At 52.4% G+C, this 139,630-nt stretch overlaps 4 protein-coding genes across 13 annotated transcripts; 2 read left to right on the forward strand and 2 right to left on the reverse strand.

Annotated features, from left to right (window-relative positions):
• Window positions 1-387: 387 nt before the first annotated feature.
• Window positions 388-12,159, reverse strand: Brat1 (BRCA1 associated ATM activator 1). 5 transcript variants are annotated; one of them, XM_075974392.1, is made up of 14 exons: window positions 11,655-12,159; window positions 10,801-10,944; window positions 7,422-7,576; window positions 6,069-6,216; window positions 5,269-5,641; window positions 4,974-5,093; window positions 3,748-3,839; window positions 3,478-3,596; window positions 3,216-3,402; window positions 2,957-3,030; window positions 2,717-2,819; window positions 2,485-2,583; window positions 2,196-2,371; window positions 388-1,639 (listed from the first exon to the last, which is right to left on the reverse strand). In XM_075974392.1, the coding sequence occupies exons 1-14, from the start codon at window positions 11,794-11,796 to the stop codon at window positions 944-946; spliced, it is 2,628 nt and encodes an 875-aa protein (XP_075830507.1). In that variant the 5' UTR covers window positions 11,797-12,159; the 3' UTR covers window positions 388-943. The 5 variants fall into 5 exon arrangements, with proteins under 5 accessions (XP_075830507.1, XP_075830517.1, XP_075830527.1 ...); XM_075974402.1 differs by having other exon boundaries at window positions 11,465-11,677; XM_075974412.1 differs by lacking the exon at window positions 11,655-12,159 and adding an exon at window positions 11,194-11,322.
• Window positions 12,160-13,814: 1,655 nt separating this feature from the next.
• Iqce (IQ motif containing E) lies at window positions 13,815-60,863 on the forward strand. 4 transcript variants are annotated; one of them, XM_075974448.1, is made up of 24 exons: window positions 13,815-13,991; window positions 16,630-16,677; window positions 18,754-18,799; window positions 23,072-23,200; window positions 23,699-23,833; window positions 24,882-24,952; window positions 27,417-27,530; window positions 27,646-27,696; window positions 31,692-31,762; window positions 33,186-33,258; window positions 33,449-33,498; window positions 35,611-35,774; window positions 36,763-36,818; window positions 37,967-38,190; window positions 41,252-41,356; window positions 41,962-42,052; window positions 47,508-47,696; window positions 49,031-49,054; window positions 51,512-51,631; window positions 51,959-52,086; window positions 52,757-52,857; window positions 54,326-54,409; window positions 56,383-56,616; window positions 57,108-59,141. In XM_075974448.1, the coding sequence occupies exons 1-24, from the start codon at window positions 13,866-13,868 to the stop codon at window positions 57,236-57,238; spliced, it is 2,565 nt and encodes an 854-aa protein (XP_075830563.1). In that variant the 5' UTR covers window positions 13,815-13,865; the 3' UTR covers window positions 57,239-59,141. The 4 variants fall into 4 exon arrangements, with proteins under 4 accessions (XP_075830563.1, XP_075830576.1, XP_075830587.1 ...); XM_075974461.1 differs by lacking the exon at window positions 54,326-54,409 and having other exon boundaries at window positions 57,108-60,863; XM_075974472.1 differs by lacking the exon at window positions 23,699-23,833.
• A 13,361-nt stretch (window positions 60,864-74,224) lies between these two features.
• Ttyh3 (tweety family member 3) lies at window positions 74,225-102,443 on the forward strand. 3 transcript variants are annotated; one of them, XM_075974496.1, is made up of 15 exons: window positions 74,225-74,493; window positions 86,793-86,962; window positions 87,245-87,356; window positions 87,462-87,682; window positions 88,010-88,105; window positions 89,229-89,301; window positions 89,553-89,628; window positions 90,666-90,721; window positions 91,387-91,479; window positions 93,246-93,338; window positions 93,532-93,668; window positions 96,185-96,358; window positions 96,945-97,020; window positions 97,954-98,056; window positions 99,509-102,443. In XM_075974496.1, exons 1-14 carry the CDS (start codon window positions 74,371-74,373, stop codon window positions 98,032-98,034), a joined length of 1,581 nt encoding a protein of 526 aa, XP_075830611.1. In that variant the 5' UTR covers window positions 74,225-74,370; the 3' UTR covers window positions 98,035-98,056; window positions 99,509-102,443. The 3 variants fall into 3 exon arrangements, with proteins under 3 accessions (XP_075830611.1, XP_075830620.1, XP_075830630.1); XM_075974505.1 differs by lacking the exon at window positions 97,954-98,056; XM_075974515.1 differs by lacking the exons at window positions 96,945-97,020; window positions 97,954-98,056.
• Window positions 102,444-107,437: 4,994 nt separating this feature from the next.
• On the reverse strand, window positions 107,438-115,856 carry Lfng (LFNG O-fucosylpeptide 3-beta-N-acetylglucosaminyltransferase). Its single transcript, XM_075974529.1, has 8 exons — window positions 115,343-115,856; window positions 111,216-111,264; window positions 110,723-110,822; window positions 110,475-110,628; window positions 110,282-110,367; window positions 109,793-109,958; window positions 108,668-108,753; window positions 107,438-108,547 (listed from the first exon to the last, which is right to left on the reverse strand). Exons 1-8 carry the CDS (start codon window positions 115,769-115,771, stop codon window positions 108,481-108,483), a joined length of 1,137 nt encoding a protein of 378 aa, XP_075830644.1. The 5' UTR covers window positions 115,772-115,856; the 3' UTR covers window positions 107,438-108,480.
• Window positions 115,857-139,630: the final 23,774 nt, after the last annotated feature.

The following is a 139,630-nucleotide window of genomic DNA, read 5'->3' on the forward strand; positions in this document are numbered from 1 at the left end:
TGTGCCCTGGTTCTTCCCTCTTAAAACAAGATGGAGCTTTTTCTCCCTTTTAAACAGAACCCACAGCTGCAACTTTGAACAACATTCAAAGTATTTTAATTCTTTTTTTTTTTTTTGGTCTTTTGAGATAGGCTATCTCTGAGTAGTCTTGGCTGTCCTGGAACTCACTTTGTAGACCAGGCTAGCCTTGAAATCAGAGATCCACCTATCTCTGCCTCACAAGTGCTGGGATAGAAGGTGTGTACTAACACCACCCTGCAAGTAATTAACCTTGGTCGTTGGATGGAGTAGAGAGCGTGAAATGGCCACGCATGAAAGAATACCGGTGGGACCTTGTGTTAAACCATATACAAAATTAACTTGGAGGATTATAGACTTGGACGCTACTTGTTCTGAGAAGAAAACAAGCCACTTCTTTAATAATACATCAGAAGGTAGGAGTCTGTGGGGCCTGGGGAGACGGTTCAGTGGATAAAGTGCTTGCCGTGCAAGCATGAGGACCTGAGTTCAGATGCCAGCACCCATGTAAAAACCCAGGTGTGGGGATGCAGTATCACAATCCCAGTGCTAGGAGAAGAGGACAGGATCCCTGGACCTTACCGGCAAGTCTCATCAGTGAGAACCAAGTCCCAGTGAGAGACCTGTCCTCACTGGTAGACAGCACCTGAGGACAGACACCAGGGACTGACCTCTGATCTGTATGCACACGCACATAAAAGGTAGAGTTTTTGTTTTGGTTTTTGAGACAGGATTGCTATCTAATCCACGCTGGGCAGGAACTCTACCTCTCCTCCCTTGGCCTTTAAAACTCTGGAACCACAATTGCGTCATCATACCCGGCTTAAAATATAGGAACTTTGATCCACTCCCTGGAGGGTTCATGAGCAGCTGGCCTGGGCTGGAGTCCGTCTGCTGGCGAGGGATGAAGGATGGGGACATGGCCTTAGTAGCAGTCAGCTTCATTCTCCTCTAATATACCCACCGTGGCCAGCATGTCCTGGAGTAGGGACTGTGGGCTCTTTTCCACATGGTCGCTGCTCTTGGCCAGCTTGTCCTGCAGGCCCTCCAGGTCCAGGGACCGCAGGATAGCTAGCATGGCCTCAGGATCCAGGTCCCCCAGGGGCTGGCCCTGCTCACCCTCCCGCCACCTCTGCAGCACAGCCTCCACAGAGGCTGAACTAGGGTTATCCCCAGCCTCCCGGGTGCCACTGCAGGAAGATGTCTTGTCCCTCAAGAAGAGGAGCAAGTCACAGGCCTTTTGGGCCACTGGTCGGTCACAGTCAAGCAAGGCACAAAAAGCAAACTCAAAGAGCGGCAGACGGCAAAGAGTTTGCAAGAATTCTGGGTGTGGGCTGGGAGAGGTGGCCTCAGGCAGGCCCACTGTATAGGGACAGCGGAGGCTGGGCTGCCCCATTGCCTGGATGAGGAACACCTGTGCCAGCTCCAAACCCTGCACTCGGACCTCCCAGTCCAGATCCCGGCTCACTGCCTGCAGCACAGTGGTCATAAACCACTCTGTGTCTTGAACCACATCAGCATGGCCATCCCTCAGCCACTCAGTAAAGACCCGTAAGACAGCCCTCCGAGGGAAGCCCTCTGAGTCCGTAGACAGGATATGCATGAGGTCCATAAGTAGGCCCTGCAAGTTGGAGAGTTCCAGAAAAATCAACATGATATTATCACCGTGGCAGGATCCAGAATCACCTACAAGACAAACCTCTAGAAGTAACTGTGATGGGAGTCCTTAGATAAGGCTAGAGAGGATGTGCTGGGGTCCCGGACTCTCCGGATCCTGACCCTGACTCATGCACCATGATGGACTGTACCCTCAAACTATAAGCCCCACTATATCCTTCCTTAACTTGCTTTCATAAGGCATTTTGACACAGCAACAAGAAAAGCAATTACTATAGCAATGAGCCAGGAGACACAAGTCCGCGGCCCCGGGGCCCGAGCCATGTGCTGTTCTGCCCTTCACACAATGTGATCTGTATGCACCGCTCTTCAGCTTGGCCCTTGCCTCCCATTCAGATGGGATCAGTGTCTAAGACAGGGTGCCAGGAAGAGCACAGGCACTGTGCCCTGTGCCCCCAGCTCCTCGGCAGTCCCTCTGGATAGCCCTACTCTCAGGAGCAGTTGCTACAGATCTGACAGCTGCTTACCCACTCACTGGACCAACAACGAACGGCTCCTACCTGCTGGGCCTGCGGGTTCTCGGGGCTGGTGGGAGCGGCCTGTAGGCCCAGGGTAGAGAGCTGCCCAGCAGCGCCTACTGCACTTGCTCGGACATAACTCTCGGGGTCTTGGAGGAGCTGGTGGGCAAACGCAGGCACTTCTGAGGAACGCAGTGCCTCTCTGAAGTCAGCCTGCCCTGGGGATCAAATGCCACACAGTTGTGATCAAATGCCACTCAGGTATTCTAAGAGCCCCAGAGCCAGCACAACACATAAACATAACACACACTCCTGCCCAGAGGGCGCTCACCTCCCCAGTGTCGGATCAGATGTGTCAGGAACTCCAGGGCGGAGTCCCTCACCTCCCAACACGGGCTGCACAGACGCTTCTGTAGTATGGGGAATAGCTCTGTACCAGGAAGGGGTGGTCAGTGGCCTCTAGGGTCACACTCTGCCTTCACTCAGGGCTACCTTGCCGAACCCCCAACTGTCTCCACCCCAGCTCTCCAGCTTGATACAGTTCTGCAAGGAACCAGGGTTACCTCCAAGGAACAGCAGGGCATCAGCGCTGAGGTCAGAGCAGCTGGGGGTCTTGTGTGAATTCTGGAGCCACCTGAGGGTAGCCTGGAAGGCCTTTTTCAGGACCTAGAATGGGCAGGACAGGCTTGAGAGTAGGAACGGCGGGCTACCCACATGGGTAGGGCTGTGTGGCCCCTATTGGAAGCATTCTTAAGCAAGAAGGTCCCCAGGTGAGCAGGCCTCCCAAAACCTATTTACTATACCATGGGGCTGGACTCTGGGCTCTCGAGGGTCTTCAGGAGAACCGCAAACACCTCCAGCACCAACTCAAGGGGGCCTGAAACAGACGTGAACGGAAGTATCAACCCAGCTTCTACCCAGAGCCCACCACCCAGCAGGGAGCATGGACTCCAGGCCTTAAGGAAGCAGAGGTAAGAGTACAGGGTTATAGGAGAACCTGGTAGGGTTACAGAAGAAAGGGAAGAGAAAATGGAACTCAGTGCCAGAGAAAACACCACTCACCCATTCCCTGAGACAGTGTCCCCAAGAAGTCGAGGGCTGCTCGCTGAACACGAACACAGCCACCCAGGGTCCCACAGAGACGACCTCCCACACTGGAGCTGGGGTCCGCCGAGCCATCACAGAGACGCAATATGGTCACCGCAGCTCCCAGCAGGGGCACCTGGGGCCAGGGGGAGGGGCACTGGGGCTGCAGAAAGGAGGATGGGTGAGTAGAGGCCTGGGGTTATAGGACCCGATGGACATAGGCCAGGGCTGCACCTACCAGCATCTGTAGTTCCTCCAGGTGAGCCAGAGTCTGGCAGAGAAGTCCCACACAGGTCGACTTAGATGACAAGAGTGTATCCACAGTCAGCAAGCTATCTGCAGCCCCGTCCAGCAAGCCTGAGGCCAAAACCAACAGCATCCCTGTAGTGGCCACCATCCACAGCAGGGCCAGGGCTCGCCAAGGATGCTGTCCAACTGTACTTAGTTGAGGGGCTGGGTGGGACCACAGCAGCTCATTCTTCTTGGAGGTTCCACCCTCCCTGCATACCTGGAGGTCCAGGCGCCTGAGTGGTGGCTTTCAGGATACAGGCCAGGGGCTGGAGGAGGACACTGAAGGCCCGGGTTCTCAGTTCCTGGGGACTGGGGACACAGCACTCTGTGAGAGTTATACTCTGGCTGCAATCTGAACACCCTCAGCAAATTTAGAATGGCTCAGTATAAGCAAAGGTGCAGGCTCCCTAACACAATTCCTCTACAAGCTACTGCTTAAGGACCAGGATAGGGGGAGAAGCCTAACCAAGGCTTGCAGGCTTGGCCCTGATATCCTTAGGAGCAGATCCTGGGTCTCAGGGTCCCCAGAAGACCCAATCACACTCCCTGATCAGAGTGACAGGCAATTTCCAGGCTCACAGAGTAGTGTCCAAGTGTGCTCATGTAGTGTTCAATGACCCAAGTATCTTTGTTCACTTTTGTGATAGACCACCCTGGTGAACTGAGCCTGCTTAGGCACTTAGCACCCATCCTCCTTGCATCCCACACTCAGAAACCCACACTTTTGCACACCACCTGGAGTATACACTATGGGGTTCCAGGAGCCTGGCTCATCCACAGCTGAGGTCAGAGGACAGCTACAGAGTTAGCTTTAGGTCTGGGGATATCACAAAACTGTTCTTTGAAACAGTTCTTTGTCTTGCTCAGTATGGTGGAACATGCCTATAATTCAAGCTGTTTAGGGGACTGAGGTGGAGATGTAAAGTTCAAAGACCGCCTGGGAAATTCAGTAAAAATTGTCTCAAAATAAGAAGAAAGTGGGTCTGGGGGTGTGATTCAGTGGCAGAGCCCCTGCCTAGAATCCCCCAGTGAGGAGATGGGGCGTGGCTCAGTGGTAGAGCCCCTGCCTAGAATCCCCCAGTGAGGGGATGGGGTGTGGCTCAGTGGTAGAGCACCTTCCTAGAATCCCCCAGTGAGAGGCTGGGGTGTGGCTCAATGGTAGAGCACCTGCCTAGAATCCCCCAGTGAGGGGCTGGGGTGAGGCTCAGTGGGAGAGTATTGACTAGCATATATGAAGTTACTGAGTTCCATACCAAGTACTGAGAAAAGGAAAGAGAAAGGGGAAGAAGAGAGAGGAGGGAGGGACAAAAGGAGGCAACCACTGCTTTAATAACTGCCAATCCCACCTAGCTATTCTCCCACCTAACCTATTCTCATATCTGACTTCCAGTTTCCAAAGTTCCCCAACCATCAGGGCAACACTCTCAGCAACCCCAATCATACCAATGCTGGAGTTTCAGGGTCCCCAGAGCTAGAGGCCCAGCTTGTGTGGGGCTCAGGCGGTTCAGAGTCTGGGCCAGCATCTCCCACAAACCACAGGCTGAAAAATTCAACATAGGAGACCTGCAGAAAGAAAAATTACTCCTCCATCAGTGCCTAACTGGACAGCTACAGATGTGCCCAGTCCTGAAGATGCCATCCCCTGAGGGGACAGTGCTAGACTCTTCCCTTGAAGCATCAGCTGTTCTGAGCCATCACAGGCATCACCACTCACCCTCAGCCCCTGCAGCCACCTGACCTGGCCACGCTGAGGAGGAGGTCCATGAGTGAGTGGACAGCTGGAATGGGGTCTCTCTCAAACAGGCAGGCAACAGGAGGACTCAGCCGCTCCCAGAGGACCCTTGTCCAGGGGCTATGGCAGCGCCCAAAAGTGGTGGTCAGTACATTCAGGGCCTGTGTGACCTGTGGGGTGGCTTTGGAATGCAAGGACTCTTCCACATGGTTCACAATCTTCTGAGCACAGACGGGCCAGGCAGCAGCCTCTCGGGTGGGGGACCCTGAAGCCCCACCTTGCATGGCCAGAGCCAGGATGTGTACTAGGAGCTGGCTGGCTGCAGAGGCCACAAACAGGCTGGGGTCTCCCTGCAAGGAGAAGATCGTGTCCACAGCACCTGGAGTGGGCAGCAGAAGGTCAGCCTGAATGAGGAGGCACGCAGAGGGCACCTGTCTATCACACCCTTCCATGCCTCAGGAAAAGCACCCGGACACCCCTCTGCTCACAAGCAATCCCAACATGTGCGTCTAGCACGCTGGCTTTAGAGCCAATGCAGCTTCTAACGAGTTCTAATATGTTTCAAGGACAAGCTCATGACCACTTGACAAGACACTGGCACAGGGTCCACCCAGATCCTAGGAGTCAAAGATGGCAATATCCCTATAACCACTTGTGCTTATCCTGACAACTCTAGACCACCACCCTTCCCCAGCTGAGAACACTAGACTCAGAGATGCTCAGGTGTTCCGGAGAGACCCCACAGCACAGGCTTTCAAGGCAAGAGTGAGATGGATGAACTATGGTAGGGCATGGGAGACACTCACCACTGTCAGCCAGGAAGTACAGGGCGCTGGGGTGGCGTACCAGGGAGCACAAGCCCTGGATCCAGCCACTGCGCACACTGGGCACGCTCCAGGCTGCCCAGCTGAGGGCACCCGTCTCCCCAAAGAGCCCCAGCAACAACTCCCCCTGCTAAGAAGCAAAGAAAGCATCAGGGAGGCAGAGGAAGAGGCTTTTCTGTGTGTCTGGATTGGGAGAGCCAGGCTCAGCTCGGTGGTGCACACCTTATACCCCAGAACTGAGAGGCAGAAGCAAGTGGGTCTCTGAATTCTAGCTCATCCAGGGGCACATGGAAAGGCCTTATCTCAAAAATGAAAACAAGGGGCTGGAGAGGTGGCTTGGGATTTAAGAACACTGGCTGCTCTGGTAGAGAATCCAGGCTGGGCTCCCAGCACCCACATGGTGGCTCACAACTATATAAATCCCAGTGCCAGGGGATCTGATGCCCTCCTCTGACCTCCACAGGAACTGAATACATGTGGTTCACAGACATTCTATATGTAGAACACCCACAGACATAAAATAAAAATAAACACAAGGTGTGGTAGCACACACCCTTAATCCTAGCATTTAGGAGGCAGAGACAGGAGGATCTTTTGGAATTAGAGGCCGGCCTCCGCCTGGGCTGCATAGCAAGCTCTAGGACAGCCACGGCTACAAAGACACTGTCTCAAAAAGCAAAAACAAAATAATAAGTTAATAAGTAAATAAAGTCTTGGGGGAAAACCCTCAAATAACGAAATGAAAACCAACAGGATTGGTGAGGCACCAACTGGTGCCATACAGCTGTTCTCAGGCCCCGGCACCATCTGCTCTGCCCTCAAGAGAAAGGAAAGAGGTCAGAGGAAGAACAAACACTTCTTTTCCTTCTTCTTTCTTTGTAAAATTTCTACTATTTTTCAACTTTTTAAATTATGTGTCTATGTCTGAGTGTAGGTATGTACATGAATGTAGGTGCCCGTGGAAGCCAGCAGAGGGCACGAGATCACACGGAGCTGGATTTCCCTGGGCAGGTGGAGTCACTGCATGTGGACCACTGTGCTCTCTTCCCCATGCAATCCATGACATGCTGCAGAGAAAGCACCTGCGGTGTCCTCCGACCCTCATAGGCCCCATCAGAAAGAGAACATGGCAAGGATCACACAGCTGGTGAGAACAGATAGCCAGTCGGCATCATCCCTGGTGAGGATTTCCAAGGAGGAGCAATGTGGGGGACACTGGGGTTGAAATCCTGACGCAGTGGCCCAGCCACTGAGACCCAGGTACTGAGATGGCCCTAATCCAGAGGGAGAAGATGACTGCCCTAAGGGACAAGCACACAGGAGACAAAGACTCACCTGGAGGTACTGGAAACAGTCTTCCTGGGCTGCAAAGATCCCGACAAGGCGTAAAGCAAAGGAGAGGACCCTGGGGCTCACGTCCTGTGGCTTCAGCACATGGGACAGTAGCTCCATTAGGCAGGGGTGGTCCTGCAGCAGTTGGAGGCTGGACTCTGTGGAGACAGGATATCCCAAGAGAGCAGTGACCAGAGAACCTCTCTAGAAGTGGCTCACACATCCCTATCCTTCAGGATTGAGTAGTCCTGGGGGAAGGTTGCAACAGATAGCTCCTAACCTAAATTCATTAAGGCAGAGACCCCAGAGTCAATGACTGGGCAGTAGATAAAAGACACAGACAAGAACCATAGACAAGTAAAGAGCTGGGGCTGTAACTCCACATACAGCACCTGCCTAGACTCCTCCAGTGAGGGGCTGAGGTGTGGCTCAGTGGTAGAGCCCCTGCCTAGAATCCCCCAGTAGGGGAGGGAGGGAAAGAGGGGAAAAGGGAATGGGCTCGGAGAGAGAGAAGAAATAAAATAACAAGCTATTAAAGACAACATTGCATTAAAAAAAAAGCGGAATTTACAATCTCAGAAGACTTTTACACACCTCTGAGAAACCATTACATGGACAGATTGCCAAACAGCAGATATGAACAGCAGAAGCCAATCTCATGAACAAGTAGGAAAAGTGTTCATTCCAACATGTAAAACTTTTTTTTTTTGAGGCAGGGTCTGCTGTAATCCTGTAACCCAAGGTAGTCTTGAATTTGTTATACAACTGAGGCTGGCCTTGAACTCCTGCTCCTCTAGGCTCCATCTTCCACATGCTAAGATTATAGGTATGTAGCACCATGCCTGGCTTTTCCTTTTGGTGGGAGACAGAGGGCCAAAGCTAGGACGGGCCCAAGGGCCTCAGGAATGGTAGGCAAGCACTTTTCCTGAGCTGTTGTTGTCATTGTTTGGGTTTTTTTTTGTTTGTTTTCTTTGTTTATTTGATTTTAAACAAGGTCTCCTAGCCCAGGTTAGCCTTGAATTTACCATGCAGCTGAAGTTTACCACCGTGAACGCCTGATCCTCCTGCCTTTGGCTCCCAAGTGTCCGCCACATCTGGCTACCAACCCTGTTACTCTTGTTTTTAACAGCTTCTTGCCTTGAACTCACTGTGCAACCTAGACTATAAACTCACAATCCTCGGGTCTCAGCCCCCAGTAGAGGGGATAACAGGCCTGCACCAACAGGCACAGCTCCATCATGTGGGACATTTTAAAAACTGAGGGGAACTGGGAGAGAGGTGGGAGAAGGACCTGCCTACCAAAGGATACCTATCTATGGGGGGACAAAAAAGTTACAAAATGAGTCCAGACACCCCCTAAGTTGACTGAAACCCACTAACTGGTACACCTCATTTCCATTCATTTATTTTAATTTTTTATATACATTTTCAAGACAGGCTGACCCTGAACTCACTAAGTAACCGAGGTAACACTCCTGCCTCAGCTTCCCTAATGCTGTGATTACAGGTGTGAGTCGCCACGCCCAGCTGAACTGGGTAAACTTTAAATACGTGAACTCTGGCAGGTAAATCACATCTCGATGAAGCTGTTTAAAAACACTTACAGGTCAGATGTGGTGGCATACACCTTTAAACGTGGCACTTGGGAGGCAGAGGTGGGCAGACCCCTGAGTTCAAAGCCAGCTTGCTCTAGATGGTGAGTCCAAGCCAGCCTGGACTATACAGCTGAACCCTGCCTCCAAAGAAACCAAAGTTGTGAAAGGGGCTGGGGAGATGCTTCCATGGATAAGACAGGCACAGCAAGCAGGAGGATCTGAGTTCGAATTCCCAGCACTCACAAAAATGCCAGGCATGTCTCTGCATGCCTCTAATTCTAGAGTTGGGGGGGAGGTGGAGACAGACAGATCCCAAGGACTTCCTAGCCAGCTAGCCCAGTTTCCTGTAACTTCAGGTTCAGTAACAGAGCTTGTCTCAAGGCAATAGGTAGAAAGTGAGGGGAGATGCCTAATATCCCGCTCTGACCTTTGTCTGTAGATACCTGTGTGTGCACGAAGAAGACACACACACACACAATCCTGTAAAATTACTTATAGAAACTTGGCTAAAAACTAGGCTTCTAGGGCTGGGGAATGGTTCAGTAGGTCTCTGCGGGACCAGAGATCAGATTCTCAGAATCAATATAAATGCTGGGCAGGCAGCACTCCAGACACAGACAGGGGACCCTCAGCTGTCCTGCTAGAACAGCCAAACTGGGAAGCTCTTGGTTCAAGAGAGAGGGAAAAGAGAGACGCTGCCTCAGTATATAATGTGGGACATGACTGAAAAGACAATGTCAACCTCTGGTCTCCACACTGGTGAGCAAACATGTACACATACATAGGCAAACACACACACACATATCACATGTCAGGCGTAGTGGTGCACACCTTTTATCCCAACACTTGAGAGGCAGAGACCTGGGGATCTCTGTGAGTTCAAGGCCAGCCTGGTCTACAGAGCTAGTTCCAGGACAGCCAGGGCTGTTACTCAGAAAAACCCCAACTCAAAAACAAAACAAACAAAGAAAAACCCTAAATTACAAAAGTACCATGCAGCTAAACTTGTAGTAAGCTTCAACCAACATGGCACTTTTACAAGACTATTGCCCTTTTAAATCCTGAAACTTAGAAAACAGGCAAAACGAAACACAAAAGAAAAGATAAAGGCTGGGGATGTGGCTCAGTTGGTAAAGTGCTTCTCTGCCATGCACAAAGTCTTGGTTCCATCCTCAGCATCCAATAAAAACAGGGAGTGATGATTCACACTTACGAGGACCAGAGGTTCAAGGTCATACTAGGCTACACAGTGAGTTTGAGGACAGCCTAGGCTACACTAGACCATGTCTCAAAAGAAAAGGAAAAGAAAACCAAGGAAGAAAAAGGTAGGTATTAACGGTAAGACAAGGACCATGGACCCTGTCAGAAGACAAGAATCAACCATAAGAGGAAAAAGTTCCAGTTGCCAGGGTACTCACGCACAAGGAAAGCAGGTACAGCACTATTTATAATAACAAAAAATTGGAAACACAAACAATGCAAGTGATTATAAATTAAGATCCACCCACACAGCAAAACTGTAACTCAGACTGGCCTTGAACTCACTATGTAGCGCTGGCTGGCCTCGAAGCTGAGGCCCAAATGCAACAAAGATAGCTAAACAATGCAGGCGTGCTCTCTGCAAACACCTAATGTGAACTGGACAGCAGGAAGTCTGAAATGTGGATCGACTCCGATGGGACTACTGCCCCTGTGCCCTATCTTGGCTCTCCCTCATCATCCAGAGAGCCTCAAGGAGGTGAAGGAAAGACACCAAACCAATGGACAGTTATACGCCACGCCTGTACCTGTCTCCATCACTGTTTTAAACCAATCCAGCAGTTTCTCCAAGCAGGTGTCATCTGCCACCAGCTGCCTGGGATCTGCCAGAACAGCACAGAGAGCCGGGAGGAGCCTGGAGCATTCTGGGTCCATGATCAGGGCAGCGGTTCCTACAGAGGAAGCAATGGATCAGTCATGATCATATCTGGCTTCAGACACCAGCCATAGCAACCTCCTATGATGGGGGAGGGGCCCAAAAAACTTCATTAGGGCCAGAACTCTTGAGTTCACACAGACACTAAACTCAATCAGGGGAACCTGGTGAGTGAGGAAATGTTAATCAGAGCCACGAGGCCTTTGGGGTCGAGTCGACTTAGGGGTGTGGTGCGTTGAGGTGGAGGTGCAACTTGCCTACTGACCTAGCTGCGGGGAGAACAGAGTCAGGGGATCAGCCAAATATGCAGGGGACTGTCCATCCAGGCACCTGACCCTAGAATCTGCTCTCAACGGTCAAGAGAAACCTGCATGAGACCCAGGAATGCAGAGGAATGTGCGTATCACAGCCCAGGTGGGTAGAGGCTGCAAGTGACCACCCTGCGGCCTGCATCGGAAGGTGTCCATTCAGGACAGAAATATGCATCTTGGAGGACCGGCACGGTCCGTCTCAATTCCAACATTCGTCGTCCGTACCTCCCAATTCCGGGTAAGAGGTGCGCACTCCGCGATTTCGAGTTAGCTAGGGTTCGAATCCCGCGTCCGCGTCTCTCTGTTATGGGCTTAGGCCCGAGAGTGCAGAATGCACCACCAGGCCCCAAGTGCCTGCCCGGAGCTCCCACTCCGCGTTACCGGGATCTGAATCCCTGATCTGCTCGCGACTCACCCGCAGAGGTTCCGGTGTCTGCTACAGGCCCCGCCCGCGCCTCCGCAAATTCCGCTCCACGCCGGCCCAGGCCCCGCCCTCCCCAGGTTCTGCCCCGCCCCAGAGTCAGTTCCACGCAGCCGCAGGCTCCGCCAGACGCCATCACAGGTCCTGCCCCCGGGCGGGAGTTGGCTCCACCCGGCCCGAGTTCGCAGCACGCAGCCGAGGCCCCGCCCCTGACGCAATCCCTTTCACGTGGCTACAGGCTCCGCCCCTTAGTGCTGCGGGTTCCGCCCTCCTCCGCTTGAGTCTACGACTCTACAGGCCCTGCCTGTACCACGTGACAGTCACGGGGCGAGAAAAAGTGAGGACGGTGCCCTTGGAGGCCAGTGATGATCTTAAACGCTGTTCCGATCACTTCTAAGGCTCAAAACCCTGTAAATGCACTCAGTTGGGTACAGCTTGGGATTTTCACTCACTCGGAAGCACCACACCATCCAACTCCGACGCTAAGTGTTGCACGCCCACTCAGAAAATGGGCGGAGCATAGTCAAGGCGGCTTCTGTGTGGGCGTGGCTATTCACTGGAAGACGGGGCCTCGCTGGCCTCCGGCCTCGTGTGGACATTTACGGTCCCTGCCTTTTGCTAGCTTTTGTTGTTCCCGGCTACAGTGAATGTCGGCAGGACCTGTGATGGGGCCTCCGGTGCTGAAACTCTCTGCTCCTACAGTGGCCACCGCTAAACTCCGGGAACTAGAGTGTCAGGACCCCTCCAGTTACCAAAGCCTGCAGTCGTGTGGCTCTTCTCGGCCTCAGCCCACTCTGCTAGTGATAAAGATAAAAAGTAGGCAAGCGGGGGCTAGATAGGTGGTTCAGTGGTTAAGAGTATCCCCAGCCCTGAGGTCACCCACACAAACACATAAAAATATCTCTCAGGGCTGGGCGGTGGTGGCGCACGCCTTTAATCCCAGCACTCGGGAGGCAGAGGCAGGCGGATCTCTGTGAGTTCGAGGCCAGCCTGGTCTACAGAGGGAGTTCCAGGACAGGCTCCAAAGCTACAGAGAAACCCTGTCTCGAAAAACAAAAAAAAAAAAAAAAAAAAAGAAAGAAAAGAAAAAAAAATATCTCTCAGGGCAGAGCGTGGAGGCTTTTGCCTTTAAGCTCAGAATTGATGTGCCTATGTAAGTTTAGGGCTAGTCTCGCTGTCTCAAAGTATTTTTTTTCTTTAAGAAAAAAATCTTTTTCCACCGAGCGGTGGTGGCGCACTTGGGAGGCAGAGGCAGGCAAATCTCCGTGAGTTCGAGGCCAACCTGGTCTACAAGCGCTAATTCCAGGACAAGCACCAAAAACTACAGAGAAATCCTGTCTGGAAAAATCAAAAGAAAAAATTCTTTTTCAAGTAAGTAAAGAAAGCACTCAAAGAAAAGCCTTGTCTTGAGTTTTAATGTTGCAATATCACCCAGCTGGGGAGAGCTCTTTACTCAGAAACAATGCGGGCTGGGAAATGGGCTAGTCAAGTGCTTGCTTTGCAAGCATAAGGACCCGAATCTGTTAGTCGCCAACCGACAGAGTGAGGTGGAAGGGAAAAAAAAGCAAGGTATGGTGATAGACACTTGCAATCCCAACACTGAGGAGGCAGAGGCAGGATGACCCCACGGCAAATGAGATACTGTGTTTGCACTAGCACTGGCCTGCTGGGCCACCAGCGAAGTGCTTGTCAGCAGAGCGTATAAAGCGGTTGGTGCAGGCCGATGGATAGTCCTGGTGTGGACTGTCCTTTCCTCAAGGCGAAAGGCCCCAGGTTTAACAATTAGGGAGTCACTTTGGCCCCCAACATCTCAGATTATTTAGAGGAAAAATAAACATTTAAGTAGGCGCCTATCACTAACGATGGTGCCTTACACTCTGTCCCCTGTGCCCACTCAACATGGCGACCCTTGGAAGCCCTGCCCACTGGACTACACAGTTGCAGCCACTATCTGCAGAAACCCAACTCGGGCTCCTGAAGTTGCAGCTGAGAGCGTGGCTCCGAAGTAGAGAGCCGGCCTTGCATGCAGGAGGCACTGGGCTCAACTCAAGCAGCATCAGAAACCGAAACCCCACCAGCGTAGTGCAACCTCGGGAGAGTGCATGGTCGGCCCCCATGCCCGCGCTCACTCTGCGCGCGCGCACGGTTCGCCAGGCTTCAGGGGAAGGTCCACATCCGGGGCCCTGTGGCCGCGGCACGGTTGCCATGGCAGCAGGGCTGCTGGCAGGCCTCCCACGCTGCCAGCAGCGGAGGGCCAAGCTCGCAGCGCCCAGGAGGCCGCGCAGCGCCGCCACTATGAGTCTGGGCACCGCGGATCTAGCCTCGGAGACGGTAAGGAGGCCCGAGGCAGAGGGAGGACAGGCGCACGGCAGCAGCCAGCTCCCGCAAGCCGATTGTTACCGCACAAGAGCTAGCCCCGGGCGTCGGCCGCCACCGTGCCCGTGCCCGTGCCCTAGCAGCCTCTAGCTCCGGTCCGCGCTCGCGGAAGCCGCTGCTTCCACGAAGCCCCCGGGACTGCGCGCGCTGCGGGTCAGAGGCCGCGACTGGCTGGTGACGAGCTCACCTCGTAAGTGTTGCTGCAGGCTGCACTCCAGTGACTCCTCAGAGCGATCCCATGCAATGGAGAAGGCCTCCACCCCCAGAGCCAACCCTGTATGGGTCAGAGAGGCATCTCTAGAAGAGGCGTGCGACCCTCGGTCTCCCAGTGCGGGATCGACCCTCTGGCCCTCTGTGCGTGCCGGTACCAAGTGAACTTTGTGCATTCCAGTGGGGGCTATAGGACAGAGCAATTCCTCGATCTCAAAGACAAAAGTTTAGGATCCACGGGAACAATAAATGCAAAGGCTATGAGGCGGGAAAGTGTGTATCCAAAGGACCCAAAGCAAGCCCTCTGGGATCATATCGAGAAGGGGACTGAAGGGAGGGAGGCAGGAACCTGGCCGCGAGCAGAATGACTTATCAAGGGTCCAAGGGACGCCTGAGGGAGGGGAGGTTTCACACAGACTAAGGGACTATGCTTCTAGTCAGCAGAGAGCAGCTAGGATTTCCTACTTGTCCCTGCAGGGGAGACTTCCCAAGTCTTACCTAGTTTAGCAGGTCGGTTGCTGTTTGCTTTGTGTGTGCTCTTGGGGGCTGAACCCCTCGCCAGGCCAGGCCAGAGCTCTACAGATGAACCTCCCCCACGCGGCCACTGGGGGATTCTAGGCCAGCACTCTACTGAGTGTCAGACCCCTACCCCAAGCAAGTGCTCTGCCACTGAGCCACAACCCCCAGCTACCCCTGAACTCTCCAGACCTTAAACAAGTTAAAACCTTCCTGTGGTCAGGCAGCGGTGGCCCGCTCCTTGAATCTCAGCACTCGGGGAGCAGAGCAGGGGGATCTCTGAGAGTTCAAGGCCAACCTAGTCTACAGGGCAAGTTCGAGGACTGGCTCCACCTTCTACTGAGAAGCCTTGTCTTAACCACACACACACACACAAACGCAAACTTTGTGTTTACAAAGATAATGCGTTACTCTTTCAGTCTTGGGATGTTACCCATAACCTGGCCATCTACAGAAAGCCAATTCATGTGTGTTTGTTTTTTTTATTTACATCTTTTCCCCATAGGTTAAAACATAATATTTTTATTGTTCTGTAACTATTACCATTAACTTCTTTGCTAACACTTTCCATATTTTTTTAAAAATGGTCTGACTTTGTATGTAGCCCAGGCTAGCCTCAAATTTGGTTTCCTTCTGCCTCGGTTTTCCAAATCGTGACTTATACCACCTGGAGGTGTTTTCCAGACTGTAACCAAGACCTAGAGAGAAGGCTCCAGGGATAAAATGCTTGCCTGCACTAGGACCGGAGTTCAGATCTCCAGATCCACCACAAAGCCGCATGGGCACAGCTGCTGCCTGTAACACCGATGCTTAGGAACTGGAGATGGGATTCCCCTGGGCAAGCCGGCTAACTAGACGAGCCACAATTAACGAGCTCTGGGTTCAGCAAGAAAGCCTGTGTCACAGTGGAAGGGAGTGAAGGACACACAATGACTATTTCAGATTTACACACAAACACACTCAGGAACACACATACACAGATGAGCACACCAGATAGATATAGCCACATACACATAAAAATAAAGTATATGGGGGTGGGGACTGGACAGATAGCTCAGTGGGTAAGAGTAGTTGTTGCTCTTTCCGAGCACTGGAGTTTGGTTCCCAGCACCCACGTCAGAGCTCACAATTGCCTGTAAGTCCACCTCCAGGGGATTTGGCACTTTCTTCTGGCATCCATGGGCACCTACATACACATGCATGCACGAACACACAGAGTTTGAATACCTTTAAACAGGAAAAATGAAAACAAGACGTGTAATCACTGCTCTGGTCTGCCAGGACATGGCCTACGTTGAGTGGAAGGTGACTAAGAGTCAGACTCTTGACACAGGGAAGAACGGAATGCCTCTCTGGAGTTGAGAACACTGTCAAAGGCACACAGTAGTCCTGAGGACCCACCATACCTCTGGACATAGTTGGCCAGGCAGAATCGCTAACCACCCCACAGCCTTCCTCTTCCTGTGTGTGTTTACGAATGGAGGCCCAAGGAATGTCACAGGACATTCCTCAAAGACGTTTTCCACACACACACACGCCTTTTTTTGAGGAAGGGTCTCACACTGGCCTCAAATGCACTCAGTAGGCTGGGCGGGTTGGCCATTGAGCTCCGATGTTTCTACCCCAGCACTGGATCGAATTTGGGTCCTCATGCTTGATCAACATGTACTTTTCCAACACGGCATCCCCTGCTCCCACCCCTCCTTTCTGACAATCGGGATACACTGGCCGCTGAAGGATCAAGATGTCACATGCTGTGGCGTGACATGTGCTGGGTCCTGTTGCTGGAGCTGGGACAGGCAGTTTGCAAATGGGACTGGGGAACTCAAGCAGTGCCTTCCAGTGATCCTGTGTGCATCTCTTCCAGGGAGATGACAGCCTGTCTGCAATTACCTTTGATTCTGACTTTGAGACGGTGAGTACAAGTAGGGATGACTGTCCCTGTGTCGGTGTCCCTTGGATGTGTGTAGTCTCCCCCAATGCTGGTGGACCCAGAGCACTGGTGCCAAGCTGCCTCTGGTGTAGAAGTTGCAGTCTGTTAGTTGAATTTAAATAACTGTGATGATCATTTTTAAATTTTTTATTTTTTTGGAAATCAATTTCAAGGGTAAGGAATGTAGCTCAGTGGTAGAGTGTGTACCTAGCAGGCAGGAAGCACTGTAAACTGGGCATGGTGGTGCATGCTTGTAATCCTAGCATTTGAGAGGTGGTAGAGGCAGGAAGATGAGTTTCATGTCATTTAGCCTGGGCTACTTAAGACCCTCTCTCAACCAATAGCAACAGCAACAACAAAATAATAAAAACTGAGGTTATCATTTTAATGCTAGTTTTAGAAATTGTGAAGGGCTCGAGAGATGGCTCAGTTTAAAAGCACTTGTTGCTCTTGCAGAGTGCATGGATGCAGTTCCCGGTATCCACATGGCAGCTCACAAAGGAACCCCCAGAGAGCTAGGAACTAGTCAAGAAAACTGCAGAGGTGGTCAGACTAGGATACACTGAAGAATCATGCCCTATCTCATAACTGGGGAATTCTAGGCACACACTCTACCACTGAGCCACACCACAGCCCCTCACTGGGGGAGTCTAAGCAGGTGCTCTACCACTGAGCCACACCCCAGCCCCTCACAGGGGGATTCTAGGCAGGTGCTCTACCACTGAGCCACACCCCAGCCCCTCACTGGGGGATTCTAGGCAGAGGCTCTACCACTGAGCCATACCCCAGCTTCTCACAGGGGGATTCTAGACAGGTGCTCTACCACTGAGCCACACCCCAGCCCCTCACTGGGGGATTCTAGACAGGTGCTCTACCACTGAGCCACACCCCAGCCCCTCACTGGGGGATTCTAGGCAGGGGCTCTACCACTGAGCCACACCCCAGCCCCTCACAGGGGGATTCTAGGCAGGTGCTCTACCACTGAGCCACACCCCAGCCCCTCACTGGGGGATTCTAGGCAGGTGCTCTACCACTGAGCCACACCCCAGCCCCTCACTGGGGTATTCTAGGCAGAGGCTCTGCCACTGAGCCACACTCCAGCCCCTCACTGAGGGATGCTAGGCAAGGGCTCTATCACTGAGCCACACACCAGCCATCGCTGGGGGATTCCAGGCAGGCACTCACAGTGGAACTTCTCTCCCACTGTCCCCTGGGGATTAGCTAGCCTCTTGGGTTCTTTTTGTAAATTGTTTTGAGTAGCAAAGGAAGCATGCTAAGTGCTCACTTAGGGATAAGACAGTGAAGTGACCCAGAGTGTAGACTGGATTCCAGCTATATATGAGCTTTGAAGGGACGCATCACAAGAAGCCTAAGCTCCATTTAGAAGCCTCACAAGCCCACTGTCACCAAGGAGGGACCTCTGTGTTGTGGTGTGACAAAACCTTTCCTGGGGAGATTCAGCACACATCTGTCCACCCAGATAGGGGTCCCATGACAGACCAAAGTACAGATACCAGCAAAGCCCAGCTTGGTGAAGGGGCTAGTTAGAGGAATATTGGTGAGAGGTTACTTGGTAGGAACAAAAAATTACTCAAAAACAGCTGCATTACTAAGGTCCAGATGAGCATGGGTGACAGCTCCCTGAGCTGGGAACCTGGAGCACACTGAATAGCCGGCAGGAAGTTCAGCAGTTTGGAGAGTGTCTTTTCCAAGTGATTCTGATCTAGACTTCTCCCAGGTCTTAGAGGCTGAGAGTCTTCTTTTCAGCTTGTCTTGTCTGGAGTGACTCTCAGAAAACCTTTTTCTGGTTTTCAAGACAGGGTATCTCTGTGTAACCCTGTCAGAGAGAGTAACCTTTTTGGCTCCCAGCCCTAGCCATGGACCTCCCATGTGTGAGGCTCACCGTGAAGTGGCTCAAACCTCTAAGAGGTTTGCCCTAGCCAGGGTCTCTTTCAGGGCCCATCTTGCTCATTCCCCACTGTGTCTGGTTTTCCAGCAGTGCCCTTGAGGTCTCTCAGGAAACCCAGCATGCTTCACATTGCTTCTCCTTTCTTGCAGAAAACAAAAAGAAAAGGTTGCCAGAAACCTCCTTCCACATCACCAAGTAAGTATGATCAGATAGTTCGGCTATCCCTTTATCCCCACCGTGACTGCAGTGTGGCAAGAATGGCCCTTCCCGTGTCCTGAAGAAAGTGAAGGATGTTGCTTTTCTGGTGTGGTTGGAGAAAGGGATTCAGTGGTGCAGTTAGGGGAGGGAGACTCCGTGGCAACAGGATTGCAATTGCCTGTGTTTGTTTTGGGACCTCGATCCCAGAGCTCTGTGCAGGTCGCTGTCCCGTGAAACAGTATAGAACAGAGGTTGCCTTTCCTTCCTCTTGAGTTCTCAAAGAAGCCAGGGTACAGCTGAAGTGATAGAAAGCCTGTGTGTGTATTTACACACCCATGTGCATGTGTGCACACATACATTTATAAGCCACTCTGCATGTGGGCATGCATATGTGCACATGGACGCCCCTAAGCCATGTTGTCCACCTTCTTTCCTGACACAAGTTCTCTCATTAGTCTGGAGCTCACCAGTTAGGTTAAGCTGGCTTTGAACTCACAAAGATCCGCCTGCCTCCTGCCTCCCGAATGCTGGGATTAAAGGTATGTGTTACCACCGACTGGCTGAGGGTTGTGTTTTTATTTATTTTTTACTGATTTTTATTGAGCTCTACATTTTTCTCTGCTCCCCTCCCTGCCTCCCCCTCCTCTTCAACACTCTCCCAAGGTCCCCATGCTCCCAATTTACTCGGGAGATCTTGTCTATTTCTACTTCCTGTTGTGGTTTTATTTGCTGTGGGGTCTCTACACCTAAGTCAGCAGTGAACTGTAGGCTTGCCTCCTGTCCGTTGAGTTTGCTCCTGTGCCTGTGTTTCTGCCTTACACACCAGCATCCTCTCCCCGCCAGCATCTTAGTCTTGTTTAGCTTCTTGGACCTGCTTTCATCTTCAACAGTTCTGTGGGGATGAGTGGGAATCAGGTCACCTGTCTGCCCACACAGGGCGGAGGGTGTTAGGGAGTTCACACCTGGATTTCACATGTAAATGAGGCACTGGCTGGGATTGGGCACACTGCCCAGAGCAAGGATCTGAACCTCAGGTCGCCAGCACCTTGCTCATGCGACCAGCACATGTTGGCGGTCTGCTAGGGGGACGTCTTGCTGAGACTGGCACCTGCATCAGTGCATGACTGAACAGTGGCCTCATGAGGCCTGGCCTTGTGTGGCTTATTTTTGAAGCATGGTTTCCTAGTTAACTTTGCTTCCTGAATAAAGGTTATCAGCTAACATGTTCTCATTGAGGTTTATGGGGTGGGATTTTGTTGAGAGGTCTCACTGTGTAGACCAGGCTGACAACTCACACAGATCTGCCTGCCTCTGCCTTTCAGTCATAGGATTAAAGACGTGTGCCACCATGCAGAGCCCAATATAGAAGTTGAGGGTTGTGACAGGTTTTAATTTAAAATAATGTTCTTTGGAATCCCACATAAGAAAAGTAAAATTTTGGACTCAGGCTCATGTGGATTCTGGCAACTCAAGGCATGGGATTTACTATGAATCTCAATTCTGCTCAGTTCAATAGAGAAACTCCATCTGCAGGTTTTGAGAGGTTTACGTGATCCCCTGGGACAGTAAGATGGGGCTTGGTGGACCAAAGTGCTTATAGCCACACCTGATGACCTAGATTCGGTCTCTGGAGCCTACCACACAAGCCATGGTGTGTGCATGGTCCTCCACCTCCAAAACACTTCCGATGCAGAACTTGGTATTCTTTGTTTTGTTTTGTTGTTTTGCTTTTTGAGACAGGGTTTCTCTTTTTAGCCCTGGCTATCCTGGAACTTGCTCTGTAGACCAGGCTAGCCTCAAACAGCATATGCCACCACTGCCTGGCTGTGCTTGGTATGTTTTCTTTTAGATAGTTTATTTTTATTTGCATTGGTGTTTTGCCTGCATGTATGTGTAGGGGAGTCAGATATTGGAATTACAGACAATTGTGAGCTGCCATGTAGGTACTGGGTATTGAACCTGGGTTCTCTGGAAGAGTAGTTAGTGCTCTCAACTGCTGAGCTATCTTTCCAGCCCTGATCTTGGTATTCTTAAGAAATGACCTGCCAGGCTGTTTCCAGTCCTGGAACTAGCTCTATAGACCAGGCTGGCCTCGAACTCACAGAGATCTACCTGCCTCTGCCTCCCAAGTGCTGGGATTAAAGGCGTGCGCCACCACAGCCCGGCTTAGTAAAATATTATTTCTATGGTCCCCTTGTGACAGCATGAGAAACTCAGTGCTTAAGGAGTAAACCATTCGTTCATTATGGTCACAGCTGTGCAAAACTATGCATGAATCTGAAGGAAGTTTAACTGGACATTATGTGTCATAGTATAGCAGAATTAAAACATCAGTAGAAAATTTCACATTTTCAAATTTCCCTTCTAAAAAAATTAGTGTTTTATACTTATTTATTTATGAGTATGTGCTTGGGCACCCGGGAGCCATGGCATGCCTGTGGAAGTAGAAGAATAATTTGTAAGAATCAGTTCTCTCCTGCTGCCACGTGGCTCCTGGGAGCCAAACTGAAGTCAGCAGCCTCGGCAGCAAGTTCTGTTATCACTGGGCCTCTCAGTGGCCCTGCCCATTTTGCTTGCTTGCGTGTTTGTTTTGAGACAGGGTCTCACTGTGTGGCCCTGCCTGGCCTGACTCACTTATATAGACCAGGCTGCCCCTATACTGACAGAGATCTGCCAGCCTCTGCCTCCTTAGGCATGCCACCATGCCTGGCTCTTTTTTATTTTTTAAGATTTATTTATAGCTGGCAGTGGTGGTGTGCATCTTTAATCCTAGCACTCAGGAGGCAGAGGCAAGTGGATTTCTTTGAGTTCGAGGCCAGCCTAGTCTACAGAGAGAGTTCCAGGACAGTCAAGCTACATAGTGAGACCATATCTCAAAAAATTATCTCTTTGAGTATATGTTGAATGTATGTGTGTGTGAGAGCATATGCCTGTACACACAAGAAAGCCAGAAAAGGACTTTGTTTCCTTCAAAGCTGGAATTGTTGCTTGGTTTGTTACATAGGTGCTGGGATCTGAACTCTGGTCCTCATGATTGCACTGCAAGCATATTTAACTACTGAGCCATCTCTCCAACCCCTGCACATTCTTTATGGTAAAAATTAAAAGAGGAATGTGGTTACATATGAATGTTTTATGTATACATGTATATATACGTATATGTGTATATGTTTATTTATATATACTTGTATGTATAAACAAGTATATATATTATATATACTAACTATAAAATCAGGTATGGTGACATACATCTATAGTTTTGGCTAAATACATTAGGCCAGACTGCGAATATCACTCAGTGCTAGAGAAACTCCCTAGAATCCCACCTGCCTAGAATCCCCCCAGTGAGGGGCTGGGGTGTAGCTCAGTGGTAGAGCACCTGCCTAGAATCCCCCAGTGAGGGGCTGGGGTATGGCTCAGTGGTAGAGCCTCTGCCTAGAATCCCCCAGTGAGGGGCTGGAGTGTGGCTCAGTGGTAGAGCCCCTGCCTAGAATCCCCCAGTGAGGGGCTGGGGTGTGGCCCAGTGGTAGAGCATCTGCCTAGAATTCCCCAGTGAGGGGCTGGGGTGTGGCTCAATGCCTAACATGTAAAAGGCACTCAGTTCCAGCCCCAAGTTTAAAAAAAAAAAACCAAACTGTTTCAAGATGTTTAGACGAGAAAATCTCTTGAGGAGCTGGATAGATGACTTAAAAGCACTTTCTGAGCTGAGCGGTGGTGGTGCACACCTTTAATCCCAGCACTTGGGAAGCAGAGGCAGGCGGATCTCTGGGAGTTCGAGGCCAGCTTGGTCTACAAGAGCTAGTTCCGGGACAAGCACCAAAGCTACAGAGAAACACTGTCTTGAAAAAAGAAAAAAAAAAGCAAAAAAAAAAAGCACTTTCTGCTCTTGCAGAGAGCCTGTGTTCGGTTCCTGGCACCCACTTACAACCATCTGTAACTCCAGCTCCAGAAGATCTAACTCCTCTGCCACTATGACTGCCTACACCCATCCACACACAGACATACATCCTGAACATAATTTAAAATAATAAAAATAGGTCTTTAAGAAACAGAAAAAGGTTCTCTTGAGCAGGGTTTCTAGCCTAGCCTGGCCTGTCCATGTAGTAAGAACTCACTTCACAGTAAATTACCGTGCATCCTGGAGTTTGCCAGCATGTGCTCCTCCTGGAGCGCCCTTTGCCTGTTGTGTTTGAGCAGTTTCTTTCTTTGTAAAGCAGAGGTGCTGAGGGCAGCAGCCCCACAGCTCTAAACTGCATGTTACCTCCCCAGAATCACCTTACAACTCCAAGCCCAGAAAAGTGACATCCTGGCGGTCTCTGAAGACAGGAGGGAACATGCCTCTGAGCAGCAGAATGTCCTTGACCCCACAAAAGCTGTGGCTGGGAACCTCAAAACATGGTACGTGACTCCTGTAGAGGATGCTCTGGCTAGAGATCCAGTGTGGGAAACCGAGAATGATTAGCATGTATGAGGCGTGTGGTTTCGGTGAGCCTGCCTTGGACCTTCTCAAAGACATTGACCATATATGTCACTGGCGGGTGTGGCTTTCCCAGTCCCACCTGAGGACATTCCAGCCCCTTTTGTTGGAGGTTATCTCAGCACTGCCCTGTGGCAGAGGTGTCATGGAGCCAGTCCCTGCCAGCTTGCCGGAGACGACTGTTAAGGTTTCTGTGAGCTGGTCTTTGTCACCCTGGAAACCTGAAGTGTTTTATACCAGGGGAATGGGCACATGTGACACACCCAGGCTCCCTGGGCTGACCTCCGTGAGCTGCCTGTTTGGCATTTACCAGTTCACCCTGCCTCCTGGCTTCCTCCACCCCTGGAGCTTGATGAGAGGTTGAGCTTCGCAGACTCTGTTTATACCTGCCCTGTTAAACCCATGCACATTCAAACCAGGAAGTGTGACCCAACCCCTGAGCTCCAGGCTTACCTCAGGGCACGCATGGACCCACCCCCCCAGCTGCACGCCCGACCACCTGACAGAAGCCTTAAGAGCGAAGAGGGCAGACCTCCGGCGTTCTGGCAGCCATGGTGAGCATGCTCCCGGGGACAAGGCCAGGAGAGCAGAAAGGAAAGCCTCTAGCAATTGAGGGGTGAGATTTTGTTTGGCTTTATGCACCAGCTCCATCAGTAGGCCGTTCTAGAATGTTCCAAGAGACGATGATTCCTGAAGAGAGTTTCATAGCCGAGCCATCATGTCACCCTCCTTAAATACATATAAATCCTTACGTCTGGGTGGGCTGCGTCTGTGCTGTGGCAGGCATGTGGAGGTCAGAGGACAACTTGTGAGGTCATTTCCCTCCTGCCACCATGGGAGGCCTTGGAATGGAAGTCCGGTCTTCAGGCTTGGCAACAAGTGCTGCTACCTCCCAGGCACCGTGCTGGTTCCTTGTTTGTTCCTTACTAGTGTTTGCCCATGGGGCCTGGTGGTCTCTCTCTCATGGGGGCCTTAGTAGAGAGGAATAGCTCTCCAGCATGGTGATGGCCGGCTCCATGTCCCTGTGAACCAACTCTACTCTTTAGGATAACAGTTTAGGCTTATTTTGAATTTATAACCAGTTAAATGTCATTAAAACCTCCATAAGTGGAGAGATGGCTCAGTGGATAAGAACATTTGCTATGCGGACTTGAGCTCAGATCTCAGCACCCATGCAAAGAGCCAGCTGTGAGCCGGGTAACCCAGCACTGTGGCGGGCAGAGATGGAGACCACCAGGGCTTGCTGCCTCCCAGCCTACCACAGGGTTGGTGAGAGGCGCTGTCTCAAGGGAATAAGACAGAGAGCCAGAGAACAGTACTGCCCATGTCCTCTTCTGGTCTCTGCATGAACAGAGGCTCACAACACACACACTCACACACTCCGTCAGCCAGGCTGGAGGACACTCCCTTGTCTCTCCAGCACTGAGAAGGTTGAGGCAGGAGCATCTTGAACTCCAGGCCATCTGGGCTAACCAGTGGGACCCTTCTATCTTAGCAAGCAAACAAGTACAGTTTTATTAACTTTCAGGTTTCCCTTCAGGCATAACGAGGGGTCCTTTCTACTGTCCCACAATGTCCTAAGAGGTGTGTGTCTTCCTACAGGTCATGTCTCTGGGACTTCTGTCTACAGAGAGAAAGAGGACATGTATGATGAGATCATCGAGTTGAAGAAGGTAGGGTTCGTTCTGCTCTTCTATGATTGACAGTGATAGCCCTCCCTGACTAAAAGTCAGTGTCCTGCTGAGAAATAAGTGCCAGCCACAAGGAGTCCATGCCCTGGCACCGTACCGTAGAAGCTGGCCGGCCGTCCTGGCTGAGTGGAAGGCCTGGCCACCAAACTGCAGAAGAGGCAGTGGGCTTGCCAGGCATGGTAGTGCATGGCGGTCATCCCAGCACTGAGGAGGCAGGAGAGTAAGGCATGCAAAGCCAGCTGGGCAACGTAGTAAATTCAAGGGTAACCAGGGATGCATGAGACCCTGTCTCCAAAATGCGAACATGGCACCTGTGCAGTAGCTAAAGGATCCCCTGAAAAGGACTTGCTGTCCCTTCTGTGGACATTACCAGCTGAGGCCGAGCTGCCATTGGAGGCAGGGTAAAGGGGTTCCCGTTCTGCCTGGGAGACTCTTTTTTTATAGACAGCTCCCAATGGTAACACCTTGTAACAGTGAGAGCCATATTTGGGCTAGGAATAGGCCTCTGGGAAAATGACCTGACTTTATTCAAACTCATCGTTGTAAGTTTTTGGAGATCTGTCTGAAGGGAGTTGGAGACATAATAGTAGAATACTTTGTAGAATGTACATGGTGCAATGTTCCATCATGAAACAGCAGAGTGCAGTATAGAATCAATTCCATGATAAGGGCCTCAGCGTGTGGCTCAGTGGTAGAGCCCCTGCCTAGAATCCCCCAGTGAAGGGCTTGGGTGTGGCTCAGTGGTTGGACACTTGCCTAGAATGCTATCAGTGAAGGGTTTGGGGGCTTGGCTTAACAGTAGAGTGCCCACTGAGTTCAAGCTCAAAACCTCAAAAAATAAAATTAAATAAGAGTTGACTACAGGATCTTTTTCCTCTTTGATCTGCCAAAGCTTGGTAAGAAAACCCATCCACAGGGGGATGTTGGGAGCATCTCTCCCCAGACACAGCTGAGGGCTAGTGTTCCTTCATTATTACTTTTTTTTAAATGATGGGTGTGTGTTAGGGAGTTGTGGGCTTCTGTGTGCATATGCGTACGGATGCCTTTGGAGGCTGTAAGAGGGCATTGAATCCACCAGAGTGAGAGTAATAGGTAATTTTGAATAACTCACTGAGGGTGCTGGGCACTCAGCTCAGGTTCTCTGCTAGAGCAGTGTGTGTTCTTGACTGCTAAGTCCTGTGCTAGTATTGCTAAGGAGCATCAGACTGTGCTATGACAGATGGAAGCAAGTGCAGGGCTTTGGGACTTTCCAGGGCCAACATTCATGGGCCTGAAAGTCTTTGTCAGTGGCTGCCCTCGGCACTGTGATGGGAAAGGAGGCCTGTGCTCTGTCTTCTCCTGTGCCCGCAGTGTTGGGATTACTCTCACACCCCTTGCTGCCCGATTGCCCCACTGCATGACACCGGGGAATTAGGTAGGGAGCATGTTTCTAGACAGAGTCTCTCTGTGTAGCTCTGGCTACCCTGGAACTAGCTCTGTAGATCAGAGCTGGCCTCAAACTCATATATCCGCCTGCCTCTGCCCCCTGAGTGCTGGGATGAAAGGCGTGCACCACCACCTCCCAGGTTTTAAAAAAAAATTTTTTTAAGATTTGTTTCTTGGGGGCTGGAAAGATGGCTCAGTGGTTAAGAGCATTGCCTGCTCTTCCAAAGGTCCTGAGTTCAATTCCCAGCAACCACATGAAGGCTCACAACCATCTGTAATGAGATCTGGTGCCCTATTCTGGCCTGCAGGCATACACACAGACAGAATATTGTATACATAATAAATAAATAAAATACTTAAAAAAAAAAAAAAAGATTTGTTTCTTTTCTTTTTATCAATGTCTTGTTTTCATGTACACCTGCAGACCAGAAGAGGGCATCAGATCCCCTGGATTCTGTGGCCCTGATGGTTGTGTGTTGTGCGCCCCCATGTGGGGACTGATTGAACTCCAGACCTCTGGAAGAGCAGCCCGTGCTCTTAACTGCTGAGCCCATGACCCCCAGGGCTTTAAAAATCTTTCAAAGCCAAGTGTGACTAATCCCAGTAATTAGGAAACTGAGACAGGAGAATTACTGCCAGGTCTAGGCTTCCTGGGTTGAGGAATGAGAGAGAGAGAGAGAGAGAGAGAGAGAGAGAGAGGAAGGAGAGAGAGAGAAACTCCCCAAATCAGATATTCTCTCTCTTATACATACCTTGTATTAATGTGGCCCTCCTCTGGTTTGTTTTTGGATTGTTGGTTGAGTTTTGGTTTTACATTTATTTATTTTGTGTGCACATAAAGGCGAGAGAACACCTTGGGGAAGATGGCTCTTTCCATTGTGTGTGTGTACGCATGCGCGCCTGCGTGCATGCAAGTATGTGTGTGCCTGTCCTGGGGGTTGAACTCAGGACATCAGGCTTGGCGGCAAGCCCCTTTACCGGAGAACCATCTTGCCAGCCCCGCCCTCCTTTTCTTCTCCAGTCCTTACATATGCAGAAAAGCGATGTTGATCTGATGAGAACAAAGCTTCGGCGCTTGGAAGAGGAGAACAACAGAAAGGATCGACAGATAGAACAGCTCTTGGATCCAGGTCGAGTAAGTCCCAGGGCCCACAGAACCCTCCTGCTGGCTAGTGCTGCCAGTGCTGCCGTGGGAAGCAGAGAGGAGGAAGCGCCACCGTGGGCTTGATGTCTCCATCTGCCTCCCACAGGGCCCAGACTTCGTGCGAACCCTGGCCGAGAAAAGGCCTGACACTGGTTGGGTAAGTAGAGCCTCCTGCTCCAAGGAGAGCTTTCCGCTGAAGTCTTAGTGGAACTGCAGGAAGGGCATGGCCTCAGAACTTTCTAGAACTGTTGTTTGTAGAAATAGAGATCACAGGACAGTACGCTGAGGGATGTCAGAGGGCAGCAGGCTTAGCAGAGGCTGAGAAGGGCGGAACAAATGCCATGCAGTCACAGAGGCTTCGGGCGAGAGTGTGGGAGCCTGGCTACAGAAAAGGGCCAGGGAGGGAACACAAGTTTAATAACTAAATAATAAGAAGGCACTTGGGAGTTCAAGACCAGCCTCTGCTCCATAGAGGCCAGCCTGGGCTACGCGAGACTCTGTCTCAGAATACTAACAAACAAACAAAGCAAAAAAAAACATAACAAAACAAAATAAAAAAAATCAGAGTCTCAGAATACAACTTGGGAATTACATCCAAACCACAATTTCTGTTTTAAAACGGATTGGGGGGGGGGGGGGCTGGAGAGATGGCTCAGCGGTTAAGAGCACTGGCTGATCTTCCAGAGGTCCTGAGTTCAATTCCCAGCAACCACATGGTGGCTCACAACCATCTGTAATGAGATCTGGCGCCCTGCTCTGGCGTGTGGGCATACATGGAGGCAGAATGTTGTGTACATAGTAAATAAATAAATCTTAAAAAAAAAAAGATACTTAAAACGGGTGGGGGTTGGGTGGGTATGGAATATGTCATTGTCCCCATGAGTCAAGGTTCAAGGAGTGAGACAGCAGTAGGCTAATGGGCTTGGGGTCGTAAAGAAAAGTATAGCAAAGCCCTAAGACTAAAGAGAAACTGGAAAGATTGTCGCAAAGCAGGGACTTAGGTTACTGCAGTTTTCCCTGTCGGGAGTATGCAGAATAGCTCAGGAATAAAGATACTCCAGAGGCAAGATCTGTGAGATAGGACCAGCAAGACTGCCGTTGAGGCACTTGCCACTAACCCAATGAATGACCTGAGTCTTGTCCTAGCAACGCACATGGAAGGAGACTTTAGCTCCTAAAAGTTGTCCTCTGACCTCCACATGAGAGCGTGGCACACACTCCCCACCCAACCCCCAATATTAATAAAGGCAATAAAAATATTTAAGTGCCTGAAAATAGTTTTCATGTCCATCATGTCCATCACATACACATATGCATGTATATATACATATGCTGTATATGTATACATGCATATCTGTGTATATATTTATATCATATAGAAATACACATTTAGCATAAATGATTAAAAGTGTTCTGTCTTTAGGACTCAAAGTCAGTATATGGCCACAAGAAAACTATTTTTTTTATTTAGACAGGGTCTTGTTATGTTACCCAGGCTGACCTGGGCCTTCTGATTTCAAGTAATCTCCAGCCTCAGCCTCTCTTGTGATGCGACCTCAGGGGCACTCTGCTAGCTTAAGAAAATGTCTTTGTTATTGTTTTTGTTGTTGTTTTCAAGACAGGATTTTTCTGTGTGGTCCTGGCTGTGCTGGAACTCATTCTGTAGACCAGGCTTGCCTAGAACTCAGAGATCCGCCTGCCTCTGCCTCCTGAGTGCTGGGATTAAAGGCGTGTGCCACCAGCACTGCAAGAAAATGTCTTTTAGAAAACAAATTCCCGGCAACCACATGGTGGCTCACAACCATCTGGAATGAGTCTGGTGCCCTCTTCTGGCCTGCAGACATACACACAGACAGAATATTGTATACATAATAAATAAATAAATATTAAAAAAAAAACAAATCCCAAAGTTGTGACTGTGCAGTCAGCACGGATGTGTGCTTGTGTATGATTGCGTGTGGGGTGTGTGTGTGTGTGCACGCGTGCGCGTGTGTGACCTATGTGCTCCTGTCTCCACCTTCCCAGTGCCGAGGTTACAGGCATACAATGAAACAATGGCTTTTTTGTTTTGTTTTGTTTTGTTTTGTTTTGTTTTGTTTTTTTTAGTTTTGTTTTTTGAGACAGGGTTTCTCTGTAGCTTTGGAGCCTGTCCTGGAACTCACTCTGTAGACCAGGCTGGCCTCCAGCTCACAAGAGATTTGCCTTTCTCTGCCTCCCAAGTTCTGGGATTAAAGGTGTGAGCCACCACCATCTGATAAGACAATGGCTTTTTACAAATTCAGTTTCTCATGTTTGTACAGCAAGCACTTGAGCTACTGAGCCATCTCCCTGGCCCCCAGCCCTCATTTTAAAAGCAAGAAAACGAGGTTCAGAGGTTTACCCAAATCTGACTCTCCCTGATCTCCCAGGCTCAGGGAAGGCAGGGATGGTGGTTGCATTCGACTTAACTTCTCTTCCCACCAGCACTATGTACTGGAGGAAAGAAATGATTTTAAGTTACTCCGAGTAAAACCTTACACCATAAAGCAACAAAATTAGCAAGGATGGTGCAAACCAGATTGGGCAGGGCCGAGATAAAAACAGGAGTACTCAGAACCTTCGCACCAAGTGCTAGTGCTGGCGAGGCCTGCATACTGGGACCCATGCAATGCGCCTGCTCTGTCTATCATACTGCTCTTGACAGGCTCACCCTCCTGACCACCTGTCAGGCATGACAGTAGCTGCCCAGGATGGCAGTTTGCAGAGCCATCCAAAGTGGTTCATAGAAACCTCACAATATTTTTTGTTAATTAAAAAAGTATTTTTATGTTTATCTATTGAGAGGGATACTCACATACCAGGGTGTATGTGGAGGTCAGAGGACAGTTTGTGGGAATCAGTTCTCTCCTTCCACCATGTGGGTTCCAGGGATCCAACTCAGGTCTTCAGTCTTGGTGCCAAGTCCCTTTACCCATCTTACCAGGCCCCAGTGTTAACCTTTTTAAAGAATACTGTAAAATTCAAGCATGGGAGAGGTGGAGGCAGGAGGATCAAAAGTCCAGATTGTCGTGGAGGAAAGAAGGATTTTAAAGGCAATCTGGGCTACATGAAACCTCTGAGAAAGAAAAAAAAGGAAAGTATATATGTAATAATGTAGTATTAATTGAAATGTCTACCCTAGGACATTGAAGGAAGATATAGAACTCATTAATGAATGAACAGATACTTCCATAGAGAGAACCCTGGTTTTTTTTTTTTAATTTTATGTATGTGGGCATTTTATCTGCACGTATGTCTATGTGCCATATGCATGTCTGGTGCCCTCCAAGGTCAGAAGGAGGGGAGGGCATCATGTTCCCTGGAATTGGAGTTACAGATGGCTGTGAGCCATCATATGCTTGATGGGAATTGAACCCGGATCGTCTAGAAGAGCAGCCACTGTTCTTAACCACTGAGCCATCTCCCCAAGCCCTGAATTTTTATTGTTCCAATGCCGTGTGTGTGTGTGTGTGTGTGTGTGTGTGTGTGTGTGTGTGTGTGTGTGTTGTCTGTAAGTCTGAAGTTGATTCAAAGTAGCAATTGTAAACCAGTCTAGAAGCCCAAGCTTGTAATTCAGCACTCAGGAAGCTGAGTCAAGAGAATCAGAAGTCAAACACCAGCCTGGGCCACACAGGGAGACCCTGACTCTTGAAAAACAAAGTTGTTTAGGTTGTAATGGAAATACCTCCCCAAGGAGACATTAAGGAGAAGGAGGCTAAGCCTGCCCAGCAGCCCCTTGACCTTGGGCAAGGACTTGCTGGGTCCCAGTGGGTCCTAGGCACAGGGCAGCATCCAGGTTCTGGTGACTTCTTTGTTATTAAGCAACTGACTACACATGTAGTCATCTCCTTGAATGCAGTGTGGTCCCTAGAACAGCTGCCATGGGACCCTGAGGGCTGGCTGCTGCCCTCTGGCCCTGCCTCTTGCTCTCCATGTCCCTTCCTCAGCGCTTCTCAGTGGGGGAGCCTATTGGAGGCCCTTAGTCATCACTAGGAGCGCACTAAGGAAGGAGGGATGGATGTGCAAGAACCCTGATAGAAAGAAGCTCAGCATCCATAGGCTCTCTTAGGAGGTGACCCAGCAGGCGGAGCCCTGGTGGGTGACTGTGCTGAGGTGGTGGCCCTCTGCTGGCAGGTCATCACCGGGCTCAAGCAAAGGATCTTCAGGCTGGAGCAACAGTGCAAGGAAAAGGACAACACTATCAAGTAGGACCTGAGGGGAGCTGGTGGTGGGAGGGCCCCAGCGTCTGTTGGGTGCTGCACTGGGCCAGCAAAGACTGACCTCTCTTCCATCTACCCTTTTCATTCTGAGTCTGCTCTGCCTTCTTGCCACATCTTTGTTCCAACCTAAAACTATGAGAAATGCTATCTTCTCCCTTTCCTGTACGCCAGGGTAGGAACAAGCATTCTACCACTAGGCAGGTGCTCTACCACTGAGCCACACCCCAGCCCCTCACTGGGGGATTCTAGGCAGGTGCTCTACCACTGAGCCACACCCCAGCCCCTCACTGGGGGATTCTAGGTGGGTGCTCTACAACTGAGCCACACCCCAGTCCTGTTTTCACTTTTAATTTTGAGACAAACCTCCTTGTATTGATCAGGCCATAAGGCCTTGAATCTCAAGCCTTCTGTCTTGGGTCCTGAGGAACCTGTATGACTGGACTACACATTTAGGCTTAGCTTTCTCTAATTTAATTCAGATTCCCTCTAAAATTCGTAGGAAACAGCATTTCTCTTCAACTTCTTACTCCCCAGGCCCCACCCCTTTATAAATGACGATTACCTCTTATGTCCAGCGTGAACATTCTGGGTCTGGATTCCTCTCAGCAGACACTGTGCTGCGCCCACCTTCTCCCTTCCCCCTCTCCCCCCGCCCTGGTCCTCCCTGCTTCTTTCTGGTCTCACTAAGCATAAGAGATGATCTTAAATGTGGTTAAGTCCATTTTCAGAAAATTGCAGCAACCTATCCGCACCTGTGTTCCGATTCCTACGGCATTTCTGGCCCTCACTTGTTTCTCAATGAAATTTGTCCGTGTGAGTCTGGGTGTGTGCTGATTTCCTGTTTTGTGTCCTGAGCTCTGCTTCCTCCTATGCCTTCCTTCTGAAGCGTGTGGCTTATTAAGGGCAAGATGACAGTGCTGGTGGTGGCAGGGAGCAAAGGATTTGTTTTTATTTTTCCTTCTGTCTTGCTTTGAGACCACATCATGCTATGTAGCCCAGGCTGAGCTTGAGGTCATGGTCCTCCTGTACCAGCCTCCCTGTGGAATGCTGGGACAACATGCATGTGTCACTATACCTGACTCTGATTCCTCTTTATAAAGTGGTCTGTTCTGCTCTGAAGGTGATGCAGGGTCCCTTGGTACTGTGACCCCAGTGTTTGCAAGGTAGCCTTTCTTAGAGAAGACCATCTGCCGATGGTCTGTGGGCTCATGAGGGAAGTGGCCGGTGCCACCCAGGAGGACACTTGGCTGGTGTGGTTGTTCCAGAAGTGTGGATTCACATGGTTAAGGCCAATGTTGGGCTTCTCTTTCCTATTGCCATCTCCTCTCTGACTTCCGGGAGTGCCTCCTCCTCTGCCTGTCTTCTGGGTGCTAGACCCACCGTGTTAACTCTAAACTTGGGTTTCCAGCAAACTGCAGACGGACATGAAGACCACCAACCTGGAGGAGATGCGCATCGCCATGGAGACATACTATGAGGAGGTGTGTACACCCTGAAGCCTGTGGAGAGGGAGGAGCCTGATGCTCTGAAACCTGCAGCTCTGCCCGCACTCGGGCTCAGAGGACATGCAGAAGTTACCACAGCATAGTTTTCTCAGAATAAAGCCAGATTCGGGAAAGCTGTCCCCCTCTTCTGTTGTGTTTCTGACACCTTCCCTTTTCACCCTCACAGATCCATCGTCTGCAGACCCTCCTAGCGAGTACTGACGCCACAGGAAAGAGGTATGATCATACGTGTGTCTTTGTACTGTCGAGGCCACTCTGAAAGCCGGGTGGTCCTTACCTGCCACTGGCTCGCTCTCCCTTTTCTTGGCAGCTGTGCAAGGCTTACTGTGTGTGTTGCATCCATGTGTACATATTCATGTGTATATAAACATGTGTGCACATATGGAGACCACCAGTCAGCATCAGGTGTCTCCACCCTGTTTTCTGAAGCAGGGTGTCCCAGGGAACCTGGAGCCCTGGGTATCCTCCTGTTGGTGTCTCCCAGTGTTGCCTGGCTTTTTAACTCAGGTGCTCCAGTCCTCATGGTTGTATAGCAGGTGCTCTGCCACTGAGCCCTTCACCCAGCCCTCATCGCTTATTCCTGATAGTCGCATTGATGCATATCTGTTGGCCTTGTCACAGCCTCTTTTGTTCTTACCGCCTGCTGACAGTCACCCAGGCACAGGCTCCAAGAGGGAACTGTAGAAGCCCCATGGCCGCTTCCAGCCTAGAACTGGAGAGCGCTGGTCTTCAGAGCAATCTCCACCTTACTTGTTTGAAACTTTTTTGTTTTGTTTTTGATGTTAAAGTTTTTCCAAGTTAAGGTCTCTCTTTTTTTTTGTTTTTGTTTTTTTGTTTTTGTTTTGTTTTGTTTTTTGAGACACGGTGTCTCTGTGTGATAGCCCTGACTGTTCTGGAATTCATTTGGTAGATCAGGCTGGCCTCAAATTCACTGAGATTCGCCTGCCTCTGCTTCCCAAATGCTGGGATTAAAGGTGTGCGCCACCACTGCCCGACAAGTTAAGGTCTCTTTACTGTGTAGGTTGTACCTATCTTTTGTAAACGATATGATACCAAAATGCCAACAATTGTAGCACCCACACCAAGCAGCCTCTAATGCCTGGAACTCCAGCTCTGGGGGATCTGATGCCTCTGGTGGCCTCCATAGGCACCTGCAAGCAGATATATAGCTATATTGATATAGATACGGATGTATGATGTATATGTAAAACAGATCTGCCCATACCACAGGCTTCTGTGTAAACTGCCGGCACCAGGTGTGGCTATCCTTTTTCTCCTTTGTCCCCAGTCGCTCCAGACAGCAGCTGGAAGATATTCTCTTAAAGAGCCATATAGGGCTGAGGAGGTAGCTCCCTGGTTGAAGCTCTAGTCTGTTGTACAAAACAAAGCCAGACATGTCTGCCTCTCTGTAACCTCAGTGCTGGCAGGACGGAGAGTCTAGGAGGTCAGGGGATTACACAGAGGAAAGATCCAGTCCATAAGACTCGCTGGTTGCCAGCTTAGCTCCAGGCTGAGTGGGAGGCCCCGTCTCAAGGGAAAAGGTGGGGAGCAATAGAGTAGGACACCCAACACCGTCCTCCGGCCATGGTACCCATGCGCACATGTACATACGCCACACACATACGTGCACACACACAAAGACAGATAGGTGGAGTCGGTCCTGTTATATTACATGTCTTTAAAGACATGCATGTAATATATAGTATTGATTCACTATACTATAATAGTGACTTTCTAATACAGAACCAGAGACCAAAAGCCAAGTGAACACTAGGGGGCGCTCGGCACCTTGCTATAGGACCACTCATGTATATATGTAGCTATGTATATATTTAAATAAACACATGGTGGTCCTGAGAAAGGAAACTAGGGCCTCCCACATGCTAGGTAAGCATTCCCCCAACTGAGCTACGTCCCCAACCTACTCCATGGCCACATTATACACATGCACAAAGTACAAGAAATAAAATAGAGGTGAGTCTGGTAACATACCCTCATCATGGCAACGCCCAGGAGGTGGAGGAAGGAGAATCCTGAGTTCCAGGACAACCTGGAATACGTATGGAGACCCAGTCTTAACAATGGAAGGCACTGGGTACAGAACAGTTGGTAGAGCCCTTGCCTGGCATTCCTGTGTTTAAAAAATAATCAGCTGAAGTTACATTTCCCTAATTGGGGAATCAGAGCTGGTTTCCGGTCAGATTATTAATGTTCTTGTGTATAAGGCACTCTGACCTCAGAACCTGGTAAGAAGCCGTCCGTGTTCCTGTTTGAGATGTTTCCCAGTCTAGAAGTGCGACCCTCAGCTTGTCCCTTGCTTATCCCCAGGCCCATAGTGGAGAAGAAGCTGGGTATGAAGAGGCAGAAGAAGATGAGCAGTGCCCTGCTAAACTTGACCCGGAGTGTGCAGGAGCTGACAGAGGAGAACCAGAGCCTGAAGGAGGACCTGGACCGCATGCTCAGCAATTCCCCCACTGTCTCCAAAATAAAGGGTATCTGCCAGCAGGCCACTCACAGAGGGAGACACAAGGAGACAGGTCATGTCTTGTTCTATGGTGAAAGATAGGAAGCGGGCCCCATTCAAACATGGAGAACTTGGTCACAAGCCTCCAATCAGACATGTCCCCTTACCTGTGCAAAAGGACTTGTCGGTAGGACAGGTGCCACTATGGTTCAGGGAGAGTCCAAGGAGCCTGAGCCCGTGGGGCTGCGGAGATATAGGGAGAGATCTCTCTGGATCTAGGGGCCTGCAAGACACTGGGGCTTTTGCTTTGCTTTGCTTTGCTTTGCTTTGCTTTGCTTTGCAGTACTGGGGATAGAACCCAGGTCTAATATAGACTAGGGGAGGGGTCTCCCACTGAGAGGCTCTTCCAGCCGTAGGCCCCAGGGCTTTTTTTCTGAGCAGTGAAGCTGAGGCAGGTGCCCACCATGCTGGAGAACTGGGCGTGCTGCAGGTCCCTGGCAGACAGACAGAACCAAGTGATGACACCCAGCAAGATGGGTGCCGGAGAAGAGCAAAGTCAAGTCTTAAGCCTGGAACATTTAGAAGGTTAGGTAATGAGGGGCAGTTAGTAGTGCATGGTCAGCAGTGGCCAGAGTGTGACAGCCGAGCTTTGAGTGTCTCAGGTGAAGAGTGAGACCAGCATCTGGAGTTTAGCAGAGTGACAAATCAACTCAGTTGGGAGAGTCCTTGCCTAGAGTCCTTGGAGCCCTGAGTTCGATCCCCATCAACACATAAACTAGGCATGATAAAGCATGCATCTCAGTACACAGGAGATGGAGGCAGAAAGATCACTGGTTGTCCTCCATTATTATATAGTAAGTTTGAAGCCAGCCCTTGGGTGACAAGCACCTGCCCAGTGGGATCTGTTGCTTGGCTGTCAGTCCGTGCAGTGGGAAGCACTGAGTCCATGTCTCAGAAGAGTGGCCCTGCTACAGGGCCCATGGGCACTGTCTTGTAAACCCCGTTGCCCTCCTTAGGTTATGTAGACTGGAGCAAGCCCCGGCTGCTGAGGCGCATCGCAGAGTTGGAAAAGGTAAGTGCAGGTCTAATGTCTCATGGGGCCTACCTGCCAAGGAGCAGCCACTGTCTGGGTTAGTGGGGATACAGAGTCCCAGAGTGAGATGAGCCACTCCACACGCACACAGGGTTGCTGAGCAGGCCTTACCAAGTGCACAGGAAAGACATTCGTACTTGCAGGTTGTGTTGTTCACAGCCCTCATTTTATGGAGGGCCAGCCCAGGAACCCATCACTAGGCATCCTGTAGCCACCGGTGGATGTGTACAACCACGAAGTGCCTGTGGTCTAGCCTGGTGCACACATCTGCAAGTCCCAAACGTCTTTATAATACTCGAATCCTCAGCAGTCTCTTCATTTACACTTCTGCCAGCAGACATGAGCTGCTGCTCCTCTCCCCCACCCCCACACTGGCCCCATAGAGGAGTCTGGCTCTGGGAAACCTGTCCATCCTGTTGGGATCTTGAGATAGAATGCCAGGGACATAATTTAGTGACATGGTGCCTCCTAGACTCTAGGCAAGGGCAGGGGCCATGGCACAGTGGTAGAGCGCCTGCCTGGACTCCACAGTGAATGACTGGGGGTGTGGCTCAGACGTAGAGCACCTGCCTAGAATCTGTGCCTGACTTGGTGGCACAGGACTTTCCCAGCATGGGTTGCATCCCCAGTGTTGAAAGAAAAAGTTCTGAACCAGAGTTTCCCAGTTGTTTGACAAAGCTGTACAAGGCCCGAGGGAGAATATTAGACAAATTAGAACATAGAAAAGTAGACAGAGCAGAAAGGGAAAGAAGTTTCTGTGTTGTGGAAATACTTAATATGTAAAGCATGCTGGGAAATCCAGGTATATCCAGAGACCCAATAGCAAAGGCCTGGGGAAACAGGCGGCACTTTCAGACAGAAATGGACTGGTTGAACAGCAAGCACAGGGGTTGGAGATACCCGAATTTCAATGTGTGCATCCTCCTTGCCTGCCTCCCTCCTTGGTGGCTTTCATCATATATGGTGTTGGTAGCTCTGACCCATGTCCTGCCTCTGGGACTAGCCAGCACTATGGGAAGGGAACCTGCTGACTCGGTCCCCACAGTAGAGCGTCTCCCACACACTGGAGATTGGCCGCCCCTGAGTCTCACAGAGGTAAAGTTAACAGATGCCTTCATTGCCCCCAGAAGGTGAGCTCCTCAGAAAAGCTCTCTACTTCAGAGCTGGTCAAGCCGAATCCCCTAGTCCACTCCTCATCCAACATCTCAGCGCAAAAGCAGCCAAAAGGGGACCGGTCCAAAGAGGATCAGCCCAAAGGGGATCCATCCGAGGATGAGGAGCATCTCCAAGGAGCCGTGAAGATCCTGAAGGGGGAGCGGAGCGCACTGCAGGCACAGCTGGCTGAGAAAGAGTAAGTGGCTGACTTGGAGGCCTGAAGTGCCTGGCCTGTAGGAGTTAGTGCATCCCTGTTTCATAGCCCTGAACACCCATATCACGGGGAGGGCAGCGCTTGCCTGCAGTCTCAGAACTTGGAGGGGTGTAGGCAAGAAGATCACCAGTTCAAGGCCAGCCTCTGTGTCTTAGTTATTTTTAAATTGCTGTCATAAAACTGTAACCAAGGCCACCAGCCCTGCCCACCCTGAAAGCTTTTGGAGATGAAGGGTCTCAGGCCCCACCTACCTGGAAAGCTGGTATGGGAAGCAAGGCCTACCCACCACCCTCCTTGGAAGTCCTGGGGCCAGGTACAAGCCTCAGGCCCCACTCACCTGAATGCTGGTTGGGAATGCAGACCTTGTCCCTGCCCCCCACACCCTTCCCTGCTTGCCCAGGGCCTGATGGAGAGGTTAGGGTTTCAAGCCCTGCCCACCTTAAGCCCCATTAATTTGAGTGCTGGTGGGAGGTACAGGGCCTCAGCTTCTACCCACCCATGAGCTGGCTAGGGATGCTAACCTTGTGATCCCACTCGGGAGCTAACTGGATTGAGGGCCTTAGCCCTGACTGCCAGGGAGCTGTTGGGTATGCAAGGGCCTCAGATTCCACCCACCTAGGAGCTATTTGGGATTGCAGCTTTCGAAGCCCCATTCAGCTGGAGAGGTTAGGATAGAGGACCCCAAGACCCGACCCTCTGGGAAGCCAGGTGTGGCATGCACCTGTAATTCCAACACTTGGAGGCTGAGGCAGGAGGATCTCAAGTTTGATAATAAGTCTGGCTACATAGTAAAGCTCAAAAGTCCAAGGTCTGGGGATGTAACTCCGGGGTACAGAACTGGGGTACAGATCTTGCCTCGCATGTGAGATGTAGCCGTGGTATTGAACTTGCCTAGTTTAAATTCGAGCCCTAAAACCATGGCACTGTGAGAAGGCAGAAAATGTAAAAGTTGAGGGCTATGAAACCCTGCCGGTTGTGCCCCATGTACAGAGCAAGGGCCCCAGCTGCCTTGTGGCCTAGTTTCCTAGGCATTGATGGAAGTTGGCGGAGGGTTCCTTGTAAGAAGTAGCATTTCATGGAAACCTTTGTAGTCATGATAGTGGGCCTGAGAGCAGATAAGGGAAATTGCCACCAAGTCTGATGGCCTGAATTAGATCCTGGGACCCACATGGTGGGAGGCCAGCACCAGCTTCCCCAAGTTTTCCCCTGACCTCCACATGTGCATCATGGTACATGTGCAAGTCTGCATGCATGACACACTATATATAAAAATAATTTAAATGACATTGGTCATTTTGAAGTAACTTCTGCATTTTCTGTCAAGCTCTCATCAATGCAAAACAAAACAAAAAAAAACACACAGTTCTCTCCCCAAAGGAGTTAGCAGTTTATTCTATAGCCAGATATGAGTGACTATAGTTACCTTAAATACCGTGTTCCATTATGGGACAGTTTCATGAAGTTTTTAAAGTACCAGAACAAAGAAAGCCCTAAGTCGAGGTGATTTAGAATACACTGGTGAAAACTACAGGTAGCAGGGTACAGCGGAGCCGGGAGAGCTCCACTACAGCTGCAGGTGCTGTCTAGGGACACACAGGAAGACAGGGTCCAGCGTAGCCCAGGGAATCTCAGCAACAGCTGAAGATGCTGTCTAGGGACATTCTTTTTGGTTTTTCGAGACAGGGTTTCTCTGTGGTTTTGGAGCCTGTCCTAGAACTAGCTCTTGTAGACCAGGCTGGTCTCGAACTCACAGAGATCCGCCTGCCTCTGCCTCCCGAGTGCTGGGATTAAAGGCGTGCGCCACCACCGCCCGGCTCGGGACATTCTTTTTGTTTGTTTGTTTGTTGGTTGGTTGGTTGATTGGTTTTTGAGACACAGATTTCTTTCTCTGTGTAACAGCATTAACTGTCCTGGAACTCATGTTTTGTGGACCAGGTTGGTCTCAAATTCCCAGAGATCCACCTGCCTCTGCCTCACTAGTGCTGGGATTAATATTGTGTGCCGCCGCCACCACCCAGTCTGGGGACATTCTTAGTCTTTGGGTTGGTGGGAGCCAGAGGTCTGCTTATGCTTATACCTTCTGAAAGGAAAAGTCCCATGGGTGTGAGGTCAGACACAGAGATGGACATATGTGGCTGTTAGAACTAATGGCTTCCAGATAGCTTTGCTTTGGGACCTGTAGCATTCCAACTCTGCATAGCCACAGATGGTCTAATTGTTAGTCATTGTGAAATGATTAACACAGGGGGACCAAGGAAATGACTCAGTGGTTAGAACACTTGTTGCTCTGGCAGAGAGGACACAGGTTCAATTCCCAGTACCCACACTGCAGCTCATAACTATCCATAACTTCAGATCCAGGGAATCCGACACGCTCTTCTGACGTTGCACATGGTGCCCATACATGTGATAAAACTTTGATGCACATAAAGTAAAACACATCTTTTTAAAGTTTTCTTACTGCACTAACACAGGCATGGAAGCTGCAGTTCACACTGCAAGGTAACACAATAGCTACCACATACAAAGCCCTCATTGTGTGACGGTCACCCTGCTACCCACTCCACATCAGTGTGGAGATTAGCGGGGACCTGGAGAAGCAGGTTCTCCGGCAAGAAGTGGCAGGTCTGAGTTTTAAACAGAATCTAACCAGGGCTGAGTACATGGCCACGGTGTCACCCATACCTTGGTGCAAGCACCTGCCCCGGGGCTAGGTGTCATCATGTCCTTCCTGGGTTCAGACCTTGCACCGAGCAAGGCTCTGTGTCACTCAACTATCCTCTGTCACGTTGAGGTCTCTTGTTTCAGGGTAGGATCTTACCTGCTTCTGTTCATGTTGACCTCATCCTATGACAGTCCCTCTACAGGGGCGTCAGCGGCACAGTTAGCACCCTCAGAGATGCTCTGGCCCTGTCCTTAGGACCAAGGACCTGTCTAGATTCAGTGCCTAAGGAGGGAAGCGGGGTGACAGGGTACAGGAAGCATCCTTCAGCTGGGCTAGCCTTGGGTCAAGTGACCATGGAGATATCTGCTTGTGTCTCAGCGTGGAGATGAATAAGCTGCTGCAGGCCAAGATCGACTTGGAGAAGGAGCTGGAGATAGCCAGGGAAGGTGAGAAGGAGAGGCGCCAGCGGGAGCAGGCTTTGAGGTAAGTACACTGAGTATCAAGTAGTGTTTTGATTGTGTTTTTTAATTTTGTTTGGCCCAGGATCTCACTGTGTAGTGCAAACTGGCTTCAGTGTGCAACTTTGTGACTTCAGCCACTCAGTTGTCAAAACCACATTTGCTGGTATCACAGAGTGTGTGTCCCCACCCTGGGACGCCCTGACTTTGTGTGTGACAGGCTTTCATGTACCCAACTCTGGCTTTGAACTTATTATAGCCAAAAATGGAGCTTGAACTTATTCTTCTGCCTCCACCTTCCAAATGCCAGAATAACCTTGCTCTTTTGTGTAGTACTGGAGATGGGCCCAGGACTTCCCGCACGCTAGGCAAGGTCTTTCCCACAGACCCCTTTCCAACTCATGATATTTCAGGAATAAGGCTGGGCCTAGTATCCTCAGCCCTGCCCTTGAAGGCTCTCAGAACACAGATGACAATTTAGAGAGCCCCTGCAGTGGCGTTGATGGTGACCACCAGTTGCCAGGAGCCCATTCCTGTAGCCTGTCCCTATGCAGCACTGCCTGAACCACTGTGTGACAGCTTTCCCTACCAGATGACGACTAAGGACCATCTTTTCCCTTTGTACTTTAGAGAAGAAATTGAAGCTCTCACCAACAAGTGTCAAGAACTGGAAGAAGCTAAGAGACAAGAGAGAGAGCCTACTGTGGCAGTCACTCATGAGGTACCATGGGCTGTGTTGTTCCCTTGACTTTAGGCATGGGTGGGGCTTGTCACCATTGTCTTCACATGCAGCTTCTCCGTGATCCACCACCTGTCACCTGTACTAATGATCTCCCAAACCTAGACCATGAATGTAGATGCCTCAGGCTGGCCTAGGGTCTTAGGCAGTTTGAATAGGATAGGTGCAGCTCTGAGGAGGCATGAATGCCAGAAACAAATGAAGGAGGAGTCGCCCACTCCTAGCCTGCATAGATGTGACTACCAGAATGTGCTGTCTGGGCAACTATCTTGCTGCAACTTCCCTGTCTCCCCTATCCCTGTATTTGTCTCATTGGTTTTGTAGGACTGGAACCAGGGCTTTATATATACTAGGCAGGTGCTCTACCCCTGAGTCAAACCCCAGCCCATCACTGGGGGATTCTAGGCAGGTGCTCTACCACTGAGCCACACCCCAGCCCCTCACTGGGGGATTCTAAGCAGGGGCTCTACCACTGAGCCACACCCCAGCCCCTCACTGGGGATTCTAGGCAGGTGCTTCCTCCTTTTTATCTAAATAAAAAGGTTTTAGCTCTAACATAGTAAAGCTATATACAATAAAAACAGGAAGAATTACATTTATAGTAGTCATTCAGTCCATTTGCATTTGGCAGATTCAGAGAAAATATTCTTTATTTTTTTGTTTTTTGGTTTGGTTTGGTTTGGTTTGGTTTTGGTTTTTCAAGACAGGGTTTCTCTGTGTAACAGCCCTAGCTGTCCTGGAACTAGCTCTTGTAGACCAGGCTGACCTCAAACTCACAAAGATCTGCCTGCCTCTGCCTCCCAAGTTCTGGGATTAAAGGCGTGCGCCACCGCTGCCTGGCCAAGAGAAAGTATTCTATCTATCCTTTCTTGGTGAGTCCAAAGTTGTGAACTTATATACCTAATTTACCTGTTAGGTAATCTATCCTAACTTGTATTACCAACACAAAATTACCTTTTTAGACCTCAAAACATTTTCATAGATAAACAATTTAAACTTTTATGTCTCAGCCTTATAAACTTTAACCTCTTATGTAAGTTTCTTTTCTAAATTTGTTAACAAGAAATACTATAACTATCTTGTCTTCAGCTACATCAGAGCCCTGAGAAAGATATATTACCTAAGTAAACAGGAAGAGCAGAACAAGCAACTTCCAAAACTATAGAAATGACAGAAGCAGCTGATTGCCTGGACAGTCACCCAAGGTTCCTCTGCAACTTTGGGCCATCTGTCTTTGCCTTAAAGTCGTAGAATATCCAAGAGACTTTTCTGTGAACCAGGATTTTGAAGGACTGTCCCACATATCTTGACAAAGTTCGGAAGTCTTTTTTTCCTTTGTGTCCTGCTTGTCCAGTTTGTACAGTATAGTGTTGGCAGTTAAGGCAAAGGCAGTTTCTTGCCAAAATGGCTAGCTTTGCCACGATAAAAGCGAACTCTGTATGGAGGTTCTTTGACTCCCATCATCTGTCCTTTTATGAAATAGATTGGTACTGTCAAGCACAGAAGTGTCTCGCTGTTATGAAAAGTGTTGCATTATTAAACATCATAAATGCTATATTCTGTAGGCCTCTGAAGTGTTTGAAAATTACCTATCTATATAAAATATATCTGTTTAACCTTGAAAGCATACCTGACTACAAGCTTGATTGTTATAGACGACTAACTACTAACCTGCATTTCTTAATTATACATCACATTTTTAAATAAGCTGCATAAGCGTAATACCCCCCAAAAGAGTAGAAACATACATACAGTATAACAAAAATAACTTTAAATTTGTATCAATATATCAAAATCCATACCAATGTAAAATATTTGAGGTTAATAGTAGTCATTTTATCTTTACCTAATAGTTATCTTTTTATCCTATATTCCTACAACCCCCTAAATGATGATAACCTACCAAATGACTAAAAACCACCCACCCTACTGAATGTGAGTGTCCTGTTCTCTAGACTGCTTCCTGTTGTCTGGGGGTAATGGCATCCAGGAGGAACCCTGAGAAAATTAGACTGTGGTCAAGTCCTGGAGAAACTAGTTGTAACATTGTTATCAGTCTCAGAACATTTTCATTGCAGAGGGAGCAGCATGTATGCCACCTTTCTTGTAGTTTTTCCTAGTTTATTTCTTCCTGTTTGCAGCCAGGACTTTGAGGAGGTCTCCCAATCAAACCTGATCCCTGTTATTGAAGGAATCCACAGCTTTTTGTTTCCTGAGGACACAAAAACATAACCTCTCCAACCCAAATCAATATGTTTTCTGAATTCCATTTTAAAGTTTAGGATCCCTACAGTACCTAGGCTAGTTTACTTCAGCAGTTCCTTTTACAATCCAGTGCCTTTCAGCAGCTGTCATTCACTCATCAACACTCAATACACAATCAACAGTCACCACACCATACAGGATCTGGATTCCCTGTGTATTTCCCATCTTTATTTTTAAATTTAGTTTTTACTATGACTATACCCATTTTCTTTTCTTTCTTGTTGCCTACACACCTTTTAAAACTGTTTTGTAACTTCAGTTTTTCTCAGTCTGGACCTGATTTATTGTGCACCTGTGGCTTTGCACTGGTGGCTGGTTCTAGCCTGCTCAGATCTGTGAGAGGCGGGCTTTATGCCCTGTGGGTCTGACTGAGAGCTGCATTTAACCAGGAGCTGTGTTTATCCAGGATCTGATTTAACTGCCGAGCTCTAGGGAATTGGTACCCACAATGTGGCAGGCATTTTTACTTAGCTTATTGTTTCTAATTTAGGTGTCAGCTGCTCAAGTGCTCACTTGTGGCCAAGCTGCACCTCTGTATGCTAAGAGCACCAGGCTGCTAGGAAGCCATGTCAGGGATTTGTTTTATTTTTTCAGCTTTCTCGGGCCCTATGTGGAAATTTGGACCCCACATAGGGCACCAAATATAGCTGACTTTCTTGGGCCTCCAGCCCCCAAACATGACACAGAGACTTATTAATTATGAATGCTTGGCCTGAGCTTAGGCTTGTCTCATTAGTTCTTTTAACTTAATTTAACCTGTTTCTGTTCATCTACATTTTGCTTTGGGGCTTTTTACCTTTCTTTTATTCTGTATGTCCATCTTTCCTGCTTCCTCTGTGTCTGACTGGCTGGCCCCTGGCGTCTCCCTAGAGTTTGTTTTTCTTTCTTACCCCAGCCTAAATTCCTCCTCCGACTTACTCTCCCTGCCTAGCAGTTCTGCCTATATCTCCTCCTCACTTTTGGCCATTCAGCTTTTTATTAGACCAATCAGGTGTCTTAAACAGGCAAGGTAAAACAGCAACACATCTTTACATAATTAAACAATTATTCCACAACAGGTGCTCTACCCCTGAGGATTCTACTCACTGGGGATTCTAGGCAGAGGCTCTACCACTGAGTCACACCCCAGCCCCTCACTGGGGGATTCTAGGCAGGTGCTCTACCACTGAGCCACACCTCATTTCCTCACTGGGGATTCTAGGCAGGGGCTCTACCACCAAACTATAGTTCTAGCCTTTGTATGTTTTTTTTAAAATATTTATTTATTATGTATACAATATTCTGTCTGTATGTCTGAACTAGACCTCATTACAGATGGTTGTGAGCCACCATGTGGTTGCTGGGAATTGAACTCAAGACCTTTGGAAGATCAGGCAATGCTCTTAACCACTGAGCCATCTCTCCAGCCCCCGCCTTTGTATGTTTTACTTTGAGATAGGATCTCATTGAGTTACCTAGGCTGTCTTTAAACTTACAATTCTCCTGTCTCAGCTTCTGGAATGCTTGGATTACAGGCCTATGACAGCAGGCCTTTCCTTTTTTTTCAATGGAAGTCTCAGGACTTCCTGTCACTCAGCAGAGGCTTTGTAGCTGTGAAGGTCACCTGGGTATTCTCCATCTCCAAAGGGTCAGCAAGAGGCCCTCTGGTCCCTGTTCCCCGGGCCATTGACGTCTTCGTTTCTGGGAACTAGAATGTACCCTCTTTCTAATCTGTCCCATGTGTCACACCAGACACTAGCACAGGTGGAAACTAGTACCTCAGGGGCTGACCTCCTGTGCCAGTCTTTGCTCTCGGAGGACCTGAATGTGAATGCATAGTAGACAAGCTTTCATGGGCCATCCTTGGTGCAGGCCAGTGATCCCAACGCTCGAGAGGCCGAGGCAGGAGGATGGAGAGTTCAAGGCTAGCCCCAGAGGCTTGGGAGATGCTTCAGTAGGGAATAACACTTTTGCTCCACACACATAAAGACACGTTGGGTCAGAGAGAGGAGATTAGCCAGGACTTGGTGGCTACCAGCCTAGATACAGATTCAGTGAGGGATTTTTTTTCTTAAGAGAATAGAGCAAGACATCTGACAGCCTCCTCCAGCCTCCGTGCACAAACCTACACAGACAATAAATAAACTGAAAAGAGATGTATGAGTTCAGGCAGGAATCTATCGCAGACAGAGCCGGGGCCCTCACTGTGAGGACAGGCCATGAAGAGCATATCATGGCTGAGCATGAAGTCGGCTGGTTTGAACAACTATGGTGACCACTGAGCCACAGGGCATCCTAGTTGCTGGGTTCCTGGTCCTAGGTGACTCTAAGAACAGACATTATCTTGAAGTGTGAAGATTACACAGAGGAGATGGGTGGGATGTGTCTGGGCCTGTGAGTTGCCTACTCAGCCTCCCTCACAGGGGCACCCTTCCCGTCCCGGGGTCTCCCATCTGTCACACATGTCAAAAAAAAAATATCTCAGACTAAATGAAGATCTTGGTTTCAGTGCTGAATGGCACATTGTGGCCTCAGTTACCTATGGGATATGCTTATCTCTCCCATGGCTGGGAAGGCTGTGTGTGTAGCACGCTCCTCCACTTAACCTGCCTGTAATGTGTTCAGTGGGGGTACATGTGGGCAGGTAGGCGAGGCAGGCTGGCCAGCCAGCAAGCCCCTGGGCTCTGCCTGTCTCTGCCTCTCCAGTGCTGAAATTACAAGCACACGCTGCCACTCCTGACTTTTCACGTGGTTGCCAAAGAGCAAACTCAGGCCTCACACTTGTAAAGTAAACACTTTTCTGACAGTGCCGGTGCCGTCTCCCCAGCCTTGACCCTGCCTTTTGATGTGAGGAGAGAATATTCCAGTAATATGTATTTTATTGAGAAGAGCCCTGGCGGGTAGATTTCAAGAACACTACCCAGCAGTCAGCGACATTTCAATGGTTCAGTTCCTCTTTCTGTCAAAAGCCACGCTGGAAATACCTCCACTTCAATCTCCCAAATCCCGCTTTTATCATACCGCATCAATCTTTAAAAAGAGCCCAAAAAAAGACCGCCACCGCACCAGCCTCAGACTTTGTTTTATTAAGTCTACTGTCTGATGAGCAAGGCCTGTAATATCCTGGTTAATATCCTGTCCGCTGCCCACTGATGACGTCACTAACACCGCTGACCCCTTTCATTTCCTGCAGGCCCACCCAGAGCTCCGATCTCCATCACCCTGCAGCAGGCACTCCAAGCCAGACTCCGACAATGAGCCTGACTCCCCTACCAGTGCTGGCGAAAGGACTGACTGCCAGTCCCCCACCCCATGCTCTGAAGAGAGGAGAGAGGCCGCCGTCAGAACCCTGCAGGCCCAATGGAAGGCCCACAGGCACAAGGTGAGCTTCCTGATTCATGTCCAGCTGCAGAGAATATCTGGCATTCACGTGCTCCGTGACCCAGTGTGTCTGCACATCCTTTCAGCGCGATCCCCCATCCCCACACCAGCAGTCATCCATTGTGTTTAGAGTGGGATGCTTGCAGAAGGGGGGGCTGCAAAAGGAGAGGTGGTACATGCCTGTAATCCCAGTACCAAAGAGGATCAGGAGTTCAAGGTCCGCGTAAGCCACAGGAGACCCTCTCTAAAAACAAACTAGTAACAGTCCAGTGACCTAGCTTCAGCCATCTTGGATGGCCACAGGACTGTGTTTCTAGTTCCATCTTTTATCAGCCAGTTTCCCTGGCGTAAATAGCAATTGATCAGCATTGGACATGGATCCAGGTGCTCCCGAGGAGACAGGCAAGCTTCCTTTTCTGAGTAGATACCAGTTCCAGAGCAAGTGATTATTGGATTATTCCCTTCTAGTAGGACACAAGGGCCCCTCCCTGCTTCCCTCTCTCCCTCGTGGGAAGAAAATTAATATGGGCTCAGATTCTTTTATTTATTGAATGATTTTAAAAGTTAGTTGCAATCATTATTCCCCTTAATATTGTCCCAGATGTGGTCCCGAGAGCCCCTTTGCTCTTGCCGTTGTGGCTGTCATCTTACTGAGCACGTCATTGATTTCTGGCAAAAGAAGGTTCCCAGGCCTCCTACGCCACACCAAGAACTTGCCGTTAGAGTCTTAGAAGCCACTCGCCTACTGTGCCCTGTTCTTCCATTGTTGGCTGTCGCAGATGGAGAAGTAGAAAGTGGGGTAGACACAAGAGAGGGTGAGAGTGGGGGTCAACATCGTGCGTGATAAACTTGAAGGAAACATCCCAGCAGCCATTGCTGCACACAGTACACAACATCAGCTGCTTTTCTTGCTGCTGTGCCAAACCTGTCAACCAGAAGCAGCTTCAAGGACAGACGGGTAAACTTGGGCCGCCATTTGTCGGTCCTGTCATGGCACCAGGAGCACGAGGCAGCTGGTCACATCGTGTCCACCATCAGGCAGCAGAGAGACGACTGTGCTTGGCTCCATTCTCCCTTCTGTGCAGTGCAGGACCTCAGCCCACGGCGTGGCACCACCCACACTTGGGGTGGGTTTTCCCACACAGTTAATGAGATCTGGAAATCCTCTCTCAGACACACCCAATGGCGTGTTTCCATGGTGATTTTAAATCCAGTCAGTTGACAGTGAGATTAACCATCACAGATACTGACGAGAACATTCTTTTAAGGAATGGAAGCCTCTGTTGAGACTTCACTCTGCTCACACTAATTCATTTCTCAATTTCCTTATTTCAGAAAAGAAAAGCGGCTTTGGATGAGGTAAGTCAGTCAATTTCACCAGTTCCCAGACTCGTGTTTCTGCTGCGGGGAGAGGACCTGGGAATACACGCACTTGTGTAAGGGGTGCCGATGTGCATGGAGACAGGGCTCATCACTGAACCTGAAGCTAGGCTGGCTGCCTTAGTATCTACCCCCCATGTGCTGGGTTACAGGCGCGTGTGACCACACCTGGCTGCCCCTGTATCTACCCCCATGTGCTGGGTTACAGGCGCGTGTGACCACACCTGGCTGCCTCTGTATCTACCCCTCATGTGCCAGGTTACAGGCGCGTGTGACCACACCTGGCTGCCCCTGTATCTACCCCTAATGGCCAGGTTACAGGCGCGTGTGACCACACCTGGCTGCCCCTGTATCTACCCCTAATGGCCAGGTTACAGGCGCGTGTGACCACACCTGGCTGCCCCTGTATCTACCCCTAATGGCCAGGTTACAGGCGCATGTGACCACACCTGGCTGCCCCTGTATCAACCCCCATGTGCTGGGTTACAGGCACGTGTGACCACACCTGGCTGCCCCTGTATCTACCCCCATGTGCTGGGTTACAGGCACATGTGACCACATCTGACTCTATGGAAGTGTGAGGGATTCAAATTCAGGTGTTACGCTTACACAGAAAGTGCTTTTCACCTCTGAGCCATCTCTCCAGCCCAGCCAAGTGTATTTAAAGGCATTTCCTCAAGTCCTGGTTTTCGGGAAATGAATTCAAACACAGTCACAGAGTTTAAATTCTAGTAACAGAAGCATAAAATGAACACCAGAGTAACTGTACATTTTTAAAATTTCCTAGCACACCCTTTCCCCCACTCCTATTTCCGTTTCAGAGCTGAGCAATCCCACATGCTCAGCCACAGATGCCAGGACACACATGCCGCAAAGCAGGGAGAATTGAGAGGGTCTGAACTGGAGCTGCCATCCTATAGCCCAGGTGTCCCCATGGGACACGTGGAGAAGGACAGTAGGGTTATCCCAACAGAAGAGCTGGCAGGAAGGAGAACAGGTTAAGGTGGCCATGAAATTGGAATAAGAGACTGATATTTGTTATTGGGGCTTCCTACATGCTAGATGTGGCCCTACCACTGAAGTACACTCCCAGCCCCTCACTGGGGGATTCTAGGCAGGTGCTCTGCCACTGAGCCACACCCGAGCCCTCACTGGGGGATTCTAGGCATGTGCTTTACCACTGAGTCACGCCCAACCCCTTACTGGGGAGTCTAGGCAGGTGCTCTCCCACTGAGCCACACCCCAGCCCCTCACTGGGGATTCTAGGCTGGTGTTCTACCACTGAGCCACACCCCATTTCCTCACTGGGGGATTCTAGGCAGGGGCTCTACCACTGAGTCATACCCCAGCTCCTCACTGGGAGATTCTAGGCAGGGGCTCTACCACTGAGCCACACCCCAGCCCCTCCACTGGGGCTTTCTGGGCAGATCTTCTATTGCCACACCATGCTTGCAGCCTTCCCTATATTTTTGTTTTAAGACAGGGCTTTGCCACATATCTAGGCCGGCCCTGAACTTGTGATTCTCCTTTCTCTTCTGTCTTAAGTAGTTGAGATAACAAGTCTGTACTGTCAAGCCCTCCTCTTGTGGCTTCTTCCTGCCCCTATATTCATTCTTGCTCTATCGTTTGCTAGCTAGATTAGCTTACATGAGACTGGGTTTCAGCCTGCACACTGTCAGCTGTTAGGTGTTCTAACATAGCCAGAGCCAGAGTTCAGCCTACATCTGCGGCTGGATGTCTCTGGCCTCAGTTACTGCTCTTCATTGGCCATTGTGTATGGTCATCCGTTCACCTTCAAAACAAACCCCAAGAGATGTGAGGAGCAGACATGGCTGGAAACTTCATGATACCATATCTACAGAAAGGCTGGGAACATGGCTCAGTGGTAGAGTGCTTATCCAGCATGCACAAGGCCCTGGGTTCAGTCACCAATACTCTAAAAACAGAAAAAGACCTTTCTGTAGCTTTTGTGACTGGAGGATGTGTGTGAAAGGAAGTAGATGAAGCAGGTCCACCCTGCTGTGAAGACATCCCAGTGTGTGAAGTCCGGAGAGCAGGCACTGTGGCCTACACCTGTAATCCCAGCACTCAGGAGGCAGAAGCAGGAGGTTCAGCACACACTTGAGGTCTTCCACAGCTGCGTAGCCAGACCCTGACTCAAAAAGCAGAAACAACGTGTGAAGTCTGAACTAATATTAGCGGCTGGTGTAACTGTCCTAGCCCCTGATTGGACTGTGTTCAGGACTGTTTTGCTGCAGCAGTCAGCACGTGCCTTTCCCTCCCTGTGGTCCAGTGTGTGTGCATGCGCCAGCATGTGGGGTTAGGAGGGCCAGACGGGAGGCACTGTGTCATGCTCCTGAGGTTACACCGCAGGACGAGCTTTCTCCGTTCCCCTTTAGTCTTCTAGAAACTGAGTCCTTCCCTCTTTCCTGCCAGGCAGCAACTGTGCTCCAGGCGGCCTTCAGGGGACACCTAGCTCGTTCTAAGCTGTTACGCAACAAAGCTCCAGACTTCAGGTCTCCGAGCCTGCCTGGCCTTCCCAGCCTTCCCAACCAGGTAACCATCTGGCTGGACAGACACCAGCTGCTCGACCCTTCTTCAGCAGAGGAATCTCAAGCCCTTTGCAGCCTTCTGTCTTCCTAGCTGGGCAGATGTGCCTGGTGCTTCATCCATCCGTGTCAGGGGCAGCCCAGCAGTGGTCCCGTTGACACATCCAGGACTGGTTTAGCCTTGGTGGGGCCCAAGCAGGCCTCACAGTGACTGCTGATGAGGAGCGCTGTTGGGGGTGCAGCTGGAAAGCACGCCCCTCCTGTCCGATAGTTGCATGCTGCATTTGGGGACACCTGGGTGGCCCCAGACAGGTCTTTCTCCTGTTGTCATTAGCTGCAGAGCTCTCCCACATCTCGTGTCCCAAGCCCCACCTTCCAGCCTGAAGATAGCCCAGCACAAGAGGAGGCCATCACTGTCATCCAGTCCATCCTCCGGGGATACCTGGCCCAGGCCAGGTTCATGTGAGTGGGCCACAGGCATCTCTGTGCTGTTACTTCGGGGAATGGGGGCACCCATTTTGTGGCTATCCAGGGCTCCCGTGGGATGCACAATGATGTGCTGTCATGATTCTGTGAGCCATGGCCTGGCAGTTCACTGTAGCAATTGGTAGGCCTTTACAGATATCCTAGCTTCTCTTCCACTATTGGGTAGGCTGTAGGCTCTCACCCTCTGGAGAAGACCGTCCTAGAACATGTCTCTATGATGGGGGAAGCAAGGAGGTGTGTGGACAGCGAGTGGAACAGGGCCCATTAGTGTGTGGGCATCGCAAACTTGGGCTCATGTACTGTCCCTTTTAAAGAAAAATGCAACTTGGCACAGTGGTACGCACCTGTAATTCCAATGCTCAGGAGGCTGAGGCAGGAGGATCTCTGTGAGTTCAAGGCCAGCCTGGTCTACAGATCAAGTTCCAGGAGAGCCAGAAAAAAAAATCCTGTCTCAAAAAAACAAAAACAAAACAAAAAGACCCTGGGTTCAGCAGGGCCTTGAATACATGAGCCAAGGGCATAGACTCCCAGGGCAAGCAAGCATTGTCAAGGCCTAGGCACACTTGCAGTGTCTCGCCTGTGGAAGTGGCTGCTGCCCTGTGGATCAGTCCAGCCCCTGGTTCAGCCAGAGCTTTCTGTCTTTCAGTGCCAACTGCTGCAGAGGGCTCGCTGCCTCAGCTCAGAGGGAAGCTGTCTCAATCACACCCTCAGGATCCGCCTCCCCACCTTCCCTAGCAGCTTCTTCTGGTAATTTCTTTCGTTTGGTTCCACCACAAGGGGGAGGTGGCTCTCCAAGGGTTAAGCCAAAAGAAGGCTGGGTAAGAATGCAAGGGACTTATTCCCACTGTGAGTTGCCTCAGCCAACCTGAGTTCTTACCTATGCTGGAAAACCAGACCCTGCCCCTCCTCCGCTGGTGCTGGGGCCACAGCTGGGGTTTGAGCCAGTAGACTCCACCAGTGACCGCAGTGGCTTGGGCCCTGTGTTCTCAAGTACCCTCAAGCCGTGCAGTCAAAGCTTTCCTGGCTTCTGTTTCTTCAGCCATCAGCCGTCAGGGCTCCTTGAGGGTTTCTCCTGACTGCTTGTTTAGGGAAACACTGCTTACAATTCCTTTGTCTGCTCCATTAAAGCCCCAAAGTTGGCTGAAGATGTAGCATAGTGTATAGCACTTCTTCCACTCTGTGTGAGGCCCTGGTTCCATTGAAAACAACAACAAGCTGGCAGTGGGGGCACACATCTTTAATCCCAGTGCACTGGAGGCAGAAGCAGGCAGATCTCAGTGAGTTCAGGGCCAGCCTGGTCTACAGAGCAAATTCCAGGACAGCCAAGGCTACACAGAGAGCCTGTCTCTAAAATAAAATAATAAAAAAAATCAATAAAGAAAATAACATTGGTTAAAGAAGCCACAGGCTGACTCAGAAGGATCACTCAGTTGGTAAAGGAACTGTGTTAAATTCCCAGGCCCCACACTGAAAAACCCCTGGGCATGGTGATATGTGCTTGTAATATCAGCGCTGGAGAGGTAGAGACAGGAAGGGCCCTGGGGCTCACTGGCTAGCCAACTTAGCCAGATCATTAAGTTCCTGGCCAGGGAGAGACCCCATTTCAAAAAATAAAAGATAAAGTTAACAGCACCTGAGAAATCGCAGTACCTATGATTAACAATGGCTTCTGCCTACACACAAACACATGCACACAAACACACACACACATGCATACACTCATATAGACACATCAAAATCAAGTCCAGGACCCAGGCAGACTGTGTTCCCAGCTATGAGATCAGGCCCACACTGAGACGCAGTTGCTGTAGGCCCCTGCCTGAGGGCCATCTCCTCACGAGTGGAGAGCTGGGCTAAACAGACCAACAGTCCGCTAGCCCATGGACTCTACTGTCTGTGGCTGTGCCTTCAGCTCCTGTCTTAGCTACAGCAGTGCCTCACTGTGGCTGGTATTGATGAGGCTGCTAGGGACTGGGGTCATGTTAGAAACAGAAGTTCATCTGAGGTTCTGTCCATGCGTGTGACACCCCAGGGACCTGGTGCTTCCCAGAGACATCTGAACCCTTGGGTGTCAGAGGTGGAACTAAGGAAGGCTGGCAAGGTCTGAGAAGTGCTGGTTGCTAGGGACAGGAGGCTGGGTGGCTGCTGGAACAACGGGTGGGTGGGCTGATCCTGCCCAGGACTGACATGCCTTACCCAGAATGGGGTCCTTCAGGGAAGGTCAGCAAGGAGAGCTGTGGGGAAGCTACCGAGGCAGAAGATGAGGCAGAAGAGCCAGCAGCCCTGCAGTTCTATTCAGGTAAACGTGTGGCAGTGGTGGCCAGGGAACACCTCCTTGAGCAATCTCCCAACTCCGATGGCAGAAGAGGCGCACAATGAAAACATGGACTCTGATTCCAGCCTCACCCAGAGACCATGGCTGGCTGGCCTTCTCTAGTAGCTCTCTCCCTCCTGTTTTTGTTTTCTTTGAGGTGCTTGAGGTGGAACCTAGGGCTTTGCACATGCTAGAGAAGTGATTGGCTGAGCCACACCCCAGCCCCTCACTGGGGGATTCTAGGCAGAGGCTCTACCACTGAGCCACACCCCAACCCCATAGTAAGGGGTGCTCTACCATTGACACGTTCTCCACCTTTCATGGTGAGAGGTGGGGGTGGTAGACATGTACTGTGTACATCTGAGCCACATTCCCAACTCTTAGCTGGTTCTGACTGGATTGGTCACTCTCCTTCAGTTCCCAGGGTCCCCATAGGAGTCCGTTTAGAGACCCTCCTGCCACACCATGTTTAACGTGTTATCACAGTTGAAAGTCATACATTGACTTCAGCTGTCACTTTCTGAGCTGTGTCAGAGCTGCAAAACCGTGAGCTTTGCTGTTCTCTCCAAACCCTGCTCTGCAAAGCGCAGTGAGCCAAGTCAGAAGCCCTTGGATTTCAGAGAAGGCAGGCACACAGACACCAGAACCCCAAAGCCACCGCCAGCCTGCAGTCCCCAGGCCCCCAGAGGCTTTAGACGGTTCTCCAAAAAGCTATCTGTCCTGATCTCATCAGGTTCTGTGTCTGCTGACCTTTAAATTATTTGGTCAGGGCTAAAAAGTTTGTTTATGGTGTGTTTCGTCCTCTTGTCAAGTGTGATTTTAAAATGGCAGATCTATCTACCTGTATAGACTGGTCTGGAAGCATTCACTGCTCCACAGGTATTGACCCCCACCCGGGACATACATCCATGTGAGAAAGTGAATGAATGGCACCTTGTTTGAGCTGACTGTGTTGGGATATCCTTTGGTTGGCTGGTTGTTGAGACAGGCTCTCACAGTCTTCCTGTGTCTGCCACTCCCATGAGTTTACAGACATCACAGCCACACCCAAACCTTGACTGTGATTTTAGAGAAAATTAAATGTAGAGGAGCCTGCCCTCAGTCCCAGCAAAGGGAAGAGGATGGGCTGGGCTGGACCAGCCACATAGTGACTTTAAGGCTAGACTGAGTTACATGAGACTGTCTCATAAAAGGAAGGAAAGAGCTTGGTTAAGAGCATTGGCTGCTCTTGCTGAGGGTCTGAGTTCAGTTTTTAGCATCCACGTGGCAGCTCACAACTTTCTATAACTCCAGTTCCAGGGGATCCAAATCCCCTGCTTGTTCTATAGCTCTGCACACATTTGGTGCACAGATGTACATGCAGGCAAAACACCTGTACACATTAACTTTTTAAAGAAGAGAGGGTCAAGAAGAAGGAAGGAGGAAGAAAAGGAAACAAAACCTAGTGCCACAAGCTAAAAATCCCAGGAATCTAGAGACTGAGGCAGGAGGATCATAAGGCTAGCCAGAGCTACATGGCAAGCCTCTATCTTAAAAACAAAACAAAAGGCTAAGGAGAAAAAAGATTCAGGGAAGTGTGTCAGTGGGTGAAGCACTTGAGCGCAAGCCTGAGACCTGAGTTCAGATCCCCAGCACCTTTGTGAAGCCAGGCACAGTCGTATGCGTCTGCAATCCCAGAATTCCTGGGAGGGGCAACACAGCATCAAACAGAGAACCTGTCTCAGACAGGGTGGAAGCTGAGAACCCCACCTAAGGTTGTCCTTGGACCTCCACTTCTGCACCGTGGTACTCAGATGTTTACACATACCGAGATTATGAAATACATTAGATTTCCTGAGATTGCCGTTTGTAGGAACTGTGGAGAAGAGGCAGACAGCCAAGTCAGGTTGCATGATGGGGTCGGGATCTTGTTCTTTTAAAATCTCAAATCAGTAACATTTCATTCCCCTCCCCTTTAGAAGCAATGCGAGTGGGGCTCTGTCCCAAGGAGGAGCCGAGAGAGACCGCTGCAGCTGGACCTGCCTCCTCACAGTCCTCGGTGCCCGACTCCCCCCAGGGTGGCCACTGGGACTGTCCATCCCCATTCAGTCTGGACGATGTGCCTCAGTCCAGCATGACGGATGTGATGTGCTTGGATCTGCTTGGATGTGAAGAAAGGAGCAGTAGCACCAGAAGTGCTCAGCCATCCCCGGGTACGTCCCCTCTGTCCTCTGTGCTCCATCCCTGCTCCTCACCAGGCAGGGCAGGCAGCTTGGGGCCACTTCAGCTAGGACCTGCTTATACACAGTGGCCACTTGGTTCTGATTCCCTTTGCACCTTTTTGTTTTCTGAGCTAATCTTACTGTGTAGTCCAGGCTGGCCTCAAACTTCACTGTATAACCTAATCTAGCCTCAAATTTGTGATCATCCTCATCCTCCTCCATCAGTTTTCCAAGTGCAGGGATTACAGGAGTGCACCACCACCGCAGGCCTGCATGTGTTTTCATGTCGGCAGCGGCCAGACTGTCCCAAGAATAGGAGCTAGCAAGAGGTTCTGTAGGGCTGTGCAGGTAGGCTCTGAAGGTCCCTGGCTGTGTGGCTGTGGCTTCAGTCTTGCACGCCAGAATCTGCTGGTACAGCTCACAGCTGTCTACACCTGTGACTGGCTCCACGTGGCTGACCTCCCTTTCCCGATTCATTTCAGTGGTGTCCTCTCCCCCAGGACTGCAGCCCACAGCGTCACCAACCCCTGAGGAGGATGTCTGCTCCGACGACTCCGATGATATTATCTTTTCGCCATTTCTGCCCAGGAAGAAAAGCCCCTCCCCATTCTAGGACCCCAGTCATTGCCTCCAGGTGAGGTGGCTGTGGGGCCAGGTTAGAGGACTCGCTAACTGAATTTGAGAAGATGACTTATCTTGCTAGGGAAAGAGCCCACCTCGGGAACACCTCAACCATCAGTTTTCTTATGTGTTGTGCCTGTGCCTTTGAGGGATCCTGGTGGCTCTACGCTGCTCTCTGGGGAGGGCATGCGGCCACCTCCCACTTCCATCTCTGGTTTCAGCCCGTGTGTTTCCAGTGCCCACAGATATGTCCACCCCAAATCAGGGCAGCAGGGAGTCTTGCAAAGTCTGCCGCCTGCCCTTGACCTTGGCACTGCCAGCTGCCATGAAATGCAGCCTTCCTCATCTTGTGCTGCCCAGTGCCTTACAGGTCACACAGCTAAGTCTCCTGTCCCCTCAGCAGAACGCAGTCATATCTAATCCAGCAAGAAGCTATGGACATCAGGGTCCCCAGATGAGGCCCCTGTCCCATGGGCTCCTTGCTCCCCTTTCTCTTACCCCCCACCACCTCCGTCCCCTTGGGAGGATGAACTCTTTGAAGATCACCTGGCAGTGTGACATGGAGTGGCTCAGCAGGTATTGAGAGACAGCACGAGGACAGAGCCACAGGTCACCAAGAGAGGAGACGGAGAGCAGGGCCAGGAGCCAGCTCACCATCCCAGAAGAGACAAGTCTCAGGGAAGAACAAATTCCAGCGTCGACCTAGGGACAGCCCTGTCACCTGGGTATGCAGAGGCATCTGCAGGCCTCCAGTGCCACCTGGCCCACTCGGCAGCCAGTAGTTGAGATCTTGGTCCCAGTTTGTGAAATTAGCTGTTGTCAATGAGTGAGACTGAGGGTCTTGGGGCTTGGGCAGGGTTTTAGGGGTATCCATGCTCTGTGTAGCTCAGGTCTGCCGTCCATGCTTCCCTGTCATGCCTGTGGGACTGACTGCTGGCTGTCTCCATAGATCACTGGGGATGGGACTTTCTGGCCCCATGGGACTGGCTTTTTTCTTAGGCAAAACCTAGTGCTAGAAAGTTCCTTCTTGGACTAGACTTGTGGGGACACCAGGTTTGCTGTTAGGGACCATTTATTTACTGCTGGCGTCCTCCACAGAACACCTTCCTGATGCTGCACACAGCAGGCTGGGCATGGGACCCTCAGGATGGGAGCTGGGCTAGCGGCCAGAGGCCAAGAAGATGGAACCCAACTTTGTCGACCTGCCCCAGGACAGGGAAAGGGTCCCTAATACTGTGATGGGACCAACCACACCTGCCTAGCCCTTTTCTCCACCAGGGGGCAAAAAACAACTCAGCCAAGACCCTGGCAGGCTCAGGTTTTATGCACTTGGCCTGTGGGCTGTCCGCCAAATTAGTTTTCTTCCCTGTGTACTGGTAATTTTACCAACATGGCAGCCAAGTGGAGCCCTCTGTAGATCTGCCTCCCTACCACAACTTGGGTGTGTTCCCTGTGATTGATGCCACCACTTGAAGCTTCAGCCCATCCACTCGGGCACAAGAAGGTGACTACAGGTGGCCCCCTCTTGTGCCTGTACCTTCCCCAAGACCAAAGGTCCTTATGTGGCTGCTCTGGCCTCTCTCTTATTTAATAGCAGCCATTTGTGCATTGAGTGTTCTGAGCATGAACATTCAGGAGTTCTAGGTTGGTGGGGGGCAGGGGTCTTCACCTCGGCTGCCCCCACCTCAGGAAAGGGGCAGGGTCTGTAGGTCTGAGGCTTATCTGTGCAGCCAGCCTGGCCAGTGGACAGTGAAGTCAAGATCAGCCCTTGCACTTGAGTTTTCTGAGAACATGTCCCTGCAAACAGGAAAGCTACAACCCTCCTGTCCTTTGGTGCAGCAGCTAATCTATTAAAGGTAAACCCTGTCTTGAAGCTACCTCAGTAAATGACGGTGCCTCAAGCCTCTGTCTTTGGCCGGTGTCCTGTGTCCTGTGCTCCCCACCCAGGCCCCATTGGCACAGCAGGCTGCCCCTGGCTGATCTGACGCAGAGAGCCCGGGGGGCGGGGGTAACTTCTGTGGGACCTAGGAACAGTGCAGAGAGCTGCTGCTGGCTCCCCAGGAGCAAATGTGTAGGAGTTCAGCCAGTCAGTCCAGCTTTGGACTTTGCCTGGTCTATAAGATAGGTAGACTCCTCATGCTTCGCTTGCTTTTGGAGGCACAAGTCCTCCAGCATGTGGCTGGCCAGCTAGGGCCATTGGCAAAGCCCAAACTACAGAGACTGTGGGTGGGGTGAGCTGTAGGCCAATGGCGGGGACAGGGGGGGATGGCTGTGGTAGGATCAGCTATAAGAGGAGCCAGAGACTGGGCGAACCCTGCTGAGAGTGTGATTGGTCCAGGACCCAGCCAGTTGTGGTCTGTGAACTGTAAGTGGGACGGTAGGAAGTAGAAAAAATCATCCCTGGGGGAGACAAGGAGTGGAAACATTTCCAGAAAGAAAGGGCCTCAGACCTTAACATTCAGGACCAAGCGGGCCCAGGTATGTGCACTTGAGATGGGTAAATGACGTCACTGTGCCCTTATTTCCATGGCAGCACCTTCACATCACCTTGATCTTAAAGAGCAGCTGTGAGACTTCTCTGAAGGCTGGTAGGTTGTCCAACTTTGGAAGAAACCATGCTTTCTTCATGACTCCACCCGGTGGGCAGCAACCAACCTGCTGAGCCTGCCCTGGGCCAGTTGTCCTGTGTGGAGAGCTGGAAAGGTGAAGGTGCTACTCACACCAAGGAGGTGCTGGGTGGAGGCCTTGGGCGGCTCTGGAGAGTGCTCAGGAAGCCAGTTGGGCTTGGGATACGGGGCTTATAGGGACCCTGTGGGATGGTGTTCCTCTTACCCATGACTGGGGGAAGAAGATACCTCTGGTTCAAAAACCAGGAATAGACTGGGGTTACCATCCTGAAGACGCCACCCCAGCGAAATAGCGAGATCTAGGAACACCGCAGCCCTCTGTTGCCCTTGGTTCACCTCCGCCCACCACATGCAGCTGAGACGGAAGTGCCGAGAGGGGGCTGGTACAATCCAGGCTTCCCAAAGCTAGCAAAACAGGCAGCAGCAAGCTGAGTGTGGATGGAGAACAAACCTATAGTGAGCTTTTGTGCGGCACTAGGGATGGACCCTGAGTCCTAGTATGACCTAGGCAAGTGCTCTACCACTGAGCCACACTACCAGCCCCTCAGTGCATTCTTGATGCTGTGTTATCACGGGGGCGTGCAGCATTGAAAGGGGTTTTGTCAGAAGCCACCAAGACCGTAGTCCCTCTAAACTGCCTGATGGCTGAGCAGAAATTGCCAGGACACTATGCCTGGTGTTTTGTAAAGTACCATAGTACATTGGGAGCTTGTCGTGGGTCCATTTCAGCACCAAGGAAGGGCTGTGGCTGAGTGACCCTGGCTGCAGGTGCTGGCTGTATTCTGTCTGATAATGTCTATTTTTGTCTCCCGACGAGGGGAGTGAGGGCCATGCCTTCACAGTTTCACAGACCCAGAACCCTCGGTGAAGAGACCATCATTAGAAAAAAACCGAGCTAACCAGTGTAGATTCCTTTAAAGCTATAAATACCTTCCCGGGAAAGCACTCTAACCTTTGAGATCTAAATAAAAATTCCATTATATCCTGGTCAAACTAATTGCAAATTCCTCTGGGGGTGGGAGAGAGCAGCGATCGCTTCCACATGGCTCAGGCACTCTGAAGACCAGAGACTCAGTAAGCACAACTGGTGTGAACCCAGGCTGGCCCCTTCTCCAGGCACCTGCCTCCCCAGACCCACGGAGCCTGCATACGCATACAGCAGCCACTCTAACTGACTACCTTTCTGGCGCAGGCCACAGCTGGGCAAGTCCCTATTAAAATGAGAGAAATTACATCTAGAAGCTGGCAGATGAAGCTGTCAGGATGACTCAGAACAGTCAGCAGTGGGTCCCTGGCCTTTTTGGTCTTAATTTTTCTCTCTCCCCCTCTTTAAACAGGGCCTCGCTATATAGCACTGGCTGGCATAGGATTAAAGCCATGCACCACCACACCCAGCTTTTTTAAAAAATGATAATTTAGGTCTGGAGAGATGTCTCAGAGGTTAAGAGCACCGACTCTTCCAGAGGTCCTGAGTTCAATTCCCAGCAACCACATGGTGACTCACAGCCATCTGTGAGATCTGGTTCCCTCTTCTGTCATGCAAGCATACATGGAAGGAATGTTGTATACATAATAAATAAAATTTTAAAAAAATGGTAATTTAGGGCCAGCAAGATAGCTCAGTAGATAAAGGCACCTGATGCCAAGCCTGACAGCCTGAATTCAATCTTCAGACCGCCATGGCAGAAGGAGAGCCAGATTCCACTCGTCTTCTGATGTCTGTATGTATGTCATAGTGCATGTATACACAAAAATTGTAACGAGAACGTTTAGATTTTTGTATATGTGTGTGTATGCCTGTGTGTTTGTGTGGATGTTCAGGGGTGTGTATGTATATGGTGTGTGTGTGCCAGAGTTCAGTGTCCGGTGTATTCCTCGATTGCTCCACAACTTTTTTTATGTATAATTTTTTTTAAGGATTAAGTGTATGAGCGTTTTGTTTGCACATATGTCTATGTACATGGTACCCTTGGCCATGAAAAGAAGGCATGAGATCCCCCAGGAACTGGAGTTAAAATTACTAACCACCATGTGAGTACTGGGACTAGAACCTGGGTCCTCAGCAACAAGAAGTACCCATAATTGCTGAACCATCTCTCCAGCTCCTCTGGATCCTTTGAGATGGGAACTTCTGCTGACCTAGACCCTATTGATTCAACTAGGCTGGCTAATGAGCTCCAGGAACCGGGCTGTCTCTGCCTTCCCATGCCGGGCTACAGATGTAATGCTTCCTCATCCAGCAGGTGGCAGCAACCTGAGCTCAGGTCCTCGTGCTTACATGGCACCAAGCCATCTCCCAGACCTTGTGTAAAAAGTGTGTCCATGCATGTGCATGTCCACGCATCACAGCATGCCACGGAGATCCGAGGAAAGCTTGCAAGATACACTTCTCTCCTATGTGGGTACCCGAGGAATTGAACTCGGGTCATCAGGCTTGGCAGCAAATCCTTAACCCACTGAGCCATCTCACTCATTCCCCAGGTCTTTAATGGAAAAAAAATAAAATAAAGTCACAATCTCAATAAATCACCCAGATTGGCCTTGAACTCAGCTTGTAGCCAAGACATGCCTTGAATGTGGGGCCCTCTTGCCTCAACTTCCCAAGGAGCTTGGACTATAAACCTGTACCACCAGGCCTGGTTCATGCATGCCTTCTTAAAGCCTGGGGAGCCGTAATTCAGTGCCTGACTGGCCCGTTTTAAATCCACCATTCCCCCAAGTCCCCAGGGAACACAGGAAGAATTTGAATCCCTTGTTCCTTTTGGCAGCACTGCCAGGTTCGGAATACGAATGATGGGGATGGAAACAGGCTGGCCTGTCTGCACAGGCACCCACTAATGGCCTTTGGCTAGCATGTCTTCCCATGGGCTCCCTCAAGCTGGACCCAGTTACAGCTGGAGGGACCGCCCCATTAGACGGTGCCTGCCTGAGGAGCTTGGAAGAGGTTTCCATGGTGCTGGGGCTCTCTCTGAATAAGGAGAAAGGGGTGCCCCTGAGCTACTCGTTAATTAAGCCCAGAACAGCCAGGATTCAAAGAACAGTCCAGTGTGTGCCAGGGCTCCTGGGGGGCCATTCATGGGACCCAGCCTGGGGCTTTCTTCCTCTCAGTCTCTCTCTTCCCAGGCCCAGCTTCTAAGAGATGAAAGCAGAGAGGCCGTGGCGTGGGCGGGGAGGGGGCACCACTGACATAATACATAAGAAAGGCTGCTCCACGCCAGTGCCGCCGTCCGCCTCCTCCCTTGGCATATCTGCTACTTCCCTTGGACAAGGGTAGCTGATGAACCAGGGCTGACCCACCTGAAGCCCTCCTGACTCATTGCTTACCTCCCTGCCTCCTGCCTTTTCCTCTCCCCTCCACTCGACTCCTTCCTGTTAAAAGAAATCTTCTCAGGATACCCATGGGCCTTCAGCACATACAGTACCCCAATTCAGCTTGTCCTAGGCTCCGACCCTGCTGCTGTGGGTGAGAAGCACGCCAGGCCACCTGGTGGTCCCCACCAGGATCTGAGGTCACCTGTTTTCCTCTACCTCCAAAACACTCCCACAACCGTCGGGGTCCTATGGGGCTACCACCTAAGCAGCCCTCGACCCTGCTGCCACATTAGCGCCCAGAGAGGAGACTCGAACAGTTCGTCCCAGATGCTCCAGGGCAAAAGTGAGTTCCTGAAGAGGCTGCCCTGCCATGTGCACACAAGACATGTGCAACACACAGGCATGTGCAAATTGCAAACCTACATGTGAATAGCATACAGACATGTATGTGCGCACACAGATGGGCACATCGTCACAAAAGCACAGTGTACTCACAAGCAGTCACATGCACACACACACACAAATACAAACATGTAAGCACGTGTACAAAATTACATGCAGGCCAAAGAGATGCCTCAGTAGGTTAAGCGAAGAGGATCTGAATTCAATTCCTAGAATGTACATTAAAAAAAAAAACTATCCAGGCACGGTGGCTTATGCCTTTAATTCCAGCACTTGGAAGGCAGAGGGAAGCAAATCTCTGTGACTTCAAGACCAGCCAAGGCTACATAGTGAGACCCTGCCTCCAAAACCAAAACAAGCAGTGACTGAGTCCACACAATTGTTCTCCCAGTGCTGGGAGGTAGAGACAGGCAGATCCTTGGGGCTGTTGGCCAGCCAGCCTCACCCACCTGGCCAGCTCCAGGCTACTGAGAGACCCTGCCTCAAAGAGAAGGGAGGATGGAGAAGTTGACCTCTGGCTTCTACATGCACATACATGCACACACATACAGAAATATATCTGAGGTTGCTTTGTTGTTGTTTAAGAAAAAAGACCACAGAAAAGCCAGATCCATAATCCCAGCACCTGGGAGGCTGAGGCAGCAGGATCAAGAATTACTGCCTGGTGCTTGAGGAGAAAGATTTCTTCAGGGATGAGGCCCCCCAGTAGGCTGACCGTGCTCCAGTGATGACTTCACACCCATGCACACACGAGTGGTGATCACTTGGCAGGTTAGAACAAAAAGGAGGAAGAGGGCATAAAACTGGGCAGGAGGCCTGGCGAGGATTGGAAACAGGGAATGGAGGGTGGATATGATAAGAATACATACTACATGAATCACATTCTCAGAGAATAAATTACAATCCAGTAAAGTGCAACCTGGGCTACATAGACACACCGATCACCACCACCACCCAAAAAGCAAAATCTCTGATTAGGGCATGTCCCCACCAGAACCTTTTCTCCCAGGCCCAAGTGCCAGCATACCCAACCCAAAGACTGCCTGTGGAGGTAGCTGTGGCTTCCGTCCACAACCTAATACACAGCAATATTCAGTCCTGGCAAATGAGAGGCTCTGCCCCCAGAACTGTGATGAAGTCTGAAGTCAGTTCCGTTTACCTGTTAGCTGTTTGTGCTGACATGTCTGTATTACTGCTTCCAATCTCTCCTCCCCTGCCTTCCCAAGATGCTGTGTGTGTGTATTTGTGTGTGCGTGTGCGCGCGCGCGCGTGCGCGTGTGTGTGTGTGTGTGTGTGTGTGTGTGTAGAAGCTAGCTAACCACTGTATGCTCTGGGATACCTTGGAAGGACCCAAGTAGGGCAGCTTCTCTTCCTGAGAACTGGAGAGATGGCTCAGTGGTTAAGAGCACTGGCTTCTCTTCCAAAGGACTCAGGTTCAATTCCCAGCCACCACAATAGTCTGTAGCTCCAATTGCTGCCCCCTGCAGGCACCAGGCATGTAGTATATAGATACACATGCAGGTGACGCACACATAAAAATAAAATTAAAAGCCGGGCGGTGGTGGCGCACGCCTTTAATCCCAGCACTCTGGAGGCAGAGGCAGGTGGATCTCTGTGAGTTCGAGGCCAGCCTGGTCTACAAGAGCTAGTTCCAGGACAGGCTCCAAAGCAACCCTGTCTTGAAAAACCAAAAATAAATAAATAAATAAATAAAAGTTGAAATAATTACTGTTGGTATTTTCTGCATATAATTACAGACACTATCTTCATTTATATAGGGGTGCATGGAAGAAGGATTATGGGTGAATGGATGGATAGATGTGCGGAGAGATGATGGATGTCATTTGAGTTGAGGGGACCACCTGCCCATACTGGTTTTCAGTGTCCAAGTGCTATAGCACGGTATTCGTATTCAGGTCCCGTAGTGCACGGCTTATGCCCAGACTTCTCCTGTCCTCTGGGCAGCGCGTTCTCTCTGTGTTACATGTCTAACACCGCTAAGTATCATATATTGGGTCGTTTGTCTTGTGTGTCATGTTTTCAGATCTGTGCTGTGCGCGGTCTCTCTCCTCTCCCTTCCCTTCCCCTTCTCCCCCTCTCCCCACTCAGCTTTCTAACACCGAGGGAGTTCTCTAAGCCCTATGACCCACTGCAGGCCTCCTCTGGGAACCTCCAGGAATGGAGGTGAAGGAGGAACATAGAAAGGTACAGACACATAGGTGGCCGATGGACACAGCAGGCACAGTGTGGGCCCTGGGGTTCAGGTGGGAGGCCAGGGCTATTGTGGGGAGTCCTCGTGTGTTCTGTGGGGGTGCTTGAATCAGGCCTTGAGAGATGTGAGGACAGAATGCTGGCAGGAGAATGATAATGAAGTTCACTGTTTAGAAGGAAGAAGTGGGGGGCGGGAAATGTGTGGATGCTGAGCACCCCAGTGCCCACTGGACCCCTTACTGATGACAGCTCAAATGTTGTAGAGAGCTGCATGGAGTCACACCTGATGGAGATGTATAATCAACTCCTGAGATGGCTAGCAATGATTATCAGCTGCCTGCATATGCGTGGGCCTATGGGCAGTGCCCACCTGGCAGTTCGGGATTGGTAGCCCATGCCTACTTAAGGGCTGGGAGAGGTTTGCCCAGAGAGAGAGAGAGAGAGAGAGAGAGAGAGAGAGAGAGAGAGAGAGAGAGAGAGAGAGAGAGAGAGAGAGAGAGAGAGAGAGAGAGAGAGAGAGAGAGAGAGAGAGAGAGAGAGAGAGAGAGAGAGAGAGAGAGAGGAAGGAGAAGGAGAAGGAGAAGGAGATGGAGTGCTGTGAATAAAGTCCTGAATAAACTGCTGCAAGAAGAGCTCCGGGTGTCGCGTCATCCTTGCGGGTCGAGGGTGGATGTGACAAAATGTCATCCTAAGACTCCCCCAGGCGGGGACAGCTAGGCTGCTGGCTAAGATGGGTAGAGGCCTGACCTCGAGGAAGCAGCCTCAGGTGAGAGAACTTTTTAAAATTAAATTAAAAAAAAAAAGACAGCATCTCACGATGTACCCCTGACTGGCCTGCATCTCAGTTTGCAGGCCTGGCTAGCCTTAAGCTAAGATTCCCCTGCCTCTGTCTCCTGGGTACTGGGATTAAAGGCGTGCAGCACAATGCCCAACTTCAGGTGGAAGAATTTTCTGTGCATCTCTCGTCTGTGATTTCTTCCAGAGCCACTGGTTCCAGGCTTCTCCACCAATGGCTCACAGGGAGCCCAGAGCTGTACCTCCACTCCAGCTGTTTGTAGGCTTTCCTGAACCTCAAACTCACTAGCTGGGGCTTGTCTTGAACTTCTGATTCTCCCAAATGCTGGAATGACAGGCATGCATGAACATGCCTGTCTTAATTAGTATTGCTATGGCTGTATGAAGCACTATGAGCAAAAGCAACTTGGGGAAGAAAGGGTTTATTTCACTCACAGTCCCATATAACTAGCTCATCATCAGAAGCAATGAGGACAAGTATTCAAGCAGAGCAGGAATCTGAAGGCAGGAGCTGATCCAGACACCATGGAGGGGTGCTGCTTACCGGCTTGCTTCACATGGCTTGCTCAACCTGTTTTTGTACAGATCCCAGGACCACCAGCCCAGGGATGGCCCTACCCGTAGTGGACTGGGCCCTCCCCAATCAACCACTAACTGAAAAAAATGACCTATAGCTGCAATTATGGAGGCATTGTTTTCAATTGAGGGTCCCTCCTTTCAGATGACTTTAGCTTGTGTCAAGTTGACATAAAATTAGCCAGCACCGTACCCAACTTCACCCTAGAAATCTGAAGGACAGCCTGGACTTTATAGCCAGCTAACTAAGGGAGAAAGAGCCCACATACAAGAGAGTCCACGTGGGGATGCACCTGGCCAGCCCACCCCATAGTAGGTGAATTAAGCGAGTCTCAGTTTCCCTATCTGTAAATTAGGAAGCATACCCTGGCGTATCTCCAGGTGTCTGTGAGCAAGGAGCTGGGGCCGCCCATGCTACCAGCAGAGCTCTGGAAGAGGGAGACCCACAGGTGTTCTAGAAACATTCACACCTTACAATGTACTTATCCCTGCCTGCTCTTCCTGGGGGAGAGGCTGATTCTGGGAACTTTGGACTTGATCACCGTGCCCTGCAAGGTCAGAGAGAGGCCATCAAGGGAGGGGCAGAGAAAGGAGGGTGCAGCATGGCCTTCACTACCCCACGCTCTGGGGACCTGACTTTGAATGAGGCTCTTCCTTTTTCTGAGTTCAGGCATTAACCCATGAGGCTGAGGCCAGACTTGGATCTGGAAGCTTCTCCCTCACCAGGGCTGATGCAATGTGTACAGATAAGGAGGCCTAGGGGTGGGTGCCACTAAGGGGTGGCTCTGGTAAAGCCAAAGGCCTCCAAGAGATCAGTAAAGGGCCCCTCCTCCTCCCCCACAATTCATTCTAAGAAGGGCAAGAATGCTACCCTCAAAGAAGCTTCTAGAACCTTCCCCACCTTGTACTGTGCAGGAAGAAGAAGGGCCCTATTTGGGGCTGTGCTCCCCAGCCAGCCTAGAAGCTACTTCTGCTTGATTTTTTGTTGTTGTTTGTTTTGTTTTGTTTTTCAAGACAGGGTTTCTCTGCATAGCCCTGGCCGTCCTAGAACTCACTCTGTACACCAAGCTGACCTCAAACTCACAGAGATCTGCCTGCCTCTGCTTCCCGAGTGCACTGCCCAGCCTGGAAGATACTTTTAACCTAAGTTCCTGGGTCCCCATCTCTGTCTTGGAGAGTTGCAGCCTCTAGATTCAAAGCTATGGCAAACAAACCTTCCCCACACACACAGGGGCAAAGGCAGCTTAAATGCCCTGGCTGGTTTGGGTTTTTTTGTGGGGGAGGAACGTCAAATAGAGTCCAAGGTCCCTGAGACTCACTCTTTAGCTAACTTCCTCATCTAAAAGTCCCCTGGAGCCTCTTACTTTCCTCAGACTCACAGAGGGCAAGGATCCATTCTCCAAGATACTGACCCTGGGTGAGGGGCCGGGCCTGGGAGAAGTTCTCACCCCAAAAGAACCCCAGCTTACCAAGACAGAAGGAAAGGTTTCCCTGTCTTCCCTTTCTCCCTTTGTGTGTGTCGCTGTGTATATATGGATGTATGTCTGTGTGTATATGTGTTTGTGTGTGTATGTATGTGTCTGTGTGTGTCTATGTATGTGTGTATATATATGTGTGTGTGTTATGTTTCTCCGTGTGTGCATCTCTGTGTATATAAATGTGTGTCTGTGTATGTGTGTGTGTCGCTGTGTGTATATGCATGTGTGTCTGTGTGTGTATGTATGTATCTGTGTGTGTCTATGTATGTGTATATATATGTGTGTGTGTTATGTTTCTCCGTGTGTGCATCTCTGTGTATATAAATGTGTGTCTGTGTATGTGTGTGTGTCGCTGTGTGTATATGCATGTGTGTCTGTGTGTGTATGTATGTATCTGTGTGTGTCTATGTATGTGTATATATATGTGTGTGTGTATGTGTCTGTGTGTGTGTATATCTCTGTGCATATAAACATGTGTCTGTGTATGTGTGTGTGTTGTGGAAATGAGAACTGAGGAATTCTAGGCAAGTGTTTGTTTTACCAGTGAGTTATATTGCTAGCTGTCTTTCCATTTTTTAAGATATGGTCTTGTTAAGTTGCCCAAATTGGCTAAAGTTCAGGCATCCCTTGAACAAAACTGTGATCTTCCTACCCCAGCCTCTCAAGTGGCTGTGATGAAAGGTCTGTGCCACCGGGGCCAACACCAGGCTTTGTCTGTCTTAGGTCTGTTCTTGGCTTGAGAGAGCTTAGATGGCTTCACAGTCTTCTGACGACAGTATTGTCTGACTGGCCTCTCCCTCAAACTCCAGGCCACACAGCCAGATTAAAAAGAAATGTCCCCGTGTCTTTTCTGTGGTCAGGATGCATCTGCCAGGTGTTTCAATGGCCCAGGTGTCACGGTGCCACGTATCAGCATGCACGGGTGGTGGGGGTCTGGGCCTCCAACCCTCTCCTTTTCCTGCTAGTGCTTGTGAGTTCTGTCTCCGGAAATTGCGAACCTCACTGGATGAGGTCCAAACACAGGGAATTCCATTGTTCTGGCTGAGGCCCCAGCATCTGGGGGCTAGGCCCAGGCTGGACATAGGCAACTGGGTCCTGGCTTTCTCCCAGGGGCTGAAGGGAAAGCCACTCAGGAGCCTCAGCCCAACCACCACCCTTCCTAGGGGGACAGCCCCTGGAGGACTCCTGACCTCAACCCCAAGGTCTTTTGTTTCAGTTGTTTCTGCCTGGTGTGCCCAGTAGCTCAGCCTTCAGTGTTAGCTCCACACCAATTTTTTTTTTATTATTATTCTTTCCAAAACGGGGTTTCTCTGTCCTGGAACCCACTATGTAGACCAGACTGGCCTTGAACTCAGAGATCCACCTACTTCTGCCTCCTAAGTGCTGGGATTAAAGGCATGTGCCACCATGCCATACTCACATAGACTTTCTTATTCCTGCCTTAAAAAAATTGTATGTGTGGTATTTGTACATGTGTACATTGCTGTGCAAGTACACTCATCCATGGAGGCCAAAGGCTGACATCATGTATCTTCCTCTACTATTTTCCGCTTTATTTTTGAGATGAGGGGGGTGTCTCTCACCAAAACTAGAGCTCACCAATTGACTAGACTGGCAGGCTGGCAGGTCCCCAAGATCCGCCCATCTTTGCCTCCTACCTCCAATACCTGGCTTTTTTTTTAAATTTAATTTAATTTTTGAGAGAAGGTTTCTCTGTAGCTTTTGTGCCTGTCCAGGAACTAGCTCTTGTAGACCAGGCTGGCCTCAAACTCCCCAATACCTGGCTTTTACGTTGAGTATTTAATGAATTTGACTTCAGGTCTTCATGCTTGTACAACAAACACTTTACCCACTGAGCGATCTCCCTAGCCCCTCATCCCAGCCCCTCATCCCCATCTTTGGCTCACAAACCCTACTTTAGTCAAATGAAGGAAGAGAAGGAGGAATGAGGGAGGGAGGAAGGAACCAGTGGCGGCCTGAAGCTGAACCATGGTGCTTCCTTGACTAACTGGCGACTATGAATTTCCTGGACAATGGTGAGGCCTAGGTCTCAGTCTCTCTTCCTTTTTTTTTTTTCTTTTTTTTTTGGTTTTTCGAGACAGGGTTTCTCTGTGGTTTTGGAGCCTGCCCTGGAACTAGCTCTTGTAGACCAAGCTGGTCTCGAACTCACAGCACCTCCCGAGTGCTGGGATTAAAGGCGTGCGCCACCACCGCCCGGCATCAGTTCAGCCTCCAGCTAGAGTTGTTCTGGATGAGCAGGAAGAATAACAGCTCTGGCTGGACAGTGCTAGCCAAAGTGGGCAGGGCAGAGGGCCTTCCTTCCTGCCCTGTGCCCATAGTCACCACTTGGCATTCTCTCTTTTAACTCTCTTTCTCCCGGGAGATGGGTTCCTCTCTCCTGCAGCTCTCTGAGCAACATTAGGATGGGTGCTCTGCTCTCCCAGGGGAGGTGCTGGCTGTCCTGGTCCACACCGTGTATTAGGGAACCTTTTCTCTATTATGTTCAATTTTTTTTACTCTGTGCACAGTGCACACAAGGAAGTTAGAGGAACAATTTGTGGGGTCTCTCCAGGACCACGTGGAGTCCAGAAATCGAACTCAGGTCATCAAGTTTGGCGGCAAGCACCTTTACCTGTGGAGCCACTTTCTCCTCCGTGCTTTCTCCACTTTAGACAGCTCTTTAACTCTTCCTTCTTTTCCTTCGAGGACTCTCAGGAAAGGAGTTCACTGACCAGACACACCCACCACTAATTAATCAAATTAATACATTTCCTGTCTCCCCTCCCTCTCCGCTGTCCACCCGTGCCCTTTTAGAAAAGGTCTTACAATTTAGCCCAGGCTGACTTCAAATTTGCAATGTTGCCCTGGCTTCAAACTTGTGATCAGCTGGGCAGTGGTGGCGCACACCTTTAATCCCAGCATTTGGGAGGCATAGGCAGGTGGATCTCTGTGAGTTTAAAGCCAGCCTGGTCTACAGAGTGAGACAGAGAAACCCTGTCTCAACAAACAAACAAACAAACAAAAAATTTTGCAATCATCTTTCCATGTATGTATATCCACACCTGGCCTTTACACACATCTTTTGGGGAATGCAATTTGCCCATCCTTATGAGTTATCTTATCTAATGCCAGGCTTTGTGGGCCTTATCAGAAGAAAAATCTCCAGTTTGCTGAAGCTTCTGGAAATGAGGCAAGAAACCCCTAAGCGTCATGCCTACATGTATGAACTCTGTCAGTACCATGCCATCATCACTATTGTTGGGACCAAGCAAGGATACAGCGGCTCTCTATGGAAGGTGCTGTAACACTGTCCCAGCCCATCACTATCCCTGATGTTACTGTTCATCTTTGGAATTTCCAATTCCTGATGGCAAGGAATGGGGTGAGACAGGGCTGGTTTTCACTGTACAGGAGAGTCAGGGTGACAGCCTAGCCAGGTCCACTGGTGTGGGCATCTTACCTGCTATCTTAATTAGGGTTTCTATTGCTGCAATGAAACACCATGACCAAAAAGCAAGTTGGGGAGGAAAGGGTTTATTTGGCTTACACTTCAGCATTGCTGTTCACCACTGAAGGAAGTCAGGACAGGAACTCAAACAGGGCAGGATCCCGGAAGCAGGAGCTGATGCAGCCAGCAGCTATGGAGGGGAACTGGCTTGCTTCCCATGGCTTGCTCAGCCTGCTTTCTTATAGAACCCAGGACCACCAGTCCAGGGATGGCACCACCCACCACGGGCTGAGCCTTCTCCCCCTGATCACTAAATGAGAAAATGCCTTACAGCTGGATTTCATGGAGGCATTTCCTCAGCTGAGGCTCCTTTCTTTGATGACTCTAGCTTGTGCCAAGGTGACACACAAAGCCAACTGGTACACCTGCTGTACTGACTCCAGCCAGCATTCATCAGACACCAGGGAGGATTGGCCATTGGGGAGGATAGCTCAGCTGGCCAAGTGGCCTTAGTCTTGGGAAGCTTGGAGACAATTCACTGTGATTTGGTCCTAGAGTCAGAAGAGTAAGCCAGATTCCAGGCTTTATGGGCCTTTAGGGATGGAGAACTTCTCTTCTATTGCTCCAGGCTATTTTCCAGCTGTGTGGCTTCTCCCAGCCACCCAAAGCACAGAAACCCACAGTTCTGTAAGGACCTCTGCCCTAGTGCAAGAAAGCAGATGCCTCAGGCAGTTGGATAAACTCAAATACAGGTCTGTCAGGAAGCCACTGCCCTGCCGGTCAGGAGGCTGCCTGGTATACGGAGGACGTGTGGCCAGTTTCTAAGAAGACAAGGGGTCCTGCAATAAGGTCTCAGGGTTGTGAGGGGACAGCACCTCAAGGATATGCTGGCCAATCCGGGAGAAGAGCAAGAACATGGAGGGGAGGGCACAGAGACATGCAGCTATTGTGCCCCTATCCCATACCCTTTCTATAGGCTGTGTGTGTCCTGACCAGCAGCGTAGTTTCCAAGATGGGGACTGGGAGCCTTCTGTCATAGTCTTTAAAATGATACAACCCTGTGGAGTGTGGTGGTTCGGGCCTGTTATCCCACTACCTGGGAGGCAGAAGCAAGAGGATTTTAAGTTTGAGGCTAGCTTGGGCAATTTACTGAGATTCTGCCTCGTATAAAAAAATGTAACACGGCGCACACCTTTAATCCCAACACTCGGGAGGCAGAGGTAGGCGGATCTCTGTGAGTTCGAGGCCAGCCTGGTCTACAGAGCTAGTTCCAGGACAGGCTCCAAAGCTACAGAGAAACCCTGTCTTGAAAAACCTATGGGACGGGGGATGTAGGCCAGTGGTAAAGTGTTTGCCTTGCATGAATAAGGCCCTGGGTTCAATTACAAAAAATAAAGCAGGCCTCCCCACAGAAAGGGCAGGTGGGTATACAAGCCCAATATCGCCTTACACATGTCTTTGTGGCTTATGCGCCGGGGGCTTTGTTTCGAGCACTAAACTCGTTTTAGTTCCACAACGATTTTTCTCACACTACTACACTGATGCTGAGAGGCTAAGTCATTCGCCCAAGATAACACAGCTAGCTGCAGCTCCCGAATGCAGAAAAATCATGTCCATCCTACAGACAGGCTACTGACTCCCTGACAGACTCCTGCGAGAAAACGTGTAACAATCGAACCAGCAATCAAACGCCTGGGACGGAGAGCAAGCTACACGTGAGATTCGGATTCCAGGCTCCACGGTCTACAGGGAAGAAATGGCCGAAGAGGCTGACGGTCCTGCCTAAGCCGAGGGTTGGAGACTAGTAGGTAATAGGACCAATGGCAATGCCGGGGCGGGACAATAGGCTTGCTGAGGGTAGGGCCTATGGGAGATACGCCAATGGCAGCCCAGGGGCAGGGTTTGCGCTTGCATGGGCGGGGCCTGCGGGCTGCCGGCCAATGGCGTCGTGCAGGCGGGGCCTGAGCCCGGGGAGGACGGCTAAGGTGGGGTCTGTGGGAGGCGAGCCTATGGAGGTGTGGGGGTGGGGCCTGAGGGCGAGCGGGCGGGGGCGCGGAGGGGGCGGCGGCAGCGGCGGCGAACAAAGAGGCGGCGGGCGCGGGTGACCGAGAGGAGCCGAGCGGAGCCGAGCCGGGCCGAGCCGGGCCGAGCCGGGCCGGGCCAGGGCCCACGATAGCGGGCACAATGCGGGCAGCTGATCAGGCGTCGGCGGGTCCCTGAGCCCAAAGCACCGGGCAGCGAGAGAAGCCCGGCGCAGCGCCCGCGGCCGCCCGCCATGGCTGGGGTCAGTTACGCGGCGCCCTGGTGGGTGAACCTCCTGCACCGGCTGCCGCACTTCGACCTGCGGTGGGAGGCCACCAGCAGCCAGTTCCGGCCCGAGGACGCGGACTACCAGCAGGTGACGCGCGCCCCTGGGTGCGGGATCAGGAGTCCTGGGTCTTGGCCCCTCCCGAGGGACTGGAGCCTTTGCATCTCTATGTGGGGTCGTGGCCCTTTCCTTCTAGGGGGTCCCCTCTGGTCCTCTCCAGGGGTTAACGTCGAGCCACCACCCCCCCTTTAGAAGGTGTTCAGTCCCTCCGTGTCACCAGGGCCTCCTATCTGGATTGGTGGAGCCCCCTCCCTCCCCTCATGGACCCCTTCGGATCCTATGGGTTCCTGCCAGGCTCGTCTCCATCCTTTGGGCGATCAGCTGCTCCCCAGCAGAGAGCCCCCGCTAGCCGAGGCTGGAACCCTGGGTTCAGGCAGAAGGGGATTCCTCACCTCTTCCCCCAGCTAGGGAATCCCAGTGCCAGGCTGTTGGTGGGTGAGTAACCTGGGCCATGGCCAGCCCTCTGTGGCTGCTAATGACCCCTTGCTTCATGGTCGGCCTGTGGGATGTACACAGGGTGTCCTGCGGTTGTGGGAAACCAGGGTGCCAGCAGTCTTTCAACCCAGGGTGGGAAATGAGGCCTGGCTTGAAGTGGGGTGAAGTGGGCCTCAGTCTGGGCTGGGGGCCATGGGGCACTTGGCAGCCCTCTCCCTGCGAAGCCCTAAGCCTGGCATCTTGCCAAGTCCCAGCACCACCCCCACTTACTGAACCACTGTCATTTGAGTTCAGAGCAGGGGGACCAGGCTGTGGGCTTTTCCTTCCCGCTCCGGATTCTAGAAACAGAGTAGTCAGCCACCTGGTCCCCCAGCACCTCAGAGGTGTCCCTGGACCACAGCCTGTGAATCGTGCTCCCGGGACTGTGTCACATCTCTCTCTGCAGCCACCCTCATCCTATTGCGAAGTTCAGGGTGAGAGCACAGGGTTGCCCCTGCTCCCACTCCCTAATCCCACTCGATACCACCCTGAGCCCAGCTCCAGCTGCTGATGGCATTCCTAAGAGGAGGATCGAGGGCTTAGACCAAGCTTGAGCCTGGAGAGGCAGCAAGGGGGAGGGAGATCTGAGCCCACCTGGGGATTTTTTTGGGGAAGACAAGCCCTGGGTGGGGGTTGGGGAAACACATGTGCTTCTCTTACTGTGTGACGGTGTTGTCACCCTCCTTCCTGGAAGAACTGTGTGAGCTATTCTTAGAAAGTTGCCTACTTAGGGTTTACCTGATTGTCATTTCTGATGGTCCACCGACACCTGGGGCTACCTGTGTAGCATTTCCTGTGGTCAGTGGGCTGCCACCTGCTCCTGCTGCAGATGTTTGCTGTTGCTTTGTTGGCACAGTTGTGACAGAGAGGGTGAGGGCCCAGTGCCTGCAGCCCTTGGGAATCTGAAGCCCAGGCCCTCTCAGCTCCATGGGTCCTCAGCCCCGTGGCCCTGGCTGAGCTTGGTCCTGCCTGCTTTTGCTCCTCTGCTCTGGGCTCCGCTGTGGGAGGCCTCTGACTCACTCTCCCTCCTGCCTCCTCTCCCAGGAGCAGAATTAGCCACTGAATAATTCACGGTGTGGAACCCAGCCTGGCTCCATCCCCCACCGCCTCCGCTCCTAAAGTGGGGCTGTGGATATGCATGGGGCCCCTGCCCTCTTTCAGCAGGTGTTTTAGGCAATTGCTCAGCCTCTCAGAGCTTCATCCCTTCATCCCGGAATGTGATGGTTGTCCAGGGTCACCTGTCGGGAGGAAGGCAGGAGCTCCCTTTCTGAGCAGGGAGGGGGGCAGTGGATCCTCACAGGCTCCATCACGTCTTCCCTGGGGAGGTGTTGCAAACTCTGTGGGTGGGGTTGTATATACACGCATGTGGGGGTGGCCGTCCTGTCCCACTGTGTCTAGTGACCTCTCACCCATCTTGACCTGGAGTACCCTTTCCGCTATCCACCCTGCCCATACCTGCACTGTGCCCCATTAGGGAAGGAAGCTTCTATGTCTCCCAGCGTGGGGATGCCAGGCCTGTCCTTTGCTCTCTTCTCCATTCATGGCCCACTGTCTGGAACTTGGTGGAACCCACAATTAGACTCCCAGTCAAGCCCCGTGTGGAGCTGCCTGTACTCGCTTCCTTTCACACGGGGCTGTGTAGCTGTCTGTAGTGTCCAGACTAAGGCTTAGCCTCCTTCAGGGAGCACTGGGGGCAGAGTCTTCCCTCGGACTATTTATCCTCCGTCCTGGAGACCCAGCAGGGCTGGACTGGCTGCTCCAAGGGTGCAGAGCTTCAGCATGCCATGCAGCTTTTACACGGGTGATGGTACGAGATCGGGGTGAGATCGGGGGTGTCGGAGCGTGACGCGTGCCTTCTTAGAAGCCTGTAATGGTGCCGAGTGGAAGGGCCGCCGGGAGTCAGTCGCTGGTTGAGTTGTATGGATGCCGATGGCATCTTCGTGACAGAAGGGGCTCCTCCAGTCTCGTCTAGTTCTGTGCTGTTTTTTTGCTAGACTGTCCCCAGGAGCTGCTGACTGCTCTCTTCTGGGATGAGGCCATCCCCAGCGTGCCCCAGCTCCCCTACCTCCTTGCCTCACTGGGGTACTTGGAATTTAGATAGTCTATGTGGGTAGGTGCCTTCACCTGCAGGGAGGAACTGAAGTCCTAGCGGCAGACAGCACAGGACCCAGAGACTTTGGACCTGACATGGTCCGCAACCATCTTGTCCTGACTGAAGTCTTGATTTTCATTTGGGCCTGTCCTGGCGGCCTGCAGTCCCTAAGTTTGGGCATCAGGCCCCTCTCCGAGTAGATTATTGACACCTGGATACAGCCTGCTGACCTCATTCTGGTGTGCGGGGAAATAGCTGTTTTCTTGTCCTCCATTAGCCCTCGTGACCCAGCATGACCCTGCTGCCTCAGGTACAGGGTCAAATTCACACTCTTTGCTTCCAGTTTTCGCTGTCTCTCAGTTCGAGGCAGGCCAGGAACTGTTTGCTGACAGAGAACTGTTATGAGTAGGGATGGGATCTTGAGCAGGAGCTGGCTGTAAGGCTTGGCGGTCTGGGGGGGGGGGGGGGGGATCCTGAAGCCGTTGTTACCTAGCCTGCCATGGAAACTGCCAGCCAAGGCTTGGAACTCACCGGCTTCTCTCCAGCTCACAGTGCTCCGGCCAGGCCTGGTATACAGTGGGCCAGTGGCGCATTGGCCATTCATGTAGTTGGTAGCACTTGGTCTGCTGTTTAGCCGGCGTGTGGGACCCATTTCCCATCAGACTTAAGGGAAGTCAGCCATGGTGATACAGACCTGTTAGCCCAGCTGCTCGCCAGAATGAAAGTTCAAGGCTAGCCTAGCTTGCAGAATGAGTTCAAAACCAGCAATTGAGTTGATCTTTTCTCTTAGAAAAGCAGGTAGGAGTAGAGAATGCTCTTAGTGGTAGAGTGCTTGCCTAGCATGCACAGGGCTCTGGGTTTGAGCTATAGCAACATCGACTAAGAGGGGGGGAGGGACCCAGGTGGTATAGTTAGGGTTCGAGAAAGGGTCTTAAAGGGTGGAAACAAAGTAGGCAAAGGTGTGAGGCAGAGAAAGCAGGTATACCCTCTGCCTGCGTGGCACAGGGAAATACGCTGCCTAGGAGTACTGGCCATCCTGTGCCACAGACTACTTTCTAGGCTCCAGCTGAATGTCCCTCAGGACCAGCTCATAAGAGTTGGGCCTCTCAATGTACAAGGTCAGCGGCATGGTTGGCAGCTTGGCTGTGTCCTCTGGGCAGGGCTGGGTTCATTGTCATCCTCCCGACAACTCAGGAAATGAGCTCTGTCTGAAAAAGCAGCCTTATCGCCTGTTTCCAGCTTATACAGGCAGCGCACGTCTGTGGGACACTCGGGTGTGTATGGGGGGATGACCATGCGAAGACAAAGGAGCCACCCAGCTGGAGTCCGTCCATGCACTTGCATTTTTGGGATGACGCCACTTGAAACCAGAGTTGTATTGCATACTGCCATGTCACGTTCGTTCATCCTTTCCTTCCTTCCTTTCTTTTCACCCCCCCCCCCCCCAGCGTGCTCGAGCTCAGACTCAGGGCCTCCTGCACGCTAGGCAAGTAGTCTGCCACTGAACCACACCCCAAGCTTTGTCTCCTTTTTTTTTTAAATTGTTTGCTTTGTTTTTGAATCGTGTATATGTGTGTTGTGTGATGTGTATGTATATGGTATGTATGTGTGCATGTTCAGTGTGTGTGTGCATCCCTGTATGTGATTGCAGGCATGTATGTACCATGGTGAGCATATGACAATCAGAGGGACAACCTTAGGTGCCAGCCCTTGCCTTGGACCGTGTTTGAAGTAGGGTCTCTTGGTGGCCAGCAAGCTTCTGGGGATTCTCCTGTCCTTGCCGCTCATCTCACCATACACAGGAGTGCACACTACCGCATTCAGCTTCCTATTGGTTCTGGATATCTGAACTCAGAGCCGGCTCACACAAGGGCTGGCCTTGAACCCAGCATGTTAAGGATGACCTGGTCTCCACTGCATCCATACCCCTGGTCTGCGTGGTGCAGTAGATAGAAACCAGGGCTTCATGCCTTCTAGGCAAGGGTTCTCCCAACTGAGCCATGCCTCCAGCCTTTGTTGCCTGCCTGAGCTTAGATACTGTGTACTTTAGACATGGCCACTCATGTGCTTCTGGGTGCTTCCCCAGCGTTTCATGGTGCTGGCCAGAATTCTGAAGTTGCAAGGGAGAGAAGGAGGCCAAATACAAACCACTTCTACCACGACCACCCTGCCTTCCTCCCCATTCCCGGTTTAGATCTAGATGGAGGCTTCCAGGGCAACCCCTGGGTGGGAGATGATGGTACCAGGAGCAAGGGCCCTAGGCTGGAAGAGGCAGGTAAATCCCTGCCAGGCCCAGCTGGCTGTGCATGTTTGTGCATTATGACCAACACTGAGTCCCAGGGAAGAATCATGGACCAAGTCTGAATCAGTACAGCCAGGAGATGCTGAGACTGACTCTGGGCCATAACATCCACTCTACTGGGGGTGGGTCCTAGGGCCTCACTGCTTGGACCTGGAAAATGCTATGCCCCTGTATCGGGCCCTGGTGTTCAGCCATGCAGTGGCTGCTGCTTTAGGAGCCTCAGAATGACAAGGTCAGCCCCGGGGACATGAGACTATGAATCTCTCTGGTCATGCAGTCCTGGGCCCTGCAGAAGTCCCAAGAAGAAGGGAGTCTTTAAGGTTTGTGCAGCTGGGCAGCGGTGGCGCAGTGCACACCTTTAATCCCAAGCATTTGGGAGGCAGAGGCAGGTGGATCTCTCTGAGATCAAGGGCGGTCTGGTCTACAGAGTTCTGGGGCAACTAGATCTGTTACACGGAGAAACTCTTAAAAAACAAACAAACAAAAAAAAAAAAGAAGGCTTCTGCTAGCCAGGAGGTGGTGACACATGGTTTTAATCTCAGCACTTGGGAAACAGAGGCAGGCAGAGCTCTGAATTCGAGGTCATCCTGGTCTACAGAGTCCTAAGACAGCCAAGGGTACACAGAAAACCCTGTCTCAGAGTGGAGGAAAGGCTTCTGCTATCGAGGTATGGTGGTACATGTCTGTTCCCTATAGTCCTAGCATTTGGAAGGCCGAGGCAGGACTACCATGAATTTGAGACCAGTGTGGCTACATGCCCTGTCTCAAAATCAAGCAAATGGGCCAATGAGATGGTTCAGTGGGGTAAAGCACTTGTTGCACAAGCTTGAAGACCTGAACTCAGTCCCCAGACCCCATGTGAGGGGGAAGAAAAGAACCCTCTGACTTCTGTGTGTGTATAGTAGCATATATGCCTCCCCTACACATAGTCAATTTAAATAGAATGATCAGATTAAAACAGCAAATCGTGCTAAGGCTGTAGCTCAGTTGGTAGCAGGTTTGCCCAGCCTGTGCAAAGTGCAGCACCACAGAAACCAGGGTAGTGATGCACACCTGGAATCCCAGCCCTTGGAGGTGAAGGCAAAGGATCAGGAATTCAAGACCACCCTTCCCTACATAGGGAGTTTGAGGCCAGCTTGGGCTACATGTGACCCTGTCTCCAAACAACCACAGAAATCAAACCCAAAGGCTCCTGAGTAGAAGTCGGGGTCAGATGTCCCCAAGGCCATTGTGAGCTTTCTCCGAGGATGCCCCGCCTCCCTCTGGCTTCCCGCTGGGCTTGCAAGTGGCACTGTCTGCCAACCTTTCCCCTTCCTCTCCCCTCTCCGTCAGGGACCCTGTCTCACCTGATGTGGCACCCTGCTACCAGAGCCCATGCCAGTTTATCTGGCCACTTCTTGGAGCTCTTTCTCGGTCATGCTCTGGGGAGCTGTGCACTTTGTTGCCCTGACCACTGGACGGCAGCTGCCTCGCTGAAGGGGCTTATATTGTTCATTCCTGCAGCTGTTTGCTGTTTTCTAGCCCCTTCTCCTAGTAGTCCCCTCTAGGCAGAGGCCTTTGGACTAGACACATGGATTAGGGCTCCTGGCTTCTCCCAGTGAACCCAGGTTTGGAGCAGTAGTGGTTCCGCTCTGCATCAACCCCTCACCCACAGGCAGTTCTGCTTAGGCTTAAAAAAGGGACCTTGCTATGTAGTTAGGGCCTTGGGGTCAGGGATATGGGAAGTACCTCATGTGGTCACCAAGGGATTGGACATGTGACCATAGAGACCAGACCATACTGGACTTTTATAGCCCTGTCAAACTGGGGGTGCACATGTCCCTTAGTGGTTTCTGATGTTGGTCTGGGTTGGGTGGCTGCTGCAGCCAGAACTGAGAAGCTCTGATGGTAGCTGTGTCGTAGGGCTGGAGATGGAGCCACTTTCTGGAGGGTTCCCTGAGATGAGGGTCGAGGAGGGGCCTGTCAGCTTATCTGAGCGGATTCCTCCAGAATGAGGCCAAAGGACACTAGTGTATGACTACCCAGCTGTGGTGTCTCGGCTTCCGACCTCAGGGTGGGGAGACAGTGGTAGTAAGTTGGGCCCCCACTCTCCCCTTCTTCCCCTGGCTCCCGCTATCCTGCAGCCATCCGCTACACTCTGTCTAGGCCCTGCCACGAACTCACTCTTATGGAATTTGTGAAACCCAAGCCTGGCCTGGTGGAAAATCTGTTTTTAATTTCTGGCCGGCATCACTGGTTCCTCAGCCCAGTGTGTTGGGGGTGGGGGCGTCCGTGGTCATGCAGCCAGCTCAGCACCCTGGCAGCCCATCCAGGACCCCCAGATCCCCACTGCGGGGGTGAGAGTGGGCTTCCTGGCCAGCACTAGATGTCTAGAGGCACAGATAAGTTCCTGCTTGGTGATCTGGGGACCCCCAAGCCTCAGACTCGGGGAACCAGGCCTGCAGCTTATACATGCTGAGCCAGCCCTATGCATGCTCAGCTAGTTGCGTGTCCCTCGTGATCCAGAGGCATGGCTCAGCCTGGTGGGCCCTCCCCTTTCCTTACTCTGGCCCAAGATGCCTGTGGAGTCTTAGCCTAACCCAGCCAGCCTTCTGGACAACCCTCCTCCCCCATATGTGGTCTCTTCCTCTGGCAGACGGAGGGTTCCCATTAGAAGCTTTCTGTACTAGGAAGGGGGGGTCCCGCTTCCCTGCTTTCTCTTACCCATACTGTGCATGTTCCAACCTTGTGCCCTAAATTCCTTTTTGCTCCCTGATCCCGTCCTAGTCTCTAGATCCCAAAGCCATCTTTGAGCCCTGGCTTTCCTAGGTGCCCAGCCAGAAGCCTGTGACCCCACAATGGCAGTCTGAGACCTACTTCTACTTAAGATTCCCAAGGCCGCTGAACTGTGTTGCTGGGGGTCCTTGGAGCCCTCCGGTGGCCCAGAAGGAATGCACTCTAGCCTACATCCTGATTATCTTAGATCCACTCGGTGACTTATCCCTCCTTGGAGAAAGCTGGTGCGATGCTGCGGTGACTCTTCCCTACTCCGAGTAGGCAAACAGGACCCTGGTAGCCCATCTCTATACAGAAAAGTAGATGTTACTGGGGCCATGCACTTTCTCTAGACGACTACCCAGATGCTTCTGGCCTTTTGCATGTGTGAGAGCTCACAGGTATTTACATCCTGGAGAGCTGGGACAGTCACAATAGGAGGCCACTGGGAGCTGGAAAGGAGGGTGCTGTCCCTACCTACCTTAACCAAGAGCCTGGTTCCTGCAGCCCACACTGTGGCCAGGAGCTTAGGACAGGGATGGGTGCCTGCCTCACCCGCCTGAGCCTCTAGATCACTTTTACCATAGACGGAAAATTCCATGTGGTCAGAGCCTAGATGCTGAGTGGCATTTCCCATTATCATCCTCAATGGCCTGTGGGCAGTAGTGGCTGCTCTGCCAGTGAATACATTGGCCTGGTGCCCCCACAGAAGCATGTTCTGGGGATCTGGCTTCAGAGACTAGGAGGAGGCCATGCTGTCTCAGCCAGCTGTCCCACAGGGCCTCAAGGTGTCTATGCTGACATGCCTTTTTTCAGTGTAAATCAGAGGGTGCTATCCCTTCCATTCCTGGGGCTGGGACAGATTCTACTGGCTGCCCCTGGACTCAGCACTCATTACAGTTGGCCCCATCTGGGAGGAATAGATGGAGCCAGAAAGTTCCCCCGGCCTCTTGGAATTCGGGGAACGGAGATCTCAATTTATCCCTGCTATGGTTGAACACATTCTCTGAGCACAAGTCCTGAGTTGAATGGATAGTTTCCCCTTAGCTTTCAGTAGCGATGTTAGTGTCGTTCCTGCCCCATCCGTGAGCTTAGCAACAGCTTCCAGCCATCCACTGACAATATGCAAGCTGACCCCAACGCACGAAGGGTAGAAACATGTTCAGAAAGAGCATTCCATCGGGGCTGGAGAGATGGCTCAGTGGTTAAGAGCATTGCCTGCTCTTCCAAAGGTCCTGAGTTCAATTCCCGGCAACCACATGGTGGCTCACAACCATCTGTAAAGAGGTCTGGTGCCCTCTTCCGGCCTGCAGGCATGCACACAGACAGAATATTTGTATACATAGTAAATAAATAAAATAAATATTTAAAAAAAAAAAGAAAGGGCTTCCCAGAGAAGGCCAGACCAGGGTGGAATCAGGGAGAACATGGACAGATGGGTATGAACCCTTGGCTGCCATAAGAGTAAGAAATTGAGAATGCTAGACACCTGCTGTGACTGTCACTACTTCACGGGATTTGGGGTGACTCCCTTTCTTTGAGCCCCAGGGTACCAGTTTTGGGTGACGGATTTCTTAAGTCTCTCTCTCTCTCTCTCTCTCTCTCTCTCTCTCTCTCTCTCTCCTAACTGGAACTCACTATATAGCCTAGGTTGGCCTCAAACTCACACAGATCCGACTGCTCTGCCCCCAGTGCTGGTATTAAAGCTGTGCACACCCATAAGAGCATAAACGCCCTGGGGCTCACGAAGCCGCACCTATTGGCACTGGTGTGTGTGGGTGCAGCTGTGAGCGGATGTATGGACACAGGGCCAGAATGTTTGAATGTGGACGAGGGTATGTGCTTTCCCTGGCTTTCCCCCCACACCCGTCTGAGGACATGTAGATTTTCCTAGGGGCTCCCCACAAAGGTGGAGCTCAAAGCCTTTATTCCCAAGTCTGTATTTCCCCGGGGACTCCACAGACTCAGTTTCACACACTGACCTTGGCTGCTCTTCACTACAGATGACCTGACATCCCTGCCCATCTTTTTTATTTCTTTTTCTATATGTGTTGTACATGTGTGTCTTGTACACCCATCTTACATGCCATGGTGTACCTGTGGAGGTCAGAAGACAACTTGTAGAAGTTAGTTCTCTCCTTCCACCATGTGGCTCTCGAGAATCGAACGTGGGTCTTCAGACTTGACAGCAAGAGCCTCTGCCTGCTGAGCCGTCTCACAAGCCAGCGTTCAGCTATTCGTGGCCTGTCTCCTTCCCTTCAGTAAGCTTAGTGCCAAGATCACCTCCCTGTACAGGGGCTGTTGCCAGCTGGGTCCCTGAATGTCCCTGGCATCTTGTGGCATTTTGTAAGTGAGCATCAGCCCTCTGCAACACAGTAGTGCCGTTTGTGAGCAGAATTGCCACCCCCACCCCAGATCCTGCCATGATTGGAACTTATCTTATAAAACCTGTTTTCTCTTCTAGCAAATGGGAGGATGTGGTCTTAGCATCGACCAAGTAATACTGGGTGCACAGGCCCACCCTGGCCACAGAGCCAAAGCCTGGTGCCTGCCATGTGACTGGGACCCATCCCTACTGCTCTCCAGTGAGAAAACGTACATTCTAGATGTATGGCCCAAATTGGGACTGGTTGACATGGGGAGCCCTAGGATGGCCCTGTTCATGGAAGTGCAGGTATCTTTGGCCCCCAGGGAGAGAGTGATCAGTTGCTCTCACAGGCTTGTACAGCCCTTTGCCTCTGACTTGTGACGAGGGAACCTGCAGTGGGTTGGCACCTTTGGCCCAGGCCTAGGTGTAAGCAGGCGACAACAGATCCAGACGAAAGCCAGGGGATATTGTAGCTCAAGTGTGCTGGTGATTACTCATGGCCACTGCGTGAGAACGCTGTGACTGGCCTGTGCCCTGTATAGGCGTGTCCTAGGTTCTGTCTGCATTGCCTGCTGCAAACTGGCATGCTCCTGTCCCCACCTCCCTGTGTACTCCTGGGCCAGTCGTCCTGGGCTTTGGAGGCCTTTCTGATGTAAGCACTAGGGCTCACAGGGTAGCTCTGGCACCCCTACTGCACCTATTCCCCTCTGTGCAGGGATGGTGGGCCTATACTGTACACTGCAAAAACACAGATACCTGTGTCTGGTGCCTCGCAGCACTCAGACTGCTGGGTAGCTCCAGGGTACAGGGTAGAGGGACAGGGTGAAGCTGGTGGGGGATGGGTTGTAGCATCAAGGTGGAGCTGGCCTTTCCCTGAGGTTTTTTCTGCACTATGCCACAAGCAGAGGTCTCATCTCCAGTGGCCCATCAGCCTCCAGGGCAGCGCCATGGCTTTGGATTACAGAAATCTAGTTCTTGGCCTTCATTGACTGGACGTGCAGGCAGCACCTTCATGGCCAGATGGAAAGTGCGGAGGCCTGCCTCCAGGTGTGGGAGCCAGCTGGCTTCTGGGAGGGCAGGGAACGCCATCCTTTTGCTGCCTGGCAACTGTCTCCTGGGAAATGGCCCACTGGGTGCCAGGGTTGTTGATGGAGCAGCCTGTGGTCCCAAGGGGGGGGCCAGGCAAAGGGTTGTTCTGCCTCTCTAGCTCCTCAGGCATTGGCCCCGAGGATGGCGCATCTGTCCCAGGGCCATCAGCAACCCCTCCCTGACTGAGGAGGAGCAGAGGTTGGGATGGGGCCAGGAGAAGCGCAGAATTGAGGAGCCTGGGGACAGTCTGGGTCACGTCAGAAAAAGTAACTCTTCAGCATCCTTCCGCTGCCCCATTGACCAGTAACTGACGCTGAACAACACCCTGCTTCCGTACCCTGCACAGGAAGTGAGCGGAGACCACATTTCCTGTCATGTGGCTCCTAAGAGAATGCATGGTTACTAGCCTGTCCTTTCTATTTCTCTGACACATGATGGGGGGGGGGCATATTCCACAGAGTACGACTAGAGAGAGTCAGGGGCGTTCTCTCCTTCCACCATGAGAGTCCTGGGATTGAACTCACGGTGTCCGCCTTGGTAGCAGGCACTTTTATCTGTTGAGCCATCTACAGACCCAGCTTTTTGTTGTTGTTGTTTTTAAATTATGTATTTTTGTTTTATGTGCATGGGCATTTTGCACCACGGTGTGCCTCATACCCTCAGAGGCCAGGTCACCTTTCAGTAGTGTTTCAGACAACTATGAGCTGGCCTGTGAGTGCAGGGTATGGAACCCTGCTACCTGGGAAGAGCAGTCAGTGCTCTTGGCCACTACTGAGAGCCATCTCTGCAGCTCCACCTTTTTTTTTTTTTTTGGTTGTTCTTTTTTTAAGATGGGTTTTTCTGTGTAGCTTTGGAGCCTGCCCTTGAACTCACAGGTTCAGGCTGGCCTTGAACCCCCAGCCTCTGCCTCCAGAGGGCTGGAATTAAAATCATGTGTCACTACTGCCTGGCTTTTTTGTTTTGTTTTGTTTTTTTGAAATAGAGTTCTGTCGTGTATTCCATAGCTTTGAACTCACTGTATAGCTGGGGCTGGATGCCACCTCACAGCAATTCTCCTGCTTCAGCTTCCCGAATTCTGGGGTTACAGGAATGTGCCACCCAACACATGGCTTCCGAAGTTTCTTTACTGGAGAAAGCACGTGGTCAGGCAAACTTAAAAAAAATGCAGAGCCCTTGGGAAGAAAGGCTGACATGGGACTGCGCCCTAGCCCCACACCCTCCAACGCCCTTCTGTCTACCCCTGCTCACAGGCGCTACTGCTGCTGGGGGCCGCCGCCCTGGCCTGCTTGGCCCTCGACCTTCTTTTCCTGCTCTTCTATTCCTTCTGGTTATGCTGCCGGCGGCGGAAGACAGACGAACACCTAGAAGCCGACTGTTGCTGCACCGCCTGGTGCGTCATCATCGCCACGTTGGTCTGCAGGTGAGCAGGAGAGGGCCGACCCAAGCCTGTGACTGTTCAGGAGGGAGGGGATGGAGGCGGGGTTGCTTGGGGGTGTGGTTAGGGAGGCTAGAAAATGGGGCGGGGAAGTCTGGGTGGGACCGGAAGAAAAAGGTGGGACCCAGGGCCTAAAGGATGGGGTGGGGCCATTAAGGCCTCGGTTGAAGAGGGTGAGGGGTTGGGGCAAGGAGGGGGGGCGGGGCGGGGGGGGCGGGGGGAAGGTTTGGCTGCAAGCCTTGCATCTGATGGCTCTACCTCCCCCAGCGCGGGCATCGCCGTGGGATTCTATGGCAACGGGGAGACCAGCGATGGTGTTCATCGAGCCACTTACTCGCTCCGCCATGCCAACCGCACAGTGGCAGGGGTCCAGGACCGCGTGAGTGACTGGCTGGGGAGCGTCCTGTCTGCTCTAGAACCTTCTGTGTGCATGTGGGATGATCTGCTCTGTACCTGGCTCCGGCTCATACAGCTCCCCTCACAGGTGTGGGATACCGCTGCAGCCCTGAACCGCACAGCAGAGCCCAACCTACAGACCCTGGAGCGGCAGCTGGCCGGGCGACAGGAGCCACTGAGGGCCGTGCAGCGGCTGCAGAGCCTTCTGGGGACACTGTTGGGCTACACTGCTGCCATCCCCTTTTGGAGGAACCCCGGCATATCACTGGAGGTGCTGGCTGAACAGGTGGACCTCTATGACTGGTACAGGTGAGCCAGGTGGGGTGGACCCTTCCCCCTAGGGCCCACTCCACCTGGGTAGAGCATCACCCTCCCGGACTACTTTGTACCTAGTGCCTGAGGTTGCCAGCCATAGCAGGAATCCCTGTGGGAGGAGATGGTGCTGTCTTTTTCAAGAACTGACTTCAAGTCAGACTTGGTGGTATATAATCCCAACACAGTAGAGGCGGAGGCAAAGGGGCTGGGAGCACCAGGCTAGCCTGGACTAAATGGCAAGACCCTGACCCAAAAGACTAAGTCCTGGGCTATTTGCCCAGCCATTATCCATGCCTGGCCCACACCTGTGTGTGTCCACAGGTGGCTGGGGTACCTGGGCCTGCTGTTGCTTGATGTCATCATCTGCCTCCTGGTGCTGGTGGGCCTCATCCGCAGCTCCAAGGGTATCTTGGTTGGGTGAGTCAAAGGGGAAGATGGGCCCTTATGGGCCCACAGATGGAGTGATGGTGTGTGATAACATAACTCTGTCTCCTTCTGTCAGTGACATGACATGTCTCTGGCCATGAGCATCTCCTAAGGGCAGCCTTTCTCCCAGAGATGCCGTACTGCTGTGACCAGTGCCATGAGCCACTTGCCTGTGTATAGTCTTTAGCTATGCCCCTCCGCAGGAGAGTCTGCACAGGGTTTACGTATAGCTAGTCTGGTGGGGGACACCAGGCAACCTGACTGGGTCCCAGCTCAGCTCTGCTTCTTACCATGTCAGCCACTTTGAACAGCTGACCCATCGGGGCCAAACCCATCTTCTCTGAAAGACAAAGATGTCAACTTGCCAATGGGGTGGCTGCGGGGTGATGTCACTGTCCCACCGGAGCAGCCGCCTTTCAGTTACTGTGTGGGTCTGGCACTGTGGAGCCCCCATGACCCTCCAGCCTCTGCACCTCCATGCCTCCCAAGGATGAACAGATGAACCTGCCGGGGCTGAGGGTCAGGTGGTGGTGCTGAAATGGGAAGCGGAGCCAGAGCCAGGGCCCTCTTCAGTGTGTGTGATGCAGCCCAGGCACTCTAAGAGAGGGGATGGCGGGACTGAGGCCCTCAAGAGCAAGCGATGCATAGACCCTGGGAAAAGATGTGCAGGCTGATAGGCAGACCTGCGGCTGGGTGATGTGTGGAAGAACAGGGAGCCCTGTGTGGCCGGAGCGGGCCTGAGGGAGGGAACAGCCAGCCATGCATAGGAATGGGCGTCATTGGCATACTCAGAGGGGTTGACGCAATCAAGGGCTCATGTAGACAGGATGTATGAGACCTAGGGTGCCACAGGGTCTTCCTACCCAAGCCTAGGTTGCTGTCACTTGTCCCTAGCCACGCACTCACAGGGTGAGTCTCATCCCTGCTGGGAGGAGCGTTTGTGCAGGTCCTGGGCCTTGAGCGACTGAGACCAGGTCACGGGAAGACTCAACTGTCTTGTGTGGGTCAAACGGACCGCCCAGGCTTACAGGGCCTGGCATTTTGTGCTGCAGCTGTGTGTGTGGCATGTCCCCTATCCCCTATTCCCAGCCTGATGGGCCTTCTTTGCCCCAAGGGTCTGCTTGCTGGGTGTCTTGGCCCTGGTCATCAGCTGGGGTGCACTGGGCTTGGAGCTGGCCGTGTCTGTGGTGAGTGGCAGGGGGACCAGGAATCCCCATCTAATGGGCTTTGGTTGGGAGGAAAAAGCCATACTTCTGTCCCCTGTCATCTTGCCCTGGTTCACACAGACCCATGCTCCTTATATCCCACTCTGCCTCTCTGAACTAAGGGGAGACCCTGGGGGGTGAGGGACAAAATCTCCCTGAGAACTCTGGGTGGTCATGGCTTGCTTCTGAGGCCCATCTTGGTCACCTGCCCTTTCATGCCTCACCCATTTCAGGGCTCCAGCGACTTCTGCGTAGACCCTGACACCTTTGTGACCAAGATGGTGGAGGAGCACTCAGTGCTGAGTGGGGGTGAGTCTGTGACCATGTGTGGGACTGGACAAGGCTGAGACGTCCCTACCCGTACAAGCCTTTGACCTTAGGCAGGTATGGTACAGGCCAGGAAGCTGGTGTCCCAGGCTGCTTCCAAGTGGGCAGCCAGGGGGATAGACACCTGCTTGGGAGCTTGCAACTCTAGTGGATGCCTGAGGCGGAAGCCCCAGCCATGTTTGTGAGGCCGCTAATTGGGAACAGAGAATGGGAAGCCAGGAGGCTGCGGCACAGCTGGGAGTATAGGCTTTCTTGTGGTGGAAGAGAGAGAGTACCAAGACACGTGTTAAGCCCGGTAAAGGCCTCCTGAGCTTGGGCATGGCACATGCCCTGAATCCCCGTACTCGGCAGGCTGGAGTAGTAGGAGCTTGAATTGCTGGCCAACCTGGGTGAAACTGTTTCAAAACCACAAAAATACAAACAAAAGCTTCCCAAGGCTGCTGACTGACGTGTTGGGCAAAGGAAGGGGAAGCTGTCAGAGAGCCACAGGCCGGAGGCAATGGAGGCTTGAACAGGTGGAAGTGGGCAGGGATGCTCCTCAAGGTGAGACCAACAGGACTTCCTGATATGCTGGATACAGGAAGAGATTGAGGAGCCGTCCCTGGCCTTACAGCCCCTGCGTGCCTAGAAACCGAATGAAACATAGAACCTAAGGCTGAGGGTGGGTGCTGGCATAGAGACCCCACTCTGCCCACTATCACTGCTTCAGAGCAGGAAAACCCACCCCTGAGTATCCTGCACCCTTCAGGGGCCCACTCTGAGGACAGGATCTTGGCTCAGCCACAGTCTTCCTGGAGATCACTGCTCAGCCTCACACACAAGCACAAGCGTTCATACACATGTATGTAAATTCATGTACATGCAAGTATGTGCACGCACAAGGATACAAACATGCATCATTTGCAAGCATTGGCGCATGTAGGCACCCAGACGCAGGCGGGCCCACTTGAGGACAATGCATGAACTTGCATGCAGACACAGACAGGACTGTCCTCAGCACCTCCTCCCTCTTTTCACAGACATTTTGCAATACTACTTGGCTTGCTCGCCCCGTGCCACCAACCCCTTCCAACAGGTGAGAGCCAGACTGGTCCTGGGTAGCCAGGGCCAGAGACACAGGGTGCGGGAAGAGGCGGAAAGGGCCATGAGCTTGTCCTCTAAGCCCACATAGCTGAAGCTACTGGCCCCTTAGGCTCTGTGCAAACTCACATCGGAGGATGCTAATCTTTCGCCCCATCCTTGTAGTGACCTATTTAATGTGGATCCTTGAGATGCCTTTCGTTCTTTGGGGTTCCCTCAGCAACCCTGCAGGACAGAGGCTAGCTGACTAGCAAATGTAGACAGGTATGGGAGGAGCCCTGGGAGCACCTCTGTAAAATGCCACCTGTTCAGAGGTCTCGGTGGTGGCATTTGAAGAGTTTGGCAGCCCCAACTAGCCATACCCTGTACCCACTACTTGTCCCCCCAGTGGGGAGAGGGTACCCTTTGCATCCTGAAGACACACCTCCATTGACGGTGCTTTACTTTGCTCTCTGGAGTGGGCGCAGGGTTTTGTTACCACTTCAGGGGTGTGTATCATCCCCTGTGTGGGCACCTTCAGGGAGAAGGGGTGACCTGTAGCCTACAGGGTGCAGTCAGGCATAACTGGCCGACGTGGGGCCTTGGAGATCACTGGGGTGGGAGGACGGCGGTGGGAGAGCAGCAGGCAGCTGCTGGATTCCACACTTCTCCGTGGAGCAGAAGCTGTCGGGAAGCCACAAAGCTCTGGTGGAAATGCAGGATGTCGTGGCCGAGCTGCTGAGGAGTGTCCCGAAGGAGCACCCAGCCACCAAGGTGAGGGGCTGTGGGCAACGGTGGCCCTGACGAACAGAAACTTGAGGGTCTTGATTGTTCCCCTTCTGTTCCCATAGCCTTTAACCCTCCTTCCTTTACCTTCCACCCCCTTTTTCTAGGCATTGCTCATGGGTTTATAAAATATCTGGGAGGCTGAGGTGGCTCAGAATGTAAGGGTCTCTGCCACCAAACATGGCAACCTGAGTCCAATCCCTGAGGCCCACATGGTGGAAGGAAGTGACTCCTACAAACTGTTGTCTGACCTCAGTTTGTTCACTGTGGCATGCTTGTGTACACACACGCGCACACACACACAAAATAAAATGTTTTTGTTCTTTAAAAAGTAATACAAGCTTGGCGTAGTGACACGCCTGTGATCATAGGACTCAGGAGGCTGAGGCGAGATCTTGAATGCTAGGCTATCCTGGGCTACATGGCCCAACCCTGTCTCAGAAATGCAAGGCCTGGCCGGGCGGTGGTGGCACACGCCTTTAATCCCAGCACTCGGGAGGCAGAGGCAGGCGGTTCTCTGGGAGTTCGAGGCCAGCCTGGTCTACAAGAGCTAGTTCCAGGACTAGCACCAAAGCTACAGAGAAACCCTGTCTCGAAAAACAAAAAAAAAAAAAAATTGCAAGGCCTGGCTGGGTGTGGTGGCACATACCTGACTTTCAGTACTAGGAAGGTAGAGTCTGGAGGATCAGTTCAAACTCCTCCTCTGCTCCGTAGGGAGTGAGAGTCCTGCCTGAACTGCAGTGAGCCCACAGGTCTCTAGGTAAGCTGGAGAGAGGGCTTAGTGACCAAGAACTTGGCAGGCACATGCAAGGAATTCCTAGGTTCCATCCCAGCACTGCAAAAAGGCAATGAGAAAAAAATCTCTCTCCAAACTGTGACTTTCTAGGGGTTTGGGTTGGGCCTTTAGCCCACAATTTGGGGACCCAGTCTATCATACCAGGTTCTGTGTTCCCAGTACAAGCCCCAATCTGTTAATAATGTTCCACAGCCAGGTGAGGTGACACTTTCCTTTAGTCAGCATTCAAGAGGCAGCCTGCATGTACTTCTGGGATGCTGGGGTTGCAGGCTTGTCTACCACAACCAGCCTAAAATCTGATTTTTGTAAAATTTATTTTTAATTCCATTTTATGTAATGGGTGTTTTGCCTGCATAAGTGTCTGGTACTTGTGTAGACCAGAGAAGGACATCAGATCCCTGGGAACTGGAGTCACAGACAGTTGTGAGCCACTGTGTAGGCGTTGAAACTCCAACCTGGGTCTTCTGAAAGAGCAGCCGATGCTCTTAACTGCTGAGCCGTTCCTTCTGCCCCCTAACATATGTTTTAAGAGCAGAACGAGGCCCAGTCGGGGACACATAGTGAGTCAGGTTCTCCCACAACACTGAAGGAAATCTAGCTAAGTGTGGTAGCGCATACCCCTAACCCAGGCCTGAAAAGGTTGAAGCAGGAGGATTGTGAGTTTGAGGCCATCTTACAGTATGTAGCAAGACTCTTGACAAGAAAATTAATTTAAATTAAATCTATCTTAGCAGTGACTGTATTGGAAAGGTATCTGTGGGTTCTCTGGTCCCTGTGTTTCCAAGGCACAGAACCCAGGCTTGCCATTTTTTTTCTGAAGACCCTCAGGTGCTGGCATGGAGTCGGGATTCAGGGGATGGGCTCTGTGGCTAGTTGTAAGATGGAAGGAGACTGGAGGCTCCATGGCTCATTTGGGTCTTCCCAGTTATCCTGACATCAAGTGTTGTGTCCACCCCAGGATCCCTTGCTCCGAGTCCAGGAGGTGCTAAACGGCACGGAGGTGAATCTCCAGCACCTCACCGCCCTGGTGGACTGCCGGAGCTTGCACCTGGTGAGGCCACTGGGCTTCCGGGGGCGGGGCAGAGGGGAGCCACTAGAAAGAGGTTTGTGGTCCCTGGGTTGATGGTGGGCCCTCTACACTGCCTCGTGTAAGGAGCATCCAGTGTGGCTTAGCAAGTTGATCTCACCACTTGTCCCCAATTCTCTCCCTGTCCTTGGCATCGTGTCCCATTCTTCCGGCTCAGGACTACGTGCAGGCACTGACAGGCTTCTGCTACGATGGTGTCGAGGGCCTCATCTACCTGGCCCTCTTCTCTTTCGTCACAGCCCTCATGTTCAGCTCCATCGTCTGCAGCGTTCCGCACACCTGGCAACAGAAGAGGTGAGGCTTTCCCTGGGGTCCTGGAATTTGGCCCTTCTGGACACTTGGTCCTGTCTCCAGCGGTGAGAGACATACACTTCCTCAGCTCTTACTGCTTCCCAGGCCTCTGAAGCATGTTGGGGGCTGCCTGCTGTTCCGGGAGCCTGTGCTATTGATTTGAGTAGTGATGGCAGCAGAAATTCCCATCCAGAGCCAGGCTCTCCTGCCCCCTTGTGTTCACTTTATGCCCTACTCCGTGAAGACTACATCAGACTGTGTCTTCTGTGGTCCCAGGGACAGATGTGCACAGCTGTGGGTGGTGAGGACTTGGCTCCTGTAGGAGGATGTTCAGGTGGCCATATCCTGCTGGGGATCCAGATGGGGCCATTGTGTCCTTATCTTTGGAGCCAGGAGTCCTCAGGGCTCCTGTCTCGGTCTCCTCAGCCTGGGAGAGTCAGGCTTCCTAGCCCTTTCAGCTCCTTCTCCTGGGGCCACGATGCTGTTTGTGGTCCAACTGAGATGGCAAGTATGTCTGCTCAGGTTTGTCCCCTGTGCCTGTGCTGTTATTCTGCTCCCTTTCCCTCTAAGTGTGATGGAGATAGTGGTGATAAAGCAGGTGATGATGGCTGGGAGAAGTGGCGCACGCCTTTAGTCCCAGCACTCGGGAAGCAAAGGCAGGCGGATCTCTGTGAGTTCGAAGCCAGCCTGGTCTACAGAGAGAATCAGTTCCAAGAGGGTATGATGATGGTGGGGATGATGAGGATGGGTGGTTTGTGGTGGCAATGAAAATGGCCGTGATGTTTGAGGTGGTGCTGGGAATGGTGGTGTTAGAATCATGGTGATGTGATTCTGCTGCTCATGATAATAAAGGTGGTTACGATAATGGCGGTAATGATTCCGAAGATGACAGCAGTGACAGTGGCAATGGTGGCATTCATGACAGTGGTACCGGTTGTGGTGTTGATAACAGCCTGGTGCTGGTGGTGGTGATAATGAAGATGGTGATGGTTGTAATGGTGGCAGTGATGGTGATTTTGGTGGGGATGGTGGCAGTACTGAAGGTGCTGATGATGGGAATGGCTGATATTAGCGGGGATGATGGTGACAATCGTGATTCTAGCGATGGTTGCAGTTGTGATGTAGTTCTGGTGTTGGGGATGTTGGGGGGAGTGGTAGAAGTCACAGTGACAGTGAGTTGTGGTAGCTGTGGTTGTGATGGTAGCAATGGTGGTGATGATGGCGGTGGTGATTCTGGTGACAACAAAGATGGTGGTGGCGATGGTGATGGTGCTGAGGATTTGCTGGTGGCTCTAGCAGTAGTGACGGTGGTTGATGGTAGTGCTGATGGCAGTGGTAACATATGAGGAGACTGCAGGAGAGTAGCCACGAGCCCTGGACCTTCATGCTTGTTCAGGTCCTGACTCTACTCTTGCTTGCTGTGTGACTGAACAGGTCACCGTATTGCTGTTGTCAAAGTGAGCTCTAAGAGGTCACATGTTGTGGAGCCCGAGTGATGGATCAGGGTGAAGAGTGTACACTGCTCTCCCATGGTACCCAAGTTTAGTTCCCAGCACATACGCTGGGCAGCTAACAATTGTTTGAAGTCCAGCTCCAAGAGAGCCAGTGCCCTCTTCTGTTCTCCACAGGCACCTGCACTCAGGTGCACAAACCTTCTTCTCATACAAGTACACAAAATTAAAAATAAAATAGGGCCTGAAGAGGTGGCTCAGCGGTTAAGAGCACTGACTGCTCTTCCAGAGGACCTGGTTCAATCAGCATCCACTTGGTGACTCACAACTGTCTGTAACTCCAATTCCAGAGGATCTGACACCCTCACACAGACATACATGCAGGCAAAACACCAATGCATATAAAATAAATAATTAAAAAGAAAAAAATTAGGGGTGGTGGCACAATTTAATCTCAGCATTTGGGAGGCAGAGGTAGGCAAATTTCTGTGAGTTCAAGGCCAGCCTGGTCTACAAAGGGAATTTCAGGACAACCAGGGTTATACAGAAAAGCTTTGACTCTAAAAAAATAAAAAATAATTCTCTCTCTCTCCTTTTTTTGGGGGGGAGGGGTTGGTTTTTAGTTTTGGTTTTTCGAGTGTGTGCCATCACACCCAGCTAATAATTCTTGTTTTAAAGAACACTTATCGAGGGCCAGGTGAGAGCTATGCGTGAGGTCCTGCAGGGCTCAGCCATGGTCACACCAGACATTCACCCTGTCCCACCTCTGAGTGCTTCCCACACGGTGGCCTCGCCTTGCAGTCCATGTGGAATAGAAGCACAGGGCTGCTGCAGAACAACCGAAGTCTGTCCCACAGCCAGTAACGGAGCAGAGAGTGGGAAGCCAGAAGGGAGCAGGGCAGGTTACCTCAGGCCTCCCAAGGTTGAGAACAAGCCCCACAAAGCCAAAAGAGGACCCCATAACTCAGGGAACGATGCATCTCAGAGGACAGACTGAGCAGCCCGCGGCCCTGCCACACATCAGCACCCCAGAGTAAGCACACTGAGTGCCGCTGTCCCTCCCTGCAGAGGCCCAGATGAGGATGGAGAAGAGGACAATGCTCCGGGGCCACGGCAGGCACACGACAGCCTTTACCGAGTGCACATGCCCAGTTTGTACAGCTGCGGCAGCAGCTACGGCAGTGAGGCCAGCATCCCAGCCGCCGCCCACACCGTCAGCAATGCGCCAGTCACCGAGTACATGTGAGTTGTGACGGCTGGGAACAGGCAGAGGTAGGGCCGGGGATGGTGTGCATACGCAACTGGGGAGCCTGCGGACTATCGGGCTGTCAGAGGGGATGGGGAGGCGGGGTTCAGGGCCTGTACAGCTGCAGGAAAAGGGGTGGGGGGCACTCTCACCAAGGCTGGGCAGCCAGGGCTTCAGGTGGAATGGCCATAGGGTGGCCACAGGGCCAGGTGGAGGGTGTGTGCCTTTGTGGTAGGCAGGTAACCTGGTGGGAGATGGGTTCTGACTGCCAGGGAAGCCGGCGTTCATAGAGGACTGTTCTGAGCTTGACACTACAAAGCTAGCATGGGCAGAGCTGGCCAGGCATAGGACCTGTCTGGCTCTAAGGTGGTCACACTTGTAATCCCATCACTCAGTTGGTAGGGGCAGGAAGATCGGGAATTCAAGGTTATCCTTGGCTACATAGCAAGTTTGAGGCCAGCCTGAGCTACACGAGACCCTATCTAAAACAAAATAAAACAATAAAAAGATGGGCCATTTCCCCCAGAGTAAGGACCATATGGCCCATGACCATTCACGTGCTCTCTCTCCCCTTCCACTCAGGAGCCAGAATGCCAATTTCCAGAATCCCCGCTGTGAGAACACCCCCCTCATTGGGCGCGAGTCCCCACCGCCCTCAGTAAGTCTCAGGGCAGGAGGGTGGGTGGGGAGATTCTCTGGCTTGAGGGCTCTACAGTCTGTCGCCATGGTACCCTGGTGTTATCTCTCACAGGCTGCCTGGGCTCTTGAGAAAGCTGTGAGCCTGTAATACCAGGGCCTAAACAAATCGGACTGGGTGGGTCCTCCAGCTCTTGGCACTCTTGAGGGGCCTGGAGGTTAGCTTGGGCAATCTTGGGGTCCTGCTACCTAGCAGTCAGCCCTTGGTTCTTTCTTGAGATAAGCAGGTGGCCAGCAGGGCCCCAGTACTTTCTTCCCATCTTTACCCTGGGCTTCCCAAAGCCTCGGCGAGGCAGCTCCATCATTAGAGCCCTGTTTCTTCTTCCCTCCTTCCGTCCTCCACCCAACCCTCCATCCCTTCCTCCATCTCTCTCTCCTCCCTTCTCTTTCCTTTCTTCCATTTGTCTCTTCCCTTCCTCTCTCCCTCCCTACCTCCCTCCGTCCCTCCCTCCCTCTCCCTAAGCATCCTCCCATGTCTCAGCCCCAGGCTGTTCTAACCCAGGCCTGATGTCTCTTCTAAGCCCCAGGAGTGAGCTGTAGACAAAAGAATCAGGGTGGATTTGGTGTCAAAGAGTAGGTGCTGTTGGAAATGTGGGGGCCCCTGGGGCTCCCCTGAGGACTGGGCTGTGAGGACAGGCTCTAAGAGGCTGAAGGCCGCCTTGTTTTAGGAACATCTGCAGTGTGTCTTCCACAACACCACAATGTTCCCTAGCACAGGGCTGAGCCAGGGTGCCAAGGACGTGGACCAGGAACTGTCAGGTCTCTGTGTCACACTCGACTGCCCTCACCCTTGCCCTCTGGTCTTGTGGTCCACTTGGGGCCGGCCACGCCTGGCGTTGAGGACACCCCTCTCTCTCTCTTTCTCCTGCATCCCTCCCACCCTGGGCCCTCCTAGCGCTACCTGGCTGCCCTGGACTCTGGCAGCCATGCAGGCTGGCAGTTTAAACCCATGGACAGCGCCCGAACACTGTGGTAGCTGTACCCTCAAAGAGTGACAGGTACTGACCCGCCCAGCCCCCCACCCCGCACGGCTGCCCGCCTGTACCTCCATGCCTTGCACCCTCTGCTCACCACTGTCCCCCATCCACTGTTTGGGGGACCGGAGGCCTCTGAAATGGTCCTGAGCCCACTGCTATCACAGTGAACCCCATTCCAGGCTTGACTCTACTGTCATCAGCTGCAGGAGGCCCAGCCCATCTTGTCACTTCTACCCAGACCCTCTGTGCATCTGACCTTAGATGCAGAGCTGGGTCCCTGGGTATGTGGTCCTGCATGCTGGCCCATGCACACAGGTATACAGGTGTGCTCACATGGGTATGAACCCCTGTCCCTGTCCCAATGCCTGCTTGGGCTCCTCCAGGTCTCTGGGCTGCCATCTTCCGTCCCATCCCACCAGTGTCCCATCCCAACCTCCTGTCCCTTGTCACTGCTGCATGTCCATGGAATGACATGGCTCTGGGGCCCCTGCTGCTCCCACTGCTGCTCCACGGCCGCTGCCCGCGACCTTAACCTAGAATGTTTCAAGGAAGCACTCAGGTCCCCAGGAGCGTTGTCCCTCTCATCTGGGGACTGTGAAGCCAGCCTGTGCTCCTTAGGGTGGGTGGGAGTCAGCCTGCTCAGCCTTCTGAGCAGTGGTGACCTTTGTCCCTGATACAGGAATGCAAACCCTTTGCACACTGCCTGGCATTGGCACATCCTCTGTGTGCATGCACACACACACACACGTACACACACACACACATGTACACCCCACACAGATGCACTACCCAAACCTTTACACCTGTTCTACTGTTAGGGTGGCCAAGATGTGCAGACTGTAATATGCAGAACCAGCCGTTCACCTCCATCTCAAAGCACACATCTGGAGGAGTTAGTGTCCCATCTGAGGGGTGGGCAGAGTCACTCTAGCCTGACACTCATGGCTGGGGGCGGGGAGGCTTAAGCCTCCTGACTCCAGTGGACTCCCCAGCAGTAGGCTGTGGCCTAGCTTCATGCAGACCTGCCCTGGGAGACCTTGTCTTGGCCCAGGGCAGAGCTCTAAAGCAGTGGCGTAGAGATGGGGTCTGTGTGGCCTTCAGGTTCTTGGCGTGTATGATGCAATTAGGGCCTTTGAAGTAGCAAGTATCCAACTGGGGCTCTAGGAGTGGCTTAGTGACAATAAGGGACTGAATGTACTTAATTGGGAAAGGAAGCTTGCCTCTGTGGCCCAGCCTGGGTTATAGAGGCTAGCCTCCATCCTTCCCTAATCTGTACCCAGTCCTTGGTCCTGGCCCTGGGCCAGCAGCTCTTACCATAGGATTCTGCCAACCACGCCCTGCACTGCTGTGTTCTGCCCCCCAAGGGTCGGCTGTGGCTCACCCTACCAAGGCCCACATCAGTGAGGCTACTGGCTGCTCAGTCCTGCCCAGAAACCCAGCTGACCCTGCTTCCTCCCTCCCTCTCTCCTCTAGTACACCTCCAGCATGAGAGCCAAATACCTCGCCACGAGCCAGCCTCGCCCCGACTCGAGCGGCAGCGGGCACTAGACCGCACACCGGCCAGCCATCTGCCCCCACGTGCCAATTGCCCCACCCTTCCTATGCCAGCACTGCTGCTTCTACCCTGCCGGACCCTCTGCAAGCTACACCAGACCAGCCCTAGGCACATCTGAAGCCCCGCCCCCACTGTCCCCACCCTGCAGGAGGCATGTAGGTGCCCAGCATGAGCTCTGGGCCAGCCTGAGAAGTGAGACTTGTGGGCACTCACCTGGACAGACACTGCCACCAGCAACCCGACCCCGCCTGCCTCCATCTCCCTCTGTCCTCTTGGGCTCTCTGAGCCCTGCTCTGTGCCAGGTGCTTCCACCCCCATGTTCCTTCCGCAGGTGGCCCTCCATGCTGTCCCCTACACTCCGGGAGTTCCCTCCCCTCCAGCTGCACCGAACCTTTCCTGGCATTGCCCTGGCCCCTGACCCCTCTGAGGATCGTTTCTCCATTCGTAGGCAGTGGAAGCCCCTGTGCCTGGTGCCCACCTGCTCGTCACTGAGTGGCCCCTTCACACACGCCCGTCTTTGCGACATCCAGCACCTGCCTTCTTTTTCCCACCCGACTTACTTGGCCCTTCCTGTCAGTTCTGAGCTGCCTCCGGGGTGGGGCTCTTCCTGCACCTTCTTCTCCCATGGTTCTCTCCCTCAGCGCCCAGCCAGCTCTCCCCAGACAGCAGGTGCCACACAGAGGTCACTCCCTGGCCCCTCAGTGCTGGCCGCCTTCTTGGTGCCAAACCCTCTTTCCCATTCATCCCGAAGAGTGGCAGCTTCATCCGTTGGTTTTTGCACGGACCGCATTTATCATCTCCAGGGCAGTCTGGGGCATAGGAGAAGCAGGACACTGCCCACTCCCCTTCCCTCTCAGTTCCATTCTTGCCCAGGACAAGCAGCAGCGCCCTCTGGAGCCTTGAGGGCTGGACTTGAGATGGCTGTGAATGCGCCCCCAGCCTCAGGATGCCGTTGTTGGGATTAACCACTAACCTCACTCTCAGCTGCCACGGGCACTCCTGGCTGACCCTGAGCCAGCAAGCATGACCCTAAGTCTAGCCTGGAGCCAGGGCTAGAGTCGTCATTTCTTTGTGGGGTGCTGCCAGGGAGGGGCCAGACCCACAGGCAACTCAAGGGCCTTGAGACCCCTCCCCAGGCAGGTGCTGCCCCAGGAGGAGCATGTCCCAGGAACTGTGGACTGAAGCCCTTTGACCTCAGTCCCCACCCTGGAACACTGCTCCCCTAAGGTGCTTTTGGCTTTAGTGTGTGATGTTTGCTGTGCTTCCTGCTGTGAGGAGCCGGATCAGCTCTCAAATCAGGACCTGGAGCCTCTACCCTGGCCCAGCCAGCTAGTGGGAGCTCTGGCCTGTGGGGTGGGCAGCTATAGGGCTTGGAGCAAGCAGCATGTGTAAGGTAACCAAGGCTGGGGCCCTGTGGCAGGAGGTGGTTTACAGACCTGTGGTCCTCCGGGAGCAAACCTGGCAGCTACAGATCCCAGAACCCCAGGCTTCAGCTCTCCCCAGAGGGGAGAGCTCTGCATTCCCTTCCTTCCAACAACCCCTTTCATTGTGCTGGTGTCTGGGACCAAAAGGAGTCGGCAGAGGACTCGCTGGGCCTAGGGTCCAAGTCTGGCCGTCTATAGCTCCTGAGCATGAGAAAACCTCAGTGGAGGGGACCCTGCCTTTGGCCCCAACTGGGCTGGCGCCAGGAATCTACAGGGCCAGGGAGGCCCAGCTGTGGCCGGTCTGCCCATTGTAAGTGTGTTCCTGGCATCAGGTTCTGAGGGAGGCATGGGGCACCCCCGCCTGGGTGCCTGGGTGTGCCCTGGGGCCTCTCAGAAGCACAAATGCTGCCCCCTGGCCGTGAGCTGGCCACAAGGTGAATGTATATAGCATGAGAGGCGGGCACTGCCCGGATGTGGCTGTGAACTTGTGCTGTCTTGGGAGTCCTGACCGTCGTGTGCGTGCGTGCTCCTATCTGTGACTCTTCACTCACCGAGGCTGAAGAAAGGAAACAAGGGGATTCCTACCCTGACCTCCATGGAGGAGGCGGCTCCTGCCACTGTGGTTATTGTTTTTGTTTTGTTTTCTGACTTTTGGGGTGCCCCTTGTCTCCTCAATCTCTCTAGTCCCTCCAGGGGGTGAACAGTACAGTGCCAGCTGCCTGGGACTGGTCCCCACTCACTTTTACCCCAGGGGATCCTACAGCTCTGGTGGGTAACAAGGAAGGCTGAGCCACCAAACCAGACCCAGGTCCCTAGCCAAGCCAGGAGGGACCTGGCTGGGACAGCAACACTGATAGGACTGATGGTCACCATGCCCCACAAACATACTGACTTCTTCTGTGAGACAGAGCTTAAGTCGCAGATCTTGGCCTGGAATAAACTCCAAACCCTCCCCTCAGTGCCCGCCCACCCACCCATCCTCTTTCACTATGCAATTCCTGGCCCCTTCCAAATGCCTGCCCTACCCAGGTCCCAGCTCTGCCCAGCCCAGAAGGTGGTTAGCTCCTGGGCTAAAGGTGACCAGGGTCTCTTGTTTGTTTCGAATCATAATGATGGTGTGCCATGCCCTTCCTCATCTATATGAGTTTGTGAGATTTGCCTCCCAGTTACTGTCCCCCTGCCTGCATCTGCCCCCAGTGGACAATGTCATCTGAATTGAGCCAGCCCCAAGTTACCCCCCAGCCTCTGTAGGACCATGGCTGTGTGTTACTGTTGCTGTGTTTTTGTTTTTTTTAAAACCGGGTTTGGGGTTCAATTTTTATTTCTTTGGGGAACTTTATTTTTCTTGGCAAATAACTAAAGTTCTTGTCCATGTAATTTCTGTGATCTCTATTCAGCTTGGGTTTCATGTTTTAAAATAAACAATTTTAAGAAAAAACGGGTCTGACTTTCCTGAACTGCCTTGGAGGATCCAGATCCATAGGCTGTACACAGGGTGACTGCCTGCAGCTCAGGCTAGGGACACAGGGCTCCTGAGTGAGGTCTGTGGGGAACCAACCATATTCAGTAGGGCCAAGATTTCATGGGTAGAGACAGGAACTTACTGGCTGGGAGGGAGCCATAGAGAGTGGCACCATCTAACCTTCATTTCAGCGGAATTGCTATAGTTGCTAAATCAGGAAGGGATCGAGGAAAGATAGAAGCAGGAGATCAGTCAGCTCCGTACTGGAGTAGGGCTCCATTGAGAAGCTGGGGGTGCAGCTCAGAGGTAGAGCCCCTGCCTAGAATCCCCAGAGAGGGGCCTGAGTGTGGCTCAGTGGTAGAGCCCCTGCCTAGAATCCCCAGAGAGGGGCTGGGGTGTGACTCAGTGGTAGAGCCCCTGCCTAAATCCCCAGAGAGGGGCTTGGGTGTGGCTCAGTGGTAGAGCACCTGCCTAGAATCCCCCAGTGAGGGGCTGGGGTGCAGCTCAGTGGTAGAGCACCTGCCTAGAATCCCTTAGTGAGGAGCTGGGGTGTGGTTCAGTGGTAGAGCCCCTGCCTAGAATCCCCCAGGGATGGGGTTATATGTGAAAAGCTGAGACAAGGTTCATGGAAAGCAAACGCCCATGAAGGCACTGGTTCCCCCTCAGGAGTCATGATAGGTGTACTTCTCAGAAGTCTCCAATAGTCTGTATCCAAAATGCCCAGAGGTTCCAGTGGGGTTCATGTTTCTGTTGGGGAGGAGAGCAAGCAGTGACTCTGCTGGCACCTGCTGCTTGAGCCACACTCAAAAGCCAGCACATGAACAGCCCATGCGCCTTGCACCTGACTCATACCGCATCAATCTGACATTAGAAGTCTAGGAATGTGCTCGGTGGTTTGATCATTCACTTGGTATATTGTTGACCCAAGGTTCAATTCTCAGTACTACAAAGGGGAAAAAAGGAATAAATCAGAAGTTGGGGACTATATTTAGTATCACATGGAACTTTGAGGCCAAAACAAAGGTCTGCATTTCTTTTTATTCACCCCTAGATTCAGGGGAGGGTTTCTGGAAAGCAGCGACTCAGACTGGGGAAAATAATCAACTGTGGCCACCAGGAGGCGCCCAAGGACCATGGTGGGTAGTGGCAGAGGCACTGGATCTGAACGAACCATTGCAACTGAGTCCCTTAAACTCCATGACATCTAGGCAACCTCCAGGGTCCAATATAGAGTGCCTCTTAGTCTTGGGATCCCTTCCAGACAAGTGTCTATGTAACTGGGCAGCAAGCAGGGTTGGTGATATTTTATATATTTTCTCCTTCTCTTGTTTTACTTATTTTAATATTTTTATGTTATGTGTATGGGTGTTTTGCATGCATGCAGTACCCACAGAGGCCCAAAGAGGGCGTCAGGTCAGATATCCCACCATTCGAATGCTGGGATTTGAGCCTGGGTCCTCTGAAAGAGCAACCAGTGCTCTTAATCACTGAGCCAACTCTCCAGACTCTGTTTGTTTGACAAAATCCAGGCTGGTCTTGAATTCTATGTAGCCAAGGATGGTCATGTGGTGCTGGGGATTGAACCCATGACTTTTCTTTGTGCTTGGCAAGCATTCGACCAACTGAGCCGCATTGCCAGCCCTGGTGTGCACATGTGCACAACTTTGTATATATGTGTGTGTGTGTGATGATAGTAGAAGTGGGACTATCTGTGCAAAGCAGAATGATTATCCAAGAGGGGGAGGAGACAGTAGAAGGGGTGGATATGGTCAGAGCATGTGATAAATGGGGCTATTTTTATGAAATTAATTACTGTAAACAATGAAAATACAGCAATAAAAAAAGCATCAAAAGACCAATGAGATGACTCAGCTGGCTACGGCATTTGCTAAGTTTAGTCCCTGGGTCCTACGAAGTGGAAGAACCTACATCTGGAGGTAGTCTTTGCCTGTATGCATGTCTGTGCACCACATGCATACCCGGTGCCTGCAGAGGTCAGAAGAGGGTGTTACATCCCTTAAGACTGGAGTAACAGCGGTGTGAGCAGCCATGTGAGTGCTGGGACTCAAACCTGGGTCCTCCGCAAGAGCAGCCAGTGCTCTTAACCGCCAAACCATCTCTCCAGCCCCAATATTATTATTATTATTATTATTATGCCAATCATCAAAAGGAAAAAAGTGAGTTTTGGGGGGGAGGGGTCAAAAAAGTAGAACTTGGGTCAGGTGGGCATAGGAGAATAGGAGAGTGTGCCACAGGCCTGGCCGATTAAGTCTTTTGAACTGCTGTCTGCTCTGAGCCTCCTGCTTCCTACCGAGACTTCAGGCCCAGAAGTCAGGGAGAGCAGGCTGAGGAAACACAGTGGACTCTTGATTCTGACATCAGAGGTCAGGGCCATTTCTGGCAGGGAGAGTGTGGAAGTCTCGGGTCCATTGCTCATTGCTCTTCTCAGACTGCTCCTGACCATCTCCACACAAACCCCACTCTGGGGTGGCTTTGTCTGGGCTGTGCCACGCTCACACACACACACACACACACACACACACTCATGTTAACTGACTTTTGCTCATACTCTGTGGTTTTGGCCTTCCGGCTCCAGCAGTGAGGCACCTCTTCCAGGAAGTCAGCCCTGCTGACCCCAGTGGGGAGGGAAGTTCAGAGAGGGAAGTTGAAAACATCAACCCCACCCTGCAGCCCTCCCCCAGACCCAGCTCAGCTAGTCCTTGCCACTGCTCCTACCACTCAGCATGAGAGAGGAAGCTGGGGGCTGAGGCTGCATTCAGCACCCTCCCTGACACCCTATAACTTAAAATTGCAGTTCGACTTTTATTGGGGGGAGGGGGCACATCGTTCTGCAGGTAGCCTAGGCTGGTCTTGGACCCTCGCAGTCCTGCCTCAGCCACTGGGATACTTGGCTTGCAGTTTTACTTTTGGAAGCTCTCCATGAAGGTGGTTTGGAACAGGACCCCTGACTGGGCCCCTCCTGGCGCTCTCAGCCTGGGTTGCGCACTCAGCCTGGGTTGCGTGTTAATGGCCAGGATGCACCCTGATGCACCTGGAGGAGAAAAATGAGTTCCTTCCCTGCCTGAGTAGCTGACCTAAGAGGAGGACTCTTGCTCAGACCTGCATGGAAGTGGGCCTTAGAAATAAACTTGCAGCCAGTTGGTAGGGCATGCCTTTAATCCCCAGCTGGGGTAGGTGTAGCTCTGAGTTCGAGGCCAGCCTGGTCTACAAGAGAGAGTTCCAGGATAGCCAGGGCTACATAGAAAAACCCTGTCTCAAAACCCCCAACCAGAATTAAACAAACAAACAAACAAATAAATAAATAGGTCGGCTTGCTTCCCTTCTGAGGAAAAAGCTGACCTGGTCAGCTACATGGGAGAAGTAGTTGAGGCTACTGGCTATGCCCTTCCTGGGCTCCTTCCTACTTGGCTCCGGTTTCTCAGATGCCTCACTTTGTAGCCCAAGCTAGCCCTGATCTCATGATCCTCCTGCCTCAGCCTCTAATACTAGGGTAAGAGACCTCTGCCACCTCACGGGGTTCCCACCATGCTCCTTGCTGCTACCATGTCCCTCCAGGATCAGGATCCACTATGATGAAAACCTTTGACTCCATTCCAATTCCAGTGGGAACCCAACCCTGGCTGAGGCCCCCACTCCATGCCCACCAGGCCAGTGTAGCCGTTGTGCCTTCCAGCTCTGTGCGGAGGCTGATGCCAACTGCAGGAGACTCTGTGAGGACCAGGGCAGAGGGCAACAGGCCTCTGACTCATCCGGGCAGGAAGGAGGCCCACAGACTGTTCCACCATGACCTTTCCACCCCCTAGCAAATGTCAGCTTCCTCATCCATAAGTGGGGCCCTGAGCCACCACCACCAGGCACGACATGCTGAAGACAATGGCCACGGCTGAGGGTCCTCTCTCCCCATCCCCTACTCCAAAATCTGTAGGCAGCTGCCTCCGGCCTTAAAAAGTCAAACTGCAGGGCCAAGGTGGGGCTCAGGATCTGGCCAGGTGCCCCACAAGGCAAGAGCGGTTACGAGCAAGGGTCATGCCCAGCCTCACTTGCGGGTGCTAAGCCATTGGGCTAAGTTTCTGGTGGAGTGGGAAGGGGCAGATCTCTAATCATGGGTGGGGTAGGGAAGGAGGCAGAGGACACAGAGGTGCCCAGTAGTGAGGACACAGAGTTCCAGGTGAGCCTGGATCCAGGTCAGAGCAGGCAGGCACCTGCGGAGGGGCGGTAGGTGGCAGACACCAGTCTGCCAGCCTCAAGGAGCTACACTGTAAAGAGGAAGCAAGGAGACCACAGGAAGGGGGTAGGGTGGGGAATCCCCGTGCTCAGACACCCTCCCTCCCCACCCTTCGTGGCTGGATTTGAGGAAGCTCCCTGGAGAACCTCAGAAAAATAGGCGTCCTCACCAGCTCCGCTTGCACCCATCCCCAGAGGATACCTCCAAACTTATGACAGATGCGAGGCAGTGTTGGCAAGGTTAATATGTCACCGAGATGTAGGGACTGTCAGCCTGGCTGCTTGACCTAGGGCACACTGAATTAACCTGCTTTGAGTCATAGTTTTCCTGTCTGCAAAACGGGTCTCTGGCTAGCCCACCATAGCCACGGTCCCTCCTGCAGGAAGAGCTGCACTCCTAGCTGTCACCAGCAGTATTAACAATGGCACCACGACCTTAACAGACCTGAACAAGCAGCTACCTCCATCATGTCCAGCCCCCCCTCCTCCCATCATGGTGGCCACCCACCAGTGACAAACCTGCACGGAGCTGTTCACTCTCACCCATTTTTAACGCCAAGCTTCCCTCCCCAATAGTCAGCTTGTAGGATGCCTATCAACCACCTTCTCCATGGCAAGAGCCAGCTTCCCCTGCCCTCATCTGAGTGTCCCCTGGAGTGACCTTGATGGATGGGTGGCTCAGACCCAACTCCCAAGCAAGACCAAGGCCCCTGGGGTTGCTGCAAAGAGCACCTTTATTCAGCGGAAGGGCGTCACCATGGCAACAACACATCAATTCCCTGAGAGCTTTTCCCTTATCATCATTAGCTTGCCTAGCTAAGGTCTTTGCAAAAAGAACATAGAATGCAGCCCATGGGGTGGGGTGAGGTGAGCCTTGGGGTGCTGGGGAGGATGGTGGGGGAGAGCAGGATTCCAGATACTGGAAAGCATAAATACAGTACTAAGGCATTCATGGTCCAGCTTTCCAAAGACCACGCCTGTTTGGCTTCTGCTTTTTTCTGATCCACAGAAAAGATAAAATAAGACCCTCTCCAGCCCACCCAGAAAACAACCCCCCTCCCTTCACACCCACCCCTCCCATCTCAAGAAACAGCACAGTAAAAAAATACTGTCACAATATTTACAGGCACACCCACTATGGGTGACTTTCTCTCTACTTTGGAGAGGAGATAAAATTCATAGCTCTGAACTCCCTAGTGTGGGAGACAAAGATAGGACCTCAAGGGGTGGGGCTGAAGACTTCACCCCACCCTGGAGGGCTGGAAGGGAAGCACTGGTCACCTGAACAGTCACTGGCAGTGCCCAAGCTAGAAGGAGGGCCCCAGGCCTTTTACTACCCAAACCATTTTCCCTAGCACTGGGCATGGCTCAGCTGACAGGGAAGGTTTCAGGTAGGTGCTGGCACTCCAACTTAAGAGACGGTGCTATAAGACAGCACCCATGTACCCCTGAGGGGAGCCCTGAGGCCTCTCCCCACACTGCAGAGATCCAAACACAGATCCCACAGAACTGCCCTTGGAGTGGGTCTCAGAATGTAGAAAAGATAGTTAGGGACAGACAGGCCACTCCCTGAAGAACACGACTGCCCAGCAGTCTGCAACATGAGTGGGCACACCACAGAAACACACAAATATAGACACACACACACACATACACGCAGCCCTGAAGAGCCTCGTACACCAAGGTCAGGACACAAACAGGGGTCCCTGGGCCCTTTGGATACCAGGGGCGCCCAGGGACAGGGTCTCAGCCACAGCTGCTAGAAAATGGCGGTGTGGGGACACCAGGGTGTATCCGGGTACAGGTGGCAGTGGACAGAGCGGAACCTGTAGGGAGAGAACAGAAGACTGGTCTGTGTGGGGTAGGGGTGCCATGCACCCTCTGGAAGCCCCAACAGCACCAGTGAGGTTCCTGGGGGTATTTAGTGACCCTCCGCAAGCCCTTACCTGGATGGGTCAGCCTCCACCGAGAAGGGTCCCTTGATGTGCACTGCGTTCCGCTTGTTTTCAAACATGCCATAGCTCAGGGTTACCTGCATTGGGAGAAAGGGAGAGATGCTGGATGGGTGGCAGTCCTGCCTGGCTAGCTGTTCCCTCGACAAACTCATCCTTGGGCCAAGGATACCTGCCTCTGCCCACCTGGGGATGAAGTCCAGGGGGAGGACCTTCAACTATGAACAAGATAGAGCAGGTGTGTCCCTTCAAAGAGCAGAATCAGCAATTTAAAAGAGTCTATATCACAGGCGGATGGAGCTCTGTGAGTTCAAGGCCAGCCTGGTCCACAAAGCAAGTTCCAGGACAGGCTCCAACGCTACAGAGAAACCCTGTCTCAAAAAAAAACAAAACAAACAAACAAAAAAAAAAAACCAAACACAGGGACAGGGGGGAGTCTACTTCACTATTTTTTGAGGAATTGAAGATTAAACTCGGGTGGCTCATACATGCAGGTAAGAGCTCTACCACTGAGCGACAGCCCCAGCTCTGAGCCAGCAGCTCAGGACAGATGTGACTCCTGAAAATAGGGTGTCTCTGACACCCTTATTTAAAACAGTGACCCTGTTCTACAGATATAATGGGGAAAGTGCTTGTCTAGCGTACCAAAGCCCTGGTTCTTTCCCCAACACCTGTAATCCTAGCCCAGGGAGGTGGAGGCAAGAGAATCAGGAATTGAAGGTCAAGGTTATCCTCAACTACACATCAACTTCAAGGCTAGCCTGGAATACAGGAGACCCATACACACACACACACACACACACACACACACACACACACACACATATGTACATTATATATACATATAATATATGTATATTGTGTGTGTGTGTGTGTGTGTGTGTGTGTGTGTGTGTGTGTGTGTATCCCTAAATGACACTGAGCCAGATATGGTAGCACACAACTGAATCTTAGCATACGGGAGGCTGAAGCAAGAGATCACTGGTTCAAGGCTAGTTTTGGCTACGTAGTGAAACCCCCAATCTCAAACAAAAACAAACAAACAAGGAAGGAAGACGTCCCTTCTGGCCCTGTTGAGTTCACTCCTTGGCCACCCAGGCCTTCGGGAGGCATGCCCACCTGCTCATGGAGCTCGGTTGTGGGCACTTGCTGCAGATTCTCCAGGTGGGAGTGGAAGAGACCGCTCCGGATGAGGGGCACTCCCAGCAGCGCTTCCACAATATAGCCAATGGTGCAGTCGTCAGGGAGCCGGATGCGCTCAGCTGTGCTCATGAAGTGTCCCCCACTGCAAGAGGGAAGGGCCCAGGGGACAGTAAGAGGAGGCTGAAGCCAGCAGCTGGGGAGAGGGTAGACAAGACCTTGCCAAACGGGGCTCCCTCCCTCTATGAACCATAATTCTTCCCTGCCAAAGGGTTTCATCCAAGGGTGCTCTAGGCAGGGCAGAGGTGGGGGAGTGGCTGTAAACACAGCTGCATTTGGATACCTAGTGGAGGAGTGGGCAGCTGGGAGAGGATGGCCCACCAAGCCAGGCCCTGCAGTAGGGCGCCCAGGACCACAAATGAACACCCTGCTGTGTGGGATGGTCTTACACGTGCAGAGGGCACTCACCTGGCCCACGGGGCCATCTTTAGGGCTAGCCCTCGGCTGATACAAAAGCCAGCTCCTCCGGTGGCGAACCAAAAGTGGACAGGTCGCTGGGGGAAGCGAGATGGCTGTCAGGAGACTCCTGGGTCCCACCAGGTGGCAGAGAAGGCTCAACCCCCTTCCCCTAAGGGCAGGGATGATGACGGGAGACACTCACCACCTTGTGCTCGCTGACCCGCTCTGTGGCCTGGATGGGCCGGTCCAAACTGGGTTTGCCAAGGTACACATCTTGAGTGTGGGGATAGCTGGCCAGCAGCCGTAGCAGCGCCCTGAGGTTCACGTAGTTGTCATCATCCACGTGGCAGAACCACCTGAACACAAGGCAGGATGGTGTCAGAGGACTGGACTGCCAGGCTGCCAGGGAAGGGGTATGGATGGGACCCGGCGGGGAAGGGAAGAACTCACTTCTTCCCCGACTCGATGAAATGGTCGTACTCCACGGCCATCTTGCAGGACAGAGCCTGGCGGCTATGCGCGGCAGAGCAGTTGGTGAGGACCACGTTGCCTGTGGACAGGGAGGGTTGTCAGCAGGCCCAGGGAGCACAGCAGTAGGCTCTTTTCCAACTGCCTCAGACTTTACCCCCAGTCCACCCCCTTCCCAGGGTAGCCGCCCCTGCCCATTCATTCAACCAGCTTCCCCCCTCCCCAGTACTGGCCACCTGTTGCTGCCTGCAGGACTCAAAAGGTCCCCAGAGGATTGAAAGGGGCTCCTCTGCATAAGAATTGGGGGCCCTAGGAGTGGCGGAGCAGGGCAGGAAGCAAACCAGCAGAGTAAACTGGCTCCTGAGCCCAGTGACTGGTGACCTCTGAAGGTGACCTCTGAACCCCAGGGTGCCTCAGGGGAAGAAGTTGCTTAGAATCAGGTCCATCTTTTCCCCGCCCCAAGTCTGGGACACACCTGTGAGCTTGCTCAAAGCTTCGTCCTCCCCATCTGTGAAGATGAATGTCTGCAAAAAGAGACAGGACCTGAGTTTGCAGCTCCAAGTCCCCCACCAGAGCCACAGTCAAGACATCCTGGAGTGCCCTCAGCTGTAGGTCTTATACTCCCACCCCCTCCACCCTGCACAACAGCCCGAATTCTCCACTGCACATAGAATGTGTGTTCAAGTGTCCAGGGTGAGTGGCAGCTGGGCTGTTGGGGGGAGGGGGACTCATTCCCCAACCTCAAGACAGCTGGGCCCAAGGTCGCCAAAGGCAGCAGGGAGGCACGAGCCAGGTGGGGTGTCCCACCCACCCGCCAGGTAAACGGGCCGCAGCTAATCCTCCCGCCAACTTGTGCACCTGGCGGGGCACACACCCTTATTGACACAACCTGCCTGCCCGCCCAGCCTGCAGGCTTTCCGAGCTGGGGGGGGGGGGGGATAGGAGGAGGAGGTCGGCTTTGGGAAGCTGAGCTTCACTCAGTAGGGTCGGGGACAAAGGCCTCTGCTGGGCTGCTGCCAAGCCCTGGCAGACAAAGGGCCCCGGAGGGAGGGTGAATCACCAGCCATTGTCCGCCAGCTTTGTCCTGGGCTGGGCCAGCCTTAACTCTGCCGAGTTAAGCAGGAGTGGCCCGGCTGTCATTTCCATACAGCTGGCCTAGTTAACTGGGCCGGCTGGGCTAGAGGTCCTATACACGGGATATGGGTAAGACCATTGGCCATGCAGTACTTTGGCCTGCACCTCCTGCTGCACCCTATAGGGCAGGTTCCCCCAGCCACAGCAGCCAGCCAGGTTCTGAGAAGTCACTGGTGGTCACTGTGGTAGTGGCAGAAAAGAACTCCTGTTCCCAGGCCCGCAGTAGGGCATCCAAGCATTCAGCCCAACTTAGCCCAACTTAGAAAAGGAAAAAACTCTTCCCAGCTCACTGAAGACCTTGCCCAAGGCCACAGCCAAGACTCCACCTGGCGCGGCACAGGGCCACCCCCTGCCAGGATTACTTTGCGGAAGGGGGGGGCGCCGGGGCGGGGCCAGGAGCTGCCGGCGCCCGCCTGGGCCCGTCAGCACACGGGAAGGAATGTTCCTTCCTCCGCCGGCCCGCCCAGCGCGTGCCGCCTGCCGCACCCTGGCATGGCAAAGTGCAACCCTGGGGCGGCTGGGGGAAGCTCAGCAGAGGCGGCAGTCCAACCCCCCTCCCAAACCACCAATCCTCCCTTTCCTTTTGTGCACAAAAGGGTCCCAAGGAAACCCGGGTGTGTGCAAGCCTGGAGGTCAGCATTTACCTCAGTTACCCAAGGAACTAACCACCCCAGGCCTGAAGGGGTGGCACACCATGCCCTGAGCGGCCCCAGTTCTTTGCCCAGGCTGACCAAATGCCTGGATGCTCACTCCAGTGAGGCCCCGGGTAGGAGAGCAAAAGGTGAGACCTATATCATCTGCAAGCATGCACCTCTCCCTCCAGGGCTCTGCAGACACCCAGGGCAGCCCACACGCACAGACTCGCACCCACCCCCCCTGCACCCCAGCATCTCAGCCCAGGAATGCCGTGGGAGGTGCAGCGGGCTGGCCTGTGCAGACGCTGCTGCTGGATTAAAAGGAAAATGCTTTCTTAATGAGATCAAGAGAGAGGCCTGTTCTCCCGCGCTTCGATGGTGTCCTAAAAACCCAGCCCAAGGCTACGGAGATTAAAGTCACCTTTGTTCAGTTGTGTGTAGGGGGGGCAGTTTGCAGGAGGCCCACTCTGTCTTTGAGGCAGAGCTGTGGGTGCTCCCCCTGCTGTCTCCCCAGTACAGGGAAATCAGGAGAGGAGGGGGCAGGGGCTGCACCTGTGGATATCACTCAGCCCCCAGAAACACTCTAAAGTGGGTATAACACAGCCCGCCTGTGCAGAGCCAAGTTCTAGGAATGGACTCCTCCTAGTGTCCCGAGGAGGTGGGTGCCATCTCCTCCTTGGTATGCAGTAAAGAGACCAGAGGACACCAGTCTGTGACCATACTCAGGAAGAAATAATGCCTTCCAGGGACCCACATGTCCCAACATCCCCCACCAAAACTTCCCCAAAGAAGGACCATCAGGGCAGTGAGGGCAGCCCAACTGGTGAGGGCAGGCAAGGGGGTGGGGGAGAGACACACAGGAAGCAGCATTGTTCCTGGAGCCGAGATTCAAAGAAACACAGGATGCCAAGTTCTGCCCCAGCCATTGTGGCTGTGGCGGTGGCAGCCTGCAGCCTGGCGCACTCCTTAGTGGTGGGGGAGGAACAAGCAGGCCAGAGGCCAGGCGGCCCTGCCTGTCCCCCACTGACCAGCTTCTCCACCTCTCCAAAGGTTGCCGGCTCTTTTGTACAACCCCACAATCGTGCTTGGTGCCAAGATTGCCCGTCCTGGGCCATAGGACTCTGGTTCAGATGGAACAACCTCCTCTCCCTCCTCCTCCTCCTCCTCCTCCTCCTCCTCCTCCTCCTCCTCCTCCTCCTCCTCCTCCTCCAAGAAGCCTTCTTCCCATTCATACCCAATGTGATCTAATGCAGCCTCTCACCTTCCAGCTGCCCTGACCAGACAGAAGAGCCACCCTTTGCTACAGGTCCCATTGACCCTTGTCCATAGCACACCAAAAGGAGATTTTGTTTGCCATGTGCACATCAGTTGACCATGGGGGTCAATCCAGTCTTTTCTGGGTAGAGGAGACCCTTACTCTGAATGACTTCAGGGATCACCACAAGCCTCCAAAGTTACATAGTCCACTTTATAATGCCTTAATGGAAAGACAATCATTTCCCTTTTCAAGGAGTAAGAGGCTGAGGGTCAAAGACCCTAGGCTTTTTTCCAGATCGCATAGCCCAACTGAGACTTTTTTCTCAGTCCTTTCTGCCAGAGAAAGTGCCTGAATCCCAAAATGAGAGTTTTTCAGAACTAATGCTGGCCCAGAGGGGGATAGATGCTATCCAATACCACACAGCAGGAAGGTTAAATGCAGGGGGTGGGGGTGCCCTGGCTCAGAGATCGTGCCCCACGAGGGCTGTCATTCAGGGTTGGGGGGGAGGACAGAGGTCCCCTCATCGCCAGGCAACCTGAGTGGCCAGCACGCCAGCCAACGGTTCCCATGGAGTGCATAGCTGTACACAAGAGGCCGACGCCTTTCTCGGTTGGAGAAAGGGGCTTTGTTGCCTTGCCCAAGGGGCCGGCGTGAGAGCAGCCTAGCGCTGGGAATCCTAACGGCAACGCAGCCAAACAAAACCCATGGCCCCCGCTGCCCCCTCCCGAAAGCCTGCTGAGCCCCTGGGAAAGGGACGCCTCATTCTCAGGATGCTGCCGTGGGGTTCTCAGGGCCCCTCTCTGACCAAGACTAGATAGGAGCCTGTCCTCTTAACCTCCTTTCTGTCCTAAAACAGAGCCTAGCCAAGTTTGATGGCCCTGGCTCCCTGGGGCTGGAGCAGGAAGGAAAATGAACCTTCATCTTCACACCAAATACCCAGTGCTTCCCCCGCCACACACACACACTTAGAGTGCACTCTGCTCTCCCCGCCCCAACGGTCCTGCCGTAGCCTCCAGGGAGATTTTCAAAGTGGGGTGTGTCTTTTAATATGTGTATGAAGTTGATGTCTAACTGGGGGGAGCTCGGCTGCTAAAGACACGGTTCGGCACAAGCCTGGAGAACCAGCACCTTATTTCTTTCAGTATATCTGGGGTCCGGGGGTGCTACTCTTCTCCTTCCCTTCCCTCCCTTTCAAGGGAAGTACCCCCTAACCAGGAAGAAGGGGATCAGTTCAGAGTGGAAAGGATCCAGGATGGAGCTGAGCCAATTTGTTTGGAAAAGTTTGGAAACAAATAAGACCATTCACCCCAGGGTTTAGGGGAAGCATCACAAGGCCAATCCCAAGCTGGAGGCTACTCATCCAGACCTAGAGCATGTGGCTGGGGTGACCCTGGCAACACGGGAGGAAACTTCCAGGGCTGTAAGGCAAAGTGGGCCCCAGTAGCAGCACATGGATGGGTCAGATTAATGCCATCGCTTCCCAGATAGACCCAAAGATATAGATGCAGTCAGAGCGGCTATGGACAGAGGGTAATCCCTACTCCATCCTCCTGCCCAGACAGCGCGGGGTCTCACCATCTCCTTGTGGCGCGAGATCCAGGTCTCGAACAACAGGTCGAGACGCGCGCGGTGAAACTTTCTGGTGGTCTTGACCGCGATGAAGACGTCGCGGGGAGACAGGACCTCGGCCGGGGGACGCGGGTGGCCGTCGGCCGAGCGGGAAGCAACCCCGGGCGGTGGATCCGCGTCTCTGCGCGCGCGAGTGAGTAGACTAAAGTATTCGGAAAGGCTATGCACCTCGCGCGCGAGGGATCCGGGCTCCGCGGCCGCCCTAGACCCAGAACCCGGAGCCGCCCCAGCGGAGCCGGCCAGACTGCGCAGCGCGCGGCGTCCACGCTCGGCTGGTACTGGTGTCGGCGGCGGGTCGGCCGTGAGCACCAGGAGGCAAGCCAGCAGCGCGCCCGCCAGCGCCAGCAGCAGGCGCCGACCGCAGCGCTGAAGCATAGTGGCCGGCGGCCGCACGTTGTGCCCTCCCAGTGCAAGCTGGTCCGGCTGCCCGAGGCTCCCGGTCCAGCTGCGCGCCTCTACTTCCAAGCGCTCTTAAACCTCTCCTGACGGCCACGCCCCCGCGCTCTTATTGGCTGCTATCCTGGGGGCGTAGTCTCTAGGGCCCTCTCTCGCTCCCACGTGGGACATAGACGGGGTCGGGGAGCTGGGAACAACCCAGCTGGGGCACCCACGGCACCAGCCCCCTTTACGCAGGAGCACGTCCGGCCCGCACCTTGTCACCCTCCTGAGCTACTCTGGGCGACATCCAGGCTGACCAACGCCCGCCACGGCTGCACGTGAGGGACGCTCCCCCTCCCACACACACACCCCCGGCGCTGGGACCTGGGTGATAGGACCCGTGCTCCTCCGCGGGCGACATCCTTAGCTTCTCGCTATGCACTTCCTGTCCCCGAGCAGGCTTCCTTCCCTGGGGACCGTGCTGACAGAGCCAAAGTGATGGCCTGCGGGGTGTCCTTGAGCGATTAGTTCTGGGCTGTCCCTACGGACACCTGTACCTTAAGTGTGGACCTGAGGTTCAAGTAAGAAGGTACCTGTAATCAAATTCCACATACCACCCCCCAGCAGGCCTGTCCTGGCATCATGTTGCTATATGGGGAGGGTTGGTCCCCAAAAACCTCAGGCGCCCTGTGGCGAGCAGACACTCTGGCCGCCCCTTCCCTTGCGGGATGAAAGGCTACCTTCTGTTCCATTTGGTTCCTCCGCACTCCGACCAGATGTGACCCAGCTGTGCGCCCTCCCAGCCCCGCCTCCCCGGCACACGGCCCCCTTCCCACGGGCGGGGGCCTTGCCTGCTCCCAGCACGAGCGGGGGCGGCAGGAATGCGCGCCTGATGGTAGGGTGAGAGGCAACGGGTCCGGAAGTGGCCAAGGGTCCCCGGAGTGGGATTAGGGTCCGAGCCCACTGCTTCTTCCGGGAGCGCAGCTGGGGGCGGCTCTCCGCCTGGCTGCCTTTGGGTCTGGTTGGCTTCAGTTTCCGTGTCCCCTTCCAAAGGAAGTCTGAGCCCACCCTGCCACCACGGATAAACCGCTGTTCCTTCTGTCGCCGATTCCCGAGCCCTTATAATTAAGACTGGAGTGGCATTTTTAGTTATTTATATACTGCACTCTCTTAATGTTCCTCTCTAAGAATGTCAACATAAGGCTGGATCTCAGGCTGGATCAGGTACTCTGAAAAAACTTTTTGAAGGGGCTGGCTAGATGGCTCAGTGGGTAAAGGCAGCTACTACCGGGGCAGCCGATTTGACTTTGTTTCCCAGGATCTACATGGTCAGAAAGAATCAACAGTTTGTTGTCTCCTCTGACCTCCACACGTGCAATTTGGCCTGAGAAACACACACACAACTGCCCTCAAAATAAACAAGCAAATAAATAAACATTTTTATTAAACTTTCTGAAGACAGAAGGAACAGGCAGGAGGACCCTTGAGCGTTTAAAGGCAGCCTGACTTACACAGTGACTATCAGAGTGAAAAAAGGGATGGAAATGGAGCTCAGGCGGCAGAGTTGGTAGACACTTGCCTAGCATGCGTGAAGTCTTGTTTCCATCCCAGCACCAAACAAAAACGGGTATAGTGACCCATACCCATAAGAGGTCAGAGGTTGAGCTCTTCCTCCGCTAGTAATGAGTCTGAGTCCAGCCTGAGCTACATGAGACCCTATCTCAAAAATAAAATGACATTGAATTGATGTGTAGCCGGGCTCCCCCACCTACCTCTCCACCCTCCCACCCTACCCCCAGGAGTGGATCTGTGGTCCATTTGCTCAGAGGGCCCTGTGGGATAACACTAGCCCTCTGTGGTGGGAGGGAGTGGGATATAGTGGTTCCCAGGCCTCTTTTTGACCCCCCCCTCCCCCAGGTAATTAGAAGACACCACCTCTGGTAGGCAGATGCCTAAGCAGATGGTGCTGGCTGTGCCCGAGTGACAAGTCTCCCATGGCGTCACCTCCTGCTATAAACCCCTCCCTCCGTCTGCAGAGCCAAGTCCCTCAAGGACAAGAAGGAAAAGGTGGACTGCCCCCCCCAAAACATTAACTCATCCCAGTTTCAGCTTCAACCTCGGGGGTGCCGATCCTTTCCCACTACCAACCCTTGTCTCTCTGCCATCCAAATATTTTAGGATGAGGTTCCTCCCCCCGGACCACTTAGCAGCCTCCAGCCTATTCCCCTATTCCTCTTATCTACACAAAGACTCTCCTGATGTCCCCGTGTCTTGTGGCAGTCCTAGCCCCCACCCCAGCCTTCTTCATTTCCCAACAGCTCAAGCCTGTTAGTCACCCTGCCCCACAACTTTCTGCATGGCTTCAGTTTAAACCAAGGGCAAGGATCTTCAGTGGGCAGGTCTTTGAAGGGCAGGAGAACAAGCAAGAATTAACCATGCCTTCTACACCCACCCGACCAGGTACGAGCTGGACATCAGTCTCTGTGGGACTCCACCCCAGACCCGGGACTCCCACAAGGCCATAAGAACCAAGCCTCCAGGCTCCCCATTCTTCATAGCTATTTTGGCTTTGACACATCAGGGAGAGTGAGGAGTGTGCCCATTGTAAAGAAAGCAAGCAAGTGGATGCTCAGAGAGGGGCTGGAGCAAGGACGATCCAGTCAGCCGTGCGCATGATGCGGGACTGAAGGGGAGCGGGAGCGAGGAGCCCTGTTCTGGCTGTGGTTGCTGCTCTGAGAATGGCGGGTCAAAGCCTTACGGCATTCTTGTGGGGGCTGCAGGCTCTGGCAAGAGTGATTCAGTGTCTTTGCTGTCAGGAGAATGGAATTCCGTGGTTACTCCTCAAGGTCTGAAAAACCAGAGGAAGATATGACTGGCCAACCTCCCGGTTGCTTCCTAGGCGGGCTCTAGCCTGACACACTCCCTTCCCCTACACCCTAAGGCTCCCTGCAGGGACCTACTGAGCTTAGCTGGGCACTTATTCCAGGGCTGGAAATGAGGGGCTGGAGAGGGAAGACCAGGACATTCAAGAAGCCCCTCAGAGTCCTCAGAAACAGTCCTGGGAAGGGAGATCCTGGGACCCAGGCCCAGCAGGAGCATAAAGAACACACAAGAGGAGCTGTTTAGCAGCTTTAGACCTGTGACCTTGCCCTGTCTAGCCTCTGTATCCCCACCTGTGACTGCAGGATGACATTACTGTCCTGTTTTGTTACTGGTGTTATTAGTGGTGGTGGTGGTCTCCATGCTTGTTAGGCAAAAGATCTACCACTGAACCATGCCCCCAGGCCCTCACTGGGGAAGTCTATGCAGGTGCTGTACCACTGAGCCACACCCCAGCCCCTCACTGGGGGATTCTAGGCAGGTGCTCTACCACTGAGCCACACCCCAGCCCCTCACTGGGGGGTTCTATGCAGGTGCTCTACCACTGAGCCACGCCCCTAGATTCTTTTTATCTCTCTTTTTTTAATGACCACATTTACTTTGAGGCTGTGAGTTCTTGGACTTCAACCTCATTTCCTTTCCTTACAGCACTGGGACTTTGCTGACCCTGAAGCTGGAAAGCAGGTTAGTGGGCCACAGAAGACCCCCAAGGGAGAGCATCTGGGTTCCAGGTTCTGACCGTGATATTACCACCTGCATTCCAGACAAACTCTTCATTCTCCTATCGAGTGGAAGGCACATTGAGAAGTTCACAGTTGTCTTTCTGACTCTGCAGAACACCTGTCCCCACGGTCCCATTGCTTTCCACGTCAGCTTTCTCCCCTCTAATCTGAACCCATTGCACAGTCCCCCCCTCCAGATCCCCCCAATGAATTCAAATTCATTGAGCAGAATTTGAATCCTTCATGTCTTCTATGTTGGATTCTATTTGAATCCTCGATGTCCCCTAATGAGACACCCGAGTCACAGTTTTCATTTCAAGTGGCCAAAACTAACTTTTCCTTATTTACTGACAACAGGGATATAGTTGGGTCCTGAAGCTTCTTGGTGACAGAGCAGGTAAAAGTGCCAGCCTGACCTTCAGACTCAAGGCATAGCTTTTGCGTCCCAAATCACTCTGTCAGTCCCTGGCTGGTACATGCCCAAGTGACTACTTAGGTCTGCTCAAAATTGGTTTGCTGAGAAATAGAACTCTGTCCCCAGCGACTATAGTTGCCCTATGGAATGAACCAGAGGGTCTCCAGTTGGAGTCAGACACACAAAGTCCTTCCCTTGCCCCCCTAGTCTCTTAGAACTGGTTTGGAACCTGCCGTCTGCCTACCACCCCCCTCCTGGTGTCTTGAGGCCCCTGCAGCAGCCTGCCCTCCCATGCAAGGTCCTGGGAAGATCCATGGAGACTCAATAAGTGACCCATTAACTCTGCAGGAAGCCATCCGAGGCAGCCCAGCACCAATCCCTGCTTGGAGTTGGCAGTCTGGAAACCAGCCTTCCTTAGCAGGGCAACAGAGCTCAGAGAGACTGGCCATGGTGGTGGGCACACCTGCAATCCCAGCACTCAAAAGGCAGAGACAGGAGGATCAAGGCCAGCCTGAGATACATGAACTCCAACACTAGGGGACAGAGGAGATAGCTCAGCTGGCGAAGTGTTACTGTGCAAGCTCAAGGACCTGAGTTCAATCCCCAGCACCCATGAAAACGCCAGGCATGCCGGTGTGCATGTGCAATCACAGCACCGGGGAGTCAGAGACCAGCAGCTTCCTAGTGCTCATTGCCTGCTTGTTGACTTGATGCAGGCCAATGAGAGACCCTGTCGCAAAACAAAACAAAAACAAAACGGATGAGTTTGAGGTCGAGACCTCAGGTCTTTACTGGCCACCTACATATGCTCAAGAGGGTAGGCAAGATCCCTAAAGCCATAGCAAGGTGACACAATGACATAGGGCTGGAACTCTCCTTACCTGGTACACAGACACCAGAGATGGGACTCAATCAAGGTGACCTGGGGGAGGAATAGCGCAGAAAGTTCTGTCTCTCCTGGCAGAGGGGGAAGGGATGGGGTTGGCACAGCCAGACCTGTTGGGAAGAGGGAGAGGGCAGGAGCTCAAGAGGGAGAGGTATGAGGGTAGGAACAGCATGGTGACTGATTCCCATCAGCTGAGGTGGACACTGGGGTGGGTACTACCCAAGAACAGATCAGACAGACTCCAGCTGCAAGAGAGAGCCTCTCCATCTAGACCCACCCATCTGCCTACTCTGCCCAACACCCCTGCCCGCTGCCCGCACTCTGTGTGGTCCTGGGTCAGTTCCCAGATCACTGTAGGCTGAGGGTTTCATGCTACCCTGTAATAGGGACGTGGCTGGCGCCTTCTGCCCTGGTGCTTTGCAGACACAATTCAATGGACCCAGAAGCTTAATTGTTCCTGGACCCCAGTGTGGTTTAGAGCCTGGCCTTTGACTGGGTGTTTACGCAAGACCTCAGAGGGCACTCTGGCTTGGTGTGTCCTGACAAGCCCCAAATGATGCCCCTTTACCAAGCCTTGACACCCCCCATCTAGGTATTTAACATGTGATGGAGAATACCATGCTTACAAGTCCTTCTCCCTGAAGGCAGGGTATCATTTTACTCCTTGTCCAGGTCTGACACAAAATAGGGCTCAGTGAGCATGCTACACAGAGGGTAGAGGATGGGCAAACAGATTGTGAGTGGATGAATGGGATTGCTGAATGGGTGGAAGGAGGGATGGATGTGTGAAAGGGTGGTGGACGGAAAAGTAGGTTAATGGAGTAAGGATAGATAGATGAATGGGTACGAGGACAAATGTATGGATGAAGGGATGGGTGATGGAGCAGGTGGGTGGGGTGGGAGGATGGATGGATGGATGGATGGATGGATGGATGGATGGATGGATGGGTCACAGAATAGGTAAATGATGTGGATGGATGGACAAATACCAGGGAGAACTGTGGATATCTGTGAAGGTGCCAGATGTCAAATCCATGAGAGTAGAAACCACCAAGGCTCAGCCTGTGCCTAGAGGAGAGCCTGACATCGACTGTATGAGTAATGCACACGTGTCAGACAGACAGGTGGGATAACAGACAGACACACATACTGTGGGCTGAGAAGTCATTCAATTGCCTCTATCCTCCAAAGCATGCATCTTGGGAATAAGAAGTTGTGGCAGGGACATCTGCTCTGAGCTGGCCCACAGCTACCACACAGGCTCCGAAGGGTCTCCCACAAATGGGGTTGAAAGGGAAAAGGAGGCAAGCCCTGGGCTCCACAGCATGGGGAGAACCCATGTGCCTGGAGCTGGATCATCCCTGTCTGGGCTGGTGGTTGAACCTCCCTATGACCCCATGAGGGCAGCTGGACAGGGACTGGCTGGCTTAATGTGATTTTCAGTCTTCAGCGGCAGAGTCTGACCACCACCCAGATCTACTTCCTGACATCCCACAGAGGCCAGACACCCTCGAGGGAGACGCCAGAGCCACCGCAGCCCAGCCAGCCTTTGTTTCTTTAAGAATGGCCAGCTTGTGCAGCTGCCACGGGCAGGCAGGGGTGGGCCCGGTGGTACTGGAGCCTGCTAGTCGTGACCCCATGCCCAGTGAGTGGAGCAGGATCCCAGGAACATAAGGAGGAGGCTCTGGGCTGGGTGGTGGTAGCTGAGGTCAGAGTCTCTGCTCAAATGGGATGCTGCTTACTAACTGACGGGAGTGTCTCCCTGACCATCAGCTCTTCCTCAGTAAAGTAGTCTGATGCTTACTCCTTCCCCTTTATTTTATTTGATTTATATATTATTTAGTAGTACTAGGGGTTGAATTTAGGACCTCAGTATGCTAACAGGTGCTCTGCCGCTGAGACACACCCCAGCCCCTCACTGGACAACTCTAGGCAAGGGGTTCTACCACTGAGTCGCACCCCAGCCCCTCGCTGGGGGATTCTAGGTAGGTGCTCTACCACTGAGTCGCACCCCAGGCCCTCACTGGGGGATTCTAGGCAGGGGCTCTACCACTGAGCCACACCCCAGCCCCTCACTGGGGGATTCTAAGCAGGTGCTCTACCACTGAGTCGAACCCCAGGCCCTCACTGGGGGATTCTAGGCAGGGGCTCTACCACTGAGCTACACCCCAGCCCCTCACTGGGGGATTCTAGGCAGGGGCTCTACCACTGAGCTATATTCCCAGCTCTCTTTTCACTTTGCTTTGAGACAGAATTTCACTAAGTTTTCCAAACCGGCAATCCTCCTGCCTCCATTTCTGGAGTAGCTGGGATGACAGGTTCCTATGGCATCTGAGGTAAGCCAGGCTGGTATGGAAAGGGGTGGGGAGATACATACTAGGATGCCAACCACACCTCCAGAGACAAGCTACCATCATAGCATCAGATAGTCAATGACGGGCTCTGAGGGTTTCTATTCATTTGTCTGTCTGCTTGACTGACCACTCAGCCTCTCTCCTATTTCACCCAACCATCCAACATAGTCCCTAAATCTCTATCCTCAACCTTGCTTGGCAGGTGTGAACTTACTTAGTTTCCTTATTTATTGGTGTGTGTGTGTGTGTGTCTACATGTGCTCATCTGAGTTCATATGTGAGCACAGCCATCTATATCAGGTGTCATCATCTGTAACTCACCACCTTACTTTCTGAGGCAGGATCTCTCACTAAACCTAAACCCACTCAGTTCAGCTAGACTTGCCCGTTAGCAAGCTCCCTGGCACCCACCTGCCTCTACACCCTCCCCAGCCTTGCAATTACAGGTGAGATGTGTGCCATCGTGCCTGGCTGAGGAACTGGTCAAGTTCTCATGCCATAAGGCAGGCATGTTACCCATGGGACCAACTCCTTAACTCCTATTAACTATAACATCAGGTCTCCAGATGTACACCCCAGGGTGTACAATCCTTTTGCCTCGCCTTCCCAATGATGGGTTAGCCTCAACCACTATTCTTGGCTATTGGGGAATTAGAAAAATTTGTATTATTAGAGCTCTTTATTTGTGGGCGTGTGTGTGCGTGGACATGCGTAGTATTATGTGGAGGTAAGAGGACAACTTGCAGGAGTCAGTTCTTTACTCCCATCATGTTGGTCATTTTGTTGGTGCAGCCTGAGGACTAGACATCCCGGGCAGGTGGAGGGATACTGTCATGTGGAGAGGTTGTACACTTAGGCGTACGTAAGTAAGGATAGTACCCGATGGGCGAGAAAACTAGCTTGAGCCTGTCAGGATGCTGCATGGAAGACAGTAGGGAGCACAGCAGGTTGGCGAGCCCAAGGGAAGGGCCGCAAGCTGCATAAATGAGGAGATGATTGTGAGTCCCATGGAGGTCCACCCCAAGCCTCTGCCTGTCCTTGGAGCCTTAAGAGGAGGAGAACTGAAAGGCACCTGGGGACTGCCTGGGCCAGCTTTTGTTTTCTTTCCTTGTTGACTTAGGAGGCTTTAGGCAGTGTTAGAGTTTAGTCTTGCAGGGGGTGGGGGAACTGTAGGAGTAAGCATTGCCAGGTAGGTCAGGGGTGCACCAGGAGAAGGGACAGGAGGCTCTAGGAATGCAGAGGCCAGCTGAGGCCAGCATGGAAGGGAAACTGGGCTTCTGAAGCTCTGCCCTCTCTGTAGCCAGGACCACTTTGTTCCTTTGCTGTCTTCTGTGGCCCAGTAGGTTTCATTCAGGGTGATTCTGGTCCTGATCATCTGACATGAATGCCAAGAAAGAGCTTTGGTTATCATAATTGGGCAGAAATGGGTTTGGGCTATGGTTCAGTGGTAGAGCACCTGCCTAGAATCCCCCAGTAAGGGGCCGGGGTGTGACTCAGTGGTAGAGCACCTGCCTAGAACCCCCCAGTGAGGGGCTGGGGTGTGACTCAGTGGTAGATCCCCTGCCTAGAATCCCCCAGTGAGGGGCTGGGGTGTGGCTCAGTGGTACAGCACCTGCCTAGAAGCCCTAGTGTGTGTAGCTCACAAAGTCCTTGGTTTTCTCCCCAGCATGGCACCAATGTGCAAGCACAGCCGTGGGGTGGGGGGGTGCGGGTGTACATATGCTGAGCACTGGGGAAAAGCCAGGGTGCTGTTAAACCGCCCAGGTCACACAGGACGTGGCATCCCACAAATAATCTCACCCACAATGCAGCTGCCGAGAAGTGGCAGGCTTCTGCTCAGGGGCGCTCCAGGGTGACTTTCTTGCCATGCCTGGGTTCCTCATGAGCTGGGCATGTGCCCAGCAGTGTGGCTCCGGAGTTGTTTTCTCCTGCCTTCTTGCAGGGGGTCACTCAAGGGCAGAGGATGTAGCTGCAGTCAGGACATGTGGCCGCCAAGAGCGGAAGGATCGCACTGGGGGCTTCCGCAGGTAGTGGCCTTGATGGGTTGGTGACACTGGGACAGGAGCCAGGCAGCTTGGGGGTCTGAACAAGGGCTTGCAGTGGGCAGAAATGGCAGAGTCACCCCACACCTGTCCCTGGTTCCCCCAGGGCTTCCAGGTGGAACAGGCTGAGGACACAGCGGAGGGAGGAGCCCGGAGCAGCTGTTTGCTCAGCTAAGGTTTAATCTCCAAAACAGGAAGGCTGGTATTGACACACGCCACAGCCACAGACGGAACTGGGCCTCATGCCTGCCAGGTTCAGCTCCCGGCCGGCCCCCTCCAGCCTAGTGCAGGGACCTCCTCAGAGTCCCTGCCATCCAACACTGGTGCTTCCAACCCCCTCACCCCACCACACACACACACACACACACACACACACACACACGCGCGCGCGCGCGCGCGCCCCGGACCTCAGGGCTAAGTATCTCTCCTGCTTTGCAAGCATGGGTGGAGGATGGGGAGGGGGTGTTCTGAAGACCAAGGTCTGAGGAGCAGGAAGGTAGAGGCCCTCCCTCCCCCAGCCCCATTTTATAAACAAGGAAGCCACAATGGCTCCTTGAGGGAAGTGAGCCAGCCTGGCTCACACAGCATGAGTGTTTACCCCCACCACCACACACAGGATCTGCCCAGCAGAGGGGTTTGATCCCAGAGAGTGGGGGCACCCCACCCCCATCTTCATCTCCTGTCTGGTATACTTGGAAGGGACCAAGCTGGTATGATGGCCGGGTGGGGGGCAGCTGACACTGAGAATCTATACCCCTACCCGAGGAAGCGGGCCAAGAGGCAAGGGGATGATCCAGGGTGCTGGGGCAATCATTCCAGGCCGCAACGTCACCAGGCAGAGAGGTCTGGCTCAGCAGGTGTGTAACGGTCCCCCAACTGCCCCTGGCAACTGCCTAAGAGTCTCTCATCAGGGCTAAGGCTACCCCACTGTGCTAACCCCCAATCTCGCTGGACCAGCCTTTCCCTAGACCACAGTTCCATGCCAGCCCCGTGGGCCAGTTTCCTCTCATTCCTTCTGAGCTGGAGTAGGTGAACTTTGTAGAAATGGGCTCTGGTCTGTCCCCTTCCTTGGGAGGCCACCATGATCTGAACCCTGATGACCTCCAAACTTCATTTGCTGTTGAAAACCCTGGACTTGGCCACTCTTGGTAGCTTCTGGAATCTCCCCACCCCACCTTTCAACTCTATCAGGAAAGCTTCACCTCGCTGCTCAGTTTCTGTCTCCTGCAGGAAGCCTGGGTTTGGCTCTTCCATCCACCCTCCGTGACCCTCGTCCCCCTCCAGCCCTGCACACAGCCTGGGACCAGATAGTGCCAGCTGCCCAAACACAAAGGTAGTTCCCTGGATACAATCCTTCCCTGTGCACGCACAAGGTCTCCAGGGGCTTTAGGGCTATAGTTCCATTTCACAGATGAGAAGAGTGAGACTATAAAGGCAGGCTCTGCCTGAGGCCACACCCAGGAACTGCTATACATCTTAGAGTCAGGTTTGAAAGGGGGGTGCATAGGCCTGACTTCCCGGTCCAGTCTGCAGCCCGGCCTAGCGTGTGTGTCCAGTCTCAGGGCTCACCTCGGCCCTCCTAATGCTCTGTCACCCCCACACTCTTCAGCTCTTCTTCTAGACTGTTCCATGCTCAGTGCTTTGTCTGCAATGGGCCACCCCGCCCGCCTGTCTCATCCAATACAACCCTGCTGTTACTCTATCCCTGTGACCCAGTTTCCCTCCTTGTCTATGCCTCAGGACTGGAGACCCTGGGGGGACAGTGTCCCCTTTGAGGCAGGTCCAATGATAGATCAGGTGTCCCAGGTGGGGCAGGCAGGCGCGTCTGCCTGCTGGGGTAGGGACCATGGCTTTCAGGTCTTCAATAGCCAGCCCAAGATTAGGTTCCCTCCCCCGGGACCCCTGTTGTGTGGCCATTGTGATGGCCTGGGAACCTAGGCCTCCCAGACAGACAGAGCCTGGCCTGCCTGCCCCTGGGACCCAGCCTCAAACTGGGTCCCAGCATCCTCTAAGCTGCTTGGACCAGCCAGGAGCGGGAGAAACTCCCTTAGCCGTAGTGGGCACCAGGGAAGACTTGGACCCCAGGTCTGTGGCACATTTTGTCTGCCGCTCAGGGCCACTGCTTTGAGGGCAAGGAATGGCCTCCTTGTGTTTCCATGCAGAGGGACTGGACATCCAGTGTGTGACCTTGGCCAGTGTGCAAGCTTCACAGAGGTGTGCAGAAGCCCTAACAATGCCCTCAGCCCACCTCCGTAATCTTGAGACTTCAGCTTTCCTTCAGCATTTCGACAATGCCCCCACCCATCCTCCTATCCATGCCTTCTTAGATAGCAAGGCCATCTGACCTCCCCCCCTTGAGGGTAGAAGACCCACTTGTTGGCCTTGTGCAGAAGCCCAGCTTCCCTCTCTTGGTACCTCATCACACACACATAGGAGATCATGTGGTTTATTACCTGCACTGGTACAAGTGAAGGTGCCTGACCTTGTAGCTTAGAAGGAAGGAAAACCCTCAGTGAGGCAAGCAGATTGCTGGGTAGCCCTTAGGGTTCCCCTTGCTCAGTCTTGAGTGACCCCTTGTAGCTAGAAACATCACTGAAATGTCATTGCAAGTGGGGTTCAGATGATGAGTGACTCACAGGCGGCCTTGCACCCCGACACCCAGGCAGGACTCTACATAGATCAGCACAGTCAAGTGAAAGGAGACAGAGAAGGGGGCTGGAGAGGTGGCCCAGCAATGACAAGCACTTGCTGCTCTTGAAGAGGACCCAGATTTGGTTCCCAACACCCGCATCGTGGCTCACGACCATCGAAAACTCCAGTTCCGGGAGATCTGGCCGCTGTGGGTGCCGGGAATGCACGTGATGCACATACATGCACACAGGCAAACACTCATACACACAGAAAAATCAATCAATTGTTAAAACTAGAGACCCAGAGAGAAAAGGGCTTATTGCCAAGCCTGCCAACCTGAGTTCAGTCCCTGGGACCAGCGTGATGGAAGAAGAGAATCGACTCCTGAAGCGTGTCCTTTGACCTCCATTTGTGTGCACACATATCCACATGTGCACAGGTACACATACACGCACATATGTGTGCACACACACCAAAATAAATAAGTTTAAATTTCTTTTTGAAAAAATGGACAAACAGCAGGCTTTGGCGACACATGCCTGGTAATCTCAGCACTCAGGAAGCTGAGGCGAGGGGGTTTTATGTTCAATATTAGCATGGGGGTAGGAGGCAGAGAAGGCAAGGAGTCCAGGCCAGTGCTTATATAGACTGAGATAAGGAAGGTGTCCTGGGCCTATAGGGACATCATCACGTGTGGGAAGCACCGAGTACAAAGGCCCTGTGCTTCTACATTGGCTCCTTCAGCGAGAGTCTGTGGGGCATTTCCTGGAAGCCATAGCCGTGCTGAATAAGAAAGGTTCAACTGTGTAGGGAATTGGGGCGCCTACATCAGAGTTGGGCTGGGGATGCAGCGTGTGTTTCCTCAGACAGCTAGAAATCCCAGTCTGTGAGAAGCATGGGGTGAGAGGGAGTCCACCTCCTACCTCCTGGGTGCAGCAGGTATTTTAGCTGGGCTCACACTCATTCTGGTCTTTTGGGGAGCAGAGATCCTCATTACATCTCTCCTGTGATGACCCGTAGCCCCAAACCTGAGCGAGGGCTCAGGTCTGTGGAGTGGCTCCTCTCATTCATGGAAGGTTACAGTTTGCTCGAGTGATACCCAGTGGGCCCCCCAGTCCAGGCCCCTCCCAGGCACTGGAAAAGAAGCTTGGAGCTGCCGTAACAGGTGTGGAACCAGCTGGGTAGATTTAGCAAGAATGAATCCTTTCCCAGTTCCCAAGGTCAAGGTAACAGCTCCCTCCCATGTTCTGGGGGCCACCATCTGTTCCGAGGCAAACTGATGCCTGGACTGAGATGTGGCGTGTGGCCCGAGGGCTGTGGGGGCATCACTCAGGCCTGGAGAGCTCAAATCAAAGGCCCTGAGGCTGATCAAAGAGCAAGGCCAATCACTCGGTTTCCAATTCCCTCATGAAGGCTTTGCCGGGTCTCACAGGAACCTCAGGGACTTTTCCTCCAAATAAGGTCCCTTTCTCTTATTAAAATAAGAAGTGTTTCGTGGGGGTTGTTTGTTTGCATTCGTTTGTTGTTTGTCTGAAAGCATGGCACACCTGTGGAGGTCAGAGGACAGCTCGCCCGGAGTCAGGTCTCTCCTGCTACCCTGCAGGTCGCAGAGACTACAGTCAGGTGGTCAGGGTCAGGCTTGGTGGCGAGTGTCGTTAGTCACTAAGCCCCTTTCTTTTAGGGCAAGAACATCAACAACCTTTTGGGGTGCTGTTAGTCACCCAACTATCAAAGACAGGACCTCACAACAGGCGGTAGTGATGCATGTCTTTAATCCCAGCACTCCAGAGACAGAGGTGGGTGGATCTCTGTGAGTTTGAGGCCAGCCTGCTCTACAGAGAGAGTTCTAGGACAGCCAGGGCTACACAGAGAGATTCTGTCTCATAAACCCAAAACCAAAACCAACAACAACAGCAAAAACACACACACACACACACACAAAGACAGGACCTGAGAGGCCAGCTCTTCCCTCACTGTTAAATAGCTCTCCTGACTCAGGAGTCATGGGTGACGACGTCTTCTCCCGTGGAAGACTGGGGTAGACAACCCTCCTCATGGTGCAGGTGGGCATGCCAACTCAGAAGGCCTGCCTGTTGGAATTGTCACCTGCAGCCCCACCCCAGATGACAGACAAACCAAATGTCCCTGTGCTGCTCCCCGTTCATGCTGAGGCCCCCTAGAGAGCAGCCTGATTTAAGAGACATATATGTTCATGACCCTTCCCCCTCGGACATGCCGAGGACTCTGTGCGTGGCCTTTTCACACCCAGCCCTCAAGTCCAGGCATGAGGGCTGGGCAAGGGGCCACTGGATCTTCCGGAGTGAGATCAGGCTCCCTGGGAATGTCCCAGCAGCCAGAAGGAGCAATCTGCAGCACACTCATCCACATTCTCCCTGAACAACCCATTCGTTACAGGTGGGTCCTACCCTGCCCTGTGTGTGTGTGGTGTTGGGAATGGAATCCCGGGCTCCGTGCATTGCTAGGCAAGCACTCTAGTAACTGAGCCGCAGCCCCGTTCAGCGTTCACTGGCCAAGGACGGAAACTAAGGCCAAGAGGTCTGAGACCCTCGTCCGGCAGATGCAGTTTGGGCAGGCTTGAGCAGCAGCTCGCCCCACCAGCTGCTGCCCTGATTCTTCCGTGGCTTTGTCTGGGGAGGCGGTGGGAACCAGCCTTTGCTTGGCCTCCCAGCCCCCAGGCTGTCGCCCCCTGGGAGGCCTGGTCAGCAAGCTCAGGTGTCTCACACAGCCGGTTCCTCTGCCTCCTGCAGAAGAGCCAGGGAAGGTCACTCCCCAGAGGCCACAGGCGGCTCTGGCCCCGCCTTCAGGGACAGTGGACAGGTGGGGTGGCCGTCTGGTGGCAGGCGAGCCCAGCCAGACCTGATGCCATCTCTCTGTCCCCTGAGAGGAGAGGCCGCCCAGGTGTGTCCGCAGAAATATCCCCTGAGGTCCCTTCCCACGACCTCTGTGCTCACCCCACCCCCCAGGGCCACCATGCCTGCCCACGTGAGCCGTCATTTTCCTCCGTCACCCACTTCTCCTTGGGGAGCCAGGGTTATGACCCTATTTCTTTCAGACAGTGAAAGAAAAGACTCTCATTGTATGGGGGGGTGAACCCACACACCCCTCAAGCTGTTCTGCGAAATCCATACCTGCCTTGGGTTTGATCTTGGATCCCAGTGGGAAACTGAGGCCGAGAGAAGCTAGAGGCTTTGCTCCAGGATGTCTACCTGTTCGCTATCTGATTCTTGAAGTCACACTACTAACGCTAAACCAGGCTTGGGATGTGGTATAGCGCTTGCCTAGCATACACAAAGCCCTAGGTTTTATCCCCTGTGTCGCAGAAATCAGGCGTGGTGACTTAACACCTGTAAGTCTAGCATTTGGGAGGTAGAGACAGGGGGACCAGGAGTTCAATGCATGTATCCTTGGCTACGTAGCAAATTCGAGGCCAGCCTGGGCTACTGAGGTCTCTGTTTAAAAAACAAAACAAAACAAAAAAGCAAACAAACAAACAAAACTGACTTAGCTTTGCTAGTTATTTGCTGGGTGACCTTAGGGAAGTGGGGCAACCTCTCTGTGGCCAGCCTCTTCAACTATAAAATGGGACTGTTAGGAGGATCCTATGAGATTGATAAACTAGTACATGTGAACCCCACACCATAGTTAGGGTTCACTCACATCTGCCACATGACAGTCACTATGGAACTCCAGAGCCCAGGGTCTGTGGGCAGGAGCTTGAGCCTTGCTTTGACCCCACCTCAGTTGTGACCTGCCACACTGATAATCTAGAGAACATCTAGGCCTGTGTTCCTTCTGGGGTTCCACCCAGGCAGGCCCCTCATGGCTGCTTTTATCCCTAGCAAGGATTTGAGCTGAGAACCCAAGGCTCCGAGAAGGCTGTGCAGGCCACACTGCTGGTCCACTGGCCAAGGGAGAAGCAGGAGGCAGGGCTGGGGGTGGGGACTTCCAGCTGCAACAGGCAGGAAGCTCTGTGGCTTCCCAAAGTGTGGGCCCGCTCCGACTTGCAGACCGGGCTCCATTCCGTGCCCAGCCGCCCACACAGAGTAGATCCATGGTCCCTGAGGGGCCTCTCTGCCAGTCTTCAGGAGAGGGTGCCTGGCTCCATCCACCACGTGGACGGGGGTCTGAGGGCAAAGGCTGTCTGTCCTCTGGCGCCCTACGGGAGGACACCCAAGAGAGCCATAGCCCTCCAACTGGCCATTCATTCAATCCCTCACTCACTGTCTCCCCCGTTCATTCGCTCGCCCGCTCCTTCCTTCATCCATGAATTTGTGCACTCTGCAGAAAGCAGGAAGATCTTCCTATGTGGCCTTGAACACATCTCTTGTCCTTGCTGGGCTGTGATGGCTCCCATTTGTCACGGGACCCTCACCGCCGCAGCTGGCTGAGGACCTGGGGACATGCAAGAAATACAGAGTGGAGGTAACCGCGGGCTCCAACATGGTGGTTTCCAGATTGGATCTTTGTGGTCTTCCTGGATAGTTTTTGGAATCTGCTCTCACCCACACACTGCTAGGAGAAGCTGTCTGCCTTCCCAGCTCCTTCTCAAGAAGGGCAGCTGACGCCCCCTTCCCTTGTTGGGGTGTAGAGGGGAGGGGAGGGTGTGCTGCTGGATCCCTGGGGACCCCTGTGAAGATGACGACTGCATCTCAGCCCATGTGGCAGATGAGGACACTGGCCGCTTACGGATCAGCCCAGCCTGAAACGTCATTTTTGTTAATGAGTTTTTTGTATGTGTGTGCACGCACGTGTATGGGTACATGTGTGGAGGCCAGAAGACAACTTTAGGTGTCATCCACAGTAAGTTTCATAAGTTTCATGAGACTGGAGCTTGCTAGTAGGCTACCCTGGCTGGCCACTGGGCCCCAGGGAGCCTCTAGTCTCTACCTTTCCATAGCTGGTATTGTAACTGGTCTGCAAGAGATAAAGATACTAGGATTTTAAATTGTTTGTTAGTTTAGTTTGCTTTGGGTTTTTGTTTGTTTATTTTTCAAGACGGGGTTTCTTTGTGTTTCCCTGGCTATCCTAGAACCTGCTCTGTAGACCAGGCTGGCCTCCAACTCAAAGATCCGCCTGCCTCTGCCTCCTACTCCAAATGCTGGGATTAAAGGTGTGCACTACAGCCTGGCCAAATTTTTATTTTTATCTTTAATTATGTGGTGTGGGGGGAGTGTGTGTGTGAGTGTGTGAGTGTGTGTGTGAATGTATGCATGTGAGAATGTGTGAGAGTATGTGTATGTGTGTGTGTGTATGAGTGTGTGTGTGTATGTGTGTGTGTGTATGTGTGTGTGTGTATGTGTGTGTGTGTATGTGTGTGTGTGAGTATGAGTGTGTGTGTGTGTGTGTGAGTGTGTGTGAGAGAGAGTACTGCTACCAGAGAGGCCAGAAAACGGCCCCAGATCCCCTAGAGCTGGAGTCACAGGTCTGTGGGTGCTAAGACTCGAACTGTGGTCCTCTGGAAGAGCAGTATGCACGCTTGACCACTGAGCCATGACTCCAGCCCCAGATGAAAATATTCTAAAGAAACACCTGTGCCCCTCTCTTCTATCAGACTGTTGAAAGGATGGGCCCCAAGAAAATGGAGTTCTCCCAGGAATTGCACGCTGGGAGAAGAGAAACTGAAAGCCTGGGCTGGTGGAGGATGACACTTTCTCCCTGGGAAGAGACTCTCACAGTGGCAGACTGCCCTACGGGCGAGGCAAGAATAGGTCAGTGATGGACAGGACCACTCCTTGGCCAGAACTGCTGAGCTCTGCTTAACTCTGGCCCTTTAGTGAGTGCTCGATCTCATTTCAGGGCCCCAAACAAGGACCTGGGTGGGCTGGGAATGTCGCAGGATCTCTGTCCATTTTCCTGAGTAAGTCTCCTTTTCTGCTTTTTACGGTAAATTTGGCTGTCTTGATTGGCTTCTAGAAGATGGGGGGGGGCGCTGAACCTGGTTTGGGGCTAAGGTTGTGGTCCTAATCACATGCCACGGTACTCAACTATCCCACACGGGGTGAGGGGACGCTGGACAAAGGACAAGTGAGACGGCTCAGTTGGTAAAGAGCTTGCCACACATGAGAAGGCCCGAATCCCATTCCCAGAACCCGTGTGGGATAGTTGAGTACCAAGTCAGTGAGAGGAAACAAGACTGGGTGTCCCTCTCTAGCCAGAAGGCCAAGGTTCTGTCTACTGCCTGAGGTTCTACCACATTCTCCAAGATTCAGTTTCCTCTGTTGTAAAAAGGAAGCCATTCGCCTCTCAAAATCACCATGACATTTTTATAATCTGTCTGTGTATGTATGTATGTATATATGTATGTATGTATCTATCTATCTATCTATCTATCTATCTATCTATCTATCTATCTATCTATCTATCTATCTATCCATCCATCTATGTCTCTCTATATCTATCCATCTATCTATCTATCTATCTATCTATCTATCTATCTATCTATCTATCTATCTATCTATCTATCTATCTATCTATCTATCTATCTATCTGAGACAGGATCTCTCTACAAAGCCCTGGCACTCAAACTCACAGAGATCCATTTGCCTCTGCCTCCCAAGTGCTGATATTGAAGCCTGTGCCACCAAGCCCAGCTCAGTGTGACATTTCAAACAGTGACCGCAGCTGTAGACTGTTAGGGACACAAAAGTCCTTGTGCCCACAGAGCACTCCTCAAAGGATAAATTACCTGTTTAATACCCAGAAAGTTGGGAGTAGATTTTAACTGCCTGGTGACCATTTTGCTATCTGTGGAGGCGGACCTCACCCCCCTCGTGCTATAGAGGCAGGCCTCACCCAAATGCCCCAGAATGATCACCCCAGACTCTTCCCTCCCTAGACTGTTACCCGTCCTTAGGGAAGGTGTCCTTTGTGGCCTGCTGACTTCTCTGCTATCGGTCAGAGACCACACTAGATTCTAGGCCTTGTAGAACCCAGCCTCACGGTCACATGCATGTTGTAAAAGAGTCTCTGTGTAGTCACACCTTAAGCTTTATTGTGCACCTGAACTGGGACCGATTGTTGCCTGGAAACCTTCCCCCAGATTGTACGGAGTTTTAAATCTGCTGACGACGAACCCCCTGGCATTAGACGCCCTGGATCCAACCCAGGTTGCCGACGTCAGTGTGCACTGAGTCCCCTCTCAGGCTCTTTTCCCTGCCTGGACACTTGCTGGGTCTCTCTTAACTAGAGCCCAACACGGGGCACATGACCCTTAGAAAAGGTAAGAAAAGTTTTATTCAAATCGAAATCAGAGCCGGGCAGTGGCAGCACACACCTTTAATCCCAGCACCTGGGAAGCAGAGGCAGGTGGATCTCTGTGAATTCGAAGCCAGCCTGGTCTACAAAGTGAGTTCCAGGACAGCCATAGGACTTTTTTTTTTTAATATTCTGTCTGTGTGTATGTCTGCAGGCCAGAAGAGGGCACCAGACCTCATTACAGATGGTTGTGAGCCACCATGTGGTTGCCGGGAATTGAACTCAGGACCTTTGGAAGAGCAGGCAATGCTCTTAACCACTGAGCCATTTCTCCAGCCCCGCCATAGGACTTTTGTGTCCCCAACAGTCTACAGCTTCGGTCACTGTTTGAAATGTCACAGTAAGCTGGGCTTGGTGGCACAGGCTTCAATACCAGCACTTGGGAGGCAGAGGCAAGAGGATCTCTGTGAGTTTGAGGTCTACATAGTGAGTGCCAGGGCTTTGTAGAGAGATTCTGATCTCTGTGAATTCCAGGCCAGCCAGGTCTGCAAAGCAAGTTCCACGACAGCCAAATGACCCTAAACACGCTTCTACCATTTCTCCTGATGTATTTATATGAAGTGGCGTTCTCAGTATTGACCATCAGAAAATCAAAGTATTGCCAGACTGTGGTGGCGCAGGCCTTTAATTCCAGCACTTGGGAGGCAGAAGCAGGCGGATCTCTGTGAATTCCAGGCCAGCCTGGTCTACAAAGCAAGTTCCACGACAGCCAAAGCTACACAGAGAAACCCTGTCTCAAAAAACAAAAACAAAACCAAAAACATTGATCAACTCTGAAAAATAAATATTTGCTTAAGATTTTATGTAAAAATAAGCACATCTGTCTCATTCGCATGCAAATTTGCTTTATTGTTATATGTACATACGTGTGTGGTGCGTGATGTTGTGTGTGTATAGCGGTAGTTGTGCATACACATGCATGCTCATGTCTGTGGAAACCTGAGATGGGTGGAGACAATCTCAATCATGCTCACTGTTCTTTTGCTAGTTTTGTTGCGACAAGGTCTTGCTGTATAGCCTTGCCTGAACCGGGACTTGCTCCGTAGTAGACCAGGCTGGCCTTCAACTCACAGAGATCCTCCTGCCTCTGCCTCCTGAGTGCCACACCCTGGCTCACTTTAAGTCAACCTTTTTTTTGAGAAGAGATCTCCAAGTGAACCTGGAGCCCATTGATTGGGCTAGACTGAGTAGCCAATGAGTTTCAAGGATCCTCCAGTTACTGCTGGACATCCCAAACACCAAGCCTGGGGTTACATGCACACTCCACCATGCCTGGCTCTTCACATGGATTCAGGGGATCTGAACTCTGGTCCTCATGCTTGTATGGCCAGCATTTCACTGACTGAGTTATCTCCTCAGCCTCTCTTCTTTAATAAACTCTGTGGTCCTACGTGTACTAAAGAATTGTCTTTATGATTTATTGTCAGTAAACTTTGATTTGTGAACCTGTTTTTATGTACCTATATATCTGAGATTGTGTAAAAATTTCTCAAACTTTACAATTTTTAAAAGGGGGGTCATGAGAGGAAAACATTAGAGAAATCACATTTCAGTGACAAACTGGAATCTGGGATTCTGGACCTCTATCTTCTGAGGACGGAAGAGGAGGAGAGAGGACAGATGTCTTCAGGGTCCCAAGGGAGATGGGAAATTAAGTCTTCCAGGTGGAATCAGGCCAGTCCAGACAGGCACCTCAGCCTCCCCTGGATGCCAGTGTCCCTGGAACATGGTCCCTATCCTAAGCAGGGAGTACTCAGTACCTCTAAGGATCAACCATACCCTTGGTCAGGAGCTTCTGCCCGGGGTGATCCATCGTTCGTGAGGGACAGCTGGAAAGTGACTAAAACTGGGCTGGACACAGCGGTACTGACCCGCCCCTCCCAGCAGGGACATTGTGGATTTGAGGATTGCCTGAGTTACATAATGACACCCTGTTCCAAAGGGAAAAAAGTCTTAGAAAGGGGGCTGGCAGTTTAGCTCAGTGGGTACAGTGCTTGCCTGGTACACATGAAGCCCTGGGCTGCATCCCCAGCCCCTGTAAACCAAGACAGTCACTCGTACCTGTAATCCTAGCACAGTGCAGATGGGGTCCAAGGATCAGGAGTTCAAGGTCATCCTTTGCTATAGAATGAAAGTAAGGACATCCCGGGCTACCCGAGAGCTTGCTCCTAGAAGTTTCAATGAAGGTTCAGGGCCTGTGGCTTTGGAAATGGTGGTATTTCTGTGAACACTTGGGCCAGGCTAGTGGAAGCAAAGGCATGAGGCAAGAGCTGGCCTGGTGCACTCCAGGAGCAGAGACCATAGTTAGAACAGAGCCTGGGGACATAAAAATGAGGTCACTAAGTGACCGCCTGATGAGCAGACCATGGCCAGAGGGGACAGGACTGGGGATCCTCTTCTCCACAAGAAGAGAAATCGGCCACCTGGCTGAGTCCAATTCCCGCCAAGTCACTGTAGTTCCCAGAGAACTGGAGGGCTGGGGACATGGGGACAATGCCAGGGACAAAGAGCTGGGGCCAGGGGCCCTGGGGGTTGGATTTATGGCCTCTCCTGACCCCAGCAGAGAAACTAGCCTTGTTGGGCACAGCCAAGTCACAGAGACCAGCCTGGGGGTGGGACAAGGGCAATGAAAAGCCCAGAGAAAGGATTAGTCCAAGCCCAAAGGCCTGGCAGGTGCCATGGCAACCTGGAGCCTGAGTTGGGACAATGGGCCTGTGTTAACACCCTCCTCCGCCTCTGTGGGGCTGGGGGCTGGTTAACCAGCTTACTAGGCTGAGGGCGGCCATTCACATGGAAATACGGGCTTTGGGGCTGAGGGAGTGGGAGGTGGTAGGGCAGGTGCTGGGACACAGGGGAAGGGAGTCTCCTACCTTCTTGCTTGGCCCACATCCCCCAGGGTCCACACGGCTTCCTCCTCAATCCTGTGTCCTGGAGAAGACTGTATGGGGCCCAGGTTGCCTGGCTTGATACTCACAAAACGGGGGGGGGGGGTGAGGGGAGGGTTTTAGTAAGGGTCCTGGGAAGGGCAGTAGGGTGGGCTCTGTAGGTGGAGGTGCTTTGGCGAGGGGACATAGGGACCCCATGAAGTAAGGTGGGGAAGAAATGGACAATCAGGGCTGGTGCCCCAAGTCCTGAGGACTTGAATGATGACCCTTCGCTCTCAGTTCCCTCTCAGCTCCAACCTCCAGCCTCCAACCCCACCCCTCTCCACCCACACCCCCCAGTTCATCTGGCTCCAGCAATGGCCTCTGTCTGCCAGGGGAGGTTGGTCTCAAAGTTTAGTGTCCTCCTCCTTGCCCTCTCATCTGGCTTACCCTCCCCTCTGCCTCCTTGGACTTCTTTCTGCCCAGCCCCCACCTAGAGCCCTCCCACACCCCAGCCCTGGGCTCCCTGCCTACCAGAGACCCCTTTCCAAGTCCCCTGTCCTCTACCGTGACTCAGGCACTTGGTGGGGACCTCAGATTCCTTTCAGCTTTCCCACACTACCCAAGCGGGCCACTCTAAACTGGCTCATCCTCACCTCTAGGAGAGTCTAGTGAGGGCACTCACACAGGACATGCAAGAGGACCAGTCCTGGACCGGGATGGAGGCATGGCAACAGATCTGGTGTCTCCAAGCTTCTTCTGAGGTTGCATGATGCTCAAACAGGTGGGGGAGGGACAGAGCCCTGAGGCTCCACCATGGCGCTAGGGAAAGCCCCTTGCAAGCTGAGATGCCCTGGAATGCTTGGGCAGCCCAGAATGACAGGGAAGGAACCAAGCAGGTGTCTAAGCCCCTGTTGATGCAGGATTACCGCCATCTGGCCGCATCTCCGGCAGGGTCCCTCCCTCCTGGTTCTGGGAAACCACCAGGCGAGGGAGGGGTAGTTCCAGCAATTCCAGGATTACCTCGGTCTCCCCATTGCTCCCAAGGGAGAAGTTGAGGTGTAGAGAGCCAGGCTGGGGCAGCAGTAGCCTGTGTGGGGACCTCCAGGCAGATGTTTTCCTTAGTGAGCTGAGGGAGGGGGAGGCTCCCGTAGGAGAAAGAAGTCTTGAGGGTATGCCCAGCTGGAAGCTGTGGCTGCCTCCCTTTAGGCTCAAGGGTAAACTCTTGCAGCTTAGAAAATATTCTTAAACAGGATGGTGGTGGCACACCTTTAATCCCAGCACTTGGGAAGCAGAGGCAGGTGGATCTCTGTGAGTTCGAGGCCAGCCTGGTCTACGGAGTGAGTTCTAGGACAGGCTCCAAAGCTACAAAGAAACCGTGTCTTGGAAAACAAAACGAAATATTCTTATTGTGCATGAAGTGTGTGATGGGAGTCCGGCACACCCACAGAGGTCAGGAGTCGGTTCTCTCCCTCCACTCCTCGGATCCTGATGCAGGGCATCGGGCTTGGCAGAAGCCCTTGTACCACTGAGACATCTTGAGATGGGGTTGGGGGGGGGGGGGCTCGTGTACTCCCAGCTGACCTGGAACTTGCATCTGACCCTCCTGCCTCCACCTCCCAGTGCCGGGGTTCCAGGCCTCTGCCATCACAAGTTTTCCTTGCAAATCTATGCAGTTATTTCTGTCCTCAGGTTCTCCATACTCCAACCCAGCTTCAAGCTCCCCAGCCCGGGGGACAGGTGAACACATACAGACAACAGACACAGAGCTGGGTGCCATGTGGAGA

This window comes from Microtus pennsylvanicus, chromosome 1 (genome assembly GCF_037038515.1).
Source record: "Microtus pennsylvanicus isolate mMicPen1 chromosome 1, mMicPen1.hap1, whole genome shotgun sequence".
Classification (NCBI taxonomy): Eukaryota; Metazoa; Chordata; class Mammalia; order Rodentia; family Cricetidae; genus Microtus; species Microtus pennsylvanicus.

What these genes read in the sequence shown, in the direction of transcription:
- Brat1 (XM_075974392.1), bottom strand. Translation starts at nt 11,796, where the DNA reads ATGGCGTCTGGCGGAGCCTGCGGCTGCGTGGAACTGACTCTGGGGCGG. An exon ending in CTCCTCCTCAGCGTGGCCAG is followed by an intron (nt 5,094 to 5,268) that starts GTCAGGTGGCTG and finishes TTCTTTCTGCAG; the next exon opens with GTCTCCTATGTTGAATTTTT. An exon ending in GCCCAGAGTCCAGCCCCATG is followed by an intron (nt 2,820 to 2,956) that starts GTATAGTAAATA and finishes TGCCCATTCTAG; the next exon opens with GTCCTGAAAAAGGCCTTCCA.
- Iqce (XM_075974448.1), top strand. Translation starts at nt 13,866, where the DNA reads ATGGCAGCAGGGCTGCTGGCAGGCCTCCCACGCTGCCAGCAGCGGAGG. An exon ending in AGCTCTTGGATCCAGGTCGA is followed by an intron (nt 27,531 to 27,645) that starts GTAAGTCCCAGG and finishes TGCCTCCCACAG; the next exon opens with GGCCCAGACTTCGTGCGAAC. An exon ending in AAGTGCTCAGCCATCCCCGG is followed by an intron (nt 56,617 to 57,107) that starts GTACGTCCCCTC and finishes GATTCATTTCAG; the next exon opens with TGGTGTCCTCTCCCCCAGGA.
- Ttyh3 (XM_075974496.1), top strand. Translation starts at nt 74,371, where the DNA reads ATGGCTGGGGTCAGTTACGCGGCGCCCTGGTGGGTGAACCTCCTGCAC. An exon ending in CCACCAACCCCTTCCAACAG is followed by an intron (nt 90,722 to 91,386) that starts GTGAGAGCCAGA and finishes TCCGTGGAGCAG; the next exon opens with AAGCTGTCGGGAAGCCACAA. An exon ending in GCGCCAGTCACCGAGTACAT is followed by an intron (nt 96,359 to 96,944) that starts GTGAGTTGTGAC and finishes CCTTCCACTCAG; the next exon opens with GAGCCAGAATGCCAATTTCC.
- Lfng (XM_075974529.1), bottom strand. Translation starts at nt 115,771, where the DNA reads ATGCTTCAGCGCTGCGGTCGGCGCCTGCTGCTGGCGCTGGCGGGCGCG. An exon ending in AGCTTTGAGCAAGCTCACAG is followed by an intron (nt 110,823 to 111,215) that starts GTGTGTCCCAGA and finishes CCCTGTCCACAG; the next exon opens with GCAACGTGGTCCTCACCAAC. An exon ending in CAACCGAGCTCCATGAGCAG is followed by an intron (nt 108,754 to 109,792) that starts GTGGGCATGCCT and finishes CTCCCAATGCAG; the next exon opens with GTAACCCTGAGCTATGGCAT.